This window comes from Eucyclogobius newberryi, unplaced genomic scaffold (genome assembly GCF_026437365.1).
Source record: "Eucyclogobius newberryi isolate DKJ021-1_F unplaced genomic scaffold, fEucNew1.0.hap1 SCAF_16, whole genome shotgun sequence".
Classification (NCBI taxonomy): domain Eukaryota; kingdom Metazoa; phylum Chordata; class Actinopteri; order Gobiiformes; family Gobiidae; genus Eucyclogobius; species Eucyclogobius newberryi.
In genome coordinates this window covers 17,664,080-17,785,975 of record NW_027315790.1, presented here as the reverse complement: position 1 = coordinate 17,785,975, position 121,896 = coordinate 17,664,080, and the positions used below count along the sequence as shown (strand labels likewise).

The 121,896-nt window shown below is 41.2% G+C and overlaps 3 protein-coding genes across 3 annotated transcripts in view; all 3 read left to right on the top strand.

Moving 5' to 3' along the window:
- The first annotated feature begins 1,333 nt into the window (after positions 1-1,333).
- Positions 1,334-72,091, top strand: kcnk9 (potassium channel, subfamily K, member 9). Its single transcript, XM_072447755.1, has 2 exons — positions 1,334-1,704; positions 70,091-72,091. The coding sequence occupies exons 1-2, from the start codon at positions 1,422-1,424 to the stop codon at positions 70,963-70,965; spliced, it is 1,158 nt and encodes a 385-aa protein (XP_072303856.1). The 5' UTR covers positions 1,334-1,421; the 3' UTR covers positions 70,966-72,091.
- A 16,508-nt stretch (positions 72,092-88,599) lies between these two features.
- LOC140361866 (uncharacterized) lies at positions 88,600-91,038 on the top strand. Its single transcript, XM_072447754.1, has 2 exons — positions 88,600-88,672; positions 89,990-91,038. The coding sequence occupies exons 1-2, from the start codon at positions 88,631-88,633 to the stop codon at positions 90,950-90,952; spliced, it is 1,005 nt and encodes a 334-aa protein (XP_072303855.1). The 5' UTR covers positions 88,600-88,630; the 3' UTR covers positions 90,953-91,038.
- Positions 91,039-97,423: 6,385 nt separating this feature from the next.
- The window catches only part of col22a1 (collagen, type XXII, alpha 1), a 70,904-nt gene continuing 46,431 nt past the window's right edge, over positions 97,424-121,896 (top strand). Inside the window, exons 1-12 of the mRNA XM_072447753.1 lie at positions 97,424-97,808; positions 100,078-100,227; positions 101,824-102,390; positions 109,593-109,673; positions 117,460-117,571; positions 117,669-117,792; positions 118,213-118,488; positions 120,733-120,813; positions 121,126-121,242; positions 121,350-121,394; positions 121,470-121,532; positions 121,711-121,749. Of these exons, the coding sequence (XP_072303854.1) occupies positions 100,137-100,227; positions 101,824-102,390; positions 109,593-109,673; positions 117,460-117,571; positions 117,669-117,792; positions 118,213-118,488; positions 120,733-120,813; positions 121,126-121,242; positions 121,350-121,394; positions 121,470-121,532; positions 121,711-121,749 (1,596 nt within the window). The 5' untranslated portion in view covers positions 97,424-97,808; positions 100,078-100,136. The remainder of the gene's footprint in view (positions 97,809-100,077; positions 100,228-101,823; positions 102,391-109,592; positions 109,674-117,459; positions 117,572-117,668; positions 117,793-118,212; positions 118,489-120,732; positions 120,814-121,125; positions 121,243-121,349; positions 121,395-121,469; positions 121,533-121,710; positions 121,750-121,896) is intronic.

The following is a 121,896-nucleotide window of genomic DNA, read 5'->3' as shown; positions in this document are numbered from 1 at the left end:
TCTCCTCTTTTCGGTGCTGAAGAACAGTCTCGTGGTGGGGGCGTGGTCGTTGTTGTTAACCACACACACACTCCTTCCCCCCCGTACTCCTCCCGCGCGCGGACTGGCACACAGTACGCGTGGGCTGTGCGTGGATCCGTCACTGCATGCATAGGAGAAGCTCGTGACACTTCCCCACGTGCAACAAGTCTCCATTCTCCAGCCTGGAGCCCACTTTTTGTTATTCTTCAAAGAGGAAACGTTTTTTTTTGTCTTTCTTTTTTTTTTTCTTTGAGAGGTGCGCCTTTCTTTTAATCTCCTCGTGGGACCTGTTGTTTCCACGGCGCAGAGTCCACGCGATGAGGCTCTGGCACAGATGAGGACGCGTATGGAGACGTGTGACGAGAGGAGCTGAGGAACCATGAGGACTTGGACCTGTTTTAACCTTGCTTTGTAAATCCACGTTTTCTTTCTTTTCCTGCTTCTTGTTTTCCACCTCTGCGTCTTGTGTTCAGACCTGGCGTTAACACCTATCCCTGGACATCATACTAGATTATGTTTTTAGATGAAAGAAGAAGAATACTTTGGCAGCACACGCTATATTCGTTTGTAGTTGTTGTCGAAACCAGCATCTAACACATGGAACAGTCTTTGTGGTGCTGAAAAGGAAAGGACAATTACCCAAGAAAACAGTGTTACTCTTAAGTCATTCTTATCTTTATTAAGTTGAAATCATTTCCCAAAAAATAATGTGTTAAACCGAAATAGATTTGATTTTTGAGACTCCAAAGTTATACACGGTAAAACAAACCCCACTTTGGAACAGTCTTTGTGGTGCTGAAAAGGAAAGGACAATTACCCAAGAAAACAGTGTTACTCTTAAGTCATTCTTATCTTTATTAAGTTGAAATCATTTCCCAAAAAATAATGTGTTAAACCGAAATAGATTTGATTTTTGAGACTCCAAAGTTATACACGGTAAAACAAACCCCTCTAAAAGTGGGGTTTGTTCATTCTCGGTTTGAGGATTGGTTAGATCCCTAAGAATACGCGCAAAAAAAACTTCCTTTTCTCCTTCTTTGTGAGCCACACTCTCAGGACGCATGTTGGTGCCAGGTCTGAACCCTCCGCTGGCGCGCGTGTGAAGCGTGCCCTCTCCTTTTTACGCGCGGCGCTGGCTGTGGATGGCACTGCGCTCTGGCTGGGCTTGCTTTGGCCGGGTGTTGCGCAGGCTTTGCGGGCTGCAGGGCTCGTGGCCGCGGCGCTCCAGCAGCCTCCTGTGTTTGTCTGTGCACCACAACAACGACAACAACAAGAAGAAGAAGAAGAGGAGCAAGGCGTGGGGACAGCGTCAGGCTCCATACGCGCGCCGCTGCTGCTGCTGCTGCTCCGCGGGGACTCCGAGGGGACATGAACCCCTCGGACGCCGCTTCCTGTCGGCCATGAAGCGGCAAAACGTGCGCACCTTGTCCCTGATCGTGTGCACGTTCACCTATCTGCTGGTGGGAGCCGCCGTGTTTGACGCGCTCGAGTCCGACTTCGAGATGCGCGAGAAGGAGCAGCTGGAAGCCGAGGAGAAGAGGCTCCAGGGCAAGTACAACATCAGCGAGGACGACTACCGCAAACTGGAGAGTATCATCATGGAGGCAGAGCCGCACCGCGCCGGCGTGCAGTGGAAGTTTGCCGGCTCCTTTTACTTTGCCATCACCGTCATCACCACTATAGGTAAGACAATCAGCCCTGGATATGTTTTTCATTATTTTCTGATCGTTCGTTTGATCGTTTTTAATATTATAATAGGAGTTCGAAAATGCACTGAAAGAGTATGGTCAGTCTGGCTTATGTTCCCTATTTGTTCATTTTCAAATTCAATGCAAACCCTTCCGATTCTAACTTGTTGCACCTCACTTAAAACAGACTTGTCACCCAAACCTGACAGTGTTTTTTTTTTTTTTTTTTAAATAAATCCTTCTCCTTTTTTCTCTTTGTCTTGCAAATGTGTCAATTTTGGAATTCACTGCCAATCCACTGTCATTCAAACTTGTTGCACCTCATATACAATGCACACTCGTCACCTCAACCTGACTGTAATTTCTTTGTAAATCCCTCCAAGTCCATGCAAATACTGACTCTTTATTCCGTTTCTAGAACAGCTGTGCTTAGCAAACAGCCAGAGTAAACTTCTCAGCAACACGTTGTCGCTCTGTTGTTGCAGTGGGAGTAGGAGTGAGACCGTGTGATAATGAACTGTATCCACTGCTCTACTATTATCTCACATATGCCCGGAACAATAGCACTATATGGCACTGATGGAGGAGCATTTTAGAGCGTGGTGGGCAGAGCATTGTTTCTCAGAGACGAATGTTAATCTGTTTGTGGTGCGTCACGGAGGAGGAAAGGTGTGTGGTGAAGAGGGAACGCGGGATTCTGAGTCACAAAGGCCGGGCAGACAGGGCATGTTTAACGCTGAGGTAAGGCTCCAGTAAAGGCTCCGGTCTGTGGTGCTGAAGGGACAGCGCAGCCTGACGTCACTGCAGCTCTCACACATGTTGGCTTTTACGCACGGGTTTATAATATTTATGGATTATACAGGAATGGTGACAACCATTGTTCTAGCCTGTTGAATCATCACTGCATTCTTTAAAAAAAAAAAAAAAAAACACATGAGGAATCATCCAAAAGGGAAAAGGCATTTGTGTGATTATCCCTCAAAGAGACAAATTGCATCATTCCCTGCGTGAATGTCTGCGTCACGACACGACAGCCAAATGTGTTTACGCTTCTTCCATAAATCTCAATTTCACACATTCCCAAGCATTAAAATAAACAAGAGATTGTATACATAATTTATTCACAAGAGGAGCCGATGTAGCAATATAAAACAACGATTATGGAGTTAGTGTTGTTATAGAAGGTCCCCCCGAGATCTACAAATGGACTGTTGACCAATAGAAGAAAAATAAGTTGTATTTAGTAACTACATTATATAAAACATGTGCAGCCTTTAGATGTAACGCATTAGAGGCCGACAGGACAAGTTACAGTTATGCAAAATCAACTTAAGTAAGCTTTTAACCTTCTTACGCTGTTTCCTCATAAGTAGTTTGATCTTAGTTGTATTTTGATTGAGTCATGCATATTTGAGTAATCATTTACTGTACTGCAACTGAAGCTCAGTAAATTCCTGTTTTAACCTATCCCCTATCCCCGCCCACATCCCTATGCTTTGTTGAAATTAGTTGAAAAATGTCATGTAGCCACTTTTCAAAATAAAAACATTTAAAGGACAATCTGCCCCTTCATGTCACTATGAAGGGGCGGGGCTTATCAGATCTGCAGTTTTTAACAGGAAGTCAATGGACCAGATCTATTACCAAGCCGTTTTATATCAAATGGTCCAGTTTACTATGATTTTTTTTGTAAATTATGATCTACTCATGTTGTAGTTTAAAACGAACGACCTGAAAAAAGCAGAATATGTCTCCTTTAAATCCAAATGTAGTACAAAAAGCCACAAGCAAATTCTAAAACAAATGCTCATGCAGTTCTGCTGTTTTCTTTGCACAACCAACAACAGTGTCTAAAGAACTTCTTATACTATGAAAAACCTCTGTAGACTACATGCTGATGTTCTTGTAATGTCAAAGAGAAGAACGGTCTTCTCATCTGCTCTTCAGGGACAGAGTTATGGACGCGTGGAGCTGTTATTGAAGCAGAAGAACCTCTGGGTTTACTGCTGTCCGGCAACAGTCAACGTGACCTTTCTGCACTCACTGTGGTCCACAGGGTCACATAAACATATACTAAACACCTGCAGTGCCTTTTCGATTCTGAATACATTTATTTGATTTTGATTAGTAATTTATTGTTTTTCATTCAATGACAAAGACAGACACACAACAGAAAAAAATAATGAACCATACAATAATCATCATTTCATCAGTCTTTATTTGAGTTATACACTGACTCAAACGTGCTTGTAGAATATATTCACAAGCACAGAATTCTTGACTTGAGCCTTGGTTTTATAAAGTTTGTTCCAGTTCTTTCATGGATTATAGTCGTAATGCCAGCAGCTATGAACGCAACTTAAGTCCAATTCTACCAGCAAATTCTATAACATACTTTAGTGTCAACGCTGGATTTAACACTTTTGTTACTTTTCCAGAGCCTCCCCGGAATGAAAAACAAGTTGAGCCTTTATCTTTCATTATACTTCGCCTTATGCAGCTGTACGTATACTGTCTCCAGGCAAGAAGTCATCAATTATCAAAAAGCCGCTGCACACTTTAACAAACACCTTATGGGAGACAAAACAAGTGTATTCCTGTGGTTTGTGTGTGGCGGCTCGCTCTGCTGGAAGAAAACAAAGCCCGGGCAGAGGTGATTTATCTCGCTGCCTTTGAGATTGGGAGGGGATATAGACGCAGACGCAGACACCTGAGCGTTTCCGTGCGCTTTCGCTGAATCACAATGAGGAGAAACATATTTAGAGATGATTTCTTTTAGACGTTGTTGACATTTATGAAATTGTAAAGAGCTTTTATTCTTCTGTAGATGTGAACATCAGTACTCTGTCTGCAGATTGCGTTTTCAGTTTTAGCGTGAGAATATCAAAGAAGTCGACGGTTAGATGGGTAACTGTTTGGAGGACAATGAAAGGATTTGAAATAACTCTTTCAATCGTTAACTTTGTGCATGATTTTCATTGTCAAAACCTGCAGAGCGTTAAGAATACGAAGGAAATCAGGTTAGTCACATCAGATTTACCGGTTTACATGACATTTCAATTATATGATAACTCCACAAGTCAGATAATGATCAGATTTTTGGTGTGCTCTTAAACACAGCTAATGACAAACAGGTGACAAAACATTTTACTGGTTCAATTTGAGACAGTTTGAGGACTTCAAAAAATACAATATCCTGTTTTATATAGTTAATCCCTATGGCAACAGTCCTAATTTATCATCTTTCTGAACCCCATGGATAGATATTTTGTATATATATTTATACTTATACCACAGCACAGCACTGGTCCTCACACATCTTTCTAATACACTCACAATCTTTTTTGCGATTTGGTTGAGACAAGTCAAGATTTTAGTTTCTTTTTTTGAGGATTGTGACAGAGTTTTCCCTGTTTCCATTTCATTGAGGGAACCACACCTAGACATGACAGATCGCATGAGGACATTTCTGTGTTATAAAGGGAGGTGTTTGTGTCTCACTGCTCACACTAATACTGTTTTTGAGGCAAAGAAGTATTAAAAAAAACCACCCAACTTTAAATCGAAAAATATTACAGCAGAGGATTGGTTTCTTTTCCCTTTCTCATTACAACACGTGCACGTTTTAATCTCCTCCAGAAGTTCTTATAATATTTTTGCTATCAATTCATTTTCTTATCATATCCTATGGCAGTTCTTTGCACTTAGACCATTCAAACTATGCGCGTCTCCAGGCTTTGATTTGAGCAGACGTCGGGATAGAAAAGCTATTGTAAAACGCACCTTTAGGCTGACAGCACGAGCTTCTTCACCTCCACGTGCTCCCGCTGTTCCAATTCTACTTTACCAAATAATAAAACCACATCAATTCTTCCACCAACCAATTCCACTGCGAGCCTATGTCGCGTGAACCCATATCCAGCGGAGAAGATAAGACTGACTTTTTGTTGTTGAAACTAATTGAATGCGCAGTCATCATGTGGGAAAGATGTCGATTAAGATATGACTTTAGCTGTTTGTTTTTTGTACATTTCACAACACGTGGAAACAGAACATACATTTCACACATTTACCGTGCTTGTGATGTAGAATGGAACTTTGTGTCGCCGTGTTTTGGAGGCTTTCAGATCCCAGCTGACTTCTTCTGTGGTGATGAATGTAGATTTTGGGGCACTGTATCCTTCGTCCTGACAGTGTGACGGGACGAGCCGGAGACAGATTCTATTCCACGCTGATTTATAACACGTCAAGTTCAGTTACAACAAATGATTGCCTCAAAGTTGGACATTCCTCTGTATTATTTGTGTTTCTTTGGCACCCAGGTTGACTAATAGCACAATAAAGCAGATAATGCATTGGATTTCTGATAAAGTGATCATGTGGATACTTTTCACGCAACGTCATCAGCATTTCTTGGTGGTTGAAGTCGAATATCTGCACTGCTTTGTTAGAATTTAATTTGATCTTAATTTCCATAATGTATGGTTAAATAAGTCAGAGGTTCAAAAACGTTTAGGACCTCAAAATACCCCTCTGACTCGGGACACACACTGCAAAATGAAAATGACTGTGTGTTAAATCAAGTTTTATGTTATTTATTTGTATAGTTTATAGTCTTGTTGGACCCAATTTCACTAAAAGATCCAGTTTTTAATTAAAACATACAGAGCAACGCAGTACTTTACACTTTACATCTAGAAATGATTGTGTGCGACCCACACTTTGAGAACCATTGAAACAAATCCACCTCAAAAACATTTGGTTTTCAGATTATTATAGTTTTAGTTATTGTTTTTTTTTTTAGTTTATTACAGTTATTACAGTTGCATGACCTTAGTGACATATTTAACCTGTTTGGGGCTAGCTATATACTTGATCAAATGTGTAAAAAATGTCTATTAATTAAAAGATTCTAGAGGTAAGCACAGACACAAGAACAGAATCTCGCATCTACACATAACTACACTAACCACGATACAAAGGTGAATTACCATAGTTATTAGCAATAAGATAACACACACAGATTAGATTTAATTACACATTCAATTACACAACTTACACAACACAAACCAAAGCAGAAACATTTGTTGCCTTGTCTGCCACGTTTCATATTGTACTGAGATGGTTACCGGGCAACCACAGACCACTTAAAAGGTGAATTCCGCAAAATGTGTGCGCATATCAACATGTGGGTTTACTATGATGAGATTGGCGCCTCGGAAATGACTATTCTAAGCGAATAATTTCAAGTTAGTGTGTTTTTCCCGGGCTCAGCGGTGCAGCCAAACCAATGGAGCTTAAATCAGCGTGTGGTGCACTTCAAGGCTGTATTAAAACGCCTGACAAAAACATAATTGCTTTTTAATGAACAAAACAAGCGAAAAGTCCGGGTTTAGAAGTGATGTGCGAATGAATGTATTGTCTGCATGTAATGGGGCCTCGGTGGTCTCATGTGATGGGCTAATTGAAGCATCTGCATTAAGGCAACAGGAAGCATTCATACTTGGACGCTTAGCTCATAAACACAGATCTTTTCTCTTGTTTGATGTCTCCTCTACGTGAAAATAAAGGGCTATTTCATGGCTCAGAAGAGAGAGTGACAGGCGTGAATTTGGTTCCGTTTGTGTTCGGACGACTCAGAAGTGATTGTTTCCATTACACATTTACGACCACCGCCACTTATCGCGCCGCTGTATTTGTGCTGCTGTTAACAGGATAAGACCTTCAAATATGACTGTGATTTCCCTCCGAGTGTAATGTGCCCTTAGTGCTCGCTGAAATCCCTGTTATTACTGTGAAACGGTCGGTTACAAAGGTGCACTCTGTAACTTTCCTGGTGGGGATTAGTGCGCCTTAAAAGTAAACATGTGGGCCAATTAAAAACAGAATTAAAAAGTTGCTAAGAGACAAGCTAGGAATATTGATAAATCATGTTTGTGAATATACATCGAAAATAACTAAATCGTTGTACTTTTTGGTTTTAACGGGCTGGAATAGAAATGTTTTGTTTGAGCTATTTTTCTGTTGCAAGAAAGTGATAAAAAGAACATTCAACCTCTAATATATTTAAGTTATACTGGAGCAGCAGAGGCTAAAGATCGACTATTAGTAGTAAGACAAGTGCAAAAGCCGGATGAGATGAGTACATAGTGAGCTGATGATACTATTTTCGAAATCAAGACGTTTCAACCATCCATCCAAAAGTCATTTTCAATCTGATGGAAATGGGCGTCTTGAATTTATACTCTCTCAAATTGGTGTTACGATTGAAACTTGCCCTTGTTTGCATGTCGGGCAGGTTGCATCTCAAACCGTCATTCCCATTTAGGGCGGGTCCATTTCCTCAGCCTGGTCCGTGTTCACGCTTTAGTCAGATAAACCCAAGTGACCGAGGGCGCAGTAAACCTGTGGCCAGAAGGAGGCAGTGCGTCCCATCGGGAGCAGTGTGTCCGCCTGTTTTATGGACATGAGAAGAAATGACAGGCATTTTTTTAATACATATTTCATGAAATCTGAAGTTTGGAGCAGCAACTTTGACTGGATATAAAGAAAAACACTGGAGATGGAAACCCACAACGCCACGGACATAACGGACAGAGATCTTTGGAACGTACTCCTGTCAGCTGACAGGATGCCACAAACTGCTCCGACGGTTAAGGACACAAGCACAGAGGAAAAAAGAAATCACATCTGGACTCAATTTTAATATGGACAAATTCGATAAACAATGGAAAAAATGTGTTTTCTAATTGAATTATCTTATGTTCATTTTGGTGCAGCCCGGTTCTGTTTTCTTGTTATTTTTTGTTGTTTTAGTTGCTTTATTTAAAAGAAAATAAAACCAAATAAACAGATAACTTTGTTTGATATGCATGTGTGTCTGGAGTCTAAGTTCCTTCATGTGCTCTTGTTGGGTGCGTGTATATTTCTGATTTTATAATATTTCCCATGTATTCAGTTTGGTCTCCAGGGGAGCTGTGGGGCTGGAAGTGTCCTGATTTCAAATGGACCAGTGCACTTGTGATGTGACTCTGGTTTTAAGGGGCGTTCACAAACGAAGTGCACTAAACAGGAAGTAAACCAGGGTTCACTTTAATTGCCCCCTTCACTTCTGTAGCAATCGTCCTCAAGATGTGAGACAGGCCTCAACTCTGACCATGTTCAGATCCAAGCTAAAAAGGATTTTGTTTAGTTGTGCATATGACGGAAAGATTTTATTGGCACTCTTCTCTTTTATGGATGTATCTGTTTTGTGATTTAAATGTTGTGTGAAGCACTTTGAATTGCCTTGTGTATGAATTGTGCTCTAGAGATAAACCTTCCTTGCCTTTAATAAGATGCTAATGATGCAAAGTAGAAGCATACTGTTTTAGTTATACATTCATCATGTTTTTAATTCATTTTGGAAGTGAAGAAAAGTAATTGTACATTAATAACTACAGTAGCTTATTCACATTGTACACAACATCAGTAGAGGATCTTGGTTCTCTGCTGTACACAAGCTACAATTCCAATAAACAATACAACTCCAAAACGTCCCCAAAATGAAAATATTAAAGTACCTTTCAAAATTGCACTGCTAAGCATAGTACTTTACAAATATGTGCATCCAATTCTCTGACACTAGACTGCAGCGGTGAAGCCCCACTTCAGCCTGCTCTTCACTGATCTCCTCATCTCTGCATCTCACCAACGACACTCATTCTGAGCCAGCGGCCTGGAGGACTCGTGCGTGCAGTGTGCTGATTGCTTCACGTTTGTGAGTGTCCATAAGAGCCACCTCAAGCAGGTTAGCCCAGGTACATCCATATATTGATAGTAGCTGATTGAAGTGACGCATTGAACACGGTAGTAGTCGTACACCGTTGTTTTGAGCAGCAGGCAGTGCCGTTCTTTCATTTGAAAATCGAACCCAATTAGAGGTTTCCAACTGCTTAAAATAAGGGTAATTTGATGATCAGAATCCATGGCGACCAGAGGTCGATACACAAGTCATCGAAATGTCCCTGATGACATTATGGCTTGTAACATCTTAGCTTTAGTCACCACGGATTATGTAAATCAGGAAGTCAATCAAGTGAAAGCTACATAAGATAAGATAAGATAAGCCTTTATTTGTCAACACAATGGGGAAATTCCATGACAAGATCTACTATGTACATTTTCTGGTAGAGGGTCCGCCACCCTGCTTGTTTCCATGGAGATGTTATTACTTTGCCGGGAATGTTCCACTGGGTGGCATTAGACTTCTGGCTTGAAGAGAAGTGAAAGAGGCACATTTTTGTCCAGAAAGAACACTTTTTGTCCAACAGGAATGATGGCCTCATAGGACCTTGGCAGAAATCCAACTAGTCAAATGCTAACGAGGTACGGTTCTGAGGTGGAGGTGGCCAGACCTCAATAGGCCTTAATGACCCGAGCTGCTAGAAATTGCTGGACTTGTGTATAAGTTTCAGTTACAATTCCTCTCTTTTAGCAGAACCAATTTAAGAGAGTATAAATCAGCCTTCGGCCTTGAATTTATTCTATTACAGAAGTTTTAATTGCTCAAAAATATGCTTTCTTTACTGTGAGTGCACACAGCTCTGACCTGAAGCTGGCCCTAATGATGTTACTTCCCTGTCTCCATGGAGATAGACAGGTTTAATGCCATACTGTGGAACATTTCAGACAAAGAATTGTAATGTCATCCAGGTAGAGATCTGGAGATCTTCTGTACTTTTAAGTTCATAAGACATCCCCAGACTCGTTCTGAGCATTTATCTTCCCATGGTAATTCACTCTGTTGCCAGTAGAGAGCACAAATCTAAACAAACAAACAAACAAACAAACAAACAAACATTACTTTAAGTTATAAAACATGAGATGCTTAAGCAAAGGTTCTCAAGAGCATGTTAAATGCCAATAGTAAATGCCAGAAGATGATTACAGCAAAAGAGATCCACTTGTGTCGTTGGTGTTTGGTTGGAGAACATTGGTGACCAGAACCGTAACAGAACAATCACCACCATAAGATATAGAGTTCATGCCAAAAGTACAAATGTTTTTGAACCACCAGTCTTCACATTTCCTCTCTCATAAATCTATTTGAACATACTGTAAAAAGGCTTCATGGGCTTATTTTGTTGCCGTCTGTTGGTGAATAAGTATTATGTGTTTGTTCCCAGAGAAAAACACAATATTTTACTCGTATTTGACTGGGAATATGCTTTCCGACCCATCACATTGAGGGCAGCACAAGTTGAGCTTAGCCGACTACAACTTTCTGATTGCAGATCATTTTGCATGGATCATTATGCATGAACCATTCATCCATATGGTCAATTGACTTTTATGTGAAAGGCCAATGCACCGGAAAATTATCTAAAATATTGACATACATGGAGTTCTGACAACCGTGAAGCATTAGAGTTTTGTTGTTGTTACTTTTCATTGCATTTTGGAATCACAACCAAACAGTTGACTATGTCTCTCGGCTGGCCCTGGAGAACGCCTCAGGATCGACTCCCCCTGAGGAGTTATAGGACACGTCTGGGGAGTGGGAAGTCGCCCCAGACTGACGGGGTAGACTGACGCAAGAGAGGCTGCCAATCTGCCAATCCTAAGGCCCAACCCTGCTTAGCTTTCCAAATCAGATGAAATGCAGCAAAAAAAAAGTCATATTTTAATTAGCAGTGCTGTTGGTTCATCCATCTTCTTCCACATTATTGAAAGCCAAGGTTGATCTAATAGATTAAATAGATAATTGGTGAAGGGTCTGAACTCCAACACCTTCTATTGATAACTTCAGATGATGTCATGAAGCTAACTGGAGGCACTGCTCTGTTGGAAGCTCTGTTGGAAGCTCTGTTACTCAAGTTGGACTTTAATCTTTGTTTTTCCACAATCCAACCATAAAGAACTGACTTAGATGAGCTCATATTACACCACAGTCACAGTTAGTTCGTTAGTCACGCTCACCTTTCTGTTGACGAAGGATCATCAACGCTTGGATTGATCAACGGATCCTGAAAAAGTATTGTTCAAATCCATTTTGTATTTTTGCTTGAGTTCTAACATCTCATCAATCCGTTTCCTCGTGTTTGTTTTAGTGTATTGCCATGGTAACCAACCCCCAGCAGAACACAACAGGAATCTGAATGATATCAATTGTCCGTGTATCTGCAATAGAAACACCTATAATTGCATAAGATACATTTATACTATGGAGCATTCCAGTCATGAAACCAGCAGATGTAAATAGTGCACGTTTTCATTTATAAGCTGTTCCCTTTATTGGAATAGAAAGTATATAAATTAATCGTAAATGAGGAGTAGATTTTGTTCAGTTTTGAAATGATGAAGTCACACATATGAATCAGTAGAAATACTCCTGATATTGTTAAATTTCCCTGCAGGAGCTTTACCCCCCTCCTTCCTCCCCACGCTGGAGTCCATAAACATTACGAGGGCGTGGATAACGGGCTGGTGCTTCTCCATCAGGGTGACGACTGCCTCTTGATGCCTCTGTTTTATTACCTGATGAAGTTTTATCAGTGATTAATGGTGTGGTGCTGAAGTGCCGTGATTCCGCTCTCACATTTTATTTGTGTGCTCAGATCAGATCATATCTCAGCGGGAAATGAACTGTGCGCTGGCTGCCAGTCAGCTGCAGTTCCTCTTTAGGCCACACGGATCTCTGCTCCATGCACTGCACTCGTTTGATGATTTGTTATAGAAAGTAAACTGTGATTTTATTAATAATAGTAGTAGTTATTTAGTAGTATTTTTATTTTTTCATCAAATTGAAGTACGCGTCAGGTTTGTGGAGATTCAAGCCTGCTCATAAGGACACAGTTTATCATTTTTTAGTGCAATAAAACCATCAAAAACAAAATAACAAAAACAAAAACTGTTTTTTTCCCTAAAAGGTTCAGTGAATTAACCACATTTTGGAAGAAGATTAATTAGGTCAGGAGTTGTATAATTATTTGGATGAAAAAAAAAATGTTGTGGCCAATTTGGCATAATTTCAATGGGTTAGTCACAATGTTAGTCAGGCAAAGACGTATCAATATCAGTGGAAATAATTCATATTATTTATACAGGGAAAACCAAATGAGAAAAGTTATCTTTTTCATGGGTCCCTGTTAGAACACAACACAGAATAAACAATACACGAAAACACATTTAAACATACAATCTGAGATACAAGTATGTAAAACAAGTGCATTGGCACTGAGGGTAGTCCTTGACCAGTGCTTTAAAATCATTAAAATGATTTAACTTAAAAAGTCTCTGTGTTTTGTTCCACTGGAGCAAAGTTGTCCAAAGCCTTTTTTCCTGTCTCTGTGTTGACTCGATGGGATTGTAAGATAAAAATGTCCTGAGATCTCAAACAGTGAATACTTGAACTGATGTGCAATAAACTTGATAAATAATCAGGCAAAATGCCAACTACAGTCTTGTACACAAAGAAAAGGCAGTGCTGTTCTCTTCTTGCATCCAATGATTGCCATTCTACTTTAGAATATAAGTGAAGGTGATAAACAGAGTTCAGAGGTTTTAACACTGTTGCTGTAGATATGCATATACATATATAATATCACCATAATCTAGAACCGAGAGAAATGTCGCCTGGATTAACTGTTTTCTACAGTGAAGGGGGAAACACGTTTTATTTCTAAAGAAGAATGACAATCTGGATTTAAGATTATTTGTCAGCTCTTGCATATGTTTGTTGAAGGAAATGTTATCATTGATCCAGATGTCCAAGTATTTGTAATATGGTACTTGTTAAATCATATTACCATAAAGCATAAGAATATATATATTTTTTGGGTCTCTAGAGTGTCTTTTGGAGAACAGCATACATTTTGTGTTATTTGAATTCATTAATCATTTTAAATTAACACAGTTTTTTGGGTGGAGTGAAAATCTTCTTGAATATTAATTATATTTTTGAATCACTTGAGCACAAGAAGGTGCCTTAGCGAACAGAATTGCATCATCTGCATACAAGTGGATGCTACTGTGTTTTAAATTATGTCCAATTGAGTTTATGTAAATTGTAAATAACAGTGGTCCAAGGACGGGGCCTTGAGGAACACCTTTATTAAGGTAAGAAAATTCAGATTTAAAGCCATCAGCAGAGACAGCTTGAGCTCTATTTGTGAGGTAATCTGCAAACCATATTTTAGAATTTGTATTGAACCCAATAACGATCCAAGAGAACACAGTGATCCACTGAATCAAAGGACTTTGACAAATCAACAAAACAGCAGCACGTTCTTCGTGATTGTCCAATGCAGTAGCAATATAATGTATAACTTTGTTAGCAGCTGTAATGGTGCTATGCCCTGTCTAAATACAGACTGGTAGTTATTTAAAATAGAATATTTGGTTAAGAAAGCACGCACCTGGTTACTTATTAGCTTCTCCAAGAGTTTTGCTTGGCAGGTTATTTTTGAGATTGGACGAAAATTATGCAAATCATTTTTCTGGCCTCCTTTGTTCAAAGGGCGAACAAAAGCAGTTTTCCATATGTAAATGTGTAAAACAGTAACAATAATAGAAGCTAAGTAGCTGTGTAAAATCATCAGTTTTGTAGTAGTAGTAGCAGTACTAGTACTAGTACTAGTGATAGTAGTAGTGGTAGTAGTAGATGCAGCAGCAGACTAAGTAAATGCAATACCAAATACACTATTAGACTTTTTTATATTACACATTTACAGTAATATAAAAATTATTTAGTCAAATTGCATGTTTTAAAATATAGCTAAAACTAATTGCAAGTATGTACACACAAAGGTGTGGCGTTCCTTGCATTTGAGTAAAAACAAAACACCTTTCCAGCACAGCTCTGTCAGTGTTGTTTAAGCCCCCTCTTCAAGCCTAACAAGTATAATCTTATTGAAAAATGATTTGAGGCGTTCACCCGAGCTGCACTTTGTGTCTGGTGTCGTGGTGGGAGCTGGATGGATGTCTTCACGCAGATCGATGTGAACGTGCCCCCGCGGTGCACACTCTCAGTGGGAGGTGTGCGGGGCCGAGAGGGGGCTGTCATGCTCCGCTCTCAGGCTGAGCAGGCGCACAAGGGCCCCGGATACGTATAGTACCACATAGAATCCTTTCAGTACTGCAGTAAAGAAGATCGTGCCAAGATAACAAAAGAAAAGATCAGCTTCGTTCGTTTCCAAATTGTAGAATGTTTTAATATGCATTCTTAAATGAGGGTAGTTTATTTGAATTTTTTGTATACATTGACACATTTTTATACATTTTGCATGAATATGATTTGTATTTTTGTCTACATCTGTATAATTAATAGTGCATCATTTCGATATCAAGGACTTACAGGTTTATAGGTGCTTTATGCTTTTCCATGAAGGCAAGCAGATATTAGGCCTTTCAGTCACACATAACAGTACTAAGAACTAAGTCCCTATGATCTCCAAGCCCCTGTTTAATCAGAGGAACTTCCCGTGTCCCTCTTGTTGCGTTCACACAGCGACAGTGGCTGAAACTGTGTCTCTGTTCCCTTTTGAGCCATGGAAACCTGCCCACAAAACTGATGCACAAAAAGGCTCAAACAAACAGTGAAAGAACAATTTAATAATTAAGAACTTTTGTTGAAGCCAACTGTCTTCAATTTAGTACTTTTGGATCAGTGAATGAATGAAACATATTTACACAATAATACAAGTTAACAGGTGCTAGTTGTATAGGTTTATTGCCTTACTGTAGAAGAATCCGGGCAAAGAAAACACACTCCATCGGAAAAGTTAATAAAGCTCCTGGTTTAAGCTGTTTAAATAATGTACATCTGAATGAAAAACTTCAGACCAGCAAAGTTGTGAAGTGTGAACCAAGCATAGACTCATCCATGACTGTAGCACTTTACAGTCCCACATTTGGAATCGGGCAGAATTTTAAAGAGAGAACACAATTTACTTAGCACACGCCACCAGATTTGACAAGCTCATACAGGGCAGTCTGAAGATGGAACATTTGGTTTAAAAACAAAACAAATTCTAATTATGATGGAACAGCATGGCAGAACAGGTGCGAGGGATGGCTTTTTTGGAACTCGCTTGTTCTAAAAAGCTCAGCACAACTTTAAGTAACACCAGGTTTGAAAAAAGAGGATTGTTTCATTTTTAAACCCGTGTTGGAATTCTGAATAAAGTAGTAACATGTGAAAACCTAAAACAATCTGAAATAAAAGGACACTGTGTTAAGAACGCTAATGGTGATGCTAACTTTGAGACATAATAAATAATAATATGAAATAAATTAACAAATATAATAATTTTCACATAAAACAGTCTTTACTAAGAATTGAATAAGAGTAACAGGCAAATAAAGATACAATGTTTCTATTTACATGGCTATTGAAAAACTAAGCTAACAATATGAACTTTAAGATAAGATAAGATAAGATATTCCTTTATTGTCCCACATGGGGAAATTTCATTGGTGCAACGCAGGTAGATACAGAGGTAGATACAGAAGAACAAAGTGGTAGTTAGTTTGTCTGATGATAAACTTTACATTTACCCTTTATTTACTCTTTCTAAGCTGAGAAAAGCCAGCGAGAAGGTTGCATCAGAACAGGCATCTGATGTAAAACAGCCGATTTCCCCCACAACATCAAAAATGATTTCAAAACTCCAGATCAGAACAATATCAACACTTGGTTCACCCTTAAAGCGCCACCAGTCGAGAATCCATGCTTTAAATAAACCGAGAGCGACCACCTTTAGCTTGGTAAATGTCAGCCATAGCTCTGGAGGTTTCTGCTGTTGACGTGCCCTTTGGCAAGACACATTCCCTTAGTGCCACATGACTTCTAAACTGTGTGACGAGCGTGAGGAAAAAAACACAGTCAAATTGATATATGTGCCCCGCCGCCGCAATTGTCGGACCATGTCGGCCTCTGTGAAACTGAGAAAAACAGCATTTTACTTTTTTTCCCCCAAATTTGTGATTTTCGTTTTTTTGCAGAATGTGCTAGTTGAAGTTATGAATAAGCCCCTGTGTGCTTCAGATAACACTATTGGTTGTCTTAAACGTATACATTAAGCTGTTAAAAATGTGGAGTTTTCGGGTCTTTTTCCTGCTCTCCTGGGGGGCGTCACCTTTTTCTAGCAAACGTGTTGTTTACATTTTCCACCAATCAGCTGTGATCCGCATGGCTACAGCTGAGTGCTCCGTGTTTTCCTCTCATTACTCCAGACCATCTGCAGAGCACAGTCTTCAGAGCTTATATTTCCTGGACTACATTGCAACGGAACTGTTTACTCAGGTACACTTTTACTTTACTACTAAATTATTGCTTTAACGCTGTGTTTTAAGGCGGTCTCGTGATCACTTTAGAATCTTACTTGTCTGCTCCGGTGGAGCTAATGCTAAGCTAACATGTTGCTTCAGTGCACTCTGCAATACGGGCTTAATGTGACTACTTGCTGTTATCACCATGTTATCGGGTTATTTTTCGGCGTGGGTATGGTGCTAAACCGGCTGTTAGCCCCACAGCCCGGAGCTAAACGCAGCTATTCGGAGCTAAGTTGTAAGCTAAACTTTGCTATGTTATCGGGTTATTTTTCGGCGTTTTGTCTGTACAAATTATATACTTATGTAGTATTTCTTGACCCGTGGGTTGTGCTTTGTGCCAATCACGCGCTTGCCTGGCCATTATCAGCTTCCTGTGTGTCTCTCTGTGCACGGTGTTGGGAGAGACAACAGGACGGCTGAACCAGGTAAGCTTTGCGACTAAAACACCCGCTTTTAATCACTTTAATGTGCGCCGGTTTTAAACTCGAGTGTATGTTTATATTTTGGTGTGCTGTTCTGCAAGTGTTTTGCTTTTACGAGCCGTGTTATCTCAAGTGAGCTAGCTAGCCCCGCTAGCCAAGGGCAGATGTCCCAATATCTCCGCGTTTTGCATCTTAAATACACAGTTAACGTCACAATGTGAACTGTTATCTGTGAAGCGTGTTATTCCCATATTACTGTTAACCCTAATCCTGTTTTTCCCCTTTTCAGAATTGGCAAAGACACCCTGACTGACATGACCTGTCTCTACGTGAAGTCTGCTAAGGAGCGTGGTAAGTGTAAAACATTATTTTGGTGATTTTCATGTTTTAATGATTAGAGTATAATTAACCATAAGCAACATCTGTTTTTCAGGTGAGCCTGCAGTTTGTACATCAAGCTTCAGATCACTGTGGAAACAGCTTCTCCCACACATCAGAAGCTGCAGGCCACGCACAGATCTCTACAACAGAATCTAATGTGCTGTCTTTCAGACCCTCACCGCCAGCAAGCAAAGACATCAGGATGCATTACAGCTTTGACTTTGCACAGCAGGTACTAATAATAGTGCAAATGCAGAATAGCAATTATAGAGAGATATACGTCTTAATCAAATGTCATATGTATTAATCTAATCTCCTTTCTCTCTCTCTCTGTCTACTACAGATACACTTTCCGTCCAACCCTCTGCAGCCGGGGCCAAACTTCACTACACAATGGACATCCACTTCCTCATTGCTGGCCACACCAAATTCTCCCCTGATTGTGGCTTTGGACTTATCAAGCGAGCATACATGAAGACCAGGGTTGACACTTTGGAAGACATCGCTGAGGTTAGTTTATATTATTTGACTACTGTAATGTGTAAACATTAGCCTGGCAAAACTTCAGTGCTGCTCTCTGCTTAAGATATGTTTCTTCTGTTCTCATTTTTTTTACATTGTCGCCCTTGTCATCAGGTAGTGGAAAACAGCTCTCCTGAGTCTCACCTCAATATCCCACAGCTTGTTGGAACGGCGGATGGCAAAGTGTTTGTCAAGAACTTGGACTGGCAGAAGCATCTGAGTCCCTTCTTCAGACGGCTTCCAAAGATCAAGAGTTATCAGCACTTCAGGTATTTATACTGAAACTCTCACATTGTGTAAAAAAAAAAAAAAATAGTTTGAGTGTTTTATGTGAAATAGTTAGCCATTTCTTAAATGTCCTGTTATTTGTTTACAGCTTTGATGCCAAGAGCCGAGAGTCACAGCACAGAAGAGTGCACAGACGAAGAAGAGGATGAGGATGTGATCTCTGATGTAATTGGACTCTGGTGGTGTACATCATATCTATTATCTCATATCTCATATCTCATATATTCAAAGCCATGGACCCGTTGCAGTTCGTATACCTGGCCCTGGCATCTGTTTATAAGAGTTCTTCTATTAAGAGTGTTTTTTAAACTTCCTATAAGTTACTGTCCTTTCCCCCTGTATCTACTGCGTTGTAACATTAAAGGCTATCTTATCTTATCTTTTGTTGTTTGTGTTGAATCATTCAGTACACCATTGTTGGTGCACTGAATCACCTGTGAATTATGTTTATCGACAAATGCAATGAACCCTATTCTCATTCTGATTCTTTGATTCTATTCAGGGCCTTTTGTAATCCAAGTATTTCCATTTTAGTTTAGTAACTTCTAATTCTGATTCAAGTCCAGTTACCATCAATAACAACACTCTAAATCTCTGTGACGTACATATTATGTACGTCACAGAGATTTAGTGTTTACAGTTGAGTCTTATCGTTTCAGGCGTGCCGAAGTTAGTGGATGTGATTTGTGATTTTACATGACTTAGTTATTTATGAGCTGCTTATAGGCATTAGGAAACGTCGCCCTAAATACTTATGCCAACCAACTTTTCAATGTCTGCATTTGTTGAGTATATTTTTACTCTTGGCACTTGGACTATCAGCTACTGTACAGCAGCTCCCTCCAGGACACACGCACAAGGTCACGCTGAAGTCAATGCAAACACTTAACAACTCCTCCTATAACATGACGTCAGCTTTTATAAAATAACACTTTAGATACAGTCTGGATTGTGTCAGTGGAACATGGACTCGCACAGGAGTTTTCAACTTTTTGTGAGTTTTTCAGATCAGGATGTGTTGGGTAGACAACATTTGGACATTTATGACCAGCATAGTGAGTGGAAACCATTTTAACTCTGCACAGGTTTTATATTGCTTAGATTAGGTAGGATTCGCCAATATAAATGTGTCATGAAGGGTCTATGTAACTGTATAGGAGATTTTTTTTGAATCAATCAAACTAAAACATTTTAAATAATTATCCATTCATCATTTTAACCATACATTTATTCCACATTAATCTTGAGGCATGTTGCATTTTCAAACTATCATGCCTATATGTTTGAATAACCCAAATCTATGTTATCCACACTATTGAGTTACTTATTTGTTGTCACCGCCATTTTGATGACATCACCGCTTGCTGTTGCCGCTCCACTGATAAATAGTCATGAAAAACAGCTTGAAAATTCAAATGAAGAGGTGATATTTCTAGAAGCAAGTCGTTGACACTTAAAAGCAACGACAACCTGCCACAACCAACGTTTGCAGACATTTCCATCTGCTCTTCTTTGTCCACGAGTCTCTGCACCGGTCAAGCCCTCAAAGCTTTCATCAGCACGGACTTTGTGTCTGATCCTAAAATGAAACACCCGGACAGTAGAAAAATTAGGCTTGTTAAAACTGTCAGCAAGTAGGCTAACGTTTATTAGCATAGTCACGCAACAATATGTAAACTAGCATTAGCCAGCTGCTAACGACCTGAATCAATCAGCTCAGCCTCAGTCTGGGGTCTGTAAGTCCTGACCACAGTAATACATTTCTGGCGACAAACAGGATCTTTGGGGATGTTACAGAAGAGATATCCTTGGTTTTGAGATTGTATGTTGGCACAGCCCACAGCGCGCCATGAGGCTTTAGTCCTCCAGATGGCAGTAGTAACCAATGTGTCACGTCACTATTGTTTGTGTTTTGTGTGCTGCAGAGAAAACATTGAACTTCACACTAGTTTCATAGATCCATCATTTTTTTTTGCACTTTGACAGTTTCAAGGCAAATTCTAAACTACCGTTGTTGAATGTTGTGATGTCACTGAAATGTGGGCGTGGTTGTTGGGTGCTCTGCTTTATGAGATGAGAAGTTGTGGTTGCGTCTTATTTGCATTCATGGGACAAATGTTGAGAAATCGACGATTCAGCTGATTTCCGTCCAGGTGATGTCAGGGGACGAAGTCGGGAGTTGAGTTATTTTCCAAACTTGTGTGAGCATTCATATGAATTTCTCAATTCTAAAAATAATAAAACATTTCCCCCGAGGACCACATGAACAGAGTATCAGACATGACTGTATCCATGTCTTGCTATGGTAATGGGACCGTTACCATAGCAATTGACAATTTAACATTTTTTGATAGTGAAAATACCTCAAAATGTTGCAGGAAGCTAAAACCCATGATCTATTTCACAACTCTTCAAATGTAGATCCGCTGTGACTTTGCAACTCGTAATAAAGAACCAAAAACAGTACGTTTGTAGAATCTTCTTCTCCAGCACCAAAGCGTTGAATTCATTCATAGAAACACATCGTCCGTGTTGTCCCTCTATGGGGCAGCGGCCTCTCTGTTCCACTCCAGAGCTCCACAGAGTTCAGCCGGGCTCCAGGTACACACACATGGCTCTCCAGACGACAGGACAGGGCCTGGGGGGGGAGAAGAGGACCCGGTCCAGGTGGTGTCCCTCTGAAGCACAGCAGCAGCAGCAGCAGCAGCAGCAGCAGCAGCAGCACAACCTATGAGAGACAGGTTGTGCTGCCACTGAGACTGAAAATGGTGACAGCGAGGAGAGGCTTTGATGTGCAAAAGTGTCTGGTGGTGGTCCCCAAGGTCAGGCAGATGAAAGGACACGAGTTGACAAGTTGGATTTTGGTTCGTTTATGCTCCAGCCCGGTCCAAACTGCAGTTCAGAGCAGCTCGATGTGGCAGAAAATCATAATGAGCTATTGTGATTTTTGATGACGTTGTTTCTTTGCTAAAAATGGTTTTCATGATCAAAACAACAAAAAAATAGTTTAGTGATGCAAAGTTAACAATTGGAGGTGTTTTCAGGAGCACTTGAAATATTGTCTCCAGGAAAAAACGATGAACTCTTAGCAAGGCTGTAATATGATAAATAGTAATGACTTATGATCCGAGAATCAACATTTGACTCAAAAGTTCACTTATTATTTGTCCACAAGGTAAAGATGCGTTTATATTGAACCATAAAGTGACCATAGAGATGTTTCTGTTTGGCCTGGAAGTTTTCACCGGATCAATAATTATACAAAATGTACTTTTTGTACTTTTTGGAACCGTGTTATAAGTGTTCCCTGATCAAAAGCCTGGATCAAATGAAAAGATTTTATCCGTTGAAGGAATCTGTTGGTTTGGAGAAACACTTTCATCGATATCTAAGAGTTATTATAACCAAGAAATGAATCAAATAATAACCCTCAGACCGAAATTTTGTATCAAGGCTTATGAATCAGAATTATTAATTTGGACAGCGACTCTACTAAATATATTAAAATCAAATGGAAAAGAGAAGGTAATTTCACTCCGACAGACAAAGTGCGGGAGGGACTCTTGTTGGAAAAACGTATTATCATTATGATTATCATATTCATTATTCAAAAAGAAATTCTAACTGCTGGAGAAATTGTGGTTTCCAGGCGGCACACCATTACTACGTGTTTTGGGACTCAAAAATATTGAATTGAGTTTAACAAGGCGCTGAAAACTAATTTCGACTAATTCCACTGGACTTCATAACTACTGTATGTATTTGGGTCTCAACACTCCTTCTTCTTCTTTGGTGTTTTATGGCAGTTGGTATCCAAGTGTTACATTACCATATTACACCACCTGGACTTATCACACATCTTGTTTCATTCTCTCTTTTTCGCTGATTTAAATTAGGCAAATTTCCCATCATTTAAAGACCGTTTGGCTCCTTTTGGTTGGTAGAATACGTATGTGGAGTCACACGTGTTCCCTGCTGTGCCCCTGATCCGTCTGCTCTGTGGCTTTTTTCTGCCCCTGCACATCTCAAACTTCCTATGGAGAGATACGACAATTGAGTCCTAGTTTGAATTGATAAAGAAATAAAGACAGAATAAGCCTGCTGAAGGCTCACTGTTTCATTGTAAAAGGAACAGTGCTGCCTCTGCTCAAATAGCTTATCGTGTCGTTCAATCCAAACTGGTTCCAAAGTGGTTCTTGCAATTTTCTATCTTTATTCACTCATGCGCCTTTCCCTGCATTAGTCCAGATAAATTCCCAGGTAAATTCCCAGGTAAGAATGAGGCTTAACAAGTCATTTTAAAGTTTTCTCCGCGTCGCTGAGTGCAAACACGAGGCGGCCTTCATCCGCTCTGAACACGCTTGACACTAACACGCTAACCGTGTCAGACTTTGCGAGGATTGTCTTTTGTTATCGCTCTTGATCAAACCAAAGAAGAGCGATCGTTCCACTCTGAGCAGTGAGAGGAGTTTGTCTGTGTCTTGAGTCGCTGCTGTGATGACTGTCGAGCTGGCGTTTTTCTACACCGGGACACATGTTTGATATCAGCTCAACGCAGAGCGAGCAGAGGAGCCGAGCAGTCCTCACTCTTCGAACTGGACTTTAATTCACTGTTTTCACCGTTTACAGTCGCCGATCGCACTCACAGTCCATGTCATGTCAAAGGAGCAGCCACGGTCAATGCTGCAGGGCTCACACCTCGCCCCGTGTGGCCCTATAGAATGAATAATGACCAAACACAAAATAAAACAACATTCCATGAGGCAAGCAAAATGCATGTAGTCCAGCCTTTATGGAACGTTTCTCTACCACAGTTACAGTGGATGATTGAATTTATAGAGTGTCACTATTTATATTTTAAATGTATGCACTATTGGTATAAGATTATAACTTTAATGTATGTCAGAATCAGCTTTTTACAAATTATTCCTTTTTTGACTTTGCATCAACAAAATTTAGCGTCATTTATATCGTTATCACAACATTTCAAACATGTTTTGGCCATTTTGCCCCGCCCTAAAGTAAAGCAGTGGTATTCAAGAGCATGTTGAAAGGCCATTAACAACACTAATGATGCATGATATATGTGCACAACCAAAGCATATCTATACACGTCTTTAATCTACAATGTGCTGTCATGTGGATCCATATGAAATTGTGTACTTAGTGAAAGTGGCATATGCGCCCCTCTGGAGGCTGGCCCAGAGCACATGTCCCGGTGCCAAAGTCGGCTCACACGGAGCTCACCCAGCAGCAGTGATCACAGCCAACTGCGTCTTCCAACATCTGACAAACGCTCTCAAAAGCCCGCTGTCAAAAACTAAATATGTCCTTCCATAACTCTCAAGTACGCCACTTCAGAACTCTGACATGTCCCCAAACTTTAATGTCCCACATACAACATTCATGATGCTACATGAGGATAGAAATAGCCACAGAAACGTCCAGTGCTCTTATAAATTTTACAGAAATGAATCTAATGTGTTGTAGGACCAGCATGTTTAAGAAGCTGGGGGATAAGTGCAGAGTTAAAGGGGACGATATGTTTCTAGAAAGTACTGAAGGAGTTATTACCCAGATAGATTCTCTAGTTGGTTCTATTTAGTTTTTTCTTACTTTTTTTAAATTATAGAATGTTTTTTGAAAGTGTTGTATGAAGTGTAAAGCAGGATTTGCCTCAAAATGTTATTATGTGCGCCACTCTCCCCATCGTTACAGTTGAAAAACTATATTTGGCAAAGATACAAGCTTAAAATATTGAAATATAATTCAACCAAGTCTCAAAAATGATTGAATGAACAAAGTTTGAAGTCCAATAAACCATTCCTGATCAAAAGAAAACAGACCTGACCACACAGAGAACAGGAAAAATGGAAGCATTACACTAAAGCAGGTGAATAGGAAAACATCTTAAGAGATTTGTGGCTGTAGTTTAGTCATATAAATGTAAATACAAAATTTGAGGCAGTTTTATGAGTAAAATTGCCAAAATTGCACATGTTTGGGGCATAATATGAAAAAAATGTATAGTGGGGTTTACCATAAATAGTTTGCTTCTTTTTGTTGACATGTGAGATACAAATACACAGAGGGGATTTTGGGTATTAAAATTTAAATATAAAAAATGCTTCAATACAATCTGTTAAAATCTTGTTAAGTACAAGTTTATAACGTTTAGTGTGTGTAGGTTAGTATTGATGCTAAAACTTAGAAATTAGCTGGATTCTGATTTTGATAGCACAATGATCATTTCAACACAAAATAATAGTATTTTGTTTTTTTAAATATTACTGTCATATATAAGTTCTGATAAAGCTAAAAATCCTTCTAAAACTGTTCAGGAAAGGTCACATGTCACATTTTGCCCTGTGAAAGTGATATTAATGTTGATACTTGCTCAAATCAGTTTCTCTACTATTTTTAGTAGTGATTAGCTGCATTTCGATTCTTTTGACGACTTTTGCGTAGGTGCTACTAAAAGGGCTGCTCTTTATGTCCTATGAGAGAAAAAAGCATTTCGAGATAACCACTTTTAAAATCACAATGTCCCTTACAAAACTATACATGAAATAATACAACACCTTAAAGTGCAGATTGGACAATGTTGATGTTGTTTTCAGGTGAAAGTTTATACATTTGCCTGTAGTGTCTCCCACAATGTGTTCTATAATTTCTTAACAAGGTATAATGTAACTGGAAATTAAATAAAATGTGAAGAAAATATGGCGAGTAGCTGAAGTATCCACCGCAACAACAGTTTTTACATTGTTAACTTGAACGTAATGACGTCTAAAGCGTGACAAAATGAGGATTATGACTCTGTATATAAGATAAGATAAGATAAGATATTCCTTTATTGTCCCACATGGGGAAATTTCATTGGTGCAACGCAGGTAGATACAGAGGTAGATACAGAAGAACAGATCACTTATAGGAAGTCTGAAAAACACTTTCAGTAGAAGATCTCCTATAAATAAATAAAAACTCCCATAGACAAATAAATAAATAAATAAATACCATTGCATGTGATCACGACAGTAATTGCACATGAATATGTGTCACGACAGCACATAGATTGCACATGAATTTCACAGTAATTGCACATGAATTCCAACAGCAATTGCACATATGACAGAATTGCACATCAGTATTAGGTTAGGTCAGTATTGCGACGGGATAACGTGACGATCTCCGGGTAAGACGACAGTTCTCCGCAGTTTCATGAGTTCCTCCTTTGTGGAAACGCGGTACGGCGCCGGCCGGGGGGCGGGGCCGGAGCCGGGGGGCGGGGCCGGAGCCGGGGGGCGGGGCCGGAGCCGGGGGGCGGGGCCGGAGCCGGGGGACTCAGAGCCAAAACACATCGCAACGACACGACGAAAACACTCAATCCAGCCGAATAAAGTCAAAACAAGTTAATTTAAAGCGATTCCAGTGCGTGTCCCGATCGTTCGTGAAGTTCCTCTTTCATATAAACGTGTATATAAACGTGCACCGACGACACACCGTACTTTAGCGCGGCCGGAGGGCGCGGGGGGGGGGGGGCTGGTGGGCTAGTTCGGAGCTAGCTCACGTCACAACAACACAACGAACGCAACGAAAAACGCTCAAATCCAGCTGAAAAAAGTCAAAAACAGTTGAATTAAAAAACTATTCCAGCGCGTGTCCCTATCGTACAGTAAAATAGAAAAAATATACTAACTATATTTACAAAATATAGGAGATAAAGCACAATAAGTTTACACCGGGCTGCCAGCTGTACCAGCGCCTTATGACGTAATCATAACCTATCAAAGCCCGTTACAACCTATAAAAGCCCGTTACTACACCTACCATACACTACATTCTATTATCTATCTATCTATTTCAGAGGCTGCAGAAGTGTGACTCATAGTTATGTATTTTTTTATTTCTACCTTTTGTTTGGTTCATATGATTTTCCCACTACAATTCTTCTGGCACATTAGTCACTTAGGCCTCCTCTGTCATCTCGCTGCAGGGTGGAACTGCGACTGACCATCCTCACTACACCTGCTGCTAGCTCCACTCGGCTCTCCTCTTCCTGCATAATGCACTCCCACATAGTTTTACATGCACTCTTCTGCTCATGTATGGAGCAGGTGGGAGCGTGTGTGTGGGTGGCTGTGTGTGCGGGGCTGAGGTGCCCTCTTATGCTACGCTGTCAGAGAAGCTCATACTACTGTTGTACTCCAGAGAATGCAAAACAAAGCACCGTTGTGTAAGAGAGACAGGGCGAGCCAGTGGGATGACAGTGGTGTTTCATTGGAAGGCAATGGGAAAAATGTGCTTATGTAATGACCTTCTTTATTATGTATAATGTTGAAAATGTCATGAGTGATAGTACTTTTAGAATTATTCATGTTCTTATTGGAATTAAACATGCTCTTAAGTACCTCTGTTTTGGCATTTCAAGTTTTCAAACTAAAAAAGAAATCTACTAAAATCACACATAACTTCATATCTGAGGGGTGTTTCCCACATTAGGAATTGAGTTGGAACTCCATCTACTGGCTGCATGGGGAATTACATAGGGGCGATAAATGAACCTAGCTTTCCCCCGACACATGCTTTTAGATAGGATTTGAAAACACCCCATCCAAATAATTTTGTCCGGGGGTACGGGGGCCGACTAGGCGAAAAAACAAGTAGCTTCGGCATTCTCCGGACCACGGCTCGGCAGCCAATCAGAACCAAGCACATACATTTTGTCGACCAATCAGCGCGTATCATGCAAATTTTCACTTGTAAACACTAAACTGTAATGGCGGACTATTGTCAAATGCTTCCCGGCCCGATTTAATGATGATATTCCCTTTTTTTCTAAGATTTATTAATAAAATGGCCCTCCCTGCACTCGAAAATGCCCGTCCACATTTTAAAATACCCCGTCCAAAATACGGGAAGACGGGTCTCTATCTAAAAGCCTGTCCCGACATGCTAATGCAGTTGTAATGAACACGATTTGATGTCAGAAATGGACAGAAGATCTTAAAACTGTAACTATGATGTTATAAAACTGTAAACATTGGATTGGGGTGTTTCCTGAGGCTCAGCGGGAGAGGACTGTAAACAGGATTATTATTATAACATGGCTAAAAAGCTCAAAAAGTGTCCTATTAAAAAAAAACTGAAATCAAAATTGTCCATCTAGCTTTTCTGTTCCATCTCTGTTCTGCTACACCGGGACTAGCAACAGGATAAGCACCATCTCATTGGGCTTTAGGGGGCAGTTTGTAGAGTCGCCAAAACAATACACAAAAGCTTAAAGACAATCTCTGACAGACAGTCGACTCTGAAACTTCAATCTTCAAATTATCCGTAACAGCCTCCTGAGGGGACATTTCCAGGGATACAGACTAATGTGCTGCCAGATGAACAGTGTGTACAAACAGAGGTTTATTTTAGCCAGTTTGCTCTCTGTGTGTTTACTGAGAGTCACATGACCACTCAGCTGAACTGCACACAACAGTCCGGCTGGTCCCACATGAGAGCTCAGGACCAGACGCCAACAACGTTCAGTTTGCAGCAAATGTTTATAGAGATACGTTATATTAGCATAAACAATATGAAAATATCTTATACGGTGAAGGTTCATTCTGTCTACAATTGTTTTATTAATTTTGTTAGACTGTTTGTTTACCTGCTTTACATGTTCAGGTTACTTTTAGTTAGCCTTCCTCAGATGTAAAAATAAAAAAGATAGTTAACAAAAAATCAAAATAATAACCCAATAAGCTGGAGGTTCACAACTGGAAAATACATTTGTCACACTACAGTGCATCAGGGAAGTATTCACAGAGCTTCACTTTTTACACATTTTGTTATGTTACAGCCTCATTCCAAAATAAATTGAATTCATTATTTGCCTCAAAATTCTACAAACAATACCCCATAATGACAATGTGAAAGAAGGTTGATTGAATTCTGTGCAAATGTATTCAAATGAAACAAAATACAAAAAAGCACTAGTACAAAAGTATTCACAGCCTTTGCTCAATACTTTGGCTATAATCACAACCTCAAGTCTTTTTGAGTCTAATGCTTGGCCCACCTATTTTTGGGCAGTTTTCCCCATTAGTCTTTGCAAAACCGTTCAAGCTCCATCAGGTTGGATGGCGAGCGTAGATTTAAAGCAATTTTCAGATCTTTCCAGAGATGTTCTATTGGGTTCAAGTCTGGGCTCTGGCTGCGTCACTCAAGGACATTCACAGTGACACTCGTTTGTTATCCTGACTGTGTGCTTAGGGTCGTTGTCTTGTTGGAAGGTGAACCTCCTCAGTCTGAGGTCCAGAGTCTGTACACTGCTGCATTCATCTCTCGTTGATCCTGACTAGTCTCCCAGTTCCTGAAAAACCTCCCCACAGCCTGATGCTGCCTCCATCATGCTTCACTGTGGATGGTACTGTCCAGGTGATGAGCAGGACCTGGTTTTCTCTCACCAAAGAGTTACATTTTTGTTTCATCAGACCAGATATTTCTGTTTCTCATGGTCTGAGACCTTTAAGTGTCTTTTTGAAAAATGTATGGCCTCTCTGCAATACAGGCCTGATTGGTGGAGTGCAGCAGAGATTCTTCTGGAATGTTCTCCTCTCTCCACAGAGACACGCTGGAGATCTGTCAGAGTGGCCATCTGGGTCTTGGTCACCTTCCTGACTTAGGCCCTTCTCCTCTGATTACTCAGTTTGGCCAGGCCCAGCTCTAGTAAGAGTCTTGATGGTTCCAAACTTTGTCCATTTACAGATGATGGAGGTCTCTGCCCTCATGGGAACCTTCAATGCTGCAGACAGTTTTCTGTATCCTTCCCCAGATCTGTGCCTTGATACAACCCTGTCTCACAGGTCTACAGACAGTTCCTTGGACTTCATGTTTGGTTTGTGCTCTGACACTGTTAACTGTGGGACCTTATACAGACAGTTGTGTGCTTTTCAAATCATGTCCAATCAACTGCTTTTACCACATGTGGACTCCAGTCATCTCAAGGATGATCAGCAGAAAAAACATAAACCTGAGCTCAATTTTAAGTGTTATGGCAAACGCTGTGAATACTTCACGTGCATGGGCTTTTTGTTTTGACAAAGAACCTTCTTTCAAATTGTCAGTATGGGGTATTGGTTGTAGAATTTTGGAATAACCCTGGGGCCACACTAGTATGACACTGGGGCCACACTGGTCTAACACTGGGGCCACACTGGGGCCACACTAGTATGACACTGGGGCCACACTGGTCTAACACTGGGGCCACACTGGGGCCACACTGGGGCCACACTAGTATGACACTAGGGCCACACTGGTCCAACACTGGGGCCACACTAGTATGACACTGGGGCCACGCTGGTCTAAAACTGGGGCCACACTGGGGCCACGCTAGAATGACACTGGGGCCACACTAGTATGAAACTGGGGCCACACTGGTATGACACTGGTATGACACTGTTATGACACTAGTATAACACTGGGGCCACACTAGTATAACACTGGGGCCACACTAGTATAACACTGCGGCCAAACTAGTATGACACTGGGGCCACACTAGTATAATACTGGGGCCACACTAGTATGACACTGGGTCCACACTAGTATGACACTGGGTCCACACTAGTATGACACTGGGGCCACACTGGTCTAACACTGGGGCCACACTAGTATAACACTGGGGCCACACTAGTATGACACTGGGGCCACACTAGTATAACACTGGGGCCACACTAGTATGACACTGGGGCCACACTAGTATGACACTGGGGCCACAATAGTATGACACTGGGGCCACACTAGTATGACACTGGGGCCACACTAGTATGACACTGGGGCCACACTAGTATGACACTGGGGCCACACTAGTATGACACTGGGGCCACACTGGTCTAACACTGGGGCCACACTAGTATAACACTGGGGCCACACTAGTATGATACTGGGGCCACACTAGTATAACACTGGGGCCACACTAGTATGACACTGGGGCCACACTAGTATAACACTGGGGCCACACTAGTATGACACTGGGGCCACACTAGTATGAAACTGGGGACACACTAGTAGGACACTGGGGCCACACTAGTATGACACTGGGGCCACACTAGTATGACACTGGGGCCACACTAGTATGACACTGGGGCCACACTAGTATAACACTGGGGCCACACTAGTATGACACTGGGGCCACACTAGTATAACACTGGGGCCACACTAGTATAACACTGGGGCCACACTAGTATAACACTGGGGCCACACTAGTATGACACTGGGGCCACACTAGTATAACACTGGGGCCACACTAGTATGACACTGGGGCCACACTAGTATGACACTGGGGCCACACTAGTATAACACTGGGGCCACACTAGGATGACACTGGGGACACACTAGTATAACACTGGGGCCACACTAGGATGACACTGGGGACACACTAGTATGACACTGGGGCCACACTAGTCTAACACTGGGGCAACACTAGGATGACACTGGGGCCACACTAGTATGACACTGGGGCCACACTAGTATGACACTGGGGCCACACTAGTATAACACTGGGGCCACACTAGTATGACACTGGGGCCACACTAGTATAACACTGGGGCCACACTAGTATAACACTGGGGCCACACTAGTATGACACTGGGGCCACACTAGTATGACACTGGGGCCACAATAGTATGACACTGGGGCCACACTAGTATGACACTGGGGCCACACTAGTATGACACTGGGGCCACACTAGTATGACACTGGGGCCACACTAGTATTACACTGGGGCCACACTGGTCTAACACTGGGGCCACACTAGTATAACACTGGGGCCACACTAGTATGATACTGGGGCCACACTAGTATAACACTGGGGCCACACTAGTATGACACTGGGGCCACACTAGTATAACACTGGGGCCACACTAGTATGACACTGGGGCCACACTAGTATGAAACTGGGGACACACTAGTAGGACATTGGGGCCACACTAGTATAACACTGGGGCCACACTAGTATAACACTGGGGCCACACTAGTATGACACTGGGGCCACACTAGTATGACACTGGGGCCACACTAGTATAACACTGGGGCCACACTAGTATAACACTGGGGCCACACTAGTATGAAACTGGGGCCACACTAGTATGACACTGGGGCCACACTAGTATAATACTGGGGCCACACTAGTATGACACTGGGGCCACACTAGTATAACACTGGGGCCACACTAGTATGACACTGGGGCCACACTAGTATAACACTGGGGACCACACTAGTATAACACTGGGGCCACACTAGTATGACGCTGGGGCCACACTAGTATGACGCTGGGGCCACACTAGTATGACACTGGGGCCACACTAGTATGACACTGGGGCCACACTAGTATAACACTGGGGCCACACTAGTATGACACTGGGGCCACACTAGTATGACACTGGGGCCACACTAGTATAACACTGGGGCCACACTAGTATGACACTGGGGCCACACTGGTCTAACACTGGGGCCACACTAGTATAACACTGGGGCCACACTAGTATGACACTGGGGCCACACTGGTATGACACTGGTATGACACTGTTATGACACTAGTATAACACTGGGGCCACACTAGTATAACACTGGGGCCACACTAGTATAACACTGGGGCCACACTAGTATGACACTCGGGCCACACTAGTATAATACTGGGGCCACACTAGTATGACACTGGGTCCACACTAGTATGACACTGGGGCCACACTGGTCTAACACTGGGGCCACACTAGTATAACACTGGGGCCACACTAGTATGACACTGGGGCCACACTAGTATAACACTGGGGCCACACTAGTATGACACTGGGGCCACACTAGTATGACACTGGGGCCACAATAGTATGACACTGGGGCCACACTAGTATGACACTGGGGCCACACTAGTATGACACTGGGGCCACACTAGTATGACACTGGGGCCACACTAGTATGACACTGGGGCCACACTGGTCTAACACTGGGGCCACACTAGTATAACACTGGGGCCACACTAGTATGATACTGGGGCCACACTAGTATAACACTGGGGCCACACTAGTATGACACTGGGGCCACACTAGTATAACACTGGGGCCACACTAGTATGACACTGGGGCCACACTAGTATGAAACTGGGGACACACTAGTAGGACACTGGGGCCACACTAGTATAACACTGGGGCCACACTAGTATAACACTGGGGCCACACTAGTATGACACTGGGGCCACACTAGTATGACACTGGGGCCACACTAGTATGACACTGGGGCCACACTAGTATAACACTGGGGCCACACTAGTATGACACTGGGGCCACACTAGTATGAAACTGGGGACACACTAGTAGGACACTGGGGCCGCACTAGTATAACACTGGGGCCACACTAGTATAACACTGGGGCCACACTAGTATGACACTGGGGCCACACTAGTATGACACTGGGGCCACACTAGTATGACACTGGGGCCACACTAGTATAACACTGGGGCCACACTAGTATAACACTGGGGCCACACTAGTATGACACTGGGGCCACACTAGTATAACACTGGGGCCACACTAGTATAACACTGGGGCCACACTAGTATGACACTGGGGCCACACTAGTATGACACTGGGGCCACACTAGTATGGCACTGGGGCCACACTAGTATGACACTGGGGCCACACTAGTATAACACTGGGGCCACACTAGTATGACACTGGGGCCACACTAGTATGACACTGGGGCCACACTAGTATAACACTGGGGCCACACTAGTATGACACTGGGGCCACACTAGTATGACACTGGGGCCACACTAGTATGACACTGGGGCCACACTAGTATAACACTGGGGCCACACTAGTATGACACTGGGGCCACACTAGTATGACACTGGGGCCACACTAGTATGACACTGGGGCCACACTAGTATAACACTGGGGCCACACTAGTATGACACTGGGGCCACACTAGTATGACACTGGGGCCACACTAGTATAACACTGGGGCCACACTAGGATGACACTGGGGACACACTAGTATGACACTGGGGCCACACTAGTCTAACACTGGGGCAACACTAGGATGACACTGGGGCCACACTAGTATGACACTGGGGCCACACTAGTATGACACTGGGGCCACACTAGTATAACACTGGGGCCACACTAGTATGACACTGGGGCCACACTAGTCTAACACTGGGGCAACACTAGGATGACACTGGGGCCACACTAGTATGACACTGGGGCCACACTAGTATGACACTGGGGCCACACTAGTATGACACTGGGGCCACACTAGTATAACACTGGGGCCACACTAGTATAACACTGGGGCCACACTAGTATGACACTGGGGCCACACTAGTATGACACTGGGGCCACACTAGTATAACACTGGGGCCACACTAGTATGACACTGGGGCCACACTAGTATGACACTGGGGCCACACTAGTATAACACTGGGGCCACACTAGTATGACCCTGGGGCCACACTAGTCTAACACTGGGGCAACACTAGGATGACACTGGGGCCACACTAGTATGACACTGGGGCCACACTAGTATGACACTGGGGCCACACTAGTATAACACTGGGGCCACACTAGTATGACACTGGGGCCACACTAGTATGACACTGGGGCCACACTAGTATAACACTGGGGCCACACTAGTATGACCCTGGGGCCACACTAGTCTAACACTGGGGCCACACTAGTCTAACACTGGGGCAACACTAGTATAACACTGGGGCCACACTAGTATGACCCTGGGGCCACACTAGTCTAACACTGGGGCAACACTAGGATGACACTGGGGCCACACTAGTATGACACTGGGGCCACACTAGTATGACACTGGGGCCACACTAGTATGACACTGGGGCCACACTAGTATAACACTGGGGCCACACTAGTATGACACTGGGGCCACACTAGTATAACACTGGGGCCACACTAGTATGACACTGGGGCCACACTAGTATGACACTGGGGCCACACTAGTATGACACTGGGGCCACACTAGTATGACACTGGGGCCACACTAGTATAACACTGGGGCCACACTAGTATGACACTGGGGCCACACTAGTATAACACTGGGGCCACACTAGTATGACACTGGGGCCACACTAGTATGACACTGGGGCCACACTAGTATGACACTGGGGCCACACTAGTATGACACTGGGGCCACACTAGTATGACACTGGGGCCACACTAGTATAACACTGGGGCCACACTAGTATAACACTGGGGCCACACTAGTATGACACTGGGGCCACACTAGTATGACACTGGGGCCACACTAGTATGACACTGGGGCCACACTAGTATGACACTGGGGCCACACTAGTATAACACTGGGGCCACACTGGTATGACACTGGTATGACACTGTTATGACACTAGTATAACACTGGGGCCACACTAGTATAACACTGGGGCCACACTAGTATAACACTGGGGCCACACTAGTATGACACTGGGGCCACACTAGTATAATACTGGGGCCACACTAGTATGACACTGGGTCCACACTAGTATGACACTGGTGCCACACTGGTCTAACACTGGGGCCACACTAGTATAACACTGGGGCCACACTAGTATGACACTGGGGCCACACTAGTATAACACTGGGGCCACACTAGTATGACACTGGGGCCACACTAGTATGACACTGGGGCCACAATAGTATGACACTGGGGCCACACTAGTATGACACTGGGGCCACACTAGTATGACACTGGGGCCACACTAGTATGACACTGGGGCCACACTAGTATGACACTGGGGCCACACTGGTCTAACACTGGGGCCACACTAGTATAACACTGGGGCCACACTAGTATGATACTGGGGCCACACTAGTATAACACTGGGGCCACACTAGTATGACACTGGGGCCACACTAGTATAACACTGGGGCCACACTAGTATGACACTGGGGCCACACTAGTATGAAACTGGGGACACACTAGTAGGACACTGGGGCCACACTAGTATAACACTGGGGCCACACTAGTATAACACTGGGGCCACACTAGTATGACACTGGGGCCACACTAGTATGACACTGGGGCCACACTAGTATGACACTGGGGCCACACTAGTATAACACTGGGGCCACACTAGTATGACACTGGGGCCACACTAGTATGAAACTGGGGACACACTAGTAGGACACTGGGGCCACACTAGTATAACACTGGGGCCACACTAGTATAACACTGGGGCCACACTAGTATGACACTGGGGCCACACTAGTATGACACTGGGGCCACACTAGTATGACACTGGGGCCACACTAGTATGACACTGGGGCCACACTAGTATAACACTGGGGCCACACTAGTATAACACTGGGGCCACACTAGTATGACACTGGGGCCACACTAGTATAACACTGGGGCCACACTAGTATAACACTGGGGCCACACTAGTATGACACTGGGGCCACACTAGTATGACACTGGGGCCACACTAGTATGACACTGGGGCCACACTAGTATGACACTTGGGCCACACTAGTATAACACTGGGGCCACACTAGTATGACACTGGGGCCACACTAGTATGACACTGGGGCCACACTAGTATAACACTGGGGCCACACTAGTATGACACTGGGGCCACACTAGTATGACACTGGGGCCACACTAGTATGACACTGGGGCCACACTAGTATAACACTGGGGCCACACTAGTATGACACTGGGGCCACACTAGTATGACACTGGGGCCACACTAGTATGACACTGGGGCCACACTAGTATAACACTGGGGCCACACTAGTATGACACTGGGGCCACACTAGTATGACACTGGGGCCACACTAGTATAACACTGGGGCCACACTAGGATGACACTGGGGACACACTAGTATGACACTGGGGCCTTACTAGTCTAACACTGGGGCAACACTAGGATGACACTGGGGCCACACTAGTATGACACTGGGGCCACACTAGTATGACACTGGGGCCACACTAGTATAACACTGGGGCCACACTAGTATGACCCTGGGGCCACACTAGTCTAACACTGGGGCAACACTAGGATGACACTGGGGCCACACTAGTATGACACTGGGGCCACACTAGTATGACACTGGGGCCACACTAGTATGACACTGGGGCCACACTAGTATAACACTGGGGCCACACAAGTATGACACTGGGGCCACACTAGTATAACACTGGGGCCACACTAGTATGACATTGGGGCCACACTAGTATGACACTGGGGCCACACTAGTATAACACTGGGGCCACACTAGTATGACACTGGGGCCACACTAGTATGACACTGGGGCCACACTAGTATAACACTGGGGCCACACTAGTATGACCCTGGGGCCACACTAGTCTAACACTGGGGCAACACTAGGATGACACTGGGGCCACACTAGTATGACACTGGGGCCACACTAGTATGACACTGGGGCCACACTAGTATAACACTGGGGCCACACTAGTATGACACTGGGGCCACACTAGTATGACACTGGGGCCACACTAGTATAACACTGGGGCCACACTAGTATGACCCTGGGGCCACACTAGTCTAACACTGGGGCAACACTAGTATAACACTGGGGCCACACTAGTATGACCCTGGGGCCACACTAGTCTAACACTGGGGCAACACTAGGATGACACTGGGGCCACACTAGTATGACACTGGGGCCACACTAGTATGACACTGGGGCCACACTAGTATGACACTGGGGCCACACTAGTATAACACTGGGGCCACACTAGTATGACACTGGGGCCACACTAGTATAACACTGGGGCCACACTAGTATAACACTGGGGCCACACTAGTATGACACTGGGGCCACACTAGTATGACACTGGGGCCACACTAGTATGACACTGGGGCCACACTAGTATAACACTGGGGCCACACTAGTATGACACTGGGGCCACACTAGTATAACACTGGGGCCACACTAGTATGACACTGGGGCCACACTAGTATGACACTGGGGCCACACTAGTATGACACTGGGGCCACACTAGTATGACACTGGGGTCACACTAGTATGACACTGGGGCCACACTAGTATAACACTGGGGCCACACTAGTATAACACTGGGGCCACACTAGTATGACACTGGGGCCACACTAGTATGACACTGGGGCCACACTAGTATGACACTGGGGCCACACTAGTATGACACTGGGGCCACACTAGTATAACACTGGGGCCACACTAGTATGACACTGGGGCCACACTAGTATGACACTGGGGCCACACTAGTATAACACTGGGGCCACACTAGGATGACACTGGGGACACACTAGTATGACACTGGGGCCACACTAGTCTAACACTGGGGCAACACTAGGATGACACTGGGGCCACACTAGTATGACACTGGGGCCACACTAGTATGACACTGGGGCCACACTAGTATGACACTGGGGCCACACTAGTATGACACTGGGGCCACACTAGTATAACACTGGGGCCACACTAGTATAACACTGGGGCCACACTAGTATGACACTGGGGCCACACTAGTATAACACTGGGGCCACACTAGGATGACACTGGGGACACACTAGTATGACACTGGGGCCACACTAGTCTAACACTGGGGCAACACTAGGATGACACTGGGGCCACACTAGTATGACACTGGGGCCACACTAGTATGACACTGGGGCCACACTAGTATAACACTGGGGCCACACTAGTATGACACTGGGGCCACACTAGTCTAACACTGGGGCAACACTAGGATGACACTGGGGCCACACTAGTATGACACTGGGGCCACACTAGTATGACACTGGGGCCACACTAGTATGACACTGGGGCCACACTAGTATAACACTGGGGCCACACTAGTATGACACTGGGGCCACACTAGTATAACACTGGGGCCACACTAGTATGACACTGGGGCCACACTAGTATGACACTGGGGCCACACTAGTATAACACTGGGGCCACACTAGTATGACACTGGGGCCACACTAGTATGACACTGGGGCCACACTAGTATAACACTGGGGCCACACTAGTATGACACTGGGGCCACACTAGTATGACACTGGGGCCACACTAGTATGACACTGGGGCCACACTAGTATAACACTGGGGCCACACTAGTATGACACTGGGGCCACACTAGTATGACACTGGGGCCACACTAGTATAACACTGGGGCCACACTAGGATGACACTGGGGACACACTAGTATGACACTGGGGCCACACTAGTCTAACACTGGGGCAACACTAGGATGACACTGGGGCCACACTAGTATGACACTGGGGCCACACTAGTATGACACTGGGGCCACACTAGTATAACACTGGGGCCACACAAGTATGACCCTGGGGCCACACTAGTCTAACACTGGGGCAACACTAGGATGACACTGGGGCCACACTAGTATGACACTGGGGCCACACTAGTATGACACTGGGGCCACACTAGTATGACACTGGGGCCACACTAGTATAACACTGGGGCCACACTAGTCTAACACTGGGGCAACACTAGGATGACACTGGGGCCACACTAGTATGACACTGGGGCCACACTAGTATGACACTGGGGCCACACTAGTATAACACTGGGGCCACACTAGTATGACACTGGGGCCACACTAGTCTAACACTGGGGCAACACTAGGATGACACTGGGGCCACACTAGTATGACACTGGGGCCACACTAGTATGACACTGGGGCCACACTAGTATGACACTGGGGCCACACTAGTATAACACTGGGGCCACACTAGTATGACACTGGGGCCACACTAGTATAACACTGGGGCCACACTAGTATGACACTGGGGCCACACTAGTATGACACTGGGGCCACACTAGTATAACACTGGGGCCACACTAGTATGACACTGGGGCCACACTAGTATGACACTGGGGCCACACTAGTATGACACTGGGGCCACACTAGTATAACACTGGGGCCACACTAGTATGACACTGGGGCCACACTAGTATGACACTGGGGCCACACTAGTATGACACTGGGGCCACACTAGTATAACACTGGGGCCACACTAGTATGACACTGGGGCCACACTAGTATGACACTGGGGCCACACTAGTATAACACTGGGGCCACACTAGGATGACACTGGGGACACACTAGTATGACACTGGGGCCACACTAGTCTAACACTGGGGCAACACTAGGATGACACTGGGGCCACACTAGTATGACACTGGGGCCACACTAGTATGACACTGGGGCCACACTAGTATAACACTGGGGCCACACTAGTATGACACTGGGGCCACACTAGTCTAACACTGGGGCAACACTAGGATGACACTGGGGCCACACTAGTATGACACTGGGGCCACACTAGTATGACACTGGGGCCACACTAGTATGACACTGGGGCCACACTAGTATGACACTGGGGCCACACAAGTATGACACTGGGGCCACACTAGTATAACACTGGGGCCACACTAGTATGACACTGGGGCCACACTAGTATGACACTGGGGCCACACTAGTATAACACTGGGGCCACACTAGTATGACACTGGGGCCACACTAGTATGACACTGGGGCCACACTAGTATAACACTGGGGCCACACTAGTATGACCCTGGGGCCACACTAGTCTAACACTGGGGCAACACTAGGATGACACTGGGGCCACACTAGTATGACACTGGGGCCACACTAGTATGACACTGGGGCCACACTAGTATAACACTGGGGCCACACTAGTATGACACTGGGGCCACACTAGTATGACACTGGGGCCACACTAGTATAACACTGGGGCCACACTAGTATGACCCTGGGGCCACACTAGTCTAACACTGGGGCAACACTAGTATAACACTGGGGCCACACTAGTATGACCCTGGGGCCACACTAGTCTAACACTGGGGCAACACTAGGATGACACTGGGGCCACACTAGTATGACACTGGGGCCACACTAGTATGACACTGGGGCCACACTAGTATGACACTGGGGCCACACTAGTATAACACTGGGGCCACACTAGTATGACACTGGGGCCACACTAGTATAACACTGGGGCCACACTAGTATAACACTGGGGCCACACTAGTATGACACTGGGGCCACACTAGTATGACACTGGGGCCACACTAGTATGACACTGGGGCCACACTAGTATAACACTGGGGCCACACTAGTATGACACTGGGGCCACACTAGTATGACACTGGGGCCACACTAGTATGACACTGGGGCCACACTAGTATGACACTGGGGCCACACTAGTATGACACTGGGGCCACACTAGTATGACACTGGGGCCACACTAGTATGACACTGGGGCCACACTAGTATAACACTGGGGCCACACTAGTATAACACTGGGGCCACACTAGTATGACACTGGGGCCACACTAGTATGACACTGGGGCCACACTAGTATAACACTGGGGCCACACTAGTATGACACTGGGGCCACACTAGTATGACACTGGGGCCACACTAGTATAACACTGGGGCCACACTAGGATGACACTGGGGACACACTAGTATGACACTGGGGCCACACTAGTCTAACACTGGGGCAACACTAGGATGACACTGGGGCCACACTAGTATGACACTGGGGCCACACTAGTATGACACTGGGGCCACACTAGTATAACACTGGGGCCACACTAGTATGACACTGGGGCCACACTAGTATAACACTGGGGCCACACTAGTATAACACTGGGGCCACACTAGTATGACACTGGGGCCACACTAGTATGACACTGGGGCCACACTAGTATAACACTGGGGCCACACTAGGATGACACTGGGGACACACTAGTATGACACTGGGGCCACACTAGTCTAACACTGGGGCAACACTAGGATGACACTGGGGCCACACTAGTATGACACTGGGGCCACACTAGTATGACACTGGGGCCACACTAGTATAACACTGGGGCCACACTAGTATGACACTGGGGCCACACTAGTATAACACTGGGGCCACACTAGTATGACACTGGGGCCACACTAGTATGACACTGGGGCCACACTAGTATAACACTGGGGCCACACTAGTATGACACTGGGGCCACACTAGTATGACACTGGGGCCACACTAGTATAACACTGGGGCCACACTAGTATGACACTGGGGCCACACTAGTATGACACTGGGGCCACACTAGTATGACACTGGGGCCACACTAGTATAACACTGGGGCCACACTAGTATGACACTGGGGCCACACTAGTATGACACTGGGGCCACACTAGTATAACACTGGGGCCACACTAGGATGACACTGGGGACACACTAGTATGACACTGGGGCCACACTAGTCTAACACTGGGGCAACACTAGGATGACACTGGGGCCACACTAGTATGACACTGGGGCCACACTAGTATGACACTGGGGCCACACTAGTATAACACTGGGGCCACACAAGTATGACCCTGGGGCCACACTAGTCTAACACTGGGGCAACACTAGGATGACACTGGGGCCACACTAGTATGACACTGGGGCCACACTAGTATGACACTGGGGCCACACTAGTATGACACTGGGGCCACACTAGTATAACACTGGGGCCACACTAGTATGACACTGGGGCCACACTAGTATAACACTGGGGCCACACTAGTATAACACTGGGGCCACACTAGTATGACACTGGGGCCACACTAGTATAACACTGGGGCCACACTAGTATAACACTGGGGCCACACTAGTATGACACTGGGGCCACACTAGTATGACACTGGGGCCACACTAGTATAACACTGGGGCCACACAAGTATGACCCTGGGGCCACACTAGTCTAACACTGGGGCAACACTAGGATGACACTGGGGCCACACTAGTATGACACTGGGGCCACACTAGTATGACACTGGGGCCACACTAGTATAACACTGGGGCCACACTAGTATGACACTGGGGCCACACTAGTATGACACTGGGGCCACACTAGTATGACACTGGGGACAAACAGGGCCAAGCGTAGCCTCTTTATCAGCTGCAGCAGAGTGTGGAAGAACAGTGGGTTGCTAGGCAGCACTCGAAGGCTGTTTCCAGATGCTGGTCAATCAGGTTCATTAGCTGAGGCCTCACATCATGTGGACGGGCCCCTGGGACTGAGTCTTAGGCACACAGACACAGGATGTGCATTATTTCTGATACGATAATATATGAGTTGTGTTCAGCCATCTACATTCTTTCAGTTACCATGGGTATTCCAGATAATATTCCTCTCCCCATTACAGAAGACATGCTTGTATGTGGTGAATATGAACATGTTCTGAATGGCCACTATGCACACTGCTAAAAGACTAAATTGTGGTGAAATTACCCCCAGAACAGCAATAAGAAGAACAATTAACAAAGAATTTCATATTTTTGTCCGAATGAGATATCTTGTAACCCATAAACCAGCTTATTAAAACTGCACAGTTCGTACACAATTTTTGTTCTCTTTTTGCAAGTTTTATTTTCTGTATTGTCTAGTTGACTCTTGTGTAAAATAGAGTTTGAATAGTTTGAATAATTGCAGAACAAGGGCATGTTTGAGATGCCTTGCTGGATATTTGCACTCGGTGCTAACTACTCATACTATGTATTCCTAACCCTTTGTATTCCCCCATTGACCTTATTCCAGAGGTTGGCCTGAGCGTAAAAATCACTCGAAACTTAATTCATATTTAGAGTGTCACTATTACCGTACACAGGGAAAGTTTCAGACACTTACAACCAATGTTCCTTCTAATTTTGGTTTGAGCAATCACAACAACACAAACTCCCAGATTAGCCCCTTGGACCAGTGTGAGCACCATCAGACGTGCACACTGTGTCCACACCTGCACCACAACCATACAAAACCTGAGATCAGAGCAATTTACATGGCTTATTAAATCAAATCACAGCAGTAATAGCCATTAGATTATTTCAATTAAGTGCTTTAATCCGTTTAGATTGACAATGGTTTTGGTGCCTTAAGCAAGATTTCTACCACACTGAGCCTCTGAAAGCTGCACAGCCTGTAATGTTTGTCAGTCCAACTGGCCTCATGGTTTTATGTTACTTACTAAATGAATTCAACAGAAATGTGTATAGAAATATACAGCAGTTTTCTGCGTTAATTCGCACTATTAAATCTAGAGACGTGTTGGTTCATGCACTGTTTGTGCTCATAACTCTGTGAATAAAGACTTGCTAAATGCTTAGGGGATGTGGAACATCTTTATAGATTCCAAACTGCTTCCAGAGCCTTTGACTTTGTGCTATTTGCTGTTAATGATCAGACACATTCAATGGCATGCGTGTGTGTCCTCTGTCCTCCCTCGCTCTCTCGTCACAGTGTATATGTTCTGTGCGTGGAGTGTTTCACGTGTGTGCTATTCACCAGTTTTAATTATTTATTAGCATTCAACAAAGCCACACTTGCTTTTAAAATGCAGTTGTACTTTGACAAGTGATGTGATTTTTGTTGAATAAATATCAGAACCACAGGTGATGGTAAGGATTAGGCCTGCTCTGATATTTGAGCAGTTTAAGCAGATTTCCTTTTGAGTTTCCTTTTGTTTGCATTAGCGACCTGAACCAAGATGGCGCTGGGCGGTGCACAGGTCACGTGTCTCTTACATTAAGCCATTGTCATTGACCTGCATTTTAGACCACATACAATATGGCAACATGTGATTGTTAAAAAAATATATTGCTAACAACCATGAGTACATTTACAGCAGAAAATTACTAGCGTAGTCAGTTAAGCAATGGATTTTTAGAGTCATAGTTTTAAGACAAAGTATAATGAACATAATAACAACAACAACAACAACAACTCTTAAATCTTTCTTTTTCAAACATTTTCTCTTTCATTTTAGTCTTTACCACATTAGTTTGCCCTGTTTTGCATCAGTTTCCTTGTAAAAACCTGCACAGGCGTGATAATCTGTGAACTCAGAAATCAGACGATGATCAGATATAAACAAAGCCACTGCAGAGGGAATAAAATCCAATCGAAAAAACCAAGACGCTGCAGTGATTATCATCGGACATGGATTAAGCCTGGGTCCGCCGCACTAATTACTGTCCTTTACGCTCACAACAATCTATCAATATCCTCCTTGACCGTTTATTGGAAAGATAAGTTTGAGTACCGTATCCCTCTCTGCAAACAGCCGCTTGCTTGTTCTTCCCCTCTCAGGAGCACTGCATGGCCTCCACTCTCCTAATGCCAAATGCCATTTAAGAAGCTAATGAGTTTGGCGCTAAACCTGAAGGAATCAACTGTGGAGTGGAGCCGCACATAAAGAACATTTTAATTTGACTTCCACTATGCACGTACCGTAATCTATTTTTATACAGTCACTTTTGACATTATTTCAATAAGGCAATGAAAAAGGAGCATATTATTATGGGTGGATGGAACAAAGCAGGAACAAAAGTGAAGGTTTAAAAGTACTTTGTGGATCTGTAAAGAAGCTCCTACTGTTACAATGTCTGATTATTACACAAGACATGCTTATCAGTTCTGCATTTTCAAACTGGAAGTAAATGGACCTGTTTTTATTACAAAGCCGTATTACAATTAACAAAATGCAATGGTGATCTACGTACTTATGTTAAAGGCGGTATGGACAATTTTTCGGCGATTTGAGAACGCAGGCGGAAGTGCGCATGCGCACTCCCCCGTGCGGACTGATACAACACGCACGTGTTTGTTTATTGGCGCAACGGAGCGCATCGCATCGCTCGTCTCCCGTAGATTTCTGTCCACTTCTGCGTCAGCTCGAACTGTCTTTCTCCGTCTTCATTTTGCCCCGTACACTGAGGGAACTATATTATGATAGATCCATGCGCTTAGGCACGCGGAAACGTGGGGACGAGCCTGACGCGGCTGCAGGTGAGCGATAGGTGCGTTTTATGATTGATACGTGGCAGGACAAATGATTTATCCACGCCACGAGGAAATATGATAAAAAAAAAATGCTGAAAAAAATCGTCCATACCACCTTTAATGTTCAATAGTAAGTACCTGAAAAACTATGTCTCCTTTAATCCCATGCTTTGGAACATTCTAGGCAATGTAATGTCCGTGCTGCAGGTTCCATTACCATCCATCAGAAAAGTTGTACACATGCAATGCACCTTCAAGTTATTTGAACAAAAAACTTACACAAACAGAAAAAACAAGGAACAGAAAGTTAACAACAGAAGAAGTGCAGTTATCGCAAGAATGGTGCAGTGTCTGGCCTTCGTCTCGTACTGTCCTGACCCATCTGCGCCGGTCACTGTCAAACATACGAGTTTTCATATATCATCTGTAAAGGTGATGCTCTCCATTTTATAAAGGGCCCAGTCCATGACAGTTCTCTGTGTCACTCATTTCTTTGTGATGGCTTTTCTTCTGGCTGCCAAAAGTACAATTCAAACGCATCATCTATTGCTCCAGTAGATACGGTTTTAAAGACAAATGGGGTGTTAATGTTAATAGTAGTTTGCAGTCTGAACAGCCGGACATGCCCAAAACACATGATAATGATGCGCCTAACCTGAGTAGTTTTCTGACTAGTTTTTTTGAGCAGTTTGCACTTTATTATTAATTTGTTTGTTTTGTTTCTAAAGACAGGGGTGGGGGAAAAAAATCAACTAATTTGTCTTTCTAAACTAAACAAAATAATATATATATACAGTATGTAATGTTCCTATTCATCATCTGTTATAACATAGTTACCTGTTGTTGATTTTTTAAATTCATTTTGAGTGCTGTCTTTAAGTCTGTGCTTTTTCTAATTTAGCGAAGGTACAGTTATTTTTAGTTGTGGGAGAAAAAAACTAATTGGCAATTAAAATAAGCTGCTAACGGGCATCTGATGATACAATGTTGCAATTCACTTCAGCTAAAGCAGTGAGCGTAACATTGTTTCAATTCGCCAATAGCTTCCAAAAATACACACATTACAAGAAGATGCCATTATGTTTTGTACCAGTGTAGATTGATCTGTTCATGAAAAAGAAAACCCCTGTCCTTCTTTGACAAATCTATATATTTTCTTTTAAATATATCAGTGTTATTGTTTGCTGCGTAATAACAGATGTGTTTAATGAAGGGTTTCAAATTACAGTTAAGTGGACTATAAATAACTTCCTTGGAAGTTGGAAGTTGGTGAAGTGCAATTCCCTACAACAATGTCTTATACAAACCTATTTTTGACAATTAGAATTCAGTGATAATTTGTGTAATTTACAACTCCCTTGGGCATTTTAACACATTAATCTGAAGAATACTCCTGTTGAGTGCCACTTTAATTAGAACCACCACTGACACGACTGATGGGAAAAGCTGAAAAAGTAGATGTCTGGACCCCGTACTGTGACACGTACAAACAGAAATCCTCATTAAACTGCCCATCAAAGACATACACATATGTTTTTGACCCGGATCGCTCCTCATCTCCTGCTGTGAGGGACGCAGTCGGCACACATCCAAACATAACATGGCATCAACCTCTCCCCGTTGTTTTTATGAAACACAAATTCACATGCAGATGGTCGTCTGACAGAGTTTTTGACAACAGAATCTTGTTGATGTTGCAATCAAGTGCTCTGGGTTAATTATTTACATGTTACAAGCGGCTAAGGCAAAGTTTGAATATGTGTGGTGTTGTATGCTGATATCTTTGGCATTTAATAGGAGAAAATAGGCATTGAACAGTATTGTATTGTAACATAGTAGAAAAAGCTTCAGTTGTAGTCATCTGGACTCAGTTTGAAAAAATAGACGTTTCGACTCTCATCCAAGAGTCATTGTCAATAAAAGAATTTAGATCGAGAACTCCGATATTAATACTGTTCTGTGGTAAGACCCGCCCATTGGGAGGAGCCTTCCTGAAGTAGAAAGAGTTGTTTGTTTCAACAGAAACTCCCCCTTGTATCTACCGAGCCTATTCAGAATTTTAATGGGCTATTAGAATCCTCTTTGTCTTTGTGAGACCCTGGCTCAACCACCCTGAGTACCTGATTAGCATCTACATGTCCTGGTCCTGGTCCTCTACCTTTCCAGGGGTTCAGTAACCCATTATAAATAACAGGAAGATTAAACCTTAGCCCTCCATTTCTGTTTAAAGAAGGTCTTTCTTTTTTAACAAAAATAGCTTCCTTGACTCCTCTTTCAAACCATCTTTTCTCCCTGCTTAAAACCTTCACCTCACCGTCTTCAAACGAGTGATTAGAGGCTTCAAGATGGAGATGCACGGCACTCTGAGGTCCTGAACTAGTATTTCTTCTGTGCTGATAAAGCCTCTTGTGTAGAGGCTGTTTAGTCTCACCTATGTAACGTTCTTTACAGCTTTATTCACTGCATTGGATCGAATAAACTACATTGCTCTGTTTTTGAGTCGGCAACTTGTCCTTAGGGTGAACCAGTTTTTGTCTTAAAGTGTTTCCTGGTTTAAAATAAACAGGGACTTCGTGTTGTCTAAAAATTCTCTGCAGTTTTTCCGACAGTCCAGACACATAAGGGATAGAAACACCCTTCCTTCTCTGTTCACTTTCCCTTTTGTCCTGCTTCTTGGTTCTCTTCACTCTGTTGAGAGCCCAAGCGGGGTAACCACAGGCTGAGAGGGCATTTCGGACATGTTTTTCCTCTTTCTTCTTGCCCTCTGAGCTGGTGGGCACACCTTGAGCTCTGTGTTGTAAGGTTCTGATCACACCCAGCTTGTGCTGTAGTGGGTGGTTGGAACCAAAGAGCAGATACTGGTCCGTGTGTGTAGGTTTCCTATATACTTCTATTTGGAGTTTCCCGTCCTCTCCTCTGATCGTGGAACAATCAAGAAAGGCCAAGCGATTCTCCTTAGCGTCTTCTCTTGTAAACCTGATATGTGGGTCCACAGCATTGATGTGATTAGAGAAGGTTTCCAGCTCTTGTTTCTTAATTGTTACAAAAGTATCATCGACATAGCGGAGCCACAGTTTTGGGGCGGAGCCTGAGAAAGAGGCCAGTGCCTTCTTCTCAAAGTGCTCCATGTACAGGTTGGCCACTATGGGAGAGACGGGCGAGCCCATAGCACAGCCATGAATCTGTCTGTAAAATTGTCCCCGGAATTGAAAGTAAGTGGTGTTCAGACAGATGTCCAACAGTTTACATATGTGTTCAGGTGTCAGTTTGGTCCTTTCCTGTAGGGTGGTGTCTTCCTGCAGTCTGATCCTCACCGCTGCTACTGCATCAGAGGTCGGGATGCAGGTGAACAGGGACACAACCTCATATGAAACCATGAGGTCATCTGGGTCCAGTTGGAGATGTTTCACTTTATCCACAAAGTTGTGCGTGTTTTCCACATGATGTTCCGAATTCCCCACAAGTGGAGCCAATATAGTTGTTAAATGCTTGGCCACATTGTAAGTGATGGAATCTGTGCTGCACACTATGGGTCTGAGTGGAACCTCCTTTTTGTGTATTTTTGGAAGGCCATAAATGCAAGGCATGGCTTCCCCAGGATACAGTCTGTAATACAGAGGCCGGTCTATCGCTTCCTCTTTTTCCAGCCTTTGTAAACAGTCTATCACTTTCTTTTTTTCAAACTGAGTCCAGATGACTACAACTGAAGCTTTTTCTACTATGGAACACGCCTGGACGAATGAGGGATTACACCGACATTGTATTGTAACCAATATTATACCGTAAATCAACTGGATTTTTGTTTGAGAAAGAGGTGATGAAAAAAAAAAAAAACTAACCAAAGGAGCTTAAATCATTCCAATGACAAACTAAACTGAACTGAACTGACGTGAGTTGCTCAAAGAAATAATGAATAATTAAATGAATGCAACAGATCAGCAGTAAAGCAAAGCATTTAAAATATAAATCAAAGCCTGGATTGAGAAAGCCTAGTTTCAGTGTCCTCTACACAGGTTACAGATAATGAATATATAATGCTGCATTTATAGTGTCATTTATTTGACTATTTATACATATTTCAAGGTTGCAGTTTTTTGTTTTCTGAAGTTGAACATTTTATTTTACTTGAATTTGTTTTCACCTTTGGATCATCCTTTTTATTTCAAGTCATATTTTTCAAATTCAAACTTTTGGTCTGGAAGAAATCAATTCATTTTTCCCATTTCAAAATCAAATTTTTTCCCAGTTTCACATTTTCATTTTCACAGACCACGGCCCTCCACATGTTTTACAGTATATTCACACCAATGACTCAATCTAGTCATAACATCTGGGAAATCAATTATGTAAATGTACAACACGGGACATTGTTACAAGTTATAAATACATGTTTGCGAGTTAACCCTGTTACCACCCACCTATTTTCGCCCTGTGCACAATGGTTGGACATACCCAAATGGCATTGCTTATTAAAAGAGGATCTTATGTTCCACATGCAAGTGTGATGCATCATTAGAAAGCTTAGGCCTTCTAGTTTCTGCAGATGTGCACATGAACACTGTCAGGGCTTCAGAACTTACACTACAGAGGCCCAAACATAAACAAAACATCCTTTTTTAGTCTCGCCTGAATATTGTCAATTTGTAATGGTCCTGAGCATGACATACTTCATTGTGTGCATATGCTGTTCACTGTACATGATGTTTATCTTGTTGACAACAACTGTGTAAAGTTTCAGATCTCTAGGAACAGGCATTTTGGTGCTGTTGACCTTTTTGTATCAAAAAGTATATTCGGAACAAGTGATCCAAATATGTGCCAACTGTGCCAAACTGTTTTATTACAATTTTAGCACCTCTATGATCATAAAACATACATTTTGATGTTTTGTAGGCCACTAATAGCAATTATAACCGCTAAAAAAAAAATATGTGAAAATGTGTAAATATGAGTTTACCCATGAATTTCCCATATAGAGGTTAAAAAAAAAATACATATATAATATTTTTATTTTATTTTTGTATTGGTATAATAATACATATATCTCACAAAATGCACGTCCAAAAGGCTAATAAAATCAGAAAACGTTATGCGCAAAATCCTGCCGAGAAATCTGGCTCTTTACAGCCTTCCCGGAGCCTTACGCACGTGAACAGGGAGAATTCTGTGTAAATAAACCCTTTGTCCCGCCTATCAGGAAAAAGGTCTCCTGACTGGCTAGAATAATATGTCACTCAAAGTCTCCTGCGTGCCTGCTAGCAGAAGCTAAGGGCTAAAAACAAAGATGGACGCGCGCTTCGGAAGCGCCGAATTTTTTTCCTCCGGAGGCTGTAGCAAACAAACCCGGTGACAGAAAAATTCGTGGATGGTCTCATTCTGTAGGAAACAGTCTAAGGAAGAGATCGATGTCAAACACTATCGTATAAGTCAAACAGGTCATTTGTTATGGACGGAGAAATGCGGCGGACAAGCGCATTCTCGTCCGGTGAGAAACGAAGAAAAGTTTGTTTACTTGACAATATCTCGAAATCGGATAACTTCAGGAAAAATACAAGTAGATATTGTTTTTCAATGATTCCTTACGGACAGACTGAGTACAAGGATGTACAGAATTAAAGCCGTTTCGTCCGTCATAAACAGCAAACAGGTAGGACATACGTTTGTAAAAGTTGAGACTTTCTCACAAACTATTGGCAATTGCTTCTTGGGGCAAATTATTCAATGTAAATCAATGACATATTCGTTTTGTTGAGAAAATAAGCTTTAAAATGATGTATGGCTTGCTGGTATTGACCACGGAAATAAAAGTGATGATGTAAGAGAATATTTGAGATATAGAAAATGTTCGCCGGCGGACAGGTGGGTGGTAACAGGTTAATTTTTGCTTTTGTTGTCAAGCTCCATTCGATTTGATTGATTCGATTTGTTTGAATTTCCAAGGCAAATGACACCGTGTGTGCAGGGATTGTAACGCTCTAAACCGCATATCTCATTGTGTGTGATCCTGAACTATCAACATTATTACATTTTAAAATATTCATACTGTAATTGCCCATCTGAACAGGAGCTAACTTACACAGGCAGACAGACACTGACACGACTGGCACTTTAAAATGAGCGAGTCCTCCTTTTGGAGTGAAATATGGGCTGTGCTGTGTCTGGGAGCATGACTCACCTTTGTTAATGCTCGCGTCTCTTGAGGAGCTTTATCAGGGAAATTACTCGGGTGAAAATAACACAAGATTGAAGGGCTGCTACTGTGACTATCTGATGAAAAGTCTGACTCATAAGTGATCTGTAGTTTGTTGGTGAAAGGTGGGGCCGGGCCTGACTTGAAAGAATAATCTAAGTGTCTGTGCGCTAATGGCCCCGATATGTTTTAATGGACAGCGCGGACATGTCGCGGCTTGAAGTTATGTCTCAGCAGCGCTCGGATTACTAAGTGTTGTGCGACATTGTCAGTAGAATTATTTGTAATTTCACATTCACAAAACTTGCAGGAAGATGAATGTAGAAGATAATTGTGGTTTAGTTGGATTTCCCAGCTAAATTGGATTAAACATGGATTTAATATTAGATTCATGATAAAACGATGGTGTAATGTTTATAATACTTGTGCAATGAGAAAGATAATTGTCACATCAAAACAACTGAGGAACATCCTTGCTTATCTGATGTACATATGCATCTCAACTTAAGCAACAGCAGCTATTGTTTTAGCCTTATTTGAATGGCTTCCCTTTTCAGTGTACCAGCAATGGGAGAACCGATTTTTTTTTTACTTACTTTTCATTAGTAAAAAAGTACTTTGCAAACATAAAAACGTAAAAAAAATACTTTTCAAAACATAAAAAAATACTCAAAAAATTAAATAATCTTAAAAATGGTTGAAGGTTGTTTCAGATCTTGTTATGAGAACAATACATGTTCTGAGGTCTGCCTTCTGCTTGTCTCCATGGAGATGTTTCTGCTTTGCCTTCTTATTATGCATTAGCTCCTTAGAGACAAGCAGGTAGTTACAGGTCAGATCTGCGGAGAGACGACCCACACCTTGTTTGCAGTAAAATATATAAATATATGAAATAATAAATGCAAGTTGAATACTGGGGAACATTCCAGGCAACGCAATAACATCTCCATGGAGACAGAAATGTTACAGTGTACATTTACTTGCTTTGTGAGTGTTGCATCAGCCCTGGGACTACGGCTAAACTGAATAGGAAACAACAAAACAAAAATAACAACACAACAGGTTTTAGAATCCTGTGTTTGATGGCACTGACGCAAAATGTTATCACAAAACTAACATTTCAAACTCAAAAAGGCTCAATATTCTATAACAATTTTGATACCACTATAAAAAACAAACACAAAAAAACAACTTATTTTTACATAACAGATAACACATAACAGATAACACATAAAAGATAACACATAACAGATAACACATAACATAAGACACATAACACAAACTAATATTAGTCTTCTTAAAGCTGGGATACCCGCCTTTTTGTTATTGTTAATTGGTAAATTGCGTGTTTTCCCCCAAAGAAATGAGCACAGTCTGTGTTTAGTCTTAAAGTATTTCATGTCTTTTCATGCCGGAAATAAGAGCAGAAAAAGAGTATTCCACCCCAGTTAAAAAAAATCTCTTTTAAAGCTGTGTGCGTAAATGCAAATATTAATGTTGATAATTCAGAACTGAGTTACATAGATTTAAAAAAAACTACTTCCAATTTTGCTGGGAAAAACCAGGCAGTTTTAATAGCATCATGTGCTCTTATACTAGATATAGGTCCAAAACATTCTTTAAAGGACCAACTTTTTCTTTCCTGTTTGTTTTTTCTTCTGAATTGATACTTGTTTTGATGTTAGTTTTACTATTGAAACAAATATCTTTGTATCAATACTTTTGACTTCGTGCTTAGTTAATTAGGTCGACTTCAACCTGGCCTTTTCTCAACATAGAGGTACGGCTCTCTTAGTATCAAATATTCAGTGTTGGTATTTCTTGCTTGTATTGAATAGTCAGTATATGTTCCGTTCTCCTATACTCTGACGCTCCTTCAGCACACTACACATTCTGCACATTGGTGGGTAACAGCCCCCCGGGGCAGTGGTGCTGCTCCTCTGGTGGATTTCTCGCTCTCATTACCATACAATGTGATGGCATCTCACAATGTTTCCTATACATCCTTGACATTTATGTGGGGTTGTGTTGTGGGGGGCCCTGAGGGGTCTTGTTTATTTATTTGTTTATTATTATTGTGCAGTAGATGAGCTGCTGCTTGAATCCATCTGGAAGAACACTCAAGAGGGCTGAAAACATGTCATCCAATCACAGCGTGATTGTGCAAATAGATACGGCACTTCACATATTGTCAAAACCGATGTCATGGGTCAAACATTTGAGCCAATGGCGACGCTCATTGGCGCGTGTCACCAATTTAGCCTTTAACGACTACATCCGGGATCTGTCAGTCCACCAAACCTGCGCAGTAGTGCTCTTTTCCCACGCAAGAGTACCACATGACCGCTCTGACCAATCAGAGCGAGAGCTGCCAGAGCGGAGCAGATTGATTAAAAACCATAGATTAAAAAGCTGGCTTTAAGAAAACTGAAGGGTTGCCATGTCAAAACAGGCGAAAATCAACACAAAATCCGTCCTTTATTAAAGCTGTATGCGGCCAGCAGTCTGTTTTTACATCGCGCTCTGTGGGAAGAATGTTTTCTGGACTGTGGAGTTTTTTTTTTGCTGCTGTTCCAAAGGACTGGTCAGCTAAAGCATAAGCCACCTCAGCCTCTCCTTCTTCACCACAGCCAGTGACTCTAATCCAATCCAGTTTCCAACAGCTTCCAAAGTACAGCACAATACAAGTATATCATACAAAATAAATATGAAGTATGGCTCTACTTACCTGCACTAGTCCTACCACGCAATAAATCTAGTAAAATCAACTAAGAACAGCTGTAGCAAAAAATATCCCTGACTAGTCAATACTAAAATAATACATTTGTTGCAGCCCTAAAATTCCATGCTGTCCATTATTTAACAAAACATGGATTGGTAAACTGAAAATATGCAAAAGTTCTACTAAATCCAAAGTAAGAAACTGAATATATGATCAGTTCCACTCTTTATGATGTTTGAGCTCCACCATTAAGTGTAATGTAAACGTCCTCGTTACAGTTGCACCGCCTCCATTGCCAGCTCCATTCACTTTATTGGCAAAGTCAGGTGGTCTGGAACTCATTCAACCCATCGTCTAATCTAACACAATAAATCGTATAAAAAGTCCATATAAGCGGGTAGGAACTTATTTTATAAATGATATAAACCATTTTGCTGTTATTGCTACTCTTTGTGCTATACTGCAAATACTATAAAGAAAATAGGAAAAACTATGATTTGATGATAATGAGGTAAAGGATGGTTTAGAAATGGCTCTATATGTTCAAAGAAAATCACTTTTGCCTAAAATAGAATATATCTGCATTTGTGAATAAATCAATTATTAATGGTGTCAGTAAAACAAACACTATTTGATTTAAACATATTTACGGCATATCTGGGGACACACACATGAATACACATAAACAATAATTCAGATTTACACACTGGCCAACTAATACTCTTGTATTTTTCAAAGGAAACATGCTTTTTCAGGTAGTATTGCTATAGTATATATAGATCATTTGTAATAAACTGCAATGTTGATCTAAAACTGCTTGGTAATAGAAACAGGTCCATTAAAGTCCATTAAAGTCCTATTAAAAACTGCCAATCAGATAGTGACAAGAAGATTGTCATTAACAAGTATTTATTTTTCAGAAGAGTCGGCATTTTTCAAATAATTGCAACTAAGCACAGGGATGGGGGCGGGGATAGGGTTGCTCAATGAGGAAACACTGATGTAAAAAAGTTTAAGCCTTATGAAAGTTGATTTAAGCCAATGCTCCACAATCCACGTCAACCAAAGCAAAAGATGAACATTTCACCTTCTCTGTTGCTTCTCTGATCTCGGCTCGTTACGTGTCGCTGCTCAGAATACACACTACTCCCACAGAATCGTAGTGTCTCACCTGTGTCACCAGTGTTGACCTTTACAGCAACCCCACGCCCTTGCACTCTGGGGATTTAATTGCAAAACATGGCATAGACTCCACTGTGTCTTTAAGGAATTTGCCCTGGATTCCTAGAAGCAGCAGCCCTATTACCCAGGTCAGGCCGAGGTGCGACATGGGTGGGACCGCTCTGATTGCTAATTATAGACCCACTATAAATTATTTACCGGTCAAAGACGGAACATTGTGATGCTGCGGTACACTCGCCCTTGAGCTGTTTCTCTAAAATGTGGCCCCGAAAGAATTTCAATCAAGTGATAAATGTACAAAACACATCGCTGCAATTACTGTAGCTAACGACACAAGGTTTTGAGGAGCTAAATGTTGCATCGTGTCTGGGGTGGAGATTTGCATTTTGTTTCCTATGTATCGCAATCTGGTGAAGGTTATGGGTTAGGATTAAAGTTCATTTGGTTATAACTAGGGATTTTGGACAGGTTTCCCACTGACGAAGAGCTGAATATTCAGGGCTTGCCAATGTTATGAATCCTGTTACCTTTGAATAAAACTACAGTCCAAATAGAACAATCCATCCGAAATTTGCGTCTGCTTTCACATTTTCAAAGTAACACAGCAGTGGTTCTCTGGGCTTTGTACTGGGAGTCCTCCAAAAATTGTGATGTCACTACTTGAATGCTACAAAGTTGGTTAATATCGACACAAATCAGCAGTGGTGCATTATGGTACAAGCTGAGGCGGAGTCTTGGTGTGCAGAGTACAAACGGTCAAGGTTGTGTATGCAGAGCGTTAAAACCCCTATAGCAATCCGGCTAATTGTCCACAAAGGCCTGATTAAAATGACTCCCGATTCAAACTGAAGCTGTTTCTGAATCCTTTGGGAGAACAAACAAATGGTTGGGCTCTTTGTAAAACTGACACACACCACTATTGGCCTCTGATTGGTCTGATTGACTCAAATTGTACTTGGTAAAGAACTACTAACTAGGAAATGCACATATTTACCATACACCGTGCAAGTCATGAATCCCACATCAAACAACAGACTAGATTATTCAACTAAATACTTAGCGTAACAGTTTATTTAAGAGTGTTTTGTTCATGTTCTCAGTTCTTCTGTCTGCGTTGTGTCCAGTTAAAACCGTCGTCATTCGCTGTTGCTTTTTCCGACATTTGCACTGCATTGTTGTCTATATTGACCAGTTAACAGCGTTGGACAGTTTTCAAGGTGCATTGTGGGGAATTTTGAGTGAACAGGGGATCCAGGTGAACTTATCCCAGTGTCCGTGTGTCTTATCTGCTAGTGACAGTGACGCGTGGAAGGAAACCGTGGCGCTCTTCTGCTCTGTTCTGCTCTCGTCCATGACACATTGTGAGCCCAGTTCATTCTTCTCACCTCTGCCTCCGCTGACCTTCATTAAAATGCCACAGCCTGTAGCAATTAATGCCACCCCCTGCACCTGAAATAAAACCGGGCAGATTAACCTGATGTCCGCACGAGCCAGAGGTGTTGTTTTAAGCCACAGCGCGACACTTGTAGCAGAAGTGCCCGGGCAGTCAGGGGTGCTAATGAGGGGCTGCTGCGCTACTGCCACCATGAATAATGGATGGCACAGGCGAGCTCGCACGGGGCTTTCTACATTGTCAAGTGTCTCGCTACAAGGAGTTGCAGGGAAAAATGGAAGGGAACTGTTGTCATCGAGCCAATAATCAGTGAGATTGTTGTACAGGGAAAATATCTGTCTTGGTTCACATAGACCCAAAGCGAGATTTTCTTGATTACGCAGGTCAAATGATTGCATTTGAGGATGAATGTAGAGGAAATGGAGTTCTTTTCTGTTTACCCTTAATGGCTGTGGGCTTGTTCTATAGATAGCATGTTCTGACTACATATTTATACAAATATTAAAAGCAAATCTATGCTTGCTTGTTTTGGACTCCTGGTACAGCTGACATTTGGGGGGAAAATCTTCTTGCATGTGTTAAATTATCCTTTAGATTAAAGTACATTTTATTTTTATTTTCACATGTCAAATAAAAAATGTCTCTATCCAACTATAATCCAAATAATATGACTGAAAATGGATTCTGGACAGTTTAAGCGGTTGTAAAGTCTGCCTGATGTCCCACACCTTGGCAACACATACCAACAGATTGAAGGATATATAACATGAAACTATCAAATTGTACTATTATCTTCTGGGTTTATTGGTCTCCATATGAAAGATGCATTTGGAACAGGGGAAGCAGCTCTAAACATCACCCACATACAAGAATCACACAATGTCAAACAGCAGACAACACCGTGGTAACAGGGAAACAAACAAAAAGAGCTTGAACACACAAATCATCCTCTTTTGTTTGTACTGCAGTTTCACCAAAACGGGCACAAAAAAGACTGATATTAATTCAACATAACCTTGAATATCAGCAGTTTAGTTATCGTTCGATCAGGAAATGCTTTAAAGAACATGGAATATAATGTGTTGCTTGTCATTTATTATGGCTTTTGTCACATTTTATCATACAGTCTACGCCTAAATTGTTTTAAAAATAACAATAAACAAACAAGTGATGGAGTATATTTGTACAAGATGATACGATGGGACAATTATGAGATGTGAGCAGTGTCAGGGTCGACTCAGCCTCTCGCGGTTCTCACGCTGTGAATGTGGGCCGACTGTCAGACCAGAGTAAAGTGAAACCCACCGCTGAGTCACGCTTTAGGAGAAACTCTGCTGCATGCATTTTGGGTAAATATAGTTCTCCAGGAGTATCATGGTGCTCTAACTTCTTCTTTTTCTTCTTCTTTTTTTTTATATATATATATATTTTGAACCCAAAGGAAACCAGAGAGTGAAAAGGAAAATCAAACAGAAAAAAGAGCAGCTCAAAGAAAAGATGCTTTGCTTTCTAATGAGCTAATGTAAGAAACAAAAATAGTGTCTTTCGTATGTTGTTCCTACTTACTGTATCTACCAGCCAATCAGAACCATCAGCAGAAACATCAGCCTCCTCAGACACTCCTATTCCACCTCTGACCAAACAACTACAACTACAGTCCATAGATTCCTGAAGATTGAGAAGTAACAAACATGTATCTCACAGTCAGACATGCAAATTCTGACTTTTATCATCAAAATGTATATTATCCCCAAGTAAAAATTTTAACAATAGAAAGAGAAATATAGTAAATATAATACATCTCAATTATACATATTAAATTCAAGCAATATTTACAAAAAGTTAAAATGAGTTCATATAAATAATATAAATGTATTATCAATATAACTATGACTAATGATACTTTCAGAGAATATAATAGATTTAACTGGTACCAACCTGACAGAACATACCGAGATAAGCATTAGTTGTAGTCTTACTTAATATAATGCTTATCTCGGTAAAATGACTAGTAACCCATACTTCTTTTTCCTGACATGTTGATAATAGTCAAATTATTTCTATTGAATGAGATTGGAAACATTTACAAACATTTGATTATCTTTTATTGTTGATTAGTGAAATGATTCTGATTAATTGGTGCAGCCCTGGTATATTTCATACATGTTTTGAATTTATTTAGTAGCGTATTTTTGCCATTGTTGCTTATGAGGAAATGTGATTTTTACATTCTATAAAAACATGGCAAATACAGAAGGTGCATTTCCGTATTCAGTTTTTTTAAGCATGTAACCATCCGCACACTTTTTGGTCCCGCTAATGTAAAGTCAAGCTATTCATAGTAACAGCAACAGATGAAACACAATTGTGACATAAAAACATGTCGGCGCTGCTCTCATCCCGCGCCCGGGGCTGCTATAAATACTTCCCTCGCCCGTGTGTGGTCGCGCTATCACACTTCCCACTCAGATTTGTTCAAACATTTAAAGAGTGTCTCAACAGATGTGCGCTCGAACCTGCTCGGGTCATGGTGCTGTAAACTGGACTCAATATCCAACACTGTTTGAGTGTAGGTGCAAGTTAAAATCTCCCTTTTATTGAAGCAGGTGGCAAAAATACAAGTATTTCAAGGATGTTGGATTGTGGATAAACAGTCTGAAAAGAGGATAAAGTCAGTCAAGGTGAGAACTACAAATACACATACTTTTTGAGATTGTAAAAAGGACTTAAGACCAAACAACAAATGTAAGACGAATGGTTTACAGTATTTTCCGCACTATAAGGCGCACTTAAAAGCCTAAAATGACGTAAAAAGTGCACCTTATAATCCAGTGCGCCTTATATGTTGATTAATCCTGGTTGTGCTTACTGACTTATCCGACTGATTTTGTGTGGTACACGTTTTGTTTCGCTTAATGAGCCTTATAGTCCGGTGAGGCTTATATAGGAACAATTATCAAAAATAGATCATTCATTGACAGTGCGCTTTATAATCCAGTGCGCCTTATAGAGTGGAAAATACGGTATACAGAACAAATGTGATTCTACAACAAGGAACTGTAAAGTCAGTGGGTTATTTACTTTGTCTGTGTGTCATACTTAACAACAAAACTGAACTTGATCTACAAAGTCCTACCATAAGTTGAGGTTTTTGATTTTTATCGTTACTTAATTGTGGGGCTAAACGATATTGGAAGATGATTTCGATTTGCGATTTGACTGATTGTGATTACGATTTCCCGTTTCAAACAGGTCCAGGAGCTTTAACGTCTGAGAGAAGAACTGCTAAACTAGTTCAAGAATCCAATGCATTTCAGAACATGTTTTTGTAGAGGACAAACTGAACTTCAGGGTGAGCCGGTTTCAAACAGAATGAGACAGGATCATTTATTGTTTCCAAAAGGATTCGTGTTGGCTAAATAAGTGGAGTTTTGCTTATTGTGACTGTTCAAATGGCAGTTTCATTTTGATTGCGACATATCTTGCAGCTTTAAGTGACTGCTCAATTGGTTTTTAATGTTGTAATGCAAAATACCAATGTTTACTAAATGACTAGGCAAAAGTGGATCAATGCTACTTCATTTTCTAGTCGATATCTTTGTTGTTTGTGCAGAAGGTGCAAGTCTGGCCACAAGGGGTCAGTAAAGACACTAACTTTGACTTTATACAGTATTTTGCATTGTTTAGCAAAAAGCCAAGCATGCGTGGCACATGTCAATGGTATTGTTAGTTTGTTTTGCTTTTTGCTGAGTTTATATTTTACAAAATGTGTCAAAAAGGAAGTATTGCAAAACATGTTTTATTTATTATATTTACTGGCAAAAAAATAATGTCTTGCCTTTTTTCTCTCTCTCTATGACAATATTTTGGCAATCTATATTAAAAAACAAAAAAAACAAAAAATTATGCTTGTACATGCCATTAATTGCGTGCATTTTGACGTGGAAACACATTTATTGTTAAGGTTTAAGTATTGCACAGTGAATGGACTGTAAAAGCAACAACAAAAAACAACAGATTTTAAGAAATGTCACTGTTTGCACTCGTTTGGAAGATTACACATCAAGTTTCTGCACCACTTTATTATAACTACACCATAAATTCCCTTAATGAAGCATGACTTAAAAGAATTAATTGAAAACTAACACATAGTTTATTATAATAGTAACTTTGAGGCTCCATTTCCTGAAAGTCAGACTAGGTAAAAGCGCCGATGACGGCCTGTGCGTCTCTGCTGGGCTGTGGCGCGGCACTGGGCTGTGTAATCTGTTTGTCCTCTTATAATGACTCTATTATCTGCCGTCGTCGTGGGAACAGACGTATTGGCCCCCGAGCGCACAGGTGCTGGGGGCCGCTGCGTGTGTGCACAGGTGATGTTTGTGTGCATGCAGAACATCACACATGTGACACAAAGGGCCATCGCTAATGTTCAGGCCCGGCAGAGCAGAGCGGGCATGGAGTCTTTTCTTTTGTTTCAATTTGAGTTGGAGGTTATAAAAAGGTCTAACATCTCTAGTGTTGTTTTTCAAGATTGTCTAAAATATTGTTATATAAAAAATAAAATAGTTTACAGTCTATACAGGCTAAGTAACACATTTATTAATGAGTTAGAATATGAATTAAGTAGTTACTAAATCTGAAGCTATTTATTCTTTATGAATTAAGTCTTTGTATATGCTTTATTAAGGCTTTTAAAGGTATAATTAGGTGTTATTATTTTTACATTATGTAAAACATTTATCCATAAATGATTAACAAACGAGAAATGCGTGGAAATAAAGGAAACGTATCGGCTAAAAAATAAACTAAAGGTAATTGTAACTACCTCAAACATTTGCTGACTTTAGATTTTTGAAAATGTGTCAAAATGAAATATGGCCATAAACATGTATGATATCTAAAAAATGTCTTAATCTGCCTCTTTTTTTCTGTTTCTCTCTCTGTTTGTGATCTGTGACTTTCTGTTCTGTTTAATATATAAAAAAGAAAAGAAAGAAAGCCTCAGCAATAGTGGTGCGTGTGAAAATACTCCAGAGGTCCCTCTACAGGCCTCACTGGCAGATGACAACCGGCTGAGTCACTCGGGGGAACTTGAGAATCCCTCTGTAAAATCAGTGCTTCTGGCATCTAGTGTAGCAAATCAAAACACAAATCAAACAAAGATGATAAAATCTTAAACTGGTTGAATTATGACCAACATTTTAGGCCAAAAAGCACCGACCAGAGATTTAAGATTTGGAGACATCAGATTGTAAAAGAAAGTCAAATGAAAGGCTTTGATATGTTGAAAGAATCCTTTGGCGTGGAGAAACAAGACTTTTATAGGTACTTACAAATAGCAGCAATAATTGTTACAACTCTTTGACTGAAATCTTTATTAAGCCTTATAAATCAGAACTTTCAAGGGGAATAAGTATTATCTAAAGTATATAAATGCATGCCAATGAACTAAGTACATTAAAATGAAATGGGGAAAAGAGGGTGATTTTGTTTTGATGGACGAGAAGTAGGAACATGTGTGTAGTTCACAATTAAGGACCATAACATCTCATGTTTGAAGGGAATTCTGTTTCTGTTTCTTTAATAAAACCATGTTGAAGTGCTCATTACTCACAGGAAGAGGCTGAATGTTGGAGAAACTGTTGTTGCTTGGAGGCATATCGTTCTCCTGTGTTCTGGGACTGTCCTGTTCATAAAAACATTGGACAGAAACAAGACATTGCAGACAGTTTTTGACACGAACATCACATTCGATTTCAGAACTATGTATGTGGGCCTCAAACCCCTGCCATGGACAACCAAAAGGATTAGGGCAGCTGGGAAAAAGGCCATCACCAAAACAATTTTGACGCAAACTTCACAGACGACTGGACCGACATCATAACTGATATTGGGACAATGGGGAAAAAAAATCACTTATAGACTTAACTTAGAAATGGACAAATTCAATAGAAACTGGATGGAATAGGACACCTATCTTTGACTTCATGTCCCATAGCAAAATGTTTTGAGATCTATTTCCTTTTTTTTTTTTTTCTCTCCTGACTTTTTATTTCCTCCACAATTTGCTTTTTATATTTATATATATCGACTATTGAATTGAATATTTATAGGTGTTAATCTATTCCTTCCTCATTCTTATCTAATCTAATGACATTTGCCATCGCTACACAGCTGTCGCTGTTTTTCATTATGCGACTTAGTTTGTTAATCTTTCTAAATGGGAGACCAAGCTGAATACGTGATGCGTTTTTTTCTTCAACATTCATCATTCAGCATTTTTCGTTATTATTATTTTGTTGGGTTTTTTTGCGTGGAAGAATTCATTGGCTAATGTTTTTGTGGTATGAGTGTAATATCTCGTAATTACCACACGCTATTTGGCGTGATGATGGTATTTCTCCTAAGCACATGAGCATTAGTGTTATGGATGCTATGTGTGCTGAAAAGTGCTATGTCACAGACGGCTAATGAGGTTACAGGAGATGTTTATAGAAGCCTGTGCGCGGAAATGATGGCCCAGTCGCTTCTTGGAGCTGGAGGAATTCAATCAGGCCGTTAGCGTTAGCGTTAGCGTTAGCACACTACCATGACACAGTCACCTAGTCGTTTATTTTAACCTGCAATCTTTGTTCAAATGGATTTCCTAAGCTCATGATCTTTTTTGCTTATAGACTGTGAAAATGTATTAGATCAGCCAAATATATTTTTGGGGCATTAATGGTGGTGAAAAGTGGTAAAAAGACGCAGTTATTTTAAGTAGAATATGTGTGAAATAGAAAAAGAAGTTTCCAAGTTGTCAGTTTGATCCACACTCATATCAGATCATACTGTTGTTGTGCCCTTGAGCTAGATACGTTACCCAAAATGCTTGCTTAATCTGTTTCATTAATGTCCTTTATACCTAAACTATTGCATACAGTACATGTTAGTGATGTTTCGTGGAAATGTCATTATTGCGCTCCACGCAGATGGTAGAGTATATCATTTTAGTAATTTAATTGTGTTCTGTTTTGCAATATAACAACACTGTCGGCCTGATTGTTACACTGAATATTAATAAACTGAGAGCACCATTTCGTTCACTAAAATATTTTGTCATTGTTTTTGTCAACGTCATATTTTTGTAATATAATCAAATTGACGAAAACTATGACTAAAATTACCTAAATTTCCATCGACAAAGTAGATATCTTGTTGACTTAATCAAAAAATGTGTTTTTGTCAAATACTAAAATCTAAACATAAATTAATTAAAGGAAAGCGTTCAAACTAGATCCAAGTTCCACTTTTCAATCTCGAAGCCCCAACCCAGATCTGTAACAAACTCAACATCCTACACATCTTTACATGTTCCATGAAGCAGTTTATCATCGTTAACATGAAACATATGTTATACATCTATATTAATATATTTTCTATTTTTGGCAACTTGTTTATATGACTACATCTTGACAAAAGACTTAAGACTAAAACAAGCGTGTGTTTTATGTTTTGGCAACTAAATAATAATCAGTCACTTCTCGTCCACTGAAGTGTATTCTATCATTTGAGACGCAGATCTCGAGTTCTGATTGGGCACTAAATTGAAGTGCCACTTAACATTGATGCCAGATCTGATAAGATTACAATTTCCTCCAGGGCAACATCTGAAATATTCTGACATTTTTGGATTGTGGTTTTGTAATATGTTGTATATACTGCCCCATAGTAATAACACTGTAATAACACAATGTGTGTGTTGTATTATTAGGCCCGAGCGCCACAAGCTGGCGAGAGGCCTATTAATCTCGTAAGGCCGTGCGAAGCACGGCTGCGAAAGTGCGCATGTAGTGCGCACGAAATCGAGCGCGAAGCGCTCGCCCACTTCCAAACACTCACTAACGCACTCCTTCACTCACGCACGCCCCGTGCATACTAATTAGTAGTAGGAAAATGGAACATTACCGTTGTAAACGGGCGAAGCCCATGCAAAAGTGCGCACTAAACGAGCACTTTACATTGAGCACTCATTTGCGCTAAGTAGCTCACGAATACGTTTCCCATCTCTTGCATGTTCCGTGCATATAAGCATGCAATGCAAAAATTGAACATTATTACTGTATAGAGGGCCAAAAACACAAAGTGGGCGGAGCCCACTCAAAATTAACGAAAGTACCCGTCAGTGACCAGGGACCCACACCATGAGGTAGGAAAGCGCGAGCGCTTTCCGAAAATGTATAGTTTATGATATTTGAAAAATGGGAAACATTGTTTTCGCATCGGAATATTATTCTTTCTTCTTCTCGGGACCAACCCCCCTATTTTTCACCCAGTGAACATTGACGAAAAGTCACAAAAATGTTCACATCTCTAAAAATCGTGCCTCTCTACATTCTGGCTATTTCCCTTTTCTAAAATAAAAAAAATTGGCGCGTCAGCGCCCCCAAATGTACCAAAAATGCATTGAGAGATGGGAAATGACCCCAAAAAAATCTGATGGTAGAATCATGAAATTTGGCGCAGAGGTAGATGGTGACAAGAGAAGTAAAAAATATTATTACGGCAACGCCGTCCGCCCAACCAAATGTCGGCCATATTGCTTCAAAAATGGCTACACATGACTTCGGAGTTTTTCCAAACGTCGTACTTTTATGAACTCCTCCCAGGGCGTTGGCCCTGAAAAGCTGAAATTTGGTGAAAATGCTACTGAGGAGTGGGACATCAAAAGTTATCCAAATTACATTGATACCTCTCACGGTCTCTGTGCGGCAAAGCCGCAAACTGTAGCTAGAATTTCAGAAATCTCCCATATTTAAAATTTCTGCCGTTTGCGCAGATAAAGTCCGAATTGCGTCAAATTAGAATCAGTTGTTAAACTCTTTGCCCTAAACCTACTTGAAGTGAAATAAATTCATTTGGCGCCACAGCGCCCCCTACAGATTTTATATGGAGGTTAAATGTTTAGTTATGTTTAGCGTAATAAAAGGACAATTGGGGCGCGTAAGCGCCCCCTCCTCTTGCGGCGTGGTGGCGGTGTGGCGGCGGCATGGCGAGGGCCGATCATTGCCGCTTGCGGCTATATTTTTGTTTTCTTGTTCATCCTTGTTGAATTTGATAAACCGTCTTTCAGTTATATAAAAGCAGTGTATTATTAATTTGAATTTGAGAATGCAATCAATATATGGACTTTAAAGATTCAATGTGTAATTTTCTGCTTTCCCAAGAATGCTCTTATTAATTCATAAGGAGTTTCTTAGCCCAAGGGCTTTATTTGACAGGATTGGAGTGCAAAATGGGGATGAGATAGAAGGAAGGACATGCAGCAAATTGTCAGAGTACTCATGAATTTTCAACAATATTTCATTAAACTTATCTATCTCCATGGAGACAAGCAGGCGACACAACTAGGCCAAGTTAGATCAGAACTGTGGCGACCCCATCTCAAAGTAATGGCTGATTAATGCATATGTTTTGTACATAAACAGGGCTCTCTCAGGTACCACAGGTCTGGAAGACCTCCTCTGTGGTACCTGTGCCCAAGACACCGTGCGCCAAAGACCTCAACAGCTTCAGGCCAGTGGCTCTCACGTCCCACCTGATGAAGACACTGGAGCGGCTGGTCCTGGACCACCTCCACGACACCGTGAGCTCAGCCATGGACCCGTTGCAGTTTGCATACCGGCCTGGCAACGGAGTGGAGGACGCCGTCATCTCCCTCTCACCTGGAAAAGCCTGGCAGCTCTGTGAGGATTCTATTTTTTTATCTCTCCAGCGTCTTCAACACCATCCAGCCACTGCTCCTGAGGGACAAGCTGGAGACGGCTGGTGTGGTATGACCTGGCAGAGTGGATCCTGGACTACGTCACAGACTGACCCCAGTTTGTGAGAGCCCGGAACTGTGTGTCTGACACTCGGACCTGCAGTGTGGGGGCGCCCCAGGGCACCGTCCTCGTGCCCTTTCTCTTCACCATTTACACTGCAGACTTCAGACATGACACAGACAGCTGTGTCCTGCAGAAGTTCTCTGACGACTCTGCCATCATCGGACTCATCACGGACAGCGACAGGACTTTGTGGAATGATGTCAGTGGGACCACCTCCTCATCAACAACGTGGGGAAGACCAAGGAGATGGCTGGTGGACTTCCGCAGACGACACTCTACTGCCCCCTCACCAGTGAACATCCAGGGAAGGGACATTGAGAGAGTGGACTCATACAAGTACCTGGGTGTTCATCTGAACCACAAACTGGACTGGACTCATAACACAGACGCACTGTACAGGAAGAGCCAGAGTCGGCTCTACCTCCTGAGGAGACTCAGGTCTTTTGGAGTGACAGGGCCACTCCTGAAGACCTTCTACGACTCTGTGGTGGCATCAGCTCCTGTACGGTGTGGCCTGCTGGAGCAGCAGCATCACAGAGAGGGAGAGGAAGAAGCTGGACAAAGTCATCAAGAAGTCCAGCTCCGTCCTGGACTCAGTGCAGGAGAAGGGGGACAGAAGGGTCCTGGCTAAACTCACATCTATGCTGGACCATGAGTCTCACTCTCTGCAGGACACTCTGTCCGCTCTGGAGAGCAGCTTCAGTGAGAGACTGATCCACCCTCGCTGTGTGAAGGAAAGGTTTTGCAGGTCTTTCTTTCCTGCGATTGTCAGACTTTACAGTGAACACTGTTAGCCCTGAACATGAGGCAGTACTCTTATACTCATGTGCAATACTCTTATACTCATGTGCAATACTCTCATACTCATGTGCAATATTCTTATACTCATGTGCAATACTCTTATACTCATGTGCAATACTCTTATACTCATGTGCAATACTCTTATACTCATGTGCAATACTCTTCTACTCATGTGCAATACTCTCATACTCATGTGCAATACTCTTATACTCATGTGCAATACTCTTCTACTCATGTGCAATACTCTCATACTCATGTGCAATACTCTTATACTCATGTGCAATACTCTCATACTCATGTGCAATACTCTTATACTCATGTGCAATACTCTTATACTCATGTGCAATACTGTGGCATAATGTCAATCATTCATGGTGTAATATTTCTGTCCATATAACCGCTGTAAATAAGAGTATTATTTTTATTAAGATTATACGAATTTTTTCTAAGTGATCTGTTTTCATTATTATATTTCTGTGCCTAATCTATGTTGCATCACTGCAATTTCCCCATTGTAGGACACATAAAGGTTATCTTATCTTATGACTGCATTCTGGCAAATATCCACCAGAGGGAAATCAAAGTCACTTTGCGAATTTACCAAAACGGACAAAAAATTACAACTAGAAAAATTTGAGATGGAGACACCCACATCAGTTGTTAGATCACATCACAACGAGGTGAGAGAAGTTTATTTGTTTTGCAGCTTATCAACTGCAAAACACTTTGTAATTTGTTGAGCTTCCACTCTTGCTCCGTGGTCACTACTGTCCCCAGTGGTCAGCTCATGTGCATATCTGTCACATTCATGAGATGTGAACATACAAATCGCAAAAACTAACAGACTAAATGACGGACAAAACAACGCAGAGGAAGGGCAGAAGCCTCTATGCGTATCCAACATAGAGCATCAATGAGGCTCAAGAACATGGGTTTTCGAGGTATTTTTGAGCAATAAAAACACAACATATGTAATTGAATAAAGGCAATATATGTTTTATACCATACAGTGAAACATTCCAGGAAAAGCGAACTCATCTCCATGGAGACAAGCAGGTGATGGACCCCCTTATATGGTGCATCTTTAACGTTTCTGTCATAATTCATGAAACACACATAAAACATCAACATGTTCCAGCATTTTATAAACAGACATTTGCAACAAAAGTCCAAACAAAAAATATTGGCAAAAGGCTTCTTATGCCAACTTTATGTTAGTGCTTTATGTCTTGGCATTTCAATTTCCACTGCAGTCTTTTAGCATTTGGTTTCCCTGCTGTAACTCTGTGATTATATGCAACAGCACACAATATCATCTGCATTGAATCTAGCAAATCCATTTTGCAGGCAATATGAATCCTATGTTTGCCCACAGGTTGCTTTTTGGAAGGCGCTGCCGTGTGTGACTCAGCTTCTGCTCTAAAGATAATGTTTAATTAAGCTAAAAGCATCACTGGCTATTCCGATGGTCTCTTCCGCGTCTCCGGAAACTTCCCTCTAATTGGACATACCTCCCCCTTCAAGTCTTCAAGCCCAAATAGGATTAATAAGCACACCAGTTTTGGAAATCAATAGATCTTTTGGCAGCACGTATAGATTTGGGCTTGGTAAACAGAAGATAAAGTGAAATATTTGGATACTTCATTGACTTGTTGCAACAATAATATGTAGCATTTTGTGTCTTAATTCTGTCTCCATGATTTAAACGGCGGATACCAAGCCAATCGGTTCACATTTGGCTTATCCAATTTAACTGCCCATACATACAGTGTTTGACCTTAAATTGGAACAATAGTCACTTATTCAAACACCAGGAGAGTCATGTTAAGTCCGGGTCATGTTACCTTTAAGAATGTCTTACATATGAGTCTTACTTACTTACTTACTAAATGTATATAGTTTCTTCCAGCGACGCCTCATTTGGAACCAGAGATGGGTTTGGAGTCTAACCCTAACCCTTGTTTTCCCTTCCAGGACTAGGACTTTGACTTATTGAGGACTCAGACTTTGACTTGTTACAGCACTCAAGTCTTTATACCGCCAACCTTTGATTCTCTTTTATAAACACCTATTTAAATGCTGGTTTTCAGTTCAAAGTTAGTGTTAAGCTGTTAGAACAACATCATGAGGACTACGAGTAAAACAACAAGAAAGCGAATTCAGTGTGACTCAGTGTGATTTAGTTTTTGATGATAATGACTCAGCTTGGACGTAGACTTGAACAATGAGGACTCAGGCTTTCACATGGTGACCTGTGGACTTGACTCGGACCACACTTGCGATGTGGACTTGGCCTTTGACTCGAACAATGAGTGTGACTAAGACTTGAAAAATCCTGACTTAACTCCAACCATGCTTGGAACTCTTAGCTCCTTCCAGCTGACTGACGCTTGCTTCTTTCTGCTCTCTTGCAGGCTACGGGCATGCAGCACCAGGGACCGACGCGGGCAAGGCCTTCTGCATGTTTTATGCCGTCCTGGGAATCCCTTTGACTCTCGTAATGTTCCAGAGTTTGGGCGAGAGGATGAACACTTTTGTCAAGTACCTCCTGAAGCGCATCAAGAAGTGCTGCGGGATGAGCATCATCGACGTTTCGATGGAGAACATGGTCACGGTTGGATTTTTCTCCTGCGTCGGAACACTTTGCATAGGGGCAGCCGCTTTTTCTCATTACGAGGATTGGAGCTTTTTTCAGTCGTACTATTATTGCTTCATAACGTTGACAACAATAGGCTTTGGAGACTTTGTGGCCCTGCAGAAGAACAGGGCCCTCCAGAAAAAGCCTTTATACGTTGCGTTTAGCTTCATGTACATCCTCGTAGGCTTGACTGTCATTGGGGCGTTTCTCAATTTGGTAGTCTTACGATTTCTTACAATGAACAGTGAGGATGAAAGGAGGGATGCGGAGGAGCGGGCGTCTTTAGCAGGGAATCGGAACAGCATGATTATCCATATTCAAGACGAGACTTTGCCGCGAGGACGTCGGAGGAGAGAGCCGTACAGAGGGGATTTCCAGTCCGTGTGTTCTTGTATGCACTATCACTCACATGACTTGGGCAGTTCCGGGGGCGGACTCGGAAACCTGGGGTGTTCCTTCTCGCATCAGAACTCCTTCAGCTCGCAGCTCAACCCCAGCCCCTACTTTCACTCGGTTTCCTACAGGATTGAGCAGATTTCCCCGAGCACCTTGAAAAACAGTTTCTTCCCCTCGCCAGTCAGCTCGGTGTCCCCGGGCCTTCACAGCTTTACAGACAATCACCAGCTTATGAGGAGGAGGAAGTCCATATAAGGCCACCGTTCCCAGGAATATGTTATGGAAGCCCAGGAAGGTCATTGTAATGCAATTTTGAAATGCCTTTGTAGTGTCATGGACAACTTTTGGTATAAAGTTCTTCTCTAAATGAATTCTCTAAATTAAAACATATGATAGAAACACAGTGACTAATGTTGTGAAGTCTTCTATTGATCAATTTGGTAATACATTTTGAACTTATGTGATCTAAAATAAATAAGTTGTGCGTTTGCAAGACTTTGCAACTTGGCAGTTAGCATTATTGAATAACAGCTAACCTTGATAAATCCAAGCGCTTCCCTCCTCTATTCCCAAATAACCCTCATACCTTAAATAACTTGTGTATTTTCTGCGCCATACTTAAACTCCAAACTGTTAGAACGCCATAGCTGTAGCATGTTGTTCTTGTGACATTACAGTCTTACAATGACCTTCCATGGCTGTCATACCCTATGGGTTTTAATTTCTCCACAATGCTGCCAAACTTAATTTCAGCACTTTTTCCCTCTTGGTTGTATGTATTCAAGTTTTCTGGGGAACAGAAGAGGACTATGCGTGCGTGGACACAAGATGCAAAGCATGAAGCATGGATGTCTATTTTTACAAGACGTTGCTCTATTCAAAGACTACTGAAACTAAAAGACCTTCCTTATTACAAATTTGCAGTACAGAATTGATATTATTATATTTCTTGGTTATATACCAAATGATGCACACTTGGAAAATGCTATTTTTCAAAGTGATTTGCTTGTTTCACCTTAACTTGAAGACATGTATTGTTCTACAGTATATCATTGCCTCACAGCAGATAGAGAATTTAAAATGACTTCTGAGCATCAGGTATTGGTTTCTAAGCAATCATATTGTACAATGTTTTAGCCACACATGAAGCCAAAATGTTTATATTAGCATGTGCATTTTGTCATTTTGTGTGTCCTGGGTTTGTGGCATTCTTCAGTCTGTTTCCAAAAGGCCGTGTGAGAGAAATGAAAGGATTGCGCTGCTGTTATTGATATTTTCCTCATCTACAGAGGTTAAAGATTGTATCTAGAAACAAAAGCTTTAATTTTCACCAAGATAATTCTCATAAGGAGACTTCAAAATGATTTACTGAACAATACCTCAAACAGACATCTACATGCTAATTCAGGGATGCTGTACTGGCTGGTCTGGTACTCCCCAACACACATTAGAGATGAACAGCTTTGGACCCAATTATGTTTAGTTTATTATACACAACTATTAGTTATGTGTTATGTGGGAAACTTGTACCACAAATGGATCGTTTGTCTAAACCACAATGCAAACTACATTTCTGCTGTTCTGAACTATTGTCACAGCTTGAAATTAAGTAAATCTCAGTTTTCCATTTTGATATTAAAATTACATTGTTATTCAGTTCTTGGACAGTGTTCAAATGACCAAATTAAAGTTATGACATGGAGAATTACAAATAGATAGGTAAAATGGGAGGAAATACCTAAAACTGCCGACTAAAATATTACAATTTCATCAAAGTCGCAATGAAATATAGAAGTGCATAAACCCCTCATGGCTCGCTCCAAACGTCTTCACACTGACGAAAGCTTTGCCCATGAACCCCAAATCTGGCCAACAACTAGACTTGCCTCAAATTCTGGTTCAGACTGACAATATTTGAGATTTGTTCACACTTTCCAGCCAGACTTCGTACAAAAGGACAGCCATAAAAAGAGAAGGACGTTCAATAACCACAGCATGATCCTTTAAGTCATTGTAAAATACCAATGGGTAAAGGGTTGCATGAGCATGATATTTCTATCACAAATTAAGTTTGTAAAACTATTCTTATGGATAATTTTAAGCCTGTTTTGCCCAAATCTAGTTTAAAGGGATAAAACATGGCTGCTTTTAAAAGTCCTCTCATGTTAACTGTACAAAAATGGTCTCAGGTTTACACGGCTGATATAAAGTTTATTTTTGGTTTCAGAGTCATATACTTAACACTGGTGTGCATTGGACAGGCCAAACTATGTACATATCAGATTTAAATATTAAGATGAAGTGAATGAGGTGCATCATCTCATTATAGCTGTGCTCGGAGAACTATTTGTTTGCTAAATCACTAGTTGCTTGCTTTAAGGGCAGACTTTACAAACTTGTGGTACACTACTGATTATGTTGCACCATGATAGTTATATGAGAAGTGGAAATGTTTCTTTTAACCTTCCATTTCAATTTGTTTTCTCATGTGGCAAGCATGACACAATGACCACAGCACAGAGGCTCAGATTTTAGCGTTGCAATTATGATTTTAGAAGCATAGATTTTGTTACTATCGGAGAAACTTAAAGGTGCACAATGTAACTTTTGTGGTTAAGCCTCCGCCACCTGCTTGTCTCCATGGAGATGCTGCTGCTGTGCTCCTGGAATGTTCCACAGTATGCAGCATGTCGCTTACAACACTTAAAAGCAGCGACATCTTGTCACAACAAACCTTTAGGAGCACAGACTTTGTGTGCAGGTGAGTGATCCTAAGATATAACACGTGGACAAGTTTGGGTTGTTAAATCTGTCTGCAAGTACGCTAATGTTTATTACCATAGCCATGCAATAATATTATAAACTAACCAACTGGTATGCTAGCTGCTAACTACCTGAAACAAACAGCACTTGCTGAGCTCAAGTGCACTGGTCCCTCTTGCCGACAGTAATACATTTCTGGCGACAGATCGGGTCTTTATGGATGTTACAGAAGAGAAACCTTTTGTTTTAAGACTTTTATGGGACTGTCCACAGTGAACATGCAACTATCATCCTCAAGATGGCAGTAGCAATGAGTGTGTAATGTACCCATGAATAAAGGGACTTGTTTGTGTCTCAATGCTAATGCTAATTCTACTGTTGAGGCATACTTAACACATTAAAATAACACTGAAATATACATAAAAACAATCAGACACAATACTTTGTGTCACAATACACAATTCACATTACAATTTACTTTAAATTGCAATGTGTTGATTTACATATTAATAAAAGTTAGCATTAGCTCTGAGAAATGGTTAGCTCAACTGCTGCTTTTAATAAACATTTTGTCCATTATGAATTAAGTCTTTAGTCATGCTTTATTAAGTAGTTTTATGTTTTTAAGTTGAAGTGTTATCAGTCATTTTAATGCCATAATGTTGAACCTTCTTGGCAAAGCAATAAGATCTCCATGGGACCACATGTCCACAAATGTTACCTAATGCACCTTTAAAACATCCTATCCCATAATACAATCATGTTTGCAACTCGAATTTGCTTCTGGAATAAATGTTTTCAACAAATTAAGATGTAAATATCTTCTAGTTTTTTGACAGTGTTTCTGGAGGAGGACCTGACCACCCAGGTACTAAAATGAGCCTGTCTCCTAAGGTGAATCATACTTATTTTGGGCAAACTAAATGCCATGGCTCCTCTTCGATGATGACAAACGAAACCAGGCGTGAAGTCTGCGATAAGCCTTACACCATTGTTTCATTATGGAAACAGAGGCTTATCATATTTCCCTGTTGCATAATGTTTATATATCAACCTTTTGGAACTAAAGGACCTTTCCACAGCGAAGATGCATATGTATTTTTACACATCAGCATACGTGCCTTGAAGAAGCAGCGAGTATTTCTGTCGGACTGGGCATGTTCAGATAAGAATGCAAACCCAGTCATCATTGGAGGTTTGTTTAGTGTACACAGGGTCATGTATACAAAATGCACATATTAAGAAGCAGATTTTCATTGTTATGTTTCTCTCCTCGCAAACTGAATGGACGTTTTAAGGAACTGTTCACAGTTTGGCCTTGATTTATATTGGTTTTCCTGGCTAATAGTTAGAGGTGGGTGATAATTATTGTGAAATTATGCAAATTGTGTATATCATTCAAATAAGAAATGAAAAACGCGGCAGAAACTTACTTTTACAATCCATTCTCTTTTGATGTTTGAACCGAGAGCTGGGTGATTTGCCAGTTTTTTCTTCCTCCTTTTGAAAGATGTCTACGTTTGATTCAATTTTTATTTGTCCTTACAAAAAAAAGTCCAATCTATTCCTCCAAAGTTTGAACTCCCTCTCCAAACCACATGCTTTTACTGACAGAAGATCGGTTCTGGACCTCTTGATTTCTGCAAAAAGTCCCAGACTGATCATTGACAATTAGAAATGACAATTATAGCAATTTGACGTTTAAAGGCAAATTTTAGCACATTTATGATGGATTATAATTTTGTTCAATATTGCCCACCACTTCTAATGATCCACCTAACTTTGGCTCTTTTTCACAAAGTAATTGTACTGTAGTTGAGCTTTTGCTTGGACAAAGTGTCAATCTACTTCAAGTTTAGCTGATTTGGGTGAACAATGCAACCAAGGACATACACTTTGGGAAAGTAACCTTGAAACTAACGAATTGTTCATTCGCTTCTGTTACTGTGGCCTCAGTGTAATAGGCATTGCCAATATCATGGTGAATCTTTTCTCTTGGTTCAATTAAAATGGATTTTACTCCCACATTCAGAACTGAATCAGAACAGACCATGAATGTACTATCAAATCTGGAAGCCATTCAACTATTTACTCGCTCAATGATTAACTTCCTGGCGTATTATTAAAAAAACACTTACAATCATATCTTTTAAAATAGTCTATGCTAACTCACTTGGCTGAGAGAAACGTGTATTCAGATATCAAAGTTTTGATTTAAACTCAAAGCTTGTTATGAAATGGCCTTCAAATGTATTAGGGAATATTCTGTGACGCTATACCATTGCTAACACTACTGAACAACTCAAAGAACCATCAATGCTTCCGCAATAACAATCACTGCCCTTCCATTTGATTCAAACTTTTCCCATCGAGATTTTGTGGAATATAGCTGTTGCAGCAAGCAAATTTCATTTTGCCTCCACCACGAGCTGCTAGTTTTATCATTTTCCATCCCTCCCACTTGACGTGATGATGATGGCACATGTCACACTTTTAGCTGTGGGCTGATTGTTACTCCACAGGGCAGATGGCTGGGCCACACTGTGACACACATTACCACCCTCCACATGCTCCCTCTGTGTGTCTCCCTTGGCCACGTGGCACTTGACGACGCCTCTCTGCCCACACACAGTGCAGTATGGTTCAGCACAGCACCCGCTTGAACTCGCTACCATGACCAAGTTGTTTCTCTATAATGCAGCACATTCCAATTATTGGGCACTATTCGTTTTTTAATTATCACACACCTGCTTGTGGCTCTGGAGTTGTTATTGGTTTGCCTGAAATGTTCCATTGTATTCTATTTTGCATAACAGTTGTTTTTATTGCTGAAGAAAACTTTGTAATATGCATTCTTACAGTGAGCACAGTTGTCCCTCCACAAATCGAGCCAGGTGGCTGACCTTGTCTCCATAGAGATGAATAAGTTTAATGCCATAGTGTGGAATATTCCAGGCAAAGCATTAACTCCATGAAGACAAGCAGAAAAGTGACATGGCCTTGGTTCCTCAGACCTTTTCTCTTTAGAGGGCCTGGTTTGCCATGTGAGCAGCTGACGTCACCCAAACATACCAAATGTTTGAATTCTGAATTGTATCTGAATTATACTCTTTAACCATAAAACCAATCTCAGCAATATACGAAGTTCGATAATTCCAAGTTTGTAACGTTGTAATGCTGTAATGAGACATAAACAGGGAACTACTTCCGGTTTATCATCAGCTTTTTCTGCACCAATGTCCTGTCCCTCTTCACCATGTGTCAATGTATCTTTATGCAATGCATTGGATTTGGATAATATTCAATGCATTATGCACGAGAAATATAATATTTTTGGTCTTGTCGTGAGTGCCATACATAGAGAAACAGGAAACGGCTGATGCTAGCTTTGTTAAGCTAAGTCGATTCAACATGTGGCTAGCACTGAAAACATGGCGGTTTATCAGCATTTGGTGATAAATGATTACCGTACTTTTTGGGCTATAGAGCGCTCCTGAATAAAAGTCGTGCCAATAAAATTTTCAACAAAATTTTTTTTACAAATACAGGCCGCACCTGTCAATAAGCCGCAGGTGCCCACGTTGTAACATGAGATATTTACACATATAGTACACGGTAGTGATGCACCGTTTGTCTTTTGAACTGCGAGCCTCGAGGCGCACCGGGTTTAATTAGACTAATATCTCAGTGAATATGAGTTGGATTGTAATAAAACACACAGCGCTTTCAAGCTTAACAAACAGAAAACACCTCACAGCTGTCCCTACTGTCCCCTCTGTCCCCTCTGTCCCCTCTGTCCTTGATGACTCTGTGTGAGCTGATTTACCTGTGTCTGTGTCTTCACATCTAGATCATCTGCTCCTGAGCTTGAGCTTATTGAGTGAGTGTTACATTGTAACATGAGATATTTACACACAAATGGTCCATGGTAGTGATGCACAGGTTGTATTTTGACCCGTGAGTCAGGTCAGGCCAAGAAAGTGTCACCTCAATGCAGCAGATTCTAATCTGCAGACCGCCGTATATATCGCATGTCCATGTGAGTGTCTTTGCGTTCAGCTGCGGCTAGATTCACTTCCTCATTAGACTCATTTCTCCGTGACTGTGAGTCTGATTGTAATAAAACACACAGCATTTTGAAGCTTAAATACAGAGAACACGATGTGTCTCCTGGACAGTGACCGCTGTCCACTGACGTCTTCTTTTACAGTGTGTTAAATGTTTGCGCTTCCTGCTAGAGTGCCCCCTGTGGCTGTTGGCCAGTGAAAATCTCTAAATTAGACGCACCGTTATATGGGCTGCAGGGTTCAAAGCATGGGAAAAAAGTAGCGGCTTAAAGTCCGAAAAGTACGGTAATTTCTGGTTATTTCTTCATTTTGCCAACTTATTCCAAATCTGTTTTCATGCTATCCAATCATCTCGCTCAAAAGAGTTCCGGAAGCCAAAAGCGAGCCTGCACGCTCTTCTTCACGCTCTGCCACTAACCTTACTCTTAAAGTGATTGCTGGACACATCAACAACTAGTTTTTTTGCCAACTTGTAATTTATCATCTAAAACGTAGCAATGGCCAATGTAACAGCAGGACAAAAACTTGTGAATGAAGTGAACCATACTGCATTATGTACGTGAGACAAAATCGCATGATAACGGTCCCAGATGCGGAGCGTGTTTTGACTCTGTGTAGCATCATCGGCTGCATGTCGGATTAAACTCTCTGGCGATGTCTCCTTCAACAGTGCCATGACGTTTCCTATGACAGGGACAAAGACACACAAATTGCACTATCCTCTGTGTAATATAATCTAAGACAGGCTGTGTTTGCTGAATCCTTTGCAATATCTGTAGGTCTGATGAACAAATCCAAATGTACCAACATCTCACAGCAGAGTCTGTATTTCTCAGTTTGTCTCTATGATGATGTCTTTGGGTTTCCTTATTGTTCACATCGTATGTTTTGTTGTTTTCTGTTTCCGGGGTGTGTGTGTGCATGATTTGGTTTGGGTGACTCACTGGGTGCCACGGCCTTGGTGAAGCCATATCACACTTGAATAAAAATGATGAGCCTACTTCTGAAATGGTTTTCCTTTTTTCTGCTTTCCAGGAGATGCGCAAATGTCCGAACACACAGATTTAGCTGAAGAATGTTATGCCCTGTTACATAAAGTTTGGTGGGTAACTATGGTAACCTTGCAAAAGCGTATATTTGAGATCAGTTTAGTACGTGGCTGTCAATACTAAACTATTAAACCTGCTCTGGCTGCATCATGTTAGGTGTATTTATTTTGTTTAGAGTTTAATTGGCTTTTTTTTATTGATTTACCAAGTCCGAAAAGGAAACCAAAATGATATATGAATTCAAAGTCAATTTAATTATATGCTTGATTAAAGCTTTTAAGTAGACGATTGTACAATTTAAACAACTAACTGATTTAATTGATTTGAAGTCCATATAAGAAAAGACTACTCTCATTTATTTAAATTTGAGCTTTGCAACAAGTATCATTTGTGGTAAAGTATAATAAGACCCATAAAAAATTAAATGCTTTTGTCATAAATGCTGAGTAAATGGTAATATATACTGCTTCAAACCAAGAGCTAGCATCACTCATGTATCTGAAGGTTTTCTATTTGCCAAAACCCCCTTGATTTTCATATTTTGTGATATTCTGAGATACATTTTTCCAATGAAATCACAGTATGTTCCAATTTAACAAGGCATGTTTATTTGTAAAGCCTATTTTGTACACAATGCAATTCAAAGTGCTTCACACGACAGGGAAAGTGCATTAACATTCTGAAATCACAAAACAGTTTAAGATATAAAAGAGAAGAGTGCAAATTAAATCCTTTCAGTCATTTGCACAGCTAAACAAACGTGTATTTAGCCTTGAGTTGAACATTGCCTGAGAAGCCGGAGGCCAGTCCATGTTTAGTCCTGACTCTGGCACCAGCAAGAGACCGGTCTTTGTTTAGTCCTGACTCTGGCACCAGCAGGAGGCCGGTCCATGTTTAGTCCTGACTCTGGGCACCAGCAAGAGGCCGGCCTTTGTTTAGTCCTGACTCTGGCACCAGCAGGAGGCCGGTCCATGTTTAGTCCTGACTCTGGCACCAGCAGGAGGCTGGTCCTGACTCTGGCACCAGCAGGAGGCCGGTCCATGTTTAGTCCTGACTCTGGGCACCAGCAGGAGGCCGGTCCATGTTTAGTCCTGACTTTGGGCACCAGCAGGAGGCCGGTCCCAGAGGTACTCAGAGTCCGAGATGGTTCACATGGCACTAACATATCTGAGGTGTATTTTGGTGCTAGGTCATGGAGAGACTTGTATAATTTAGAATTGACCGAACAACCTGCACTTTTGGTGACCTTACATCATTTCCCTATTCCTATTTTCATACTAATACCGCGCCGCACTCCTCTCCTGCTGTAGCCCTGGTGTCTGTCTGTTCGTGACCCTTGCAGTGCAGCTGGCTCTTCAGTAGGTGGGAAAACGCGCAGCCAACATCCCTTTTTATCCCTTCCCACACCACAGTAATTATACCGTAGGGCTCGGACGTCAGGCAGAGCGCGGGGCCCACTCACAATAAGAACAGTGGCGAAGGGGCGTGCGGGCCGGTAAGCCTGTAATTTGGCATCTTAAATGATCAAGTAAACCAAGCCAAGCGGTCGGGCTTTGCGGCACCACGTCACTGATATTATGAAGCGTCGCAATAAGCAGGTGCTGACATGTTGCTTTTTAAGGGGGGCGGACAGGGCGGGGGCAACGCTTACACAAGAAGATGAGACAAAGGATAAGAAAGAAAGTTTTTTTAAATAGTGATGGGTAGGGAAAGGATGGAGGCAACCAAAAAAAACAAACACAAGTGGAGTGAGGTGGTTGGAAATCAAATGGATGAGTCTGTTGGAAGAGTGATGGATGTTTTGTTGAAAAGCAGGCTGCAAAGTGAAAAGGATGTATGGATGTTTCCCGCAGGCAGCTCGTCACTGTCCTATCAAAACTTTCACCAGAATGTATACGACAAAGTGGCGACGACGCTGACATGAATGTGAAGCTGGAGCACATTTAATTATTCAATCGTCTTCTATGGTTTGTTACTGGAAAGAAGACTGAATCACTGCAAGGTCATCCCACTTGAAACTGTGTATGTCATGTTATAAATGCAATAAAATGTATACAAATTTGAGTCATTACCATGCATCTCCACAAAATTGACTTGTTTCCATGGAAATGTTGTTACTTTGGGTATAATACTCATAGTATTGCATAAAACATATCTATATCTATGAAGAATGTTCCAAAGTTTCTTTTTACATTCTAATCCAGATTTGTGTTTTTCATTGGTTGAGACTGAGGTAATTAAGGAAGACAAAGAACAAAGAAATAAAGTACAAAAGGAAAAGTAATGTATTTATATATATATATATATATATATATATATATATATATATATATATATATATATATATATATATTAGCACTTATTTATACACATAAAGTCTAGAAACATTGTGAAATTGATTAAAACTGATATACAACACATTATGGATACCAATAGATTATCATACATGTACATATATATACATGCTAAAACATAAGGCAAGGCAAGGCAAGTTTATTTGTAGAGCACATTTCATACACAAGGCAATTCAAAGTGCTTCACAGCAGGAAAAATGCATTCAAATCACAAAGAAATTACAGAAACAGAAATACAATAAAATTAAATTAAATTAACTAAATTAAAAATTATCAATCCAACTGATTTTCTAAACTAATAAAATCACAAACAAAAGAGAAGAGTGCAAAGAAAAAATCCTTTCAGTCATATGTGCAGCTAAACAAAACTGTTTTTAGCTTAGATTTGAACATTGTCAGAGTTGAAGCTTGTCTCACATCTTCAGGAAGACTGTTCCAGATTTTAGCTGCATAAAACTGAAACGCAGATTCCCCATGTTTTGTCCTGACTCTGGGCACCAGCAGGAGGCCGGTCCCTGAGGTCCTCAGAGTCCGAGATGGTTCATATGGCACTAACATATCCAAGATGTACTTTGGTGCTAGGCCATGGAGAGACTTGTACACAAGCAGAGCTGCTTTAAAGTCTATTCTCTGAGCCACAGGGAGCCAGTGCAGAGACCTGAGAACAGGACTAATGTGATCATACTTCCTGGTTCTAGTCAGGACCCGAGCAGCAGCGTTCTGGATGAACTGCAGCTGTTTTACAACTCGTTTGGAGAGGCCAGTGAGCAGGCCGTTACAGTAGTCTAATCTACTGGAGACAAACGCATGGATAAGTCTCTCTAAATCTGGTTTTGAAACTATATTTTTGATTTTGGCAATGTTTTTTAGATGGTAAAAAGCTGCTGATGTTATTGATTTGACGTGGCTATTAAAGTTCAAGTCTGAGTCCATTATTACCCCCAGATTTCTAATTTGGTTTGTAGGTTTTAGAGCGAGACTCTGGAGGTGACCGCTAACACTTTCTCTTTGTTTCTGTGGGCCAAAAACGATTATTTCAGTCTTGTCTGAGTTCAGCTGGAGAAAGTTGTTTTGCATCCACAAACTGATCTGTTGGATGCAGTGACAGAGTGAATCTACTGGTCCATAGTCACCTGCCGATAGTGAAACATAGATCTGAGTGTCGTCTGCATAATTGTGATAGGACACATTTTCACTGCGTATCAACTGACCTAACGGCAGCATGTAGAGGTTGAACAGAAGGGGACCCAGGACTGACCCTTGGGGCACTCCACAGGTCAGGGTCATGTGGTCTGAGACACAGCTACCAATTTCAACAAAGTACTTCCTGTCTTCCAGATAGGACCTTAACCAGTTTAGGGCAGTGCCAGTGATGCCCACCCAGTCCTCTAGTCTCTGTAAGAGGATCCCATGATCGACAGTGTCAAAAGCAGCACTCAGATCTAACAGAATTAAGACTGAGGCTTTGCCCGTGTCAGTGTTCAGGCGGATGTCATTTGTCACCTTGACAAGAGCAGTCTCAGTGCTGTGATGAGGTCTAAAACCTGACTGAAAAACATCAAATGAGTTGTTTATTAATAGGAAATCTGTGAGCTGTTGGTAAACAACCTTTTTAAGGGCTTTGCCCAAAAATGGCAGATTAGAGATGGGCCGGTAATGACTCAGTACTGCGGCATCAAGACTGCTCTTCTTTAGGAGAGGCTTTATGACCGCAGTTTTCAAAGACATTGGGAATGTTCCAGATTGAAGCGACATGTTAACTATGTGAGTGAATGGTGCTAACAAACTGTTCAGCACAGACTTTAGAAATCTGGTGGGTAACACATCGAGGCAGCATGTAGATGAACTCAGCATGTAGATGAACTCAGACTGGTGATGAGCTCATGGACAGTTTTGTCAGTTACTGGTGCAAAGTGAGTTAGCTCTAAGTGTCTTGGTGGTTTTAGGGTAATTTTTTGCATTGTGGGATTTATAGCATTTTTAATGCCCTGAACTTTGTCATTAAAGAATAATGCAAACTCATTACACTTGGATGTGGAAATTAGTTCTAACGGCAGCTGAGCTGGAGGGTTTGTTAATCTGTTTACTGTGGCAAACAGGACACGCGAGTTGTTACTGCAGCTTCCAATTATTTCAGAAAAATATCTTTCCCTAGTTCTACATAAGCTTAGGTTGTACATGTTCAGCTTTTCTTTGTAAATCTCTTTTTGAACCTGGAGCTTTGACTTGCGCCATTTCCGTTCGGCCCTGCGGCACTCCCTTTTCTGTGCCCTGACCGAATCATCATTTCTCCACGGCGCCTTCTGCTTATTTTTAACCATTTTAGCCTTTATAGGGGCGATGGTGTCCAGAACATTCAAAACACTAGATGTAACAGAGTTCAACAAATCATTTACATTAGAACATGAGACATTTTCAAAGTTTATCATTTCCATAAACAGTGCACCTGTGCCATCACTTATGTGTCTCCTCTGAACAACTGCAGGACCAACCGGAGGTTGGGGAGAAACAGACAGGTCAAAGAAGACACAGAAATGATCAGACAGAGCAACATCGATCACATTAACATTTGAAATATTTACCCCCTTTGTAATTATGAGATCTAGAGTGTGTCCTTTGCTGTGGGTGGGGCCTCTCACATGCTGAGTAAGACTGAAGGTTTCAAGGACAGCATCAAGCTCTTTAGCGTTTCTGTCACAAACATTATCAACATGCACGTTGAAATCACCTGTAATGACCAAACCATCAAAGTCTGTGCATATGACTGAAAGCATCTCAGTAAAATCATCAATAAAACTTTGGCAGTGCTGGGGAGGCTTGTATAAAACAATGAAGAGAATGGATGGAGACCGTTTTAGCTCCATTTTAAAGGATACATACTCAAATGATGAAAACACCCCAAAAGACAACCTGCGGGTAATTATTTCATCTCTAAAGACAGCACAGACTCCACCCCCTTTTTTGTTTTCTCGTGTTTCAGATTCAAACTTAAAGTTGGGTGGAGCAGATTCTATCAGAACTACATTTCCTGTGTTTTTGTCAAGCCATGTTTCAGTTAAAAACATAAAATCAAGATTATAAGAAGAAATAAAATTATTAATTAAGAGAGATTTGTTACATAAGGATCTGACATTCAGCACAGCAAGTTTCAGACTAGTTTCAGTGGGACTGGGCTTTATCTTTTCACAGGGAATATGAATCACATTTCTCAGATTGGGCCTGACTCGCATTTTGTTTTTCCATCTGTGTGATGATGTGACTACAGAAATAGCACTAGGGGGGGCTCTTTTTACATAGGGCCCCGGGTTGGTTTGATTTTTAATGTGACAATAAGTCCCGGCAACGCTGAGACCCAGTGCATCCTAGCTATGGGAGATACCAGGTAAAAGGCGAGGTTGGATGGGTGGTGGGGCTTTTGTAGCCAAGGAGAGTTTGGGACCAGGTGAGAGGCGAGGGGGGATGGGTGGTGGGGCTTTTGTTGGTGTAGTCGGCATAGCCCTTGCTATATTGGGCGTGAGTGGAGCCATCTTAATGCCTGATTTGATCAGACTTTCAAAATGGCTGGGAAGGCCCATGGGTGAGAGTGGAGATGAGAAGGAGAATGATGAATCTTTAGTGGGAGTAGATGTTGCAGGGGGAACCCAGGGCTGGTGTGAAGGCAGGGGCGATGACAGGGATGTTGTTGGGCTTGTCACAGATGGGTCCAAGGCCTTTGAAGATTGTTCCTTTGCTGGAGGCGGTGGAGGTGAATGTGGAGCAGCTGGAGCTGAATCCTTTGCTGGTGGTGGTGGAGCAGCTGCTGATGAATCCTTTGGTGGAGGCTGAGGTTGTGGTAACCCCTCAAATGTCATAAAATTGAATGACGATCTGGCACAGGACAAAGGGAAGAAGGGGCTGAAATACTAGAAGGGGTTGAAATACTCAGGGGGAGTGGAGACTTTGGGCGTTTCTCAATTCCCAGGATCCTTCCTCCAAAGACCACTTTGTCGACTCCTCTGAAGCACAGCCAAGTGTCCTGCGAACGCCGCCTGCGAGCACATTTGGAACAGGCACAGAAGTGAGCTACTGCACCGTGTCCCGTGACCTGAACAAATGTGATCAAACACAAAATTATGTTAAGTGGAAAAAAAAACTTCTGTATGCCTGTTACGCCCGGATAGCAACCTCAGCGGCATTGACGAGGACAGAGCAGAGCTGAGACGGTTTAGATGATGCAGATCCACATGCATTTATTTTACAGTGATTTACAAACAGGAAACTGGTTTAAAATACAGCAACATGTTCACACAGCAGCAAGACACGAGCAACTGCCGCCAGGCGCCTTTTATAGGCCACTGGGTTAACTGGACCCTCCTACTCCGAGGACCAGGTAAGTTTCAATCTTCCTAAAACCGCACAGATAAAAGCTAACTGTAGAAAAACAGTGTCACTATACATACTTCAATTAAATACAAAAATATATTCTTTATTTAATTTACTGTGCACAATTTCAATCTCAACATATATTCTAAAACAGTCAATTCCCTAAAACACCCCTCCTATTTTCCCCCAATGTTCTGCCCCGGAACCTACTTAGGTGCTCCGTCTCCCTGGGGACTCTTGTCTGGCGCACCTAAAATGGCTGACACATCAGGTAAGGTATAATTTAATTTTGATTAACCAACAGTTACATTCTCTTTTCTGTTGCAGGTCAACTTACACCACAACCTTCTCAATAAATCCTTTTAAACATCTACTTGTTTCCTTGTACTCTTCCTAAGCCTATGTAATGGTACATACAGCTACATTACAATGCCTTAACCAATTAACAATGTGTAAAATAAAGCTTTTGTGAAACATATGCCGTTAAACCTATTTAGGTTAATAAATAAATAAATGCAGAGCCTATTAACATCTTCAGCCTGCCATTTTATGCTCAATCCCCACACGGATACACAATTTTACATATAAGCTACAACAACTGGGCTTGCAGTAATATAACTGATTTACTTTTTAAAAAGCTTAATTTGCTTGTTTCCGTTTACTTGCACATGAGGCTTTGGGTGGATTATGTATGCTTATACTGTGCTCTGATCAAAGTGGAACTCCATCCTCTCACCTTACAAAAAGTAAGTAACAAATCCTTGTGATTTTTAATTTCTTTGTGATTTGAATGCATTTTTCCTGCTGTGTGAAGTACTTTGAATTGCCTTGTGTATGAAATGTGCTCTACAAATAAACTTGCCTTGCCTTACAAAAGTAAATGTACTGTACTTAATTAATATTGTTAGAAAGCTGCACTTTACCTCTTCTTTTTTCTTTTCTTTTTTTTACAGCAGATACGTTTTACTTTTACTGAGCAGGTATACTTTCTACTTCACTATATTTCTGACAGGACTGAAAAGTAGAAAGTATCTGGCTTGAGGAGCATGTTCATAGTCACATCCTGAATACATATGACAAGTCCCAGCTTTGAGCAAACAAAAAATATACACAAAGCATTTTCTAGAAAAAATGGAAAATTGATTGAAACTGCTACTGTCAATCAAAAATCTCCTCAATTCTTTATCAAAATCCCCACATTTACCATTTATACAATTCATAAAATCAATGTGAAATACTTTTCATTTTTAAACATTTACTTTAAACATTTTGCATAATTTTTGAATAGGCATTAAATGTCAAAAGCTTCACAGGCCGGTAAAATGTCTATAGAGATCATTTGGGGAAAATAATGTAAAAAATAAATAAATAAAAGTAAACAAAAGAGCCATTGGGCACTGCCAGAATACTGATTCAAGATTCAATACACATTTACACATATACATTTAATTTAAACCCTATAATTTTCTAACTTTAATTGGACTTTTATGCCACTATACTATACAATTGTAAAGAATATTGCTGCTGTGAAATCAAATTTACATAAACATATGAAGCTATATTTTACATAATAAAGGACAATACACACTGATAAAAATGTGCTCATCAGTCCATTATGTAAATGTGCCAGATGTAACCAGCCATGGACTCATTTTCATCTGGAAAGAATTGAAAATAACACTGTGTATGCAAACAGCCCCAAGCACAGAAATTACATGAGCTGGCGGTTAGTAAAACAATTATAATCAGCAAGGCATAAAATTATACATGGCAGGAATATGATAGAGGCACGTGTTAAATGAGCAGCGGACAGACAAAAACAAATTAAAAGACAGAAAATCACATTATATGGATACATTTAATGCACAAAACATACTGTATTCAAGCAAATGTCAGAAAAGAGCAGGTTTACATAGAACTTCTGCATATTTCTGTTCTCCTGCCTCACTTGGTTGAACGAAAAGGATCAACTGTATTGGGCCTGTTGAATATCATTAAGAAGAAGTCTCTAGCACCATCTAGTGTAGAGAAAGAGAATAAAAACATTGCTTGAGGAGTTACGAAGAAAGTACATTTTTTGAAAGTGGCTACGTCATATTCTAGAACCCTGTCTGTCACTTAATTTATGAAGTAATTGAAGCTAAGTACAGGGATGTGGGCGGGGATAGAGGGTAGGTGAAAACAGGGATTGTCTGAGCCCTAAAGTCTCAGTTGTAGGACAATACATTCATTAATCAATTACTATAAAACTTTGAGGAAACTAATGAGGAAACACCATTGTATTATCTCATTAAAGTTGATTTTTCATAATTTGTCCACTTTAAGAATCATTTTAGGGATTTAACTAAGGACCAAAGGTTTCTGGATAGAGAAAAAAATCCAAATAACTTGTATATTCTTAGAGAAAATCTAGATTCTATTTTTGACATTTTGATTTCATAATGCAGCTGTCTTTGTTGTAAAAAAAAATATTTTTGTGTGTGTTTTAGAGTCTGTTTAGTCCAGATTACTATTATCCAAATACTATTACAATTATTTTAATACTCGACTAGTCATGAGTATTTCGATTATTTGTTGCAACCGTACAATTTATAACCGTTAGTGGTTAATACATGTGAATACTGTTCTAACGCATGTGAAAAAAAATACTGTCGACGGTCTTTATTGAAAATGCTGTTTAAATGCACCCAAGACTTTTTAATGTGAATTCTATTGCACATTCGTCAGTGCACCATTGGCATATTAATAATCATCCCAGGGTTAATTCATTTGAGTAGTAGATTGTGAAAGTCCTTGGCCTTCTCCAGAACACACACTGGCTGCAGCTCAAGATCATTGGAGATCACCCTTCTGTGCTGTGATCCTAATCTGCTTAATAACACTAAGACCGTTCAGGGCCATTCCTCTGCATTGCCAGCGCCTGTGGCCAGGAGGCACGCACCGAACTCACAGGGAACAAGCCCACCAAGCGCAACAGGCTCACAGGAAACAAGCACAACAATCGCAACAAGCTCACAGGAAACAAGCTCACCAAGCGCAACAAGCTCACCAAGCGCAACAAGCTCACAGGAAACAAGCTCACCAAGCGCAACAAGCTCACAGGAAACAAGCTCACCAAGCGCAACAAGCTCACAGGAAACAAGCACAACAAGCGCAACAAGCTCACAGGAAACAAGCACAACAAGCGCAACAAGCTCACAGGAAACAGGCGCAACAAGCTCACAGGAAACAAGCACAATAAGCGCAACAAGCTCACAGGAAACAAGCCCACCAAGCGCAACAAGCTCACAGGAAACAAGCACAACAAGCTCCGGGACCTGCACACATGATTCAAGCCAAAACGAGACCAGATCTGCTGCCGAAACCGGTGAGTTATTCTTCAACGACATTATTTTATAGCGAAACTTAACCAACCACATCAAATCTGGGACTAAATTGTGACTAAACTGTGACTAAACTGTGACTAAACTGTGACTAAACTGTGACTGAACTGTGACTGAACTGGGACTAAACTGGGACTAAACTGGGACTAAACTGGGACTAAACTGGGACTAAACTGGGACTAAACTGGGACTGAACTGGGACTAAACTGGGACTAAACTGGGACTAAACTGGGACTAAACTGGGACTAAACTGGGACTAAACTGGGACTAAACTGGGACTGAACTGGGACTAAACTGGGACTAAACTGGGACTAAACCTGGAGTAGAACAGACCCAAACAAGGTCTACATCAGGACTAACTAAACACATATTTATGAGCAAGTGCATGTTAATGTTAGGTGGTTAGATTAATATGTGAAACTGTTTTAATGAGTAAATATGTATCAATATCATTTATAAGGTGTTAATAAATGCTATTTATTTGTTTAGAAGCACTCAGGATTTGTAGATGGCTTCTAATACTGTATAAATATAAATGAGTTATGTGTGTGTCAATAAACTATGTATCTTAATAAGTTGCTTATTAAATAGTTTTCAAAATGTCAGTGATAAATGCCAGTAAATGCTTTATTAGTGTTTAGAAGAAAAATAATGGTTGTCTAAGGAACCTTATTTCAAAATCCATTAATTATACAATTTGATAAAGGCAGTTCCATTTTCATTGTGCACACAAAGCATTATATAGTCAGATATTCAGTTGTGGCCAACAAGAACTGTTATTTTAGGTGGAACTTCAGCTTCTTAATGTGTTTTGGAAGATGTAATGGGTTTAGCGTAACTCTAAATGTGATTAAGTTGCTTCTAATGTCTTTGTTGAGAAAGCATTAACCGTTAACAAGAAGATAAGCAGATTTTGGGCTTTTAATTTAGCTGCATCTAGAATTCAGCTCATCACAAAGAGCTTTACTGCATTTGCATTCAGAATCAGAGACAATAATACTTTACATTCATCTTCCCCTTAATTAGCCTTGATAAAGCATAAACAAAGTATGATTCATAATGTACATATAGTTTATTGAGAATGATTCAGGCTTAGTAACTACATTCTTAATAAACTGTTTGTTCTCTACAGAGGAAGTCTTTGTTCGTGCTTTATTAAGGCTATTAAAAGTGTGGTTATTATAGTGTTATCTTTCAAATAATCATAATATCTAAAAGTTGTTGTTTATGAGTCAAGTTTACATACAGAGTAACTTAAATTTAGACCCAACCTAAATTCTGCACGTTTATCTTTTGTTTAGGGGGCTCCTCGTCGAGAAGAAATGTCGACCATTCCAGTTAAAAATACTTTGCTGCATCTGAACAGCCAAAACCTCGCTCTGGCGGCTAAAAACAGTGTCCATTCTGGAGCACCTGGTTTCCATCTGTCACCAGTGCCAGTGAAGCAGGCCGCAGGTCGCCTTACAGCCTCACCGCAGCTGACCCAAGAGGGCAAGGCACAGTTGGACTCGCTGCTGCAAAAGTCCTCCAAGCTCGCCCCGGACACGGCCAAGAACCACCCGGCGACACAACCTCTAAAGCTTGCTCCGCTGGTCCTGTCCAAAGACGTCCAAAAACGAGCGCAAAAAACGAAATGTAGCCGCGATGTTGCTAAGCTTAAGGCGAAGACGTGCGTTCATCGGGAAAAGCTCTCTTCCACAGCGCTCAAGAACCCATCGAACCCACCGGTTAAATGTCTGGACGATGTGGTTTGTAATGGAACTCAAGCTCCCCTTTTCCCCAAGATAAACCCAAACTTGCCTCACGTTAAAGCCAAGGCATCGACCGGCCCTAACCTCACGGATGAAGACAACGGCGGTAAAAGGCGGCTGAGGCTAACAAGAGGGCAGTGCCTGGAGGTGGATGAGGCCAAGTCCAAAGTGACAACAACAAGTTCGCCGGCTTTGTGTTCAGACGAAGACAAGCGAGCCAAAGGTGTCCGAAGCAGAGTTCAACTGCAGGACACGGCGCAGAGAGGAAATCCACAATCTGGTAAAGGCATCAGGGAGCTTCCGGTGGTGCTCCAGGAGAACGCGAGGGTCAAGAAGAGCAGCGGTGAAGATAGAAAGCCCAGGTCAGTCGGGGGCGCTCCGAAATCGCCCCGTGATGGACCTTCTGCACCTGAAGGTGAAAAGGCAAGTCCTGCCAGCTGGAGACTGAAAAGGAAGAAGGCATTATTGACGAATCACAACAAAACAGTGACTCTGGAGCAACTGCAGCTCTGATTGGATTAGCGCTGGAGGAAAAGCAGCTTACACACAGACACACATAGTAAACAGTGCTGAATACATTTGGAAATGTTCCTGCAAAATACATAGAATGTAATTAAACAAACAAACCATATATTTATTTTGGGCAAATTCATTTATGCCTATAATATTTGCACTATTACACACCACAAGGGCCAAAAGTACTATATTGTTACTTTGTCTTAAAGACTTGTATTGTAAGTCACTGAACTGTTACATTTATGATTGAATGTGATCAAATACAATAATTTGCAGATTTGACCTCAAAGCCTTAATGATTCCACAAGTACATATATTTATACTGGCAGTAAAAAAGTATGTCAAATGTTAAAGCGTACACATTGAACAAGTAGAAGTGACATGACAATAAAAAACACAATCAAATTGTAAAGTACTTTAATAATATAACAAAATATATAGTAATATTAGCCTATTGAAGCTGTGGTAGTTAATGATCAAATAGTGAAAGGAGGTTGCAGGTATGTCACCGTATGTGTCATAACTTACTTTTTTTTTTAAAGTCAGTTGCGGAGAGCATGCAGTTGTCAAGTAAACAGAACGTACTGATCTACAGGAAATACATAGTTTACTGCAGTCTTTGCTGGGCCTTTAACGTTGATAATACTGACTATGCACTTATATAAAATAAATAAAGATACCTATTGACCTGTCATTATTGTTCTTGACTCACTGCTTGTGTTTGCTATTTCTGCTCCTGCTTTATGAAACATTTATTCAATGACTTTTTCCATTAACTGCAAAAGCACATCATTTAGCTGAAAAACAGCACAAAGCAGGTCTTAGTCGAATGCAACATTCCTGGCTAAATGCCAGAGTAATTCCACATTCATTTATGGACCCCACATGTTTTCTGTTTCAAAAATAGAAATAAATAATTAAAGGAATGGCATTTCATAAAGTGGATGCCAGGTCCCAGTGCTTTATGGAGTGAGTGTCTAATTTGCAAAAGCTTTTCCTCAACTCTGATTCTATTACTACAGCAGCCTCAGACTAAAGTGATGCATCTGGCATGTCACACAGACTTCTGATCCAACAGAATAGAGAATACAAAAGGTGAGCTTGATGTGTAAGCAGTTTGTATTGCACTAAAGTAAAATATAGATATCCCTATAGAATACATCTTTGTGAAATAAAAACTTCAAATCGGAGCACGCCTTTTCTAGCGTTTCTTGTGGTCGATATCGTGTTATTGATTCATGTTTGTATTAATATCCTGCAGGAGTTGTTTTTTTAATCTTTATGGATGAACTGAAGCTCTGAGCGACTGGAACCCAAAATAGAACATGTTTTATGAATAATAATTATACAAAGAAGAGGGCACAAGGTTCTTGCTCTTGACTCACTGCTATTGTGGATTCAATCTCCAGGCTCTTTCCAACTGCCTCATGTTTTTTCCAGGCTGGGGATCTGAGTCTACCCTCATGACATGTGTAACCCCAACAATTAACTGTATCCTTCCTCAGGCCCATAGAGGCTCAGAGGGTTATACATTCCTGAAAACCGTAACTGCAACTGTAACTCAACAGCAGATAAGGAAAAAGACGAATAATGAGCCATTTCCTAAGACCAAACTCAACAGAAAAGATCATGGTTTATGGGTCACTGGTTTTCTACCTTTTAATTAAAAATGTTTCATTTAGTCTCAAGTGTGCAAGGGAATAACGAGAGAGCCAGAAACTGCATGGAAATCTTCCCAATTCCCCTCAGACAGTGACAAACCAGTTGTCTGATGAGCTGAAGTAGCTACTTGGAGCTACATTTCACTATTTTCTAAATAGTTTGCTCTGTGTTTTTAAGTGGATAAAATGCAGGTGAAAATAAAAGATTTATTCAACTTTCAGCTCAGACTTTCGATTTTAGTTTGCCTGCACCTGCCAAGTAAAACAACAAAAAAGTCAATATTTAATGCTACTTGGACACAAAAACAAAAATAAAACAAGTTTGGTTTAATATGATTATTGACATTTACTAATCATATTATTTTCTAAGTTGAAAAATCTGCAGTGAGCCAAGCTACCTGTCAGCATACCAAAACATGTCCAACCCATCGGACGAAAAAAAATCCATTATAAATATTTGGAAGCTACTGGAGGCCTTTTTCTGATGTGGGAGGTTGAAAGCTGGCGGTCAGTGCTGCTAACAGATGGCTAGCACTAACACTATGTTAGCTTCTTAGCCACCCTCCAGGCAGATCACCTCTTTGGCCCCCAGACACAGGGCACCAGACGGGCCCCGGGACTGCCCCCATCAGTCAGAACGAGCATCTGCCTGTGGTCGTCAGCACACTTCCCTTCCACTTCACACCGGGGCCTATACACAGCAAGGTCACCGCTCACTTTCCTTGGCTACAAAGGCACTGGAAATAGGCCGGGCTATAATGCCTATGGCAGCGTTTGCTGTCCATGGCACTCAAATATTGACTCGGTGTTATAGGGGCTTTCAGAGAATCATGGCTAAATATACAGTGAGTCACCAAGAAAGTGCCAAGTCAATTCAAAGAAAAGGAAAGTGGTGGAAGAGAAAGTGCTAAAATGTAAGACTCAACTTTTGTTTGAATAAGGCTTTGTCTGTACAACCATTATATTTGCAGAACAATCACAAGAATACAACATTTCACACTAATTTTGAGATCAGTTAAAGCTGTAAATGTAGTAATTTTTATATTCTTTCAACAGTCAGTGTATTCTCTCATTCGTCCAGGAGTGTTTCTTTGTAGAAAAAGATTCAGATTCATCTGGACACTGTTGTTGAGCAGCCTACTCATGAGAAAGCCTGTCCTGTTTATCTATTTGTTTGCACTTGCACTGTTTCCCCTGAAACAAATCGTATTGCAGCCCCCTCATCACTGATGTGTTCCTGATTAACATCTGACTGGCTGACAGGTAAATTGAACCTTTCTTTTGAAAGAGAGATTTTCTTAAGATAATTCTATGGCCCATTAGACGACCCTTAGGGTAACAAATATGATTAGTCTAAGGGGAAACTAAACAGTGCAAACAAATAGATAACCAGGATGGGCTATAATCAGGAGGTTCCGCCCTGTGGGCAGGGCTTGTGCAGAGTAGGATAAATAAGTATCAAAGCTAAGACTAGATCCATAAATTTAGAATGATTTTTTGGATGAAAGTAAAAAAAAAAGTGTTTTGTTTTTTTAATGAATCTTTGGTCCAGAGTAGCAATTCCAATTAGTTTACACATTTTTCTGGTAAAGTTTATGAAAATAATGTTGTTTGCTCAAAGAAAACCTTTAAACAGGATGTCACCATGAACAGGAAAATAACCCCTCAAACCACATGAAAAGGGCTTTCTACTTTTCAGTCCAGTTCAAAGATTCAAGTAGAAATGAGTAGATATTTTGTGAGCGTTACAGTAGTGAGAAATCATGTAAGATCCAGCAGCCTGAGATCAGTTTGAAGGACAAACTTTGAGCCTCTCTCAGGGAGGATGTAGCACGCTGTCACACAGAGCTCACATCAGCTCTTTCCTCTGCCAAGAAGCATGACACAGATGAGAAGGACATCAGCAGAGCTCGGCCATGTAAAGTGCAGGCCTATGTTTACTACCAGGACATAAAGCATACAAATCACAACATGGAAAAGTGTGCATGCAGCAGTGTTATGGGACATGTAAGCGCCCTGGCAATGTTTCTGCATGTGTAAAGATCATCGAAGTTTATGGTGAAGGTGCTTTTTATGTAGCGTCCTCAGGAAACATTTCAGAAACCAAGTTTATCTGAGTTAGCCAAGCCAACATGGCTGCGCCCGGCATTTGGACACATTTAACATCCGCCAGTTAAACTATTGATACTCCTTTATTATAGTGTGTGCTATTTCTCCTTTCGTTGCTCTCTGCTGACCGCCCTGTGAACCTGCTCCTGTGCTGAGCCTCTGTTGTTAGAAATGTTCTGTTCTGCTAACGTTGCCAGCATCTACACAGAACTTATGTTTAAAAAAAGAAGAAATTAACTCTCAAACAATGTTTTATAAACCGTTGATGCAATAACAATATCCGGGTTGATAAATGAATTTAACGTATCCACATTTTGGCGTTTGAAACGTTTTGTTTATCAAAAACAGATGACTACAACTGAATCTTTTTCTACAATGGAACACTCCTGGCCCAATGAGGAATCTTCTTTTTTTTAATTTAGCATTTTAGAATGACAAATCTAAAAATATTGAGGGTAACGTTTTTTGTTTCACATTTTGCCACTATCTTTTTTTCACAAACTCAAAACGTCTGAAATATAATGATGAACCATAACATAATACCCACTTAAAAACTGAGCAAATCTCCTTGTTGGCATGACAAACCCTAAACCATCTGCTGGTTTTTGGAGGATCTGGCGCCAAGATGTTAGCTGCAGATCTGCTAAAGCCTGGATATAACATGTTGGTCTCTGGTGGCTTGGATGTGTTTACAGAGCAGATCTCCCGCTCTGCTGCAGCTCGCTCCTGATGACTCGGAGAGGCTGGTTTCATGTTCAGTTTAGGATATTCACATAGAGTCATGTTTTATTTATACATGAAATAATCAAACATAATACATCAAATAAACTGGTTTATTATAGGTAGTTTAAGCTTTATAACTATATTGTAGAAAAAAGATTCAGTTGTATCATCTGAACTTTGGTTTAGAGAAAAACAAGACGTCTCGACTCTCATCCAAGAATCATTCTCAATCTGCAGATTTGGTCTAAGAACTCAAATATTTATTCTACTCTCTGTAAACCCTGTCCATCAGTGATGAGGGAGCGGCAGCCAGCTAATAAGAGGATTTCTATGGCCATTAGAGAGCTGTTAGGGGAACAAAGAGGATTATTTTCAGGTGAAACTGTGAACAGGGCAGGCTTACTCGCCCGGTGTGCAAGACTTACTCGAAGTAAGTCCTGCACAGATGTTTAGCCCTTGAGTTCTTGGACCATGACTTGGATGAGAGTCGAAACATCTTGTTTTTCACAAACCGTGTCCAGGTGACTACAACTGAAGCTTATTTCTACAATAGAAAACTCCTGGATGAAGGAGGGATTATGCCGACTTGTTTCTTTATAACTATTATAACTGATCATATAACCAATTTGTTATATGATTTGATTCTAATGTGGTTGCATTGGAGGGATCCTCTATGATTATGTGGGTTTCCTTGTGTAGAAATGGGGGGAAAAGTGTAATATTTTTTGTTTAGTTTATGTCTGATCTAGTAGAATAAATTAATTTGAATTGCACAATCTTTTCTTCATAAGTGTATAAGTTGTTCTAACAACATCAAATTACATAATCTATTTACGGGCAGTGCAAGTTTATTTGTATCGTGCAATTCGTACACAAAGTGATTCAAAGTGCTTTACAAAAAAGAGAAAGATGCGTTAAAAAAAGAAAAATAAATAATTATAATAAAATTGAAAGAGAAAAATAAACAGTTTTGACTCTAAGTTTGAACATTATCAGAGTAAAGGCCTTTCTCACCTCCTCAGGAAGACTGTATTTTTCCAAATTAAATTTTACTTTTCTTCTAACAAGACAGTGGTATACAAGTTAATTTACCTGACATGTAAGTCAGAGGTGATATTGTGACGTGTCTTTTATCAGATGTTATTCTCGGTAAAAGCTTTTGCTTGTACAACACTCTCTTGTCAGAAGAAATGTAACATTTGAAGACTGTTCCAGATTTTAGCTGCATCAAACTGAAACGCAGATGTTTAGCCCTGACTCTGGCACTAGCAGGAGGCCGGTCCCTGAGGTCTGAGATGTACTTTGGTGCTAGGCCATAGAGAGACTTGTATACAGGCAAAGCTGCTTTAGAGTCTATTATCTGAGCCACAGGAGCCAGTGCAGAGATTTACAGGATTAATGTGATGATACTTCCTGGTTCTAGTCAGGACCCGAGCAGCAGCGTTCTGGATGTACAGCTCGTTTGGAGAGGCCAGTGAGCAGGGCGTTACAGTAGTCCAATCGCATTGATAAGACTTTCCGAGTCTGCGGTTCACGATATATTTGATTCCATTTTTTAGATGGTAAAAAGCTGCTGATGTTATTGATTTGATGTAAGCTAAATCATCTTTCCGTATATTTCAAAAGTTACCATTAAAACATCTGCCGGCTGACATGATTGTAAAGCTGTCAAAACAACACTTTGGGGGGAAACGCAGATCACAGGGCATTTCTGTTCCTCAGCGCTAGGACACCAAACGTTACACATCTCTGCCAGCGAGAGAGCACAAGCGTTCTGTAATCATTTCCCCAACTTAATCATAGCCTTGCCCTGTAGTGTGTGGCAGCCTGTGTGCAGCGCGGGCCCGGCCCACCACACCATCCCCAGGGCGGCTCCTCTGCGGCTCTCCCAGTGGCAAGGGCCCGGAGAGTTGGGGCGCATTGCCAGGGGAGCCGTGCCTTTTCTTTTCCAGCTGGGCGCAGTCATACAAGCAGTAGACGAGGGGGGAGAAAAAAAAGACAAAAATATCTTGAAAGTTTGCCTCTATAATTGGCCTGTGTGGCTTGGAGCAGCAGCAGAACAGTAGAAGTCACCTCGTCCCCCCAGTGAAATCCTACACTCTCCCAACGTTCAAAGTTCCTCCTCCTCCGTCCACACATCCACACGGCTCGGAAGCTCACCTCACTTTTAGGATCAACACCGAACACTGGATTGCAAAACAGGATTATATTTGATTTTCACTGCAATTTTGGAGTTTTTTTTTTAAATTTTGGATCTCTTCTGGATTACTGTAATTTTGTGTTAACAATGCTGCTTAGGTGCTGATTGACGGAATTACTCCTGGAGGCTGAAAATACAACCTCCAGGTTTTAGAAATCAGGTAAGAATTCCAAATCTACAAAACACACTTAATCTACTCAAGATAAAACATGTATATTTGCACATTTAGGAAACAAATAGCAGCCTATTACTATTTGTCCTGTCTTGTTCTGTTTTCCACATTCTGGCTCTGACAAACGAGGAGCTTCTGTTAGAGACATCAGCATCTTAGTCCCAGGTCTACCATTGAGACCGGATGTGGAACCAGGCCAGGTGATGCAGACCCGCAGATTGTAAGGGATTTTTGGCCCTGGATGCTGACAGAGAAAAGACAGCTTGATTATAGCTTTGCCTCAGATGTTCTGTAGCAACTGTTTAAATCAGAAAAGTATAAAAATCTGGGCAAAAACATGGCTGGTTTTCGTTACAAAGCCTAAAGTGTAGAGTGCAAAGCCAATGAGCAAAGCAGCTAATGAAGATGAGTTGTTAGTGAAATTGTTGCACTATGTCATGGTTCTGCTTGATTGTTTTGCCTAGTTGTTCCACAGTATGACGTGGAACAAAAAGTGACAAGTCTGATCCATGGAGAGGCAAAACCCCTCACAATAAGAATGCCTGTATTGAAAGATGTTTTTAAAAACAAAACAAAATGCAAGATACATTTAATGCCATTATACATGCATTTGTGTTGCTTAAAACCCACAATTAGAGTCAACGTAATGAAAAATAGCTAATTTTCCTAACTCACCAGTCACTAAATGAAATCACACGACACTCTCACTGTCTGGAAGAGGAAAGTGAAACTGATTTAACAGATAAAATGTAGACACAAGAAAACAGAGGTAGTGTAGGGATATCATAAGTGCCTAAAATACAGAACTGTTTGCATATTGTACACTCTTGGGGATTTTTAAGTGTATGTTTCATGTAGTTTAATTACTTTACCAACACTATATTATTCATGATAAACGAGATAATATTAAAGTTGGATATGCTCTTGTTTATGAAACTTATTGTGTAATATCAGAGTTCATGGGGACATGAAGCCTGAATGAACCTGTTGTCATAGGGCTGTGCTATTAGTCATGTTTTTTGTGCAATTAAAGTCATTGGGCTCGTGTTCCTACGCGGTTCATTTACAGTCAATGAGCAGAAATAGTCCAGTAGGAGTGAGATAAAGAAACTTGTGCCTGGAAGAGAAATGCACACTGTATAATGAAGTCTCTATATTTCACACAGTGCAGTAGGAGATGTGGGTCAGGTCAGGGTTAGGGTGTAATGTGCCTCAACAGTCCGGAAGCATTTCCAAGAAAGTCTGAGTTAGTCTGGTCATTAACACCAAATACAGCAATAAAACCTTTACAAAATGTTTCTCCCTCCTCTTCACACCAATTCACGATAACAGGTTGCTGGAAATTATACATATTATATGTATTTCATAACACCGTTTTTCACTTTTTGATCATCAGAAGCTTTGGAGTAGCTTGGAGTAGTAGCCTGGATTCCATTGCGGAACAAATTTATAAGAAACCATAAAACCAAATAGCAAAGCCCCCTGCACTGTATTGAAGAGAATGACATGTGAGAACAATGTGTGATTATTGCTTTTCCTGCAGTAGCACGGCTCAGAGTTTCCTTTACCTCCCTCTCTAACCCCCCGCATCCAAACGCCTTCAGTCAGGATGAGCCATGTTATGGCTGCAGTCAGCCACACACAGCATCACAACCACCAGTGTACAGAGAGAGCAGAAATAGGCTTGTGTTTAGATGACAGCTTTCACTTAATGCCACCCAGACTCATAGATGAGCTTGGAGAAGCAACAAGCAGGTGGTGCTGCATCAGCAAACCCTGTGTGCGCTGGAGGTGGAGAAAGTACTTTGGCAGCAGGATGCAGCCATTGTCAATGCGACCGCTGTTTTCTGGAGAGACAATTGGCTTGTCTCTGCGCAGAGCTGTGTATTTTAAACCAAGGTTTCAATTATGACATCCTGAGTATGCAACAGTTTTCCCACAAAAACAAAGAAAATGTGGAAAAGACATTGTGCACCAGAGGGAATGAAACTACACAGGAAACTTTTTATATTTAACAAGTCAGATGCAACTTCAGCTGTCGTGTGGAAAACCCAAATGCCATTTTACTACTTTTAATCTCCAGACACTCTCACTCACTTCTACTTTCAAGTCTCGAAGCAACAAAGTAAAAGTTGACATTTGCCCTATACCACCACATGGCAGCTTAGTTAAGATCTTGTTTTGTACAGCTGTCCAAAATGCCTGTTCTGTCCATTCAGGGCATGGATTGTTGACGTTTCCACTGACCTTTCCACAGACGGGACAGCTTGATGCTTGTAATAGGCTAAACAAAGCAGACCTGAAACCAAGGCCGCGATGGAATTACGACTGGGACTCAGGATCAGCCTGGTTTTGGTTGTCCTGGCCTTGACCCTGTCCGGTGAGACGGTACAAGCACAGAGAGCAGGTAAGAGCATTTATACAACATCTGTATATTAATAAGTGGAGTTTGCAGGCGTGGAGTTACAGCAAGGATCAGACGCTCCTGTTGCTGCGCGCGCGGTTTCCATGTCTACGGATCGATTCTATAAACTCGATAGGGTTTTGTTAGCTTCAACCTGCCGTAAACCGGCCCCAGTGGCCAGTCCATTGTACTGCAAAAAGCATTTTTCCCATAAAGCGCAATAACTGCTGGTGAACGGCTGACAGGGCATTTCACAAAAGTTTTTTCAGGTCATTAACTTTTTTCCTGGTTCTAAATACTTCAGCTTTTGAATCTTTAGTTTTCACTCACTCTGCTCCACTCTAGCAGCTCCACAGCACATTCACACCAGCAACAACAAACCTGCCTTTGTTAGCTCTGTTCGCTCTTGTGTTGTCTCTAGTTCTCTACAGAAGTTATCAAAGTGAGGGGGTGATTAGGAGCACATTTAGTGCCTCAGCAGTGTGTCTTTCCAAAGGCGTTCACTGAGTGGCTGTGCTTTGAATTTGCATAAAGTTGACTTCAGTTCAACTCTACAGCTCTCCGGTCACCTGGATCGCACCGCTGTGAGCGGCTCTTTCAAGTCGCCCATGTCCCTGCTGGTGTGAGTGCACTCTGATTGGTCAGCGCTTCCTGCACGGGCTCGTGTGGACGGAGAGCACTAATGCGCATGCACCCTGAACGTAGCTGCTAAAGGCTAACCACAACTGGCAACACTGCTAATGAGCGTTGCCATTGACTTTAGATGGCGGCCATCTTGCTCCCTGGGGGCCCACAGAATGATAGGGCCAATCACCAAGCCGCTTTTCTCAATATTTTTTAGTGACTTCACACCATAGTTATCTTTAATTATTTACACTTCAATTTAAAAACATTTAATCAATACCCAACTTTTAACATTTTGTTGTAATTTCAGCTGCAATATCATATGACAATCGTCTCATGTCAGGATTAGTAAAGACGTTTCAATATTCATTTATTAAGCCCTCCAGGATCTCTCGGCCCCGGGGCCCACTGATACCTTAAGATGGCTCTGCCAACTGGAACAGGTGTGAGAAGTTCTGTTTCGTTCACAGCCGTTTAGCTTTTTATGTTTCCCTATAAAGCTGTCTGCTGAAACACTCAATCAGCCATTCTCAAACTTTATATTCCTGCTGCCAACCTTTTTCATATGAAGATCCCCCTTATAATTCAACCTTTTAAAGTAATAATGCCAGTAGGGTTTATAGCCAGTCAAAATAGTCCAGTAGTTTAAACAAATTTGATTTCAAACTCAATGTTTTGTACTTGTTGTGCGAAAAGCCTTTGGGGGGCCTTAGGGGGGCCCCCTGTTGTGCCTCTCTCTTTGGGAACTACTGCACAAAACTAGAGCCCTATACTTTGTGATCAGAAACTGGTAAATGGAAATAAATACACACATAGCCTGTGTATGTATTTATCTGTTACATGGCCCTTGTCATTCCAAGTGGACTAAAACAAGTAGTAGTAATGAAGTGTTTTTAGGAAAATCCTTTTTAGGAGGAATTCTTAACCAACTCTCTGAAACCTTATAACCTTAATTAAATCTCTTTTCTTTCCCAGGTTGTAAAAACGTTCACTATGACTTGGCGTTCATCCTGGACACCTCATCCAGTGTGGGAAAGGAGAACTTTGAAAAGATCCGGCAGTGGGTGGCCAACCTGGTGGAGTCTTTCGATGTGGGACCAGATAAAACCCGTGTGGCCGTAGTACGTTATAGTGACCGGCCGACCGTAGAGTTTAACCTGGGCAGATACAGGAGCCTGGAGGAGGTGAAAAGGGCCTCCCGGAACATACGTTACCTGGGGGGGAATACAATGACAGGGGACGCTATAAGCTACACCACCACAAACATTTTCACCGAGCGAAATGGAGCCCGACCCAAAGCCCGCGGCATCCAGAAAGTCGCCATCCTTCTCACAGATGGCCGGAGCCAGGATTATGTTCTGGAGCCCTCCAAGGCAGCGTTGAGAGCTGGAATCAGGATGTTCGCCGTGGGCATCGGGGAAGCGCTTAAAGAGGAGCTGGAGGAGATCGCAGCTGAGCCCAAAAATGCACACGTTTTCCATGTGACTGACTTCAACGCCATCGACAAGATCAGGGGCAGGCTGAGGAAGAGGCTGTGCGAAAGTAAGTTGTATTTTTCTCTTGCTGTAGAGAAATAGTTCTACATGTAGATTTATATTTCATAGGTGCACGGGCTGCATCCTGTTATAAAGCATGCTGGGCTCGCACTTTCCACTCACAGTTTGGAGTTTTTATTTTCTTCCATTTAGCATTTGGTTCCAAGGTCATAGTGTAAACCCGGCCTGAAATATGAACTGTTACACGAATACAAGAATTCTATGCATTTCAAAACAGCTATTAGATATAAGTCAGGGCAATATGTTCTTTTGTCAAGGGTTATTCGGTCGAAACAATTCATTTTTTGTCAGAAAGGAGTATTTGTTTAGTTTTGTCCAGTAGCCTTCTTCAGATGTTGTAGTAACGTGTCTGACACAAGGCCTGACCTGTTGCTCCAGCAGCATTGAAACATGAGTCAAATGTAAAGGAAAGATTTCCCAATGTGGACAAATAATACCTTACCTGACGCTTCAGCTGAAATTTCCGCAGCGGCAACTTAACTGTATGTACTGCCTGAAAGTGGTGCAGCTAAATGATTAACATATAATAAAAAAAATCAAGTTTATTGAGTCATTTAACCTGGTTAGAAAGATGTTTTCTCATCATCTGTTCACAGAATGTTGTATTTTGATTTATTCATGCATTTTTTAGTAATCCTATGTTGAAAATTCCTGTTTTCACCTACCCCCTATCCCCGCCCACATCCCTTTGTGATCATATGAAAAATGAAGACTGAATGACACATTCTAACGTTAGCGTTCTAAAATGTCATGTAGCAACCTTTCAAAAATAAAAACACATAAGTGACAATCTTCTGCTTGTTACAGTGATATGTCACTATAAAGAGGTGGAGCTTATGCAGTTCTGCAGTTCCAAACAGGAAGTCAATGGACCTGTTTCTATCACAAAGCCATTATAGAACAATTTACTGTAAAGAAAATATCGACTCATTTTATAGTTTAATACTAAATCCTTGGTACAAAGCATAAATTCGAATTCCACTGTAAGGAAACAGGAGAAATCACGCACAGGGGCATTTTTAGCTTTTTTAAAACCTGCATTTAATAAACTAAAGACTCTTATTTTAACCTTTAACCACACGTTGAGGAAAGACCCTGACCACCAAACCCCGCCCCGACCGCAGAGAGGCCTGCACTTGCGCAGAGGCTGTGGCGACTTCCCTTTGATGGTTTGACGGAGTATAAAGGGGGGGGGGATGCAGAGAGTCGCTCGTAAATGACAGCATTCTAACCATGACATTTCTGTGGTGAGGCTGCCTTAAAGCTGCCGCTCCGATGGAGAGGTGTTTAATACTGGGAAGCCGCTCTGAATCAACCTCAACGTTTTTTTCCGCTAACAATTGCTTTCAATAGAACGTAAGTCTAGGACCAACAGTAGCTAAATGCATTTACAGCAGCAAAGCGTGACTCACAGACTGCTGTAGTTTGTTCAGTAGCAGTGTGGAATAAGAATGAGAGTGGCTTCACAGAGATGATGGATGCTTTGGGCTCGAGCGCTTGAAATTCCGACCTAAAATTAGCCAACAAGAAAGGAAAAGATGCCACGATTCCTTACCGCAAACTGTAAATACTGAAATGACATGATTGCACGGTTTAGAGTACACAGAAGATGCAAAACTGTCAATCTTTTAAACCAGACACTAAACAATCATGTTTGAGAGTGTCGTGGATGTGAAGGCTGCTTTAACCTCTCTATGACACAGCAGGTTATTGCATTGCTTACACGAGGAAAGAAATCTTATAATCTTAGGAAACATATTTTAAATAAACTTACATTCATTTAGTTTCTTCTGCAGACATGGTTTAATTTGTTAGCAACAAATGGATAAGTGGTTAACAGCTATAGTAGATAAGCATAGATATTTATTTTATTATGTCAGACAGAAAATAACCAAGAACAAAATTAAAAGTACTGCACTCACTGCCCATTTTTTAACTGAACTGAAAAGTTGATCTTTTCTTTATGGTTTGACACCAGCTGAATTTCCAGCCTTTATTCCTTTACGGTGACTTTCATTTCTGCCTAAAGCTTTTGAGTTCAAGTAGGTTTTAAGCAAATAAAAATATTCCTTACAGAGTTATAGATAGATGGGATAGATGTGAGATCTTTAATAGTATATTTCACACAGATTTTGCATACATACATTATGTATTAGTGATAAAAATAGAAAACACTGCTTAAGGGGTTAATGCACATGTCATTTCTTCTTCTCTGATTAGTGATAGATAATTGAACAAACAAAGAGTAGTTTTAATCCTATGTTGTGGGAGTTATTTTACGCTATACTGCAATAAAACTCAAAGTGTCTTCAGAATACAGTAGTGTGCAATGGAAAACCTTTTTAATGCAGGTATTCTGTTACGAAACACATTTTATTCCAACACTGATCATTTTCCCTCATACTTTTTTTTACCCTTATTGTATCAAAAATATAACACTAGAACGTTTAAGAGTTCCCTTGTGTAATCTCTAAGTATATAAGTGGTCAGTGGAACTGGCTCACATAGCTACGCAAGTTATTTTCACCCAGAAAATTACAGCTCTAATGTTACGAGTGGGTCTGAAGCAGCCGTCCCAATGTCCATGTTGGAACTTTTCACCTTTTAATCTGCAAGGTTAAAATAGCTTAAAGTAACTGGTTATTTATTTAGCTCCGTATTAGATCATGTGTGGTCTTGCCTGTTCTGGACATTGCACACTTGACCTGCTGTGACCAGGAATGTTACTGACCTCTCTCAGCTCTTTTGAGTTTAAACTTTAAAGTTAAGAGAGGAAATCTCCTTGTCTAATTGTAAGGCACAAGTGTTATTTTGATAATCCAAGTGAGATACATCTTTCCGTATGCAGCCTTTTTACATTGGTCCCTTTTTAACTCCCAGCTGGATTCCTAAATTATAGCTTGAGGGCCACAAGTGCAGGGAGTATGGCTATGCAGCATGCAAGCAAGTCCTTAGGGTTACAGCCTTTAAAAAGAATGACGCACTCGCCTTCACATACTGAATAGCAATTTAAGGTAAAGTGGCTCATTTTATAAACAACACAAGCCAAGCAATCAGACTGGGAGCTTCTATTATCACTTTGCACAAGGTTTACAGGTAACAGTTGAGGACCCAGACAAACATTTAAATGTAGCGCAGCTTTACAGCTCCAGCAGGTTAAATGGTTTGTGCACATGTCATTTTCAGTTTAATGGCAGACCTCATAGGACTACATCTGTCCAAAGTTAAAGCAGACAGTTTGACCTTGCTGCATTTTATCCCTTCTGCAAAGTCACGGGGGACATTCAGTGGTCAGGGGATCCAGGCAGGACATGATTTAAGAGGATGAGGTGGGACATATATAGAAACATTTATAATATTGCAATTGTTGTTTGGATATCGAGTGTATTGTCTATAAAAAGAACTGTTAAAAAGCAAATTTCTCCTGATGAATTGCCATGTCATTATCGTCCCCTATAGAGGAACACTCAGAAATATTCAAACCGATTTGAGTCTTGAATTTGTGTCAAATTTAAATCAGCGTATACAAGGTTGGACTCTCACTAAGGACAAACTACTTCTAATATGCTATCAATATTGTTCCCTTATTAAACATGTTTATTTTAAGTAAATACCGCACAGTTTTATGAGCCACAGGGTTCAAAGAGTGGAAAAAAATAGTGACTTATAGTCCAAAAAGTATGAAAATACATAATTTAAAAACTAAAAAAAAACAAACCGATCAGTGCAAAGAAGCATCAAGGCCAACTGACTTTGCTGTAATATTTCATCTGCTTGGTGACTACGTCAGCTACAAAATGTGTCTAAAAAACCCATCATGAAACCTTCTCAGCAAACTCTATTTAGCTTATATGACCGGGGAACTAAAACAGACAGATAATATTTTTTATCATTTCTGGCTAGCTACATAATGTAAATACAGTCAAGCTAACGACTAGCATGATTGACGCAAATATTGAACATAACTCAAATGACAAGGATAAATTACTTACTAGTCAATATGACAGGTTAGACTACACATTTCACTAAAACATAGTGAACACATTTGTATTTACTAAATATTTTTGCCTACTTGTCCCCAGTTTGAACATTTTTGTAACGTTTATAATTGTACTTCCTTTTTGGACATGGGCAGCAAATATGACATGGGTAATTCCACAACTGTCACCTAGCAACCACACTGTAAACAACAGCCAAAATCCATATAAAGTATACAATAGGTATGATTTGACAAACAATAATACCATATAACACCTTTAATTTGTTGGATTATTGTTCAGACTGTCTGAAAAGTGTAAATTATCTTTGTATTTCCAACGTCACGTCAGCATTTGATGACATCACAGAGCGATTCCGTTTTAGAACTCGGCTCTATTTCCTGTCATTTTAAACTTTCATGGTTTAAAAATTCTTCACAAACTGCAACTTAACGGATGTAAAACAATAATAAATATTTACCACAGGTTCTATCCTACCAAACTAAATCACAGTTAGAAAAACAAGAGAACCTGTCATATGGACTTTCATGTTTTCCCTTACGGTTAAAAACCAGTCGAGATGGCAACGACCAAAATTGGGGCTTAAGCGTTGACTGATGTCACTGTGGCTAAAGAGGTTACCCATAAACAATGTTCTAACCTCATCTATCCTATTTTTATTTATGATTACTGCAGCAGCAAAACAGTTTATCTAAAACACAAGCATAAGAATGTGTTCGGTATCTTCTAAACTCTCCTCGTCCAATCCTAATGTTTACAGAAAAGCTACATTCTGTTAGGAAAAATAGAAAATACAAGTTCTGCAGCAGATACAAACCTAGACTGGAGGTGTTGGCTTTCTCACTGTCATCACGGGGACTAAAATATGTGTGTGTGAAATATTAGACTGTTACTACTGCCACACACGGACAGTCAGCACCTCATTTGCCCACACAGCTCGGGCTCAAGCTCTGCCACGTCCTCCTACAGTCTCACACCCTTTTCATTCGCTTTCAACAAACCCACTGTCGCATTATAGAATTTATACATTCAAATCATTTTTTTTTGTATTCTCTATAGCAAGTTTGATAGTGGCTCAGTTTTGACCCTCTAAACATTTATTCAACTAAATAAAGGTACTCTCTTATCTTTTTATTGTTTATTTATTGTGAAATAGAGTTTTGGCCGCGTGGATGCTGGGTAATTTCCTAGTATGATGTCATCAATTACAAACAAGAAGTACAATAATAGAGCTAAAGAAATTGCTATTCTGGGATAAAATGTGTCTAATTTTTAGCTAAAATTAAAATATGTGTAACTTAACTGCGTGTTAGGTCAAAGAATCATCCACTTTAATGTTAGGCCATCGTGACTATGGTTAAGGTTTGGATCAGTCTCCAGGAAATGAATGTAAGTCAGTGTAATCCCCCTAAGCATGGATAAACCCCAGACCATTTTTTCTCCAGTGAATTGGCCCATATTATCCTTGTTTCCCCTTCAAAGTTTATATCCTTTATACCATAATAACCTGAGTAACCATTGTTCAAGTGTAAAACAAACCTGTTGTTCTGAGATTATGGTTGAGACTGTAACTTTAAAACATCTGATAAATGCAGGTTTTTTGAATGATTCGCCCGGTCTGTCTGTTTAAATATGTGGCCCTCAAACAAAAAGGTCAGGACCCCTACAATAAATTGTACTTTTTTTTTTAGAGCTAAATAAATCAATCAATCATTAAAAATAAATAAAAAGCCAGAAAATCCCACTCAACCCTTTTCTAAATAATATTTAGAGTACTACTACTACTTCTATTATTAAGAATAATAATAAAAAACAATTAGATAGAAGAACTGTGATAAATTAATAGAAGAATGAAACACTTAAGGGTGTTTTAGTATCTATAATTAGTCACAGAATTTACTCATTACTATCTACAGCTACGATTAGTGCAAAAGGTATTATTCATTTAAGTCAATAAATAGTATTGGTCATGACCGGCTTGTAAATTCATGTTGCTATAATTATTAATGAACAAATATCATTGATATTTGTGCAATTGAGTAGTTGGTATGAAGTTTTTTGCTAAAACTATAGAAATGTGTACGTTTTGTGATTGTTTTGATGAGTAACCATCTAAAATCTCATCTGATAGCGTCATTCAAAATGGAACGTTGAGAATTAAAACATGTTTAAGACAGTAATCATATGAGAAACGGTTTGTTATCACAACATTGTCCCATTTTGCTCAGATTCACATGTGTATAGTGTGTATAGTGTGTACTGTGTGTATAGTGTATATAGTGTGTATAGTGTGTATAGTGTGTACTGTGTGTATAGTGTATATAGTGTGTATAGTGTGTATCGTGTGTATAGTGTGTACTGTGTGTATAGTGTGTATAGTGTGTACTGTGTGTATGGTGTGTATAGTGTGTATAGTGTGTATCGTGTGTACTGTGTGTACAGTGTGTATAGTGTGTATTGTGTGTATAGTGTGTACTGTGTGTATCGTGTGTATAGTGTGTACTGTGTGTATAGTGTGTATAGTGTGTACTGTGTGTATGGTGTGTATAGTGTGTACAGTGTGTATCGTGTGTATAGTGTGTATAGTGTGTATAGTGTGTATAGTGTGTACTGTGTGTATAGTGTGTATAGTGTGTATAGTGTGTACTGTGTGTATAGTGTGTATAGTGTGTATTGTGTGTACTGTGTGTATAGTGTGTATAGTGTGTATAGTGTGTATAGTGTGTACTGTGTGTATTGTGTGTATAGTGTGTACTGTGTGTATTGTGTGTATAGTGTGTATAGTGTGTACTGTGTGTATAGTGTGTATAGTGTGTATAGTGTGTATAGTGTGTATAGTGTGTACTGTGTGTATTGTGTGTATAGTGTGTACTGTGTGTATTGTGTGTATAGTGTGTACTGTGTGTATAGTGTGTATAGTGTGTATAGTGTGTACTGTGTGTATTGTGTGTATAGTGTGTACTGTGTGTATTGTGTGTATAGTGTGTACTGTGTGTATAGTGTGTATAGTGTGTATAGTGTGTACTGTGTGTATTGTGTGTATAGTGTGTACTGTGTGTATAGTGTGTATAGTGTGTATAGTGTGTACTGTGTGTATTGTGTGTATAGTGTGTACTGTGTGTATTGTGTGTATAGTGTGTATTGTGTCGGTGGCATGGTGCCTTACTCCACCATTGTCTTCTCTCCTCAGATGTGCTGTGTCCAAACATGAAAGTTCAACCAGATCGCTTCAAGCCCAACAGCACCAGTTACGGTCTTGACGAGGTTCCAGGTACGTGTAAAACTGCTGCTTCGCTACGAGAAAACACACAGAACTGGCAACGCTCGCAAACCGCAGACGGCCAACTATATTTGACAATGAAGATGGATGATGCAAGCTATTTCAACCATAGATGCGTCGATAGTTTTACCCCATTTGTTTGTGATGTGGAATGAACGTTTGTGTGTTTGAAAATGGTCTCATACTAGGAAGATGCCATTGTTGTTTCCCTCTGAAACTTGGAAAGTATTGGAAAGCAGCTCGGATTGGATCTTGGGAAATAAAATGTTGTTTAAATGGGCTGTTGTTCATTGCAGAATAGTAGAATACATATAGTTTAAAATGGAGCTGGAGCAAGTCAGAATTCTATGATGGATTTCACTGTTTAACTATCAGATTGCAGATTTGTTGGCGTGGTTTATGGTTCATATCTCTGTAATTAATGTCTTCTTTTTCAGCATAAATACACAAAAGGGACATTATGTTTTCACAATAGCTTTGGTGGTGTCATTATTCAACTCCAAAGGAATTATCGTTGTCAATGAAAAGGACTTTAAACCATAAGATTAATATTTCAAGTTTGTGGAGCCAATCTCAAACAAATAACTAGAAGATTTAACATTTTCAGATTTCAATTTTGGATATTTCTTTCTAACCAGTAAATCTCCCATAGAGTTTCCACCATCTGAGATTATGGCTTTCAAATTCAATTACATGAGCTGATTAATACTCATTAAGGTCTTATGCAACATTCATCTCTTAAACTATCTACCTCAGCTTTTTGAGCATAGAAATGGGCCACTGTTGCCAGCAGAGGTTATAACCCCATCACACAGGAGTGAAGCAGTTTCACAAAGAGGTAAAAACCAGAGCTGTGAGCATTGTTGTTGGTTTGGCTGCATGAAATAAGAGCTATTTGATTGCTTAAATGATTCGAGCACGTCTGGTGAAAGGACTCGCTGAGCACTTCCTCATCATGTGGTAGGACCAAGGGCTTTGGACAGTCACTGTGGAAAAAGAGACAATTAGATGATGACAAAGTGACTATAACAGTTAAAACCTATGAGTTATAAATTCAAAACAGTCAATTTCACATGTCTCCTTTAAATTATGCATTATATGTATTATTAGCCTTTTAAAATGCTTTTTACAACACAGATTGGACCGCAAAATGCTCAGAACGAGTCTCAGAAATTTGGAGCTAAATGTTTTCTGAGGCTCAGAGGGAGGGGACTTACTATACATAATTAAACTGGTGCAGGAATCTCCCACCTGGAGCTTGGGATCTACCAGTTGCTCTCCACTCCCTTCCCAGAAGTTCCCCAATGCATTCAGAATCATATATTATGCTGAATAATTCAAATTTGATTCGTCACAGGCCTATTACTATTTTACATGTATACTTTATAGGCTAAACTGTGCATTAATACATTGATAATAGTAAATGTTTTAAATGGATCTAATTGAACCCTGTCCGAGATTAGCTCTAATCCAAAATATATCGCAACAGCTTTATTTGATAAAAGTAACTCTCTGGTAGAAAAAGGTTGGAGACCCCTGAACAAGCGTGAATGAAGCTAATTACGACTCTAGGGAGGGAACAATGTTATAACATGGTTAAAGTTAAAATCTTTTAATATGTGATTGTTTTGTTCAGCAATGCACCATGACATGAAAACCTGAAGAAATAGATATGTTCTTTAAACAGCTTCTGTGATGTTCAAATCAGAGGCTGTTCTTGTCTCTTAGCATTTCAACACACTGTCCATCACATGGTGTCCTCCTGGCTGCATTCCACGCTGCTGTGTTAAAGCTTTCTCCAAAGAGATTTATCCAGAAAGTTTCGGATGTTGTTCTAAGTGTGTCTTCTGGGATTGTGAGTTCCTGTCTGGGTCTCCCACCCACATCCATTACTTTGAGACAAAAAAACAGATGTATATACTCTGTTGTAATATTTGTGTCTGTTGTAAATATTTTGACTTTCAATGATTTAGAGGTAAATGGAGATACTCAGCAATAATTTTGTAAAATCATTGCTGAGTATCTCCATTTACCTCTAAACCAGGAACGCAAGGCAATGATCCAGATATGAACCTTTTGGCAAAGATGTGACACCAAGTGAAGAAAGCTCAAGAAGTAAACCAAGAACACAACAGACATGACTCAGGAAATGAAGATGTTCAAGATGTTAGTCAAAAGGGGGAAAATGATGTGTTTCCTCATCATTTCTTTCCTCGAAATTGTATTTAGTTTGATTCATGCATGTTCAGTCCTGTAACTGAGGCTCCGGTGCTCAGAAAACTCTGGGCTGTCGCTTGCTATGTCAGTGTGAAGAGGCGGGGCTTATCAGTTCTACAGTTTTGAACAGGAAGTCAATGCACCTGTTCTTTATTTCTAAAGAGTTTTTAGATCAATATTACAGTTTACAATGAACAAAATGTAAAATCTACTTTTGAACCTGAAAAAAGTGTATTGCACTATAACTTTTCTGTTGACAGGTCCGCCACAGGCTTGTCTCCATGGAGATCATGGAACGTGTCCACAGTATGAAATGAAACATATTTATCTTGCCATTATTACATTTCAGGTTTATTTTTTGCGAAAACACCTTGAAAAGCAGCAATTCTTACATCACATTTCATACTGGGGACAAACATGTACTTTAAGTGAAAAAACAAATCCCTGTCAGATGGAGGACCTTGGTGTTATTACGATGTATTTAGTTTGATTATTGCATCAACAAATATTGCAATATCAATACTATAAAATACTTTAAAGTAAGCTGTAAAGTATTCCTCTTCAGACCGGAATATAACGGTACAAATAAGTGCTTTATTTTAATGGGTAAAAGTATTTTGACACTGGGCGCCTCCCTCGGGAGGTGTTTCAGGCATGTCCCACCGGGAAGAGGCCCCGGGGAAGACCCAGGACACGCTGGAGAGACTATATCTCTCAGCTGGCCTGGGAACGCCTCGGGATCCCCCCAGAGGAGTTAGAGGAAGTGTCTGGGGAGAAGGAGGTCTGGGAGTCCCTGCTCAGACTGCTGCCCCCGCGACCCGGCCCCGGATAAAGCGGCAGAAGATGGATGGATGGATGGATGGGTAAAAGTTTGATGAGAAATTACCATTGAATAGCAATAACCATCCAAAACAAAATATTATATCTTTGAATGATGAAAAGTCCTCAAAAACGTAAGCAAACTGAAACTCATGACTTTCTATTACTCAATCCAGTCGAGATAATATTTATGATTGTTGCAAGAAACAAAAAAAGTCAAGCTCAAGGTTCAATTAATGCAACTAAATGTAAACTGAATTTGTAAAGTCAGAGAATTATCCTGATTTATACCAAATAAACACCACTAAATAACACATTATTTGTCGACACCGTGGGAACTTCACACTGAGTAGCTACGGCTGCCTCACTTTCCAACTGCTTTTAAAACAAATCTAATATTAGAGCCAAGTGGTTCATTCACATGTCACGCTTAATATAATATATGTGGTATTTTTGTACATCTGGTTTAAAAAGAAAAGCAGACTGACCATTGCACTCTCTCCAAAAGGAAATAGACCGTGTGCAGCTAATGTAACGTACATACTTTTGGGTTACCACAGAGAACCACCAGAACCAAAACATCAGGGGGAGGACCAGCAGGCTCATTTCCGCTAATAAAACTAACAATATCAAATACAAGGCACGTTTATACAACACATTATATGGAAAAAAACAAGCTAAAAAAGTAGGTGTATAGCCATCCCCAGTTAACCATTTCCCCCCAAATATTCTAAACTTTACAGGGGGAAAACACCTTGATTTTGACATAATTTATGCTAAATGAATTGCGCAAAGTTCACAATTATTGCAGATTTATATCATATTCAGGGTTCTAGAGGTAGGATTATGGTTTAGGAACTGTTCATTTGGTCAAGGTTTGGGCTTTGACATGCAGTAAATTGTCAGGCCGGCTGCACATGGAGCATATGTGCTGCCGCCTTGACCACTCGTCAAACCATAACTTTTCTAATCAAGGGCCGCGTATTTTGACACAGACGAAGCGGAGGGCCTCTCAAGGGCCATAAACTGGTGGTCAATACAGGGAATAATTCAAATTGAGCCACCAGACCTTTAATTGGGCTTAGAACCTCAGAACTAATGTATGTCTGAGTTTTACAATTTGCAAACTTTTGGTCATTTGAGGGAAAGAAATGGTCTGCTTGGGACATGCCTGATTTAGGGAGTCCCACAACTCACCAATACTTTTACAACACATTTATATTGTCCCCAGCCAAATGTAAAAACAAATCTCTCTGTGCCCAATCTTGTGACAATTTTATCTTGTGTGATTTTGTTGCACACGATTTTGTCCCGTTTCCTACTCAATACTATGGTCTAAATGAGAGTTAAATGAGTTACATGAGAGTTTAGATTAGAGTTCTATCTTTTAAATGGTCAAAAGTCTTCCAAATGGCGTCCAGGAAGAAGCAACGTGATTGACACTCATTAATAGTAGTTAGATTTGATTGATACCAAGCTTCATATCGTGGCTTTTTGGTCGTGAAGTGTTTTTGCAGACCACGACGACCCTGTGTCGACTCAAAAAGGTGACACTTGAAGCTGATCTGATCCCAGCCGGTCATGGGAATCTGGCAGCCTTCAGTGGAAGACTTGTTTTAGAGTTGACAGCATCAGTTCCCACTGTCGAGTCGCATTATCACATCGCCGCCGCCGACCAAGTACTAATTATGTGGTTATGCTTTCCCCTCAGCTCCAAAAGACATTAAAACAAACTTTGAATAAATCAGTGCGAGCCAATGACATTTCATTTTGCACTTTTGCCACTGTGTGTAACAGAAATAACCAGACGGAATAAGTGTTTTGGGTAAGAATGAACAATTACAGAATACTGCTGTGTTATTTTAGTATTGTAAGGTTTTAAAAGCTACTTCACAAATACAAGTAATACAAGTATTTTCCATCAAGAACAGAAAATCCTTGTATTTTCTCCCTGGTTTCATTCTCCATCTGTTGTGTTCAGGCCATTTCTATTTCCTTTAGTCATAGTAATGGAAGAACAGGTGTTTCTATTAAACTCGCCGCTACCTAAAGGCCTTCATTACTATCTGTCAAAGCACAAACCATCAATTTAAGAGTTGATTTTCAAAAGGGGTGGATCCAACAGCGGGTTATTTCTGACATTATGGCCATGTTTGACTGAATTACAGGGCCCACATGTGTGCTTTGCTGAGTGTACTTCTAGTTTGTGGATTGGTAAGAAGAAAAATCTCTTCAAATGAAAGTCTTCCTTCAGGATTGCGTTTCTCGGCAGAATAGAAATAATAAATGAGCCGGTTTGAGTTATTCTAAGTGTTGCTGATTTAGCGGAACGCACTGGTCTGAGGTCCAAAGCCTCTAGACAAGACTCAGTTGTGACCTGTAGAATGCGACTGAAACAATGACAGAACAGATCATTTGTTTAACCTCTATAATAATATACATTCATCGTCGGCTAATTTCCAATAAATATCGCCACATCTGCCCTGGGACAAACTGACCACTATTGACTTCCACAACCAAATACATATCCTTGTTTTACCATTAAACAACACAAAACCAAAAACATCACTAGCTTATACTTTCAAATGTACAGTATTTGGTTGTCCTTTGTTACTTGCTGATCATACAGTACACAATAAGGAGGGACGAGCATGGCACATAGAAAACAACAATACAAATACACAAATCACATCGTAAATACTGCCCTGCGCTAAAATCGTCGGAAAACAATTAAGTGCGAGTACTTTTGCCCATCTCATCTCATTGAAATGCGTCTTGTGTATTTCCGAGCTCCTTTGGTACAGTACATGAACTACAGTGAGCAGTTGGATCAGGGCTAAAGCTCCTGCGGCTCACACTTCGAACAGCACAACAGATGCTCTCTATTCTGTTGCAGAGAGAGGAATTCTCATTTGGAAATGTCAAGTCTATTTGGCAATGATTGGGACAACCAGGAGAGCTGTGGTTTGAGTCGGACTGAGTATTTACCGTGGCTGTTTGCTCTGACCCTCGGGGTACGCCGACAGTGCCCGCTCGGGTATGAATCGTATCTGCAGCGCTCGGGCTGTGCCATCTGCTCGGATCAGAAGAATGCTGTGTGTCTTTTCCCAGTCTGTGAACTCATCTGGCTTTCTCCGCACATCACCATATTGGATGTTTTCTGGCTGTTCCAAAATAACTTTTTTAGCTTGATTATACGCTATCCACTGCCAGTCCAAATTACAGCTCTGAGCTAAGATGGCCCTGAACAGCCACATAACGCTGCAGCGAGCGACTGTGCATGATGCAAACATTGTGATCAACATTACGGTCAGCAGGAGTCACCGCTCTAGGGCATTTCGGGCTTTCTGTATGCTTTAGTCCAGAGGGGCACATTTAGAATGAAAAGCAATCCTCAATGATCCTTTATCTTTAATGTTAAAGACAAACATTACCTCTAGTTCCAGTTAATTCAAGTCAGATTATTGAAAAGGGATACAAATAGTCGCAGTAGAATGGCCATTGTTTGATTTTCATTGAGAATAATGAGAAGAATTAGGAGGAACATGATTACTAAACATGCATGAGCCAACACAAGCTAACGGCCTTAATGGTTATTGGTCACTGGTGAGCTTTACTCACTTACTAAATGCTTCAGCAGATAATTATTCCAGTAAAACATTCCATTTTCACTCTACATGAAGGGTTTTCAAATGAAAGGAATTCAAATGCAACAAGATCTAGAGCCACACAGCACCACCTGTTGGCCACATCGGAACACTTACATTTACTTTGCCTTTAAACGTGAAGAGGAGACAATGTTTTCATCATGTGAAGTGTTCAGTGTTCGTCTGTCCAGATGGAGTGGATTTCTGGTTGGCTGGTCCTGTCAGTTTTTGAACCTGTTATGATGGCTCTGTTGGAATGTTCTTTAGCGCTGTTGCTAATGGTGCATGAGGCAGCAGTGTGTCTCCAGGCGGTTCTCAAACACTACACTAAGATTCTCACATTACTCACATTACAGACTAATTCTGATTCTTCCTGTCTCAGATGTGTGTGACACATAAATGTACAAAACACAATAATTTGCTATGCTCATGTGATAGACATTTATTTAGATGAAACTAATGCTGACTGATTTTTCAAACGTTTATGTCATAATGATTAGTTGCTATTGTCATTGCTTTACTTTGGAAGTAGATTTGTACTGTACTTAGGCGGTGTCTGTCCTGTTGACTCACTAATAATAGTCTACTCAGAGGTTGAGACAAACTCTGGCCACATAACCGCAGGCCATCAGTGCGCTCTGCTGGACAATCGGCCTGCATTAGTGATCTCTGATCTCGCTGCCATCGCCATAGTTACAGCACTTGTTTGTTGTTCAAGGGAGTGCCTTTTTTAAAGCACCTAAATATGGTCTGTGGTCTGACCACTTCAAATCCCATGTTTTGTACACACAAGCGCACATACTCCCAAAGGCACCAGGCCTGGAGGGCACTTCTCTCCTTTGCCAAATGTCAGCAGATCCAGCATTTTGCTGTTTCTCATTTGTTTCTTCGTAAGTCATTTCATCTGCTGCTTCTGCTGCTGATGCTTCTGCTGTTGGTGTGAAGGAAACAAACACGTCCAAGGAAAAATAAATATCCACCCTTAAATCTGACAAAGCCATACGTGTTTATCACGGCTCTGATCTACTATCTGTATTATGCATGTGTCATGTGACACTAGATAACAGTTAGATTTGTTTTTTTTATGTTTGCAGGGTTTGACCTGATGGAGCACTTTAACGTGAAGGATATTCTGGGGACCAGAGACGACGAAGGCCAGAGTTCTTATGTCCGCCTTGGTACCATGCCCATAGTGCAGCAGACAGAGTGAGAGCGCGCTATACTACAGCCTGAAAAGAACAGTTCAACTATTTTCCATCAAAGCAGTTTGTGGCTGTATTAACGTTGTCCTTTTATTCCACAGAGATGTGTTTTCTCAGGGCTTGCCAGATGAATACGCCTTTGTGACAACATTCAAATTCAGGAAAACCTCAAGACGAGAAGACTGGTATCTGTGGCAAGTCTACGACAAATATGGAATCCCACAGGTGAGTTCAGATGTTACTTTGTGACTCGCACCAGGACTTGTTTCCTGGCACTTTTGTTGGGACATTTTAATAAACAAAATATGGCAAAAACTCTTGTGTCCAAATCAATAAAACGGTCAAACACATGTGAATTACTTGGTTTGTAATTGCTTTTGTAGCTACTGCTGTTCCAAATTCAGTAAATACTATGATGTAGGTACGTTTCCAAACCAAGATATTCAGACATAGACCCCACCATGCATTTTTTATTCTCCCAGATGATTTCCCCTAAAACACCTGACTAAAACAACCCTTAACCTGAATCGATGCAGTACTCGGACACACTGGAGTAGAAACAAATGTCTGTTCTCATTGTGAAAATCATACTTCTGTGTGTGTGACAGATCTAACACACATTGTCTCTGTGACCTTGCTCCTCAGGTGTCCATCCGGCTGGACGGGGAGAACAAGGCGGTGGAGTACAACGCTGCCGGAGTCACGAAGGATGCTGTCCGCGCCGTGTTCAGGAACCCTGAAGTGGAAAACCTGTTTGACCGCAACTGGCACAAAATCGCCATCAGGGTGGAGGCCAAGACTGTGTCACTGTACCTGGACTGCAAACAAATCGACACACTGCCCCTGGAGGAGAGAGAGGACATAGACATCCAAGGAAAGACCGTCATAGGAAAAAGATTGTATGACAGTGTACCTGTTGATGTGAGTCTATGCTCCACAAACAAGGATGTATTTAGGATAATGACCTGGCCTGACACGTTCAACCAATACTATTGAACACCACTTTTCGCCGCTGATGCAATAACTTTTAAATCAGGACTACTCAACAAAATGTTCCCAGAGGGCCAGATTTTCCTGAGGGCCGTGGTCTCTGGATGAGATAAGTGTACAACGCACCGCCACTTTAGCACGATGTATAATTTGTTGTTATAGTGGAAACGGCTATATTGTTTTTGCTAAAAATATTATTATTTTTATTTTTATTATTTTTCTTGTTCTTCTGCTTTTCGAGCTCTAATTTGACCCCCTGAACATGCTCAAAAACTCACCAAACTTTGCCCAAAATTCAGAATCGGCGAAAAATTTTATTTTTTCTGGGCCATTTTTTTTTTCGTTAAAAAATGGCGCGACAGCGCCACCGACAAAAGTCAAAATACATTGCGCCTATGGGAGACGCCCCGAGGTCAACTTTGGCGTAAAGCTACGAAATTCGGGACACGCATTCCTCTCATGAGGACGAACAAAAAAAATTATTGTGGCCACGCCCCCAGACTTACCCTATGGCCGCCATCTTCCTTTGAAAATGAAAATACGCTGTGTTAGTCATTTTGTTCACGTCAAACTTTGACGAACTCCTCCTAGGGCGTTTTGCCCACCGACTTCAAAATCGGCGGACGTCCTCTGGACAAGTGGGGCATCTAAAGTTATTCAATTTTTTGAGATACCTTTAACGGTCTGTGTGCGGCGCAGCCGCAAAGTTGGACAACTTATTTTGGAATATTGCAGATCTAAAAATTGCTCCCATTTGATCAAAACCAGTCCGATTAGGACCAAATTTGAATCAGTTGTTCAACTTTCTAGTTTGGACCAGTTTAGGCTGACAAAATTGAAATGGCCGCGATAGCGCCCCCTACAGAGTGACCTTTGAATTAACATTGAAGGTCAAAAATTAGTTTTACCAAAATTGTCTAAACTTTACCCAAAATTCTATTTTGCCGTCCCGATCACAAAAGCCAATCACAAAAATGCCTAAATTTTTACGGCGTAGTCGTAGCGATGACAGAAACCTCCCATGTTATCCCTATGGGAAAACCGCAAAATCTCTCAAATTACCACATTTTTATGTTTTACACTTCAACGAACTCCTCCTAGTGCTTTTTTTCCCACCAACCTCAAAATCGGTGTACGTCCTCTAGACAAGTGGTGCATCTAAAGTTATCCAAATTTTAAGGATAACTTTTACGGTCTCTGTGCGACGGAGCCGCAAACGTTTCCCAGAATTCTGACTATTTGGCCTTCAGAGTGGCCTATAAACAATAGAGTTTTTCCAAATGACATGACATTTTGCACTAAATTCTAATTTGCCATCCTGATCATACAAGTATGAGAGCCAAAGTCATATTTTGTACGGCGTAACCGTAGCGTTGACAGAAACATCCCATGTTATCCTTATGGGAAAATCGTAGAATCGCTCAAATCACCACATTTTTACACTTCACACTTTAACAAACTCCTCCTAGGGCGATTGTCCGATCAAGCTCATATTTGGGGAAAATCATCTACACAAGCGGGCCATCAAAAGGTATCCATATTTTGATTCTAAGTGCTACGGTCTCTGTGTGGCGGACCCGCAAATATATGTCAGAAATGGGAAAACAGCGAAATCTCTAAAATGACCACATTTTCACGCTTCACACTTTCACCAACTCCTCCTAGGCCGATTGCCCGATCAAGCTCATATTTGGGGAAATCATCTACACAAATGGGGCATCAAAAGTTATCCATATTTTGATTTTAAGTGCTACGGTCTCTGTGCCGTGGAGCTGCAAATATACTGTCACAAATGGGAAAAACGCCAAATCCTTGAAATGTTCACATTTATGCTTCACACTTTAATGAACTCCTCCGTGGGCAAAAGCTCGATCAAGCTCATATTTGGGAAAAATAATCTACACAAGCGGAGCATCAAAAGTTATCCATATTTTTATTCCAAGTGTCACGGTCTCTGTGCGCTGGAGCTGCACATTTGACCGACATTTGTGTTCATTTGCACTGGTTAAGCACAGCATTGTACATGTCCAATGTGTCGCTGTCTTAGTTCTTAGACAATTGCGTTAGCGCCATCTCTGTAAAATGCAGAGAGCAGAGTCGGAAGGCCGGCGGCCCGCGAGGGCCGTTGGATGCCGCTTGCGGCTTTAATTACAATGTTTGTTTGTCCCAATCCAGTTTGATCTTCAGAGGATGATGATCTACTGCGATTCCAAACATGCTGAGCTGGAGACGTGCTGCGATCTACCCACCGGACCAGTAAGTTCTGCCAGGCGTTTGTCAAACTATAATAGACACACTGTCATTACACAGATGGAAGCTTAAATCCAGATCAAAAATCAAAGCACAGCATATACTTTTCACTGTTATACCAGGGTTTTTTCAAATAGCCATCATTTACTCTCTCTATAATCTATTCTTTGATGGAGCAGCAAAACAATGCCCTCTGTGAGAACAAACCCAGTCAGAATTACAAATGATGTGAAGCTATTCATAACTGCGATTACAAACGTCTTATGAAAAAGATGATGCTAGTTTTAATGTTTATGGATGATCTGTGTTCCTCTGCAGTGTCCCAAAAAGGTTGTGACCGAAGCTCCTCCAGTGGAGATCCCGACTCCGATCCCGACCAGCGCGGAGCAGCAGAAGGGTCCTGAAGTCAACTGCTCGTGCCCAGCTGGAGAACAGGTAAAACATGCTCAGAACAAACCTGCCCTCTTATGTGTTTAATGTCCCAAATGCTCCAGGACAGAGTCTTGTTTTCAGGTCTGTCTAAGCGGTTGTACTTTCCACAGGGAGAGAGTGGTGAGCCTGGTGTGGCAGGTCCCAAGGGTGAAAAGGTGCCTTGTTGTACATTTGAGTGTGACAAGTGAAATAGCCGTGTTGTGTGTTTATGCTCCATGTGGCTCTTTCAGGGTGACACGGGTGCTACAGGTGCTGCTGGACCATCTGGCCTCAGAGGAGAAAAGGGAGAAACTGTAGGAAAACAAATGTGCACAGAGAAATGACCAAACACAAAGTCATAGATAATTACACATGTATATATTTTAACTCAGTAATAAAACATTCAGTGTTAGAGTTAACTGCCATGCATGCACTCCATGCTCTATTTCTGTGCCTCGATAATAATTGATCTGAATGATGAATTATTTGCAGGGCAAAGTAATCTCTGTCAAAGGCGACAGAGGGCAAAAGGTAAGTCACATTCTCTCTGCTGCATGAGCCTGTGAAGCATGTTTGTCTCTGTGTTTCAGACACAACATGATCTCTGTCTTACTCTGGTCCTCTCTTATATTTACCTCTTCTGCCACTGCACCTCTTACGGAACAGTTAGGGATGGTT

Coding starts and splice junctions, on each gene's coding strand:
- kcnk9 (XM_072447755.1), top strand. CDS start 1,422: ATGAAGCGGCAAAACGTGCGCACCTTGTCCCTGATCGTGTGCACGTTC. Junction 1,705..70,090: donor CACCGTCATCACCACTATAG/GTAAGACAATCA, acceptor GCTCTCTTGCAG/GCTACGGGCATGCAGCACCA.
- LOC140361866 (XM_072447754.1), top strand. CDS start 88,631: ATGATTCAAGCCAAAACGAGACCAGATCTGCTGCCGAAACCG. Junction 88,673..89,989: donor CAGATCTGCTGCCGAAACCG/GTGAGTTATTCT, acceptor TCTTTTGTTTAG/GGGGCTCCTCGTCGAGAAGA.